The sequence below is a fragment of the Saccoglossus kowalevskii genome, chromosome 1 (genome assembly GCF_978046115.1).
Source record: "Saccoglossus kowalevskii chromosome 1, keSacKowa6.1, whole genome shotgun sequence".
Lineage (NCBI taxonomy): Eukaryota > Metazoa > Hemichordata > Enteropneusta > Harrimaniidae > Saccoglossus > Saccoglossus kowalevskii.
The window spans coordinates 17,682,397-17,826,575 of NC_140641.1; the positions used below are offsets into that span (position 1 = coordinate 17,682,397).

Sequence of the window (144,179 nt, forward strand, 5' to 3'; positions counted from 1 at the left end):
TGGCTGTGTATATGCGTACGACTCAAACCAAGTTCGGCTCTAATAAACCTTTGGGGTTGAACTCCGACAGGGTTGAGGCTCGACATGGCCCAACTATCGAAGCCAAAATCGTTTTAAGTAACCTCTTATTTCAATTATGGCGAAACAACATCGTTGGTAATTTCACACAATTTCCGGCTTGACGAAGAGGTACGCGCCCTAATATCTATTTGGCAGAAAAATGGAAACTGGGAAAATGGCATACTTATTGTGCCAACAATGTACATCATGGTGGCTCGTTTAACCCAAATTTAGTCTAATCATAAATTACAGAGATTACAACCTAGATCGTACAGCGAAGATTTCAATTATCTTTTGTTTCTATCTCTCTTCTATAGTGTCTATTTTTTAACCAAATGAATGTAATCCTGACTTACCAGAAAGGGGCTCTCCAGTCTGTGTGGTCATCTGCTGCTCATGCTGATTGTCCTGTAGTCCTTGCTGTTGTTGGTTGAAATACTCTGCCTGCCCCATATTCGGATCAGCATATTCAAGCTGTTGAGGTTGTGACGTCACCACCTGTGCCGCCGCCTGCTGTTCGTAAGTGGGCAATTGCTGCTGTTGCTGCCTCATGTATGTCATCGATTGGAATGGAGGGGCATTGACATTGATCTGACTGCTCATTTTGGGAGGCGGTTGCGTTTGCTCTTGCGTCTGTTGTTGCTGCGATTGTTCATGTGTTAGGGCCATGCCCTGAGAAAGGTCTGTATCCTGCGACGCCATACTCGTAACTGTTTGCACGGAGGCAGAATGTGATGTTAGCTGTGATGATAACGATTCACCGAGCTGACTCTGTTCACTCATCTGACTAGCACCTGGTTATTTAAAAGAATAGATTCCTAATCATTATTTTGGTCAAGGAGAAACAAGAAAAATACAAATTAGTCATCATTATCATTATCGTATCCAAAAAAATCTTTTGAAAACAACTGATGTTTGTAATCATTTTACGATATGCAACAACAATTTTATAATTCAATGTTGCAATTGCATAATATCTCTACGGCCGTCAAAAAGTTTTTTAAACTAGGGTAAACAATACGTAGTATACTAGGCATTTTAATCTTACCTGTCATTGACTGTGAGGGCAGTGTTTGCGATATACTCTGACTTTGGGTTGTATGAGTTTGTGTTGATGCTAACGACTGCGCTAACGTTGAATGCTGTTGCAATGAACTGTGGTCAGTACTTGATGCTGCGTTCGTATATTGTTCCTGTGATACTAGACATTCTTGAGCAGAAAGAGTTGACGTAAGCATGGCCGTTTCTAGTGCGCTACTTGATTGTGTTAATTTATCCAGACTTGCGGACCTAGTGATCTGTTCCAGTTGGGCACTGACAGAATGTGTTGGATCTGCAAAGTAATACACACAAGAGGTGTCAACTTTATAGAAAAAACACGTGGCAATCCCAGTTATATCATTCACGTTGGAAAAAATGCAAACATGCAACTGGGGGCAAACATCAAAGGAAATGTAAGGGTTTTCTGTGCAACATCTGTTGCGCATTGTATTCCAATTTGCTGAGCTTGGCGTTACATGCAACATTTCCCAGCAACTCGTTTTAATGTTCTCCAAATTGTTGTACATGCTTTGCACATTCAAAAGTTCAGTGCAATAACGAATTTAATTATTTCTTTTACTTTGTAAATACATAATTGAACTTCTTACTTATTTTTGTAAAGTTACAATGGGTGTCAAAATTGGAAATTGTTTGATATGCAATGTACAAGGATAGACAATATATCAACAAACATATGACAGTTGCATATCCATGTTCTATTATATTACATTTATATTATGTTTATATCACCACAACCCACTGTACAGAAAGATAGGAATAGACCCTTTTCATAAATCTGGAGACCTTACAGTTTTTTCAGGTGAACTCAGAAAGAGACCCCAAGAGCCTCTTTCTGAGATCCCCTGAAAGGCCCCACTCACAGGAAACTGAAGGCTCCAGAGTTATGAAAAGGATCTATTGATGGAACGTAACAAAGTCTTGATTTATATTTATAGAAATATTACACAAATTGCTTTCTTACCAAGCTGAGATTGTTGTGGTATTGCTGATTGTGTACTTTGTGATAACATAGGCTGTGATGTGGCATATTCAACAACAGCTGGGTCCATGTGCGGTGCTGTATAGAAAACAAAAACACAAAGGCAGCTGTTATAAAAGAGTTTATATATATATATATAATCCAAAGGAGATGCTAATGCATGTAACAAAGTGACACTATTCAAAAAGATTTCAGCTCATTCAGTGTGAGAATTGCATATTGATCCCTTTATATCCAATTTTTTTTTTTATGTTTACTGCACTGACTTGGTATGCTAAATTTTCAACATACCACATATACACTGTATGTCAACTTTAACATTCAAATGAATTCTATAAACCCAAAGTCATCATGTACGTAAAATGTTTACTAATGGAGAGGGCAGTATGCGAAGGGGTGTCCAAGAACTGTCACGTTTAGATTGAATTCACAATAATTTTGAATGCATGTGATCAAAAATCATTCAAAGTGTTCAAATTTGAAATGCACGTAGGATAATCACCATTTTCATATTTCATGCAACTATTTCCCTCAAAATCTAACCTCATTTTCAAATATAAATCTCTTTTAGAAATGCTTTTGTTCTCCTTATTGTGAATCTGAGCAGTGTTCAGCAGACTTAAGTGTGCAAAGTTGAAACATCTACCACTGGCAATGTTCAAAGAAATATTACAATGTTGAAAAGAATATCAATATGAAGATAACAGTTTTTCTAATCAGTTGATGTTTGCAGGTGCTTGTAAAAATAATTGTTTTAAACTTATCTGAGAGATTAGGGGGCAAATTCTACAAAATATACTTACACTGAAAATCGATCATCGATTCCTGCATAAAGTTGAAGTCTCCCTGTACGGAAGCCAACACTTCGGTAACATCTCTGTGTGGTTTAACGATAACGGACTCTGACAGTAAAGGGCCATTAGTAGACGGTGGCATGACTGGTTCCTCCATCATCACAGTTGGCAACTCTGGGGGTAGGGATGACATAATCTGGGAAAAAATAATAACTGATATAATTACAATAGATCAAAATTACTATTTTAAAATTAACACACAGGACGAACAAATTTTACTCCAAATGTGCCTGATGAATTAATCTAGCGACATCTTCAATGAGGAAGTTGTATTTCTGGGATTTACTAACCTCTGGTGCACCAGCTTCTGGTACTTCTTCCGACTCCACCACAACATATTCATCTCCCTCGATTGTCTCCACAGCAACTGAAATCATAATTTCCAAACATGACATGAAACAAGTGGAGTTTCATTTGTGATGTTTACAATCTGTTCCGTTGTACAGACGCATACAATTTTTCCAATCTTGTGAGCAACTATTTTAGTGAAATGCTGCCACAGAGCAAGTGATAAATAAGTTTTAAGATGTTGTAGCAAAATTGGAAGTCACAATTACCTTCTTCTTTCTCAGGTTCAGTATCACCATTTTCAGAATGAGTTGGTATGTTTTCAAGGTATCCACACCCAATGATCTTGTCAACAGTTTCTTTCAGCTCCTTATCTGTATATACAACATGTTAAGGTTGATAACAACTATGCCACGGTCTCCAGATTGGAATGTATGATCTGTGATGCCAAGAGGGACTGACAAGCTACTTTAGAATAATTTTATTTTTGCTACTTTCACTGAAGCAATGATTCAGTAAAAATAAAATCCATACAAAACCCCCAAAAAGTTTTTCCACTGAAAACTAATTCCAGCTAAAATAAAGTAATTTACAATTATCTGTGCGAGTTTCTATTATTTGATTGTGAATCCTACATGCTCAGGCTTGAAATGTTGACCTTAAAAAGTAGGTTATATTTTCTCATAAAGGTCTACAATGGGACCAGTCTTGCTATCCAGATGCCAAATGAACATAGAAAGTTGTTCAGTACAATCAACGATCTATAAAAAGGTATTTGAAAAAGTTCCGTTCAGGCAAGTTTTATGGGACATCACATCTACAAGAAACGTGTTTCAAAGTGGTACTCGGCTCCTCGATGAATTTTGATGAGCAAACATTTTAGTTTTTTGCTCTATTACGTAAACGACAATTGTGTCAAAGGTCATAAAATGCCATTTTGGTCCATGAGCATTGAGCAAACACGTGTTAAATTTTAGCCTGCCAGTTTATCCATTTCTTTACTTGCAGTTGCAAGCTGTTGTTACTGCTCAGACAATGCTCTCAATATCATCTTGGCAGTTATAAACAATACAAAAAGGATACAAGTTGTCTCACAGACAGCTTTCGGTCTTGCCTCAAGAAAGCTTACAAGATGGTCAGATGATGACGTCACATGATCAGAGAATCTATAAAGGCAAAACAAATTAACATTTACTTGTAAATTAGAGTACTAGATCATAAACCATTTATTTTGGTAACCTTCATTCAACTGGTCATAATACGAAAACAAGTGTGATTACTGAAGATGCTCAGTGTTCTCCACAGATAAAATTCTAAGAGGGGCACTAATTTGCATATAATTAGCATACCAATCAAACATTTCAAAGAAAATTCTTAGCACTTTTATATTTACATCAACCTCAAATATACTGTGTACAAGTACTATATTAATGTTCTTGAATTATTTTGATGAATAAATCAAACTCCTTAATGTAAAAAAACAAGCAGCCTGTCGGCTGAGATAGCTCCGCTGTTAGCAATGCACATGGCAATTAAAAAACAGAAGATATCATTAGAAAATGAACAAATCTGAGAGAGGTCCACATGTAGTACTTGTATGTATAATATATCAAAGCAATTGGACTTGCGGTTTTCAACAAGAAGTCGAAAATATCACTTTTTACCAAAAATGACAAAAATATTCATCAAAATTAGAGAGTTAAAGATATCATTATGAAATGAACAAATCTGAGAGAGGTCCACATGTAGTACCTATATATGTGATATCAAAGCAATTGGACTTGCGGTTTTCAACAAGAAGTCGAAAATATCACTTTTTACCAAAAATGACAAAAATATTCACCAAAATTAGAGAATTGAAGATATCATTATGAAATGAACAAATCTGAGAGTGGTCCACATGTAGTACCTATATATGTGATATCAAAGCAATTGGACTTGCAGTTTTCAACAAGAAGTCGAAAATATCACTTTTTACCAAAAATGACAAAAATATTCACCAAAATTAGAGAATTAAAGATATCATTACAAAATGAACAAATCTGCGAAAGGTCTACATGTAGTATCTATATATGTAATATCAAAGCAATTGATCTATTGGTTTTTAACAAGAAGTCGAAAATATCACTTTTTACCAAAAATTACAAAAATATTCACCAAAATTAGAGAATTGAAGATATCATCACAAAATGAACAAATCTGAAAGAGGTCCACATGTAGTACCTATATATGTAATATCAAAGCAATCAGACTTGCGGTTTTTAACAAGAAGTCAAAAATATCACTTTTTACCAAAAATGACAAAAATATTCACCAAAATTAGAGAATTGAAGATATCATTCACAAAATGAACAAATCTGAGAGAGGTCCACATGTAGTACCTATATATGTAATATCAAAGCAATCGGACTTGCGGCTTTTAACAAGAAGTCGAAAATATCACTTTTTACCAAAAATGACAAAAATATTCACTAAAATTAGAGAATTAAAGATATCATTACAAAATGAACAAATCTGAGAGAGGTCCACATGTAGTACCTATATATGTAATATCAAAGCATTTGCACTTTTTAACAAGAAGTCGAAAATATCACTTTTCACCAAAAATGACAAAAATATTCACTAAAATTAGAGAATTAAAGATATCATTACAAAATGAACAAATCTGAGAGGTCCACATGTAGTACCTATATATGTAATATCAAAGCATTTGCACTTGCGGTTTTTAACAAGAAGTCGAAAATATCACTTTTTACCAAAAATGACAAAAATATTCACCAACATTAGAGGATTGAAGATATCAACATGAAATGAACAAACCTAAGAGAGGCCTACCCAAGGTACATATACACCAAGTATCAAAGCATTCAGGCTTGTAGTTTTCAAGAAGAAGTCGAAAAAGTAAAACATTGACACGGACGACGACGGAGACGGACAATCACTCATATGATAAGCTCCGCTCGACAAAGTCGACAGCGGAGCTAAAAAGATGAACTTTGACAGATGAATATCCATGTTATTCTGTAATCGAAACAAGTTGTGAAAACTAGCCTTTCATTCATTTCTTTTTAAAGTATTAAGTATTTTGATTTTCTTAAGTTACACTGACATATTGTAATAGTTGAAGAGCTCAAGAAATAAGAAGAAAACTATTTTCACATTACAAAATTACTATTCAAAGGAAAAAATTGAATCTGATGACTGTAAATAAATTGATCATTAGTCAAATTAGATACCTTGTCATCTATGTTGTTTCAGTGTTTACCGTACGTTTTGTTTTGATGATTCTTTTTACTTTTCATTAATAAAAGGCAAGTAACAAGCAATTGGACCAGTAAACTGTTGTTGGCTCTTCTGAGGGAACTTGTTTTGACTCTCCCATGGCATGATTAACACAATGCTTGTGACAATCACTTCACGCATCTAGCCATTGTTTTTGTTTATTTTGCCAGTTGTTTTTCCCCAGACATCAAATTCATTGTCCTAGTTGTCACCTATGCCACTATCTGTCTCTTAGTTCTTTGTTTTATCGCCTGTCAATTAATAAAAGGTCTCTCAATAACGTCACCGGGACATCTTCTGGGACCCATGAAACAGCTGTTCACCGAAAACAAAGGAGGGTGCTGAAGGTAAATAAAAGGGCGCTAGAAATTGAAGAGGGACGCAAATAAATTATAGAGGGGCGCTGCGCCCCTCTCAATCTTCTCGAGGAGAACACTGATGCTAATTCAGTGATTGGATGAAGATACAATCATTTTTAATGCCTAATATAAATAAATGAGACAAAAATCACTGTGGCAATTAAAGTTCAAATACATAGACAAGCAGCCAGTCGGCTGAGATAGCTCTGCTGTTAGCAATGCACATTTCAATTAAACAACAGAAGATATCATTAGAAAATAAACAATATGTATAGTATCAAAGCAAAGGGACTTGCTGTTTTCAACAAGAAGTCGAAAATATCACTTTTTACCAAAAATGACAAAAACATTCATCAAAATTAGAGAATTAAAGATATCATTACAAAATGAACAAAACTGAGAGAGGTCCACATGTAGTACCTATATATGTAATATTAAAGCAATTGGACTTGTGGTTTTTAACAAGAAGTCGAAAATATCACTTTTTACTAAAAATGACAAAAAATATTCACCAATATTAGAGAATTAAAGATATCATTACAAAATGAACAAATCTGAGAGAGGTCCACATGTAGTACCTATATATGTAATATCAAAGCAATTGGACTTGCAGTTTTTAACAAGAATTCAAAAATATCACTTTTCACCAAAAATGACAAAAATAATCATCAAAATTAGATAATTGAAGATATCACCATGAAATTAACAAATCTGAGAGAGGTCCACATGTAGTACCTATATATGTAATATCAAAGCAATTGGACTTGTGGTTTTTACCAAGAAGTCGAAAGTATCACTTTTTACCAAAAATGACAAAAATATTCACCAAATTTAGAGAATTAAAGATATCATTACAAAATGAACAAATCTGAGAGAGGTCCACATGTAGTACCTATATATGTAATATCAAAGCAATTGGACTTGCAGTTTTTAAATAAGTTGAAAATATCACTTTTTACCAAAAATGACAAAAATTATATTCACCAAAATTAGAGAATTGAAGATATGATCATGAAATGAACAAATCTGAGAGAGGTCTACCCAAGGTACATATACACCAAGTATCAAGCACTCAGACTGGTAGTTTTCAAGAAGAAGTCGAAAATGTAAAGCATTGACACGGACGACGAACACCAGACGACTGACAATCACTCATATGATAAGCTCCGCTCGACGAAGTCGACAGCGGAGCTAAAAAATGGTAACTATTATTTTGTGACATACTTTTGTTTGCTGCCTTCTTGTTTGCCTTCTTCTCTCGTTGGCGACACCAACTTATAGAACTCATCAAGGTGATTCAACTGCTCTTCTGACAGAGTCACAGCACCATGATCTCCCTTGATGAAATCGTTCCTCACATTCTCGTTGCCGAGTTGATCAAGTAGGTCCTGCAGCTCAAGTATGCTTCGGACACTTTTTTGTTGTGCCTCGAGACGTTGGATGTGCTCACGCTTCGCCGTCCTTTTCTGCTGTTTTACAGCCTGAATACAAGTTGAAAATAAATTGTACATTAGTTAAATTTCCATAGAATGCAATGATGAGCAATAGACGTGATTTCAAAAATAAAGTGTATATATTTTTTCACTTTTATTAAAGCAGATTAATTTTACAATGAAATATTTAAAATAAATAAAAGTTAAAATAATTAAAGTACATGTAGTTAATTCGTAGCTAGTAGAATGGAAAATGAATATTAATGAGCTCATGAATATTAATTAGCGACCGGCACTCAAATCAAGCTGGGCAGAACCCTGAAAGCTCCAACTTTCCCGTTCCCACAAACACGATTCCTCTACGTATAAAAGATCTGCGCATGCTTTATGTCCTTCGGCTTTTACTGCGACACCGTAAAACAAGACCTTGGAGTGCATACTGTACGCAGCAACGCTTGAGAGAAATGACGCGTCGGCGACGATCCTGGGGTGAAAGGACAGTAAGACAAAGGGAATTATGGGAATTAAACTTGCCTAAAACAAAAGAAGTTTAGGAGGATTATTTTGGCTGTGACTCCTCCTTTTACCTCCATGAACAAAACCTATAAAATATACGTTGAAATAAGACAAAATAACTTTAACCATAGTGATAAATAGTGAACCTGCTATAGATTTTCACGATTATACAGTGATATTAAACTTCTCTCTTTGTTTCATAAACCTAGCTAGCAATATCGTCAACAAATTGGCTGACAATACAGCCGAGTTGCAGGCAATGTTGACTTCAAATCTACTGGCTTCCTGAAGCAGCATTACTCGCAGCGCAGCTGTATTGTCAGCCAATTAGATGACAATATTGCAGGTTAGGGGAACAACAAAATTTGAAGCCAGAGTAACAAATTTACAACTTATTGCAATTTGAACAAATTCTAGATATTTTGGTTCAGCTTCTTCTGTAATCTGATTATAGGTGTTGCCTGTGTCTGAACCCGGGCAGCTTCAAGAATTGAATATAGTTTGACAATTAACCAATCACAAGTTTTACCTACTAATTCCCATATAATTACGTCCGCTGTAGCTAGAATTTTGTTATGATTTAGCAAATATTTAACAAGATGTCAGGGTTCTCCCCAGGGCTTTTTAGCGCCGAGGTCCGCGGCGCTATACCTGTGAATCTCGGCGCTTCACTTGGGACCTCGGCGCTATGTGTTCCCACCTCGGCGCTTGATTTCATATTTGACATGCCAATATCAGATGTGAAAAATCTTTGTTCGCCACGTCGGTCGGCCCCGACCGTCACTCAAAATTAGTGACCACCACGGAAATGCGAGGACTATTGTCTGATTGTTAGTATAATTACGTACCGACCGACACGCATCCTGTCAGTCGTGGATTATAATTTATAAACAATAGACCTAGTCGCACGATACGTAGCGGCTAGTCAAATTTGTGGAATTAGCACCTCTTTGTTTGTAAGTAAATATTTTCTGCGATAGACACAGTCTTTAGATTGAAAGCTAAAATTATTTCAAAATCAATTCCACCTCGATATAACATGGTCAAATCGGAGTTCACGATCAGTTCACGCTACTCAAGAAAAAAAAACAACGTGTTTATTGCGTTATTTGGTAAAATACATTTGAACTGTTATCATTGCGAATCATGTAAAAACTCTTCTTTCAAGACCTAATTTACCTTTTAAAAATTGCAAATCACCTATTTCGAAAGCTATCATGCAGTTGTCAATTGAAATCGATGCCAACACATCGTGCTACGACATCGCTTTACTTCCGCAATGTAATCTTTATGATCACTACCATTCGGAAAACTTCGGGTTCTACCGGCATTACCATGCGGCATTTTGATTGGTTAATGGCATTCTTGACCCATCGGGTCAAAGGACACATGCTAATGTTTCACAAACATCATGGCGGGTCTGGTTTTTTTTACCGAAGCGATCAAGTGATCAAAAATAATCGCTCCCGATAAAAATAAGTCGGATTTTACTTACATTTCATATAAAAAAAAGTTAAATTTGTTGAGGAATTATTGCTATAACTGGTGTATAACATGGCCAAGTAAGTTATGTCACGTCGTAACTTTGATGATCGTTTTGAAGCTTTATTTGTTCGCTCATTACTGTAATTGTAAACGTTTTAGAAGTTGATGGTACGAATAATAAATTACAACAATACGTCAATTAATTACGTGATCGATTTTTTTGAAGGAGAATGTTTTTGGAGTGAATAAAATTATGAGATTCGTGAACATAAATCTGGCTTAACGTTTTGAATGCGTTTCCTTCAACGTTTTACAAAACAATTAAATTGCAACAATAATTTATTTGTGTTTGTTTTTAGTCTGCAGCATTTGTATTTCGAGAATGTTTCAAACTCTTCTAAATTGTGAAACATAATGTGTTGATTCCATTAAAAAAAATATTTGCCCTGTGACTGAGCTCACTAATATTCATAATTGTAAATAAGTTCTGTTAATCAATGAAGGAAAGATATGTAAATGATATGCAAATTATTATGCAAATTAGCCCCGGCGCTATGCATTTTTTCTGGGGAGAACCCTGGATGTAAATCAGACTGAAAACAAGTGTGAACTTTGTGACTAAGAAATTTCTCCAATTTATTTACATGTAATGTTGTTAGCTTTAAACCATGAAATAGACTCTGCAGTACTCACATCTTGGAGGATCGTCTGGAAATGCTTGATGAGTTCTTTCGCAAATTCAACGTTACTAGCAACTTCATCATACTTGGCAAGGGCATCAAGCTGGTCTTTATTCAATTCCTGGCCCTCAGTTACCATCACCTTGTAACCATCAAGCTTAACCTGTCGGCAAAACAAAATAAAACATTGTATGGTAACCGAAGATCTCTAAGAGATGAAAGCCATTCTTCGTTTATGTCGAAGAGCAGCGAGTCCTCCAAGTCAATATACGCAGCAAGTTGTGCAAATTTACTCGCGCTTCTTTGATAAAACCATACATTGATATAGTAATCTTGACAAAAATCTTACTGTAGTTATGGAATTTATAATTTTGTAATTTAATAATAAAATTCAGATTTTATAATTGGGTGTATCTTAAGTCGCCTATACAGTCATATACAATGATATTTTTTTTTTAAATCACCCATCAAGCTGACTAAACTTGATTTTGAAAGATTACATTTTGAGTCCGAATCCCTACAAAATATTGCAACTAGACATTTTATATTTGTTGAGTGAGTGAAGTATTTTACAGTAGTCCTGTTAAAGGGCACACTGCAGCTGAATCTGGGTGGGTACTTGAAATTCAATAAATGACTGTAAATCAAAATTGTAATGCAATAAACACCATGATACTCTTGCCAAGCTATGCATTGGAAAATAGATGGCCTTGAACAGTAGACTATGCTTAGACAACCCTAATAGAGGTCTTTCAACTACACAATATTGAACATCATTTTGCTCAGATACAGCAGCCATTGTAGAGGGCACACACTCAAGACTCTTCATGCATAACACCTCTTGCTGGAGGCTTTGTGATGTAATATGAAAGACTCCTATATTATGAATGTCAAGGTCAGCACAAATAACACATGGAAGAGAATTTTTTGAGGCATAAATTAGTATGTTTACACACACATTCATGATGCAAACAAATGTACATCTACGACTGCAATGTGTTAAGACGACGGAACCAGTTCCGTTTCTTTGGATACATTCAGCTTATCGATCAAAACACAATGGCGAATGTCTTTGTTGTTCTGATTCTTGTCTGGTGTTTTCACACCGAATGCAGAATGTGAATATTTTTTTCAAGAGATCAATAACACAATTTCAGATCAGAAAGTGCAATTTTTAGTTTTATACAATTACACAGAACATGTGTATGTGTCTGAATATTTTTAGCGAGATCGCCACACAGTGAAAATTGCAATGACTCAACCACTAATTGTACGCATTTCTTGTGTCTGGTGAATCTGTTTTTACTATCCGATCGCAAAACGTGTCCGACGAGGGAAAGAACAGCCTTGGAATGAATTGGAACCAATAGTGAAGAAACAGGATTCAATTTACTATAGTACGCTGCGATTCCGCATTTCTGAAGAGTCGGATGACATCAACCAATCCGCCATGTTGGATTTCTACATGCATACAGGATATACAAATATGAGCGACATGTTTGGGCTTATGTAAGTTTGTTTCAAGATCGAGATCGATTTTCACTACAGCGAACTAATAACGACAAAATACATCGCCACTGGTTAAAATGTTTTGACGTATACTACGCGATATTCGTTGAAAACATAGCAATTTTGGAAATGACGCAGATTTCCTCGTCCGGCGTACTCGCATGCTCGACCACCGGCATTTTTCTAGTTTCTACCTGATTTTAGCCCCACGCGCACATTGGAAGCTCTGTCAGAATGTTACCTTTCGCTTTTCCAGGTTTCTGATCTTCTTCTCAACGACGGCAATAACCTGACGTACGGCGTCAGACGTCTCCGTGTTAGGGGTTTGAGCGGCTTGTTTCGACGAAGCAGAAGGCATGGTTTGGGTAAAGTATTAGACTGAACAACTGAAAAATTGATTCACGTGGTGTCCTTTAATTTCACCCCGCACCTAACAGACTGCATGTGTACCCACAATGCATAGCGACCACGCGTCTACTGTCACGCAGATTTTTCAGTCAAACTTGGTTTACTTTGTTGTTATGACGCCAATAAGATTAAAATCTGTCACAAAAACAAATCGACCGAAGTTTGTGTCCCATGGGCGATTGAATTTGATTATATAAACCGTCTTGATTTTTGTAGTGCTTTGTGGGGGAATGAGAAGGCTTGTCATCACAGTGACGTCATTTCCTAGTGAGGGCCGTTCCCGCGGGCACTGAGAATCATGACGATACATAATTCAGGAAAAGTTCGTGTAACGCGACTTATAGTTGTTGACATGAATCATATAGTGAATGGTCGTCTGCTACAGGACAGTCAGTATCACATTTTTTTTTGAAGTGACACATTTTGAGAGAGCCTCTTGAGATATCTGCAAGTACAAGTTTGGTGCCACCTCTAAGCGTGAACATTGACAGTCTGGAAGTTTTATATATCGTTTGTAAGCGAAAAATCCCAGTAATTTCAAAAATGCATATTCCATTATTCGTTTTAACAGCGCTTGCAATGTCACAATATATTATATGTAAACCTTGATATAAATTAAACTGCCGCATTGCGTTCTATTTTCAACTACGTATTTTACATGCGTTCCAGATGATAAAACGATAAATTTGGGAGGGACGAAGGCAGAAAAACTGAGCAAAATATTGTTTCCCTTCACTTAATTGTTTCTATTGTTTTACGTGGGCATCCATTAATTACTATTTTAAACAATAAGAATAGAAACATTATAAATGATGCGGCGAAACAAGCTGCTTCAGCAAATACAAATTAACCAGCAGTTCTTCTGTTTAGAAATCTGAGCATCTTGTTTAATTTTTTTCTGTATTGTTATTTGTTATGTCTTCGGAATTTATTATTTTATTGAACCTCAAATATGGGATATCTACTTCAGGCGCTGGAAGTTGTAATGTTCCGCCCGCCCGGTAGGGTAATGCTACACAAACGCATTATCTTAGCGGGCGGGCGGAACATTACAACCTTAAGCGCCTGGGGTAATGGGATACCATAACAATGAAGTTTCTTTTCTATTCCACATGACGATTTTGCTGTAACTAGTCAGCCGACTAGTTTCCGCCAAATATTGGAACGTGTTAACGCGATTGCTGACCAGCAGCCAATTAGCTCGCCGTGATCGTCTAGTGGTTAGGACATTGCGTTGTGGCCGCAATAACCCAGGTTCGAATCCTGGTCTCGGCATTACTCTCATATTAAGATGTAATGACATGGCACGGTTGCTTCATTTTCTTGTCCTACCCACGCAGTGTTACATTGTATTTTAACATTTCAAACCGTTTTGAGAAATTTACGTTAGTCGTGACCGTGAGCATGAGCGTTAAAATTTAATAAACACTTCTCATTTCGTTAGCCCCGTACAGTCGCAACAGCATGATGTCATAACATTAGAACGAGGGCAATATTTATCTGTAAAATATGTTTGCACTGGTATTCGATAGTTAGAAATGATTGACAAACCCATTAACTGTCACCACCATAATGTCCCGAACACTAACACAAGCAATATTGCCAGCTATGTTGCTGACTGGTTTGCTAAGCGCGCTTGGAAATCTTTTACGTACGCGATTAGAACAAGTTTGGTCAATCCAACCTGAACAGGAGACGCAAACCAATGGTGGGGGCCTCAGACACATCGGAATATAAATAGAAGTTCACAATGCGATTGCTTTTCAATATATTTTATTTAATTTTGTACATTTCTATATACTAGTAATAATAATAAAAAAAAATGTAAGTCCTATTTTCAATCGTGATTTCCGAGATTGGGTAACCAAGTGGCACCCGGGCATTCATATGACATTTTTCAGACATTAGACTGGCCCTGCCGTGGCAATTTTATTGTTTTTTCAATGGAAATTCTTTTTTCCCTCTAAATCTTGGTCCAACACGAAATTATTTCACGTCGCCAGGGACTCGACATTTTTTTTCTCTAAAAGGCAATTATAATATAAAACAATAAAATTATCACGGCTAAACCGGAAGTTCAAAATAAACACTCACGCAACTTGTTTTGACCCCCCCCCCCCCCAAAAAAAAAGTCAAATATATCATATACATGTATTAAACACTGATCTCGACAATGGCAATTCCGGATCGACTTAGTGGCACATCCTACCCAATTATATGTCAAGTGGCCCGGAGAACATCCCACTAGTCACGGTAATGTCGAGCTTTTCACTGACAGCGACGTCTGACAGCAGCATTTCATAACTGCTCGCCATCTACGTTGAACTTTAGGTGAACTAACGGTACCGATGTACCCAATTGATGTATGCGCACGCTATATACCTCACGAATAGAACCTCACAGATACGACCTCACGAATAGGACTCAGGAAGTGACGTATTGATTGTTCAATGGCGTTGTGGCACATTATAATTTAACGTTGCCGGGCCCATTAGTATCAATATATTTGGTATTTCGTAAATAGAAACTGAGCTCGCGACGTGGACTCGGGTCGTGGACTCGGGTCGCACACAGTCGGACAGAGCAAGGGAGCAAGGGAGTGTTTGGTTATTGAATGACCCTTGGTTTGCGGTGCTACTATTCGATGACTCGCGATGTAACGGTCGGTACTGTGACTGATTCAAACGCCGTGTGCCGTTATATTCCTGGGCACAGAATGTGTTTTGAGGCCTTCGAGTTCCAGTTCATAATCTTCAACTTACCGGTAGTGATGTTTTCAACAATTAGATTTTTCGGTATTTTGTAGAAGTTGGTCATGGAGAGCGACACGTTTACTATAGAGTCCTGTAGGTCCTAGCGAAGTACTGTGATGACAACAAACAATGATGCTCGCAAGATAATTCTAAAATAAAACAGCGTTTGCTTATAATTATAAATGTGTGGGTTGAATAGAACTGCGGTGCTATCTAAATTTAGCTTTGAAAAACAGATTTCCAAATAATCTGGGTGACAGGAAACTCTCAATCTATTACATAAAATATACATGATTCGTCTTCATAGACTAAAAAAATATTTGACCCATTATTTGAATTGACCATCAGCACTAAGTTTCATGTTTTAATGCTGTAATGGAATTATTTACGTTCAACAAACTTATATAGAACTCACGGTTTCACGTTTTGTCACAGTCCGTGCTATTACAGAAAATGGCATTTTCCAGTACACTAATAACGCTTTATAAATTCTCTCAGAGTGCAAATTTTATTTCAAATGACAGCAGTGGGATGATACCATTCAAGCAAATGTTTTATTTGCAAAATCAATGTCGAAATATGTAAGATGGTATGTTTTAATAGGTGTTCTAAACTTCACTTCTTATTTATATTAGAAAAGGTCTTAAAACTCAGGCTCCATTTTGGGTAAATTGTACTAAAATGGATATTCAAATTTCGACATTTTGATGAAGATGTGTTGTCATAATAAGACATAGTTCTACATTACACTGAAAAGAGGGGTTAAACAGTTTGAAATGAGAACTCCGTAGCGCAGAATGTACCTATACCTCTCCAACACAAGGAGCTTCAACTTGGCAGTGAACCCCTTCCATTCACGGTGAATCGTCATTTAAGGATGTAACCCTGCATATTGTCTGTCTTTCTGTTGTCTAATAAGTATATTAAATGAGATTGGGTAATGCCAAAGAAATATTATTTTCTATTGCTATTTTGACAAATTATTATACTCGGTTTAGGTGATGAATTCCACGTCTTTGTTTCACTCATTTAATGAAATATACATTGCACTTACTACTAAATCAGAAAATACAACAACAGCTACATACAAATTAAAACAATATAGAGTACTGAGGCCTTTCATAGAAATGTAGATGTTTTAAGAATTATCATATTTCTACCGTTAAATGCGATTTCAACTTGTTCATTAGTACGGCTGCCAGTGAATGCAATTCATATTCACATAACTGACTTGCAGTTGATTGTCGAATGCACTGTGAATCAAAACACATTTAAAAGATGCGTAAACTAACCACTGAGCTTAATGTTTCATTTCGCCACGGTTTTGAGAATATGGGCTACTGGCAATAAGCCCCTGCAAAATTCGCCGATTGGCTTTAATACTAACCTCGGAGTATGCAATGTTATTTTTCTTTTAAGGGGCAGTTACACGTGATTCTTTGTGAACCATGTGACAGACTCATCAAGGCGTAAAAGACAAAATATCCGGCATGTACATATAATACACATATCCATGTGATACTAGTATATGACCCAACCATCCGACTACACTATACATATCCACGTGATACTAGTATATCACCTCAACCATCTGACTACAACTACACATATCCATGTGATACTAGTATATCACCCAACCATCCAACTACAACTACACATATCCACGTGATACTAGTATATCACCTCAACCATCCGACTACAACTACACATATCCATGTGATACTAGTATATCATCTCAACCATCCGACTACAACTACACATATCAATGTGATACTAGTATATCACCCAACCATCCAACTACAACTACACATATCCATGTGATACTAGTATATCACCCAACCATCCGACTACAACTACACATATCCATGTGATACTAGTATATCACCCAACCATCCAACTACAACTACACATATCCACGTGATACTAGTATTTCACCTCAACCATCCGACTACAACTACACATATCCATGTGATGCTAGTATATCACCCAACCATCCAACTACAACTACACATATCCACGTGATACTAGTATATCACCTCAACCATCCGACTACAACTACACATATCCATGTGATACTAGTATATCATCTCAACCATCCGACTACAACTACACATATCAATGTGATACTAGTATATCACCCAACCATCCAACTACAACTACACATATCCATGTGATACTAGTATATCACCCAACCATCCGACTACAACTACACATATCCATGTGATACTAGTATATCACCCAACCATCCAACTACAACTACACATATCCACGTGATACTAGTATTTCACCTCAACCATCCGACTACAACTACACATATTCATGTGATACCAGTATATCTCCTCAACCATCCGACTACAACTACACATATCCACGTGATACTAGTATATCACCCAACCATCCAACTACAACTACACATATCCATGTGATACTAGTATATCACCCAACCATCCGACTACAACTACACATATCCATGTGATACTAGTATATCACCCAACCATCCAACTACAACTACACATATCCACGTGATACTAGTATTTCACCTCAACCATCCGACTACAACTACACATATTCATGTGATACCAGTATATCTCCTCAACCATCCGACTACAACTACACATATCCACGTGATACTAGTATATCGTCTCAACCATCCAACTACAACTACACATATCCACGTGATACTAGTATTTCACCTCAACCATCCGACTACAACTACACATATTCATGTGATACCAGTATATCACCTCAACCATCTGACTATACTACACATATCCATGTGATACTAGTATATCACCCAACCATCCAACTACAACTACACATATCCATGTGATACTAGTATATCGTCTCAACCTTCCGACTACAACTACATATATCCATGTGATACTAGTGTATGATCTCAACCATCCGACTACAACTACACATATCCATGTGATACTAGTATAGTATATCACCAACCATCCGACTACAACTACATACATCCATGTGATACTAGTATATCATCTCAACCATCCGACTACAACTACACATATCCATGTGATACTAGTATATCATCTCAACCATCCGACTACAACTACACATATCCATGTGATACTAGTATATCACCCAACCATCCAACTACAACTACACATATCAATGTGATACTAGTATATCACCCAACTATCCGACTACAACTACACATATCCATGTGATACTAGTATATCACCCAACCATCCAACTACAACTACACATATCCATGTGATACTAGTATATCACCCAACCATCCAACTACAACTACACATATCCATGTGATACTAGTATATAACCTCAACCATCTGACTACACTACACATATCCACGTGATACTAGTATATCACCCAACTATCCGACTACAACTACACATATCCATGTGATACTAGTATATCACCCAACCATCCAACTACAACTACACATATCCATGTGATACTAGTATATCACCCAACTATCCGACTACAATTACACATATACATGTGATACTAGTATATCACCCAACCATCCAACTACAACTACACATATCCATGTGATACTAGTATATCATCTCAACCATCTGAATATAATACACATATCCATGTGATACTAGTAGATCACCTCAACCATCCGACTACAACTACACATATCCATGTGATACTAGTATATCACCCAACCATCCAACTACAACTACACATATCCATGTGATACTAGTATATCACCCAACCATCCAACTACAACTACACATATCCATGTGATACTAGTATATCACCCAACCATCCAACTACAACTACACATATCCATGTGATACTAGTATATCACCCAACCATCCAACTACAACTACACATATCCATGTGATACTAGTATATCATCTCAACCATCTGAATATACTACACATATCCATGTGATACTAGTAGATCACCTCAACCATCCGACTACAACTACACATATCCATGTGATACTAGTATATCACCCAACCATCCAACTACAACTACACATATCCATGTGATACTAGTATATCACCCAACCATCCAACTACAACTACACATATCCATGTGATACTAGTATATCACCCAACCATCCAACTACAACTACACATATCCATGTGATACTAGTATATCACCCAACCATCCAACTACAACTACACATATCCATGTGATACTAGTATATCACCCAACCATCCAACTACAACTACACATATCCATGTGATACCAGTATATCACCTCAACCATCCTACTACAACTACACATATCCATGTGATACTAGTATATCCCCCAACCATCCAACTACAACTACACATATCCACGTGATACTAGTATATCACCCAACCATCCAACTACAACTACACATATCCATGTGATACTAGTATATCACCCAACCATCCAACTACAACTACACATATCCACGTGATACTAGTATATCACCCAACCATCCAACTACAACTACACATATCCATGTGATACTAGTATATCACCCAACTATCCGACTACAACTACACATATCCATGTGATACTAGTATATCACCCAACTATCCGACTACAACTACACATATCCATGTGATACTAGTATATCACCCAACTATCCGACTACAACTACACATATCCACGTGATACTAGTATATAACCTCAACCATCTGACTATACTACACATATCCATGTGATACTAGTATATCACCCAACCATCCAACTACAACTACACATATCCACGTGATACTAGTATATCACCCAACCATCCAACTACAACTACACATATCCATGTGATACTAGTATATCACCCAACCATCCAACTACAACTACACATATCCATGTGATACTAGTATATCACCCAACCATCCAACTACAACTACACATATCCACGTGATACTAGTATATCACCCAACCATCCAACTACAACTACACATATCCATGTGATACTAGTATATCACCCAACTATCCGACTACAACTACACATATCCATGTGATACTAGTATATCACCCAACTATCCGACTACAACTACACATATCCATGTGATACTAGTATATCACCTCAACCATCTGACTATACTACACATATCCATGTGATACTAGTATATGATCTCAACCATCCGACTATTTTATAAAGTTTATTCTTTACTCTGGGTTTTAAGTGTTCAGTCAAGAGAGCAAGTAAACATTATTCCTTGCAAAATCCGCTATTCTTATGATGATGCACAGTCCCTCTGATGATACAAGGGTTCTTCAGCTTTTTAAATAAATTTCAAATACGTACACATTTTTTTAAAAACAACAACAACAACAACAACAACAAAAACATTCAATTAACAAAAACATCAAAAGCATACCCTATTGGCGTAATTTCAACACATCAATAAAAACGATTGCCCTGTTAGCATTTTGCCCATCTTTATTCTAAACACCGAATATACATGTTCCCGAATGAGGTTTGCACATCCAACATTAGCCGGCCAAAAAATAAAAATATACTTCTATGAAATCCAGAAATATCATTTTGAAAAAAAATATAATTCATCATACCACCATCATGATATAATTCAGTGTTTGGCTGAACTATTCATTACAAATTAACTCACATCAAAATGTATCATACGCCTTAACGATTAGATCAACTAAGTTCTGTATTCAGGAAGGAAATTATACATATTTATGCAGTTAACACGCCAGTCTGTTCTTCGCGATTATTCAGGGGCGGGGGAATTCTGAACGTCACGTACTACTAAGTATACCTTACCGGAGATTCGCTGGTAGGTTCGCCGGAGAGATTCACAGAAGAAATTACAAAAATGTAAAACTTGAAGATTGATTAGTAACCTCTTTTCCGTTTATCTTATATGTCGGAAAAAATATACCCGTATTTTGTTTTCTCGATTTTAATAACCCTACCTACGTGTAGACATTACTTTCTATTGCATAACCACATTCACGGGCATGCACGCGGGGGGGGGGGGCAGTTGATACATAGCTGGGTAGGGAAGTGCCCCTGAGTGCTCAAAAGTGTGGCCAATTTTATAACTGGATAGTGGCAAAATCTATACCCATGTTTATACCAAAGTACCATTTCTGTCCTCACTGTTTATTTCGAATAAAACAGTTACCTAGGGATATGAGGCCGGAATCTGAGGTGGAGATATTCGCTCATATACGGAACCATAAATACACCAAATTGGGAAAATACTACCGATATTCATACCCATCTTGATCAGAAATAAGACCGATACTTATTTCTAATATTCTAAAAACGAGAACCACTTCAGGGGCACGTAAAATATGCCGCCACTCGAAAATCAAGCTGAAACCTTTTGTGTCAGCACAATTTGCCCCTCAAAATGAAGGAAATAGCTTAGGTTGTAGAGGGTCTAGATTTCAAAATTCAAGGAAGAGTATACCCCTGGGTCCTCCTAGTAAGCGAGGGGTGATGAGCAGATCTCGCCCCTCCATGGGATATTTCATTCCGCCGCCTCTGTAAATCATAATAGCGACTGATTTGAATATCTCGACAAAATGTATCCTTGTTTATATTACTGTGACCCCCCCCCCCCCAATACGAGACCACAAAATCTTTGTGCGCGTGTGTTCTCTAGAAAAGTTTGTTCTAGATGATTGGATATAAATTGTATTATCTGATGAAATGTTGAAACCTGTCTACACAACGGAGCAAATGTAACTTCCAGCCATATGTGCTAATTGTTGTAATCTTTCATTTTCGTTCGCAGTGCTGAAAAACAGCACGAACAAGTAATATTAAAATTTACTGTTTTGTCTATTATGTTTCTTTAAGGTTTATGCACACTACGAATTGTTTCCATAAAATGTTAAGAAAATATTGTCGTAACTAATAAGTTTTTGTTGTGTGATAAGTAACTGCGATTTTCGACGGATCAACATGAAACCTCAACCGCAGCCTTTCAAATAGAGTCTGCGATGAACCTCAGACCAATGGTCTGACATTTACAGATAAATATCACAACTAGGACGAAACGAAACGTTGGCATGGCGACATCGATACACATACTGTAAAATGACTAATTTTCACTTGGTTTAAATTTCGCTGATTTACCATTTCAGGTATATTAAGTGGGTTTTAAATTCACGGTTTTGTCATTTAGATAATGTATTCTATGCTAAATTTTACATATTCACTGGGTTTTAATTTAGCGCATTTTTCATTCAGCGAAATAAGCCAAATTAAAACCCGGTGAACAATTGATCCTTTTACAGTATATGGCGCATTACGTGTGAAATGCTAGAAAGTTGTAAATATGCACAATGCTTTCAAAACCTTATGCTTTCACAAAGCTTAGAAGACAGGATGCCCATGCACGATTATTTGTTCAAATACAAATCTGCAATATATGACCCTGATTTAGAGCTTGTGCTGCTGGGTGTAATCAGGCCAGATATCACAAACACGATTTATTGGTTGTCATCGTGGGTGGGAAAGTCCAATAACGTGTCGGCAGATGAACATTTGTAGACGGAGTACAGTTCATATAGCTGACGGCCGTACGTGGCTACATGGGGGTCGAAAGTTTTTTTGATAGTGGTTTGTCATCAGCTAGGTCAGTTTACCAGCTACCCAAGTTACAGTTGGTTTTCCAGTTCTCATCATGAATAGCGGCTACTTTTGTTTGAAGTAGATATAAGACGCATAATAATAATAACTGTATTTAAATCTACAAATACAACACTATCAGATATTGACAATAATGAGCTAAAATCGTCACAAATGTCACGGATATACGATAAAATAAAAAATGTATTTATAAAGCATTGGATTAACTCAATTAATGATGATAACAGACAAAACACTAATACAAAAAACAAACTGAGGACTTACAAAAAATTTAAAACAAACTTCATTTTGAAAAACTACTTAATTAAGCTAAAAAATAAAGAACTGAAAAGTACCCTAACTAAATTCAGACTGAGCAATCACAGTTTAGAAATTGAAAAAGAAAGACAAAACAGAATCAAAAGTAGCGACAGAATCTGCAAATTGTGTAATAAAAATGATATTGAAGATGAACATCACTTCCTCATAATATGCCCAGTATATAGTAAAGAGAGGGTCGTTTTATACAATGAAGCTAAAAAGATTATTCCTGACTTTACTAATCTCACACCTGAAAATAAATTCATAAAAATAATGTCAAATAATAACTTAGCAATTCCTCTGGCACAATATCTGAAATACAGCTTTGCTATTAGACAGCAGCACCTACCCCTGGTACTTAGTCATTGACTTTTTCTTTTATTTTTTTTTACACCTATTCATTGGGTTTTTGTTTTTATATTCAGTTTATAGTTTTTTTTTGGTGTTTTATTTTACTTTATTATATATTTCCGTTACTAACTTTTATTCTGTTTTTAGTCTGATTTTGGTTGTCTTTAAACTATTAGCCATTGTAATTTGATTAATTTTTTTTCTGTAATTTTTGTTGTTGTTGTAACCTTTAACCTCCTTCAGTAGGTTGTTATGAGTTAATAAATTGTACTGTATTGCATCTTTAGAAATACGCAATTTTCTATCAGTACCGGTATATAGCAATAACTCCAAATGTATTAGAACAGTGTACAGAACAGTGTTGGGTGCTTCCGCAGTAAGCTATTTTGGGGGTTATGTATTGCATGAAACTTCATGTGTAGCCAGCTGACAATGAATGTTTGTTAGTTCATGGTATTATCAGCACTTTTAATATGAAAAACATTTAAATATCATCTGAAACAATTTCTTTTCATTGTAATGTTTCAGTGTCACTTTATTTAACCCATCGAAGAAAGGGAATTATTTCCTGGACTCGAGACTCAAGTTAACAAATGAAAATAGCTTATAAAATGATTATCAAAAAAATATTTTCATTATAAACTGAAATAATCTGGCAAAATGTCTGTCCTGACGTTGCACCCACATCTATACAATGTTGATAATTCCAGGTTAGCCAGCATTAATTTATATTATATCCAGTATACAGTGCAGTAATGTTGGTTTCCATACAGCTTGTTCTAAAGAATATAAAGGAAAAAATATGGCATTCTTTATCAGCATCCTCAGTTATATTATATAGGTTCTCTAATAAAACACAATTTGTTTTATAATAATTGTAAATGGTTGCAGTGTTATTCCATATTAAATAAACTTGGTTCTGAATGTCCATATGATTTGTGTGACATTATAGGCGCAAAACTGACAATTGAGATTTGTGTCCACAAAATATAAATAACTGTACATCCACAATTATGAGCAACTAATTTAAAGGGCCAGTGAAAATTTGCACCACAAATTTCATCAAGTATCTTAAGTAGGTAAAGATAATTTTCCAAAAAAATTGAAAACTGTAAATGTGCTGCCTTCTAGATGACTAATATGGCAAGTGTCAGTTCTGCAGTAGCAATAATTAGCTATTTAAATTTGAACTGACATCAATGAAAATCAGTTGTCACTAATACCCTCATAATTGTATTAAAGTTGCCTACAGTGCATGTAAGTAATATACTGGAATGTGGTGGATACTTATGTCATCGTCATCTCAACATTTTATTACAAACTATGGAATTATAAACTTGTTAAATAGGTTAATCAGGTCTAGTGTGCAATGTCTTCATTATAACACTGTGTGACTATCTCTATATGCACTAGTGCTCCTGACAGGACTCTGTACGAACCTGTGAAAATAGGGCATCAAGGGACACCAAATACTTTCTGCATTTTCCTATACTAATGTAACATACAAACTAGAAAAGCATGCACTCAGAATGTCAAACACACATGATATATACAAGGATGATTTATCTGTGGTTCCACAGAATTTCTGTTTTCTTAGCCATGTTTTTTAAGATTTATATATAGTTTAAGCTCAACAAAACAAAATAATGTTTCAGATCACCATGCACATCAGTCAAAGATTACATGTCAAATGTTTTTTTTTGTAGTTGGCCATGGTAGTAAAGAAATGCATCAATTTTGAAAAAATAATTTGGCCAGAAACATTGTTTTTGGGCAAAGAGTGTACAATGTCACCTTTGACTTATTGTGGTACAATTAAACTGCTATAAATAGATAAAACCCAAGTTTTACTGTATTGCCTGCCCAAAAATACTATTAACAAGTTATACAGTCCTCATTGGTTATGAAGTTTAAGTCATTGCATAAAAAACAAAATCCATCCAAGAAGGGGCCTTCTGCAGTCATCTTAATAATATTTATTAGATGAATAAAATCCTCAGGGAAGAATAAAAAGGGTCTTACAAAAAGAAATTTAAAAACTATAATTTAAAAAAAAACAAAAAAGAAAACACACTATTCTAAAAATAAAAAAAACAAATAAAAAACAAATATGAATAAAAAATATGCATCCCGAGTTGTGTGCATGTTTAAAGTTTCAGGTTAACTATCCAAGTACTTTCAAGATATGGAACCAGAATTATATTTGTTAAATCAAAAGGAAAGGACGCGCATCAAGGTTCAATATTAGTTCAGAAAGGCCAATTTAAATAAGTTTAATGCATTTTTAGTACTAAATCTTGAATCAAGTAGTAGCACATGTTGTATAGTGTTTATATAAAGTTTGAACTTGACCATTCCAGTGTTTCCAATATAGAGACCTGGAACTGTATTTGGTAAAACAAAATGGCCACCAGTAAGCCATTTTTAATTATATCTGCATGTCTCGTGCATCAAGGTCCCATTCGTTTTCATTGTACCAAGTTTGAATGTAATCAGTCTATGCATTACCAAGATCTGTTTCTGAAATGGCCAAAACAGGGAATTTTGATGTATTTTTAACACTAAAATTGCCACTGTTTGTCCATGTTAAATAAGTCTGTATCACAAATGGATGTTCATATGTAAGTCATATGTACAAGCCTATATAACAATTTTGTAAAAGTCTGGAAAACAACCAAATTTGAGGTGAAATCAGTGAATAAATTCATTTGCAAAGAAATTAAGGGTGACCAATACATTTTCAAGACTGTATTCAGAAATGGCTAAATAAAATGTTTCATTACTATACACCCTTTTTCAGTTTACATGGTGGTCTATGGGGAAAACTGCAAACATTTAATGTGATGGTCAATTTTGTAAAAAAAAAAATACCAGTTTTCTTTATACTCCAAAAAAATTAGAGAAAAGAAATAGAGAACAACAATTTTAATGCACCAATAGAGAAAAACTGTATTGATTGTATATTTTAATATCAGTAACATTTTCCATCAACTGTAAATTCTGCAGTACTGGTAGTAGCATTGGAAATGATGGGAAATGTTCTTAAGAAATATGTTGCTAACATAAACACTGTATTTGCTGTTTAATCTGTTTATGAAAATGATTGGTCAAACTACTACTTGTCCTAATCAATATGGAACTCATGACATACACAATACGTGTAAAATACACATTTGTTTACAGGGAATGCGCAGCAACGCTTTAATGACCATGAATACATTAAATACAATTATTTAATTGTAAATATGGCACTGCCAAACTGTGGTTATATTTATTCCCACTTTTAAGAAACTTTGTGCATGCAAATTTATGGGATCTTCGTTGATTTTATTATCAGGAACAACATAATATAATTTTTAAGATCAAAAGGTAAAATAATAAAGAAACATAATTCAACGAGCATGCAACACAAGCTATTATATAGTATTCCCTATTTTGAGTGACGTATCACTAGGAGTCCACAAACTTCAGATCTTCTGTGCAAATCAAAGACTCAGATTCCTATATTTCACATGGATGTTACCATAATATTCAGAACTTGTAATGGTTGTCGTTTATAGATTGCATATGTGATTTGATAGCATACCATGTACACAGTGATGATTTGTGCTGTGAAATAAATCATTAATCTACTGAAAACCAAGCGACCTGACGGTCGAAATAGGTCCGCTGTCTTCATTATCATGGAACAAGAATCAGTGAAGTGGCATTGTGGTTGTAATATTCATAGTCAGTCATTTAGAGAACATTGCACTTGAGTTACAGTTGCTTGCAGTTGCAATTATGAACTTTTATAGTGTTCATAAGGATAGTGCATTTCATTGGACAAACATCATTGAGGCTAAACTTAAGAAATCATGGATGTGCAAAAACCTGAGAAATGGTCGAGAAAAAAAAAATATGTTTTTGTTTGAAAATTGTGGTCATGTTTTTGAAATGTTATCTTTCCTGATACGTTGTACATATATGTAATGTTCAATAAATCTGTGCAGTAATAATCTTATGATCAGGTATGAAAGAGTCAATTACAAATGTACTCCAGTTTTACATAAGACATTGCTGAATGCAAGATCAATTGTTGTGCCATATATGTGGTGACTTCTGAAATAAGCTGAGAAAATCTAAAAGTTGTTTCTAATGACTGTATCAATGTTCTATTTATAATGACCGTCCAAATTATTATGTGTGCAATTTAAGGGACCTGATATAAGCAGAATAATCATCGCATTTTTCATCAAAAATACCAGTTACTTAACTCACTTGTGCTATTACATATTCAAAGTATACTTTAAAGCTGTATTATGTTTTATATTTAGTTGAAAGCTCTCTGTAAATAGGGCTTACGGTTTTGAACCAGTTGTCAAAAATAACATTTTTTACCAAAAATGAGAAAAATGTTCACTAAAAATCCAAATTTGCTTATTTTGACACCAGTTTAACAAATCTGACCATCCAACGTATCATTGCTGGAAATATGAAAGCATTTGGACTTACGGTTTCGAACTAGTTGTCGAAAATAACATTTTTTACCAAAAATGACAAAAATATTCACTTAAAATCTAAATTTCCATATTTTTACACGAATTTAACAAATCTGACAGATATATATATATAACAATTTTTTTTTAGATGGTGCCGAGCATTTTTTAGTGGAACTCTGTTAAATCCAATAGCAATGTAAATCAGCATTTATTTTTACTTAACTATAAAATATACAAATTAGCAATTATCTCTTATAAACTTTACGCTTTGACCTTTTGTTTTGAAATTTTCACAAATGATTGACAATGTGTTTATCTTCAAAACGCCGTAGGGGCATTGTTTTTGGTTGAACAGTGTTACAACAATCGTACAGACAACTAGCCTGGGTGTTAATTTATGCATAAACTTGAATTAGTGAAATTTGAGCTGCTGCCCAGGTAGACAGTTTTCAAGACGAAACTTTCTTCATAGTAAACAGATGTACCCGTAAACCAATTTTGACAGGAAACAGAGACATGGTTTAGAAGCGAATTTGTTTTAAATCACTTTTGACCAAAAAAAAAACATTTTTGTGCATATTTCAAACTACAATGTCCATAAAAAAAAATACTTACAAAATTTTAAAATTTATACAATAAGCTTTCTAAAAATATATAGTTATGTGGACAAGGGAGGTCATCTTGGTTGCCTAATTAACTAATTAAAATACCTGTCTGGTAAACTGCATCTCTACCTTAAATATCAATTGGCCCAAACCTAATAATCCCCTTATATAGCTACAATGGTATGTTAATGATTTGTAAACACAATCACTTTTCTATTTCAAAACAATATTCCTTCCATGAGAAATCTCAACCCAGGCATTTGGGATGTGGGATTCAATTAGTCTCAAAAATTGAATAATGCTGCCTAGCACAAAGGGATGGCTGGACAAATGTGAACAATAAGATACAGTATTGTATTTATATATGCAATATTATGCAATATTCAAATGCTGCACCTTTCACAATATGAATGATTAAAATATTAAATAAATGAATTTTCAGGACAGCTGATTCCAAAACTATGGTGCACACAATATATTAAGGCATGCCTGAAAAATGATATTCTTCACTTCATGATTTTAAATGGTAGAATTTGAACAAGGTGGAACTACATTTACAATTATCAGACATTAATCTTTCTTGAACTTCTATAAAACTAACAATTGCTATGCAATCTTCAATTTCAATTACCGGGGGTAGTTCACATTATTTTGTATCTTTCTCCAAGCAACCCATAGAGGGCACTGTGTATTTAAAAAACATTCACTGGTTTGAATTCCAGTGGATACTAAATAGAAATATTCATTAGGTTAAAAATTCACTTGTTTGAGAAAGGAAACTATACATTCTACTGTTAAATAATGGACCATTTTATTAGGTTCATACTGTCTATCAGACATCCAAATCAGCTACTGGTAATAATTTAATCTGATTTATGTACATGCAGCGGTAAATTTGATAAAAATCATTAGCCACATTTTATTTATTATAAGTAATAGAGATGACATCTATTAGTAAAATAATTTGATTTTCAATAAACACAAATTAGAAACATACATTGATCATTATTGAGAAAAAAATTGTAGCACCTGATGGTTACCAAAAGAAAGTTGTTGTAAAATACATTGCAGTAATTAGCCTGTAGTAAGCACACCAATCACTGTCTTTCTTTTATTTTAAGGAACTATTCAACATCATGAAAGATGTTTATTCCAATTACAGTTTTGAAATATAGGTTCTGTCTTGTGTATAGGAATGGGATTGAATGTTTTGATCACTGAAGCAATATAAGACCAAACATGCTAAAACAGAAACATGTTATGTTCTAAGATATCAAATTTATACTGCTCCTTATACCGGGATATAAACCACTACTATACCAAGATAATAATGTTTAAAAATTACAAAGGTATGAAGTATTGTTTTAACGACAACAATAATACACAGTCACCTGAGTTAGCCAGTGAAATTTGTTTACGTCTAATGTGGAAAGAATATTACCCAGTTCTTTAATGCTGTGTTCCCCAATCTTAGAAAAAAAATTTACCCAAAAACACTCAGGTCTAGAACAAGTAATATCAGGATAACCTTACATTTATTGAAACATGTCAAATTCCTGGAGAGGAATTAAACTGGTTTTATACAATTGTACCAGTTAAATGCTACAAGCTAACATACTAGATGTTAAATAGTACATTGGAACAATACATGCTTCAATGCCCCCAGACATCACTACCTCAAACAAGGATTAGCTGAATTAAAAAATAAATTAATTTGTCAAATAATTTATTTATTCAACACTAAAACGAACTACAGTGAGTTGTTCTATGGTCATATAACAATAAAAATAGATAAGATAAAATAAAATAAACTACACTAAGATACAGTAATGTTAATCAACTACACAGAATGCTAAATAAAGCTAAATAATATTACAAACACGCAAAAGATCATAATAAACTTATACGGTACAATACAATACACTAGCTAATATTATTAAGAGGTAACAAAATCACATTAGAGTCATAATTATGGTGGAAAGAATATTTTTAATTTTGGTGGAGCTGCTCACATCTCATTTGCATACATTTTTGTATGTATTGTGCAGTTCTTATTCCTGAACAATATTTCATGATTGCATTGAATTTTTCTAGTTCATTTAACTTCCTAAAATTTTGTATAATTTCCTTACAGTACTTGAATAATTCAATTCTGTGTGTATTGTACAGACTGCAGTCCATAAGGAAATTATCTCATCTTCAATCTGCTTTTTAGCAGTGTTTACAGACCCTTTCATTCCTTGGAGTTCTGCAATGCCTGCCAGTTTCAATATGAAGTTTGTGATCAGAGATTCTGAACTGGCATAGGGAGTGTCTCAGTTTAATATTACTCATTGTTATTAAACATTTTTCCATTTTAAACTGTGTTTTGAATGTTCTATAATTTGCCAATTTGTTTGTTCCACTATTTGCTCTGTTGTCATCAAATAGAGCTTCTTTTCATTTTATTTTATAATTTTCTTTCAGTAAAGCAGAGATAGTCTTGGTTTGGTGTGGTTTCTTTTTTTTTATTTGTTGTTTTATTGCCTTATCAAGATTGTTGTCACTGATTATTTTGTCGACATTTCTTGTCCACCTAGTTTTTACTGTATTGACCTCATCAAAGGTGCTTTTTATTAACTTGGGCGTCTATGGAAGTTTTGATCTGAGCCAGAATTTAATTATTTGTGTGATAATTTTTATGGCAAGAGGGTATCTTCCCAATTCCCCTAAGATTGCAAGCTTAGTAGCATTCTTTTTAACCCTCAGGAGTAATCAGAAGAAAGAATAGTTAACAGTTTCAATAATATCGCTATTTTTAGTGACTTCCTCTCCCCATACTTCACACCCATAGCTAATGATGGGTGCTATCAATTTATCAAATAGGTTTAGAGCTATGCTTATTTTGAGGTTTGAGACAGAATTGAGTGTTTGTTTTAGTTTTAGTGTTTGTTTCCCTATACCCCCTCTAGATAACTATAGGCGTCCTTAGAAGGGACATACGCAATTAAATTGGGCTAGGAGTGGTATGGGGTGGTGGTTTTGGTAAAAGGAGCCCCCCCCCCCCGTGTTGGAGCACAGGAACTATGATCAAATTTGAAATTTTAAACAGCAACCAATATTCTTCAAGCTGGTATTTTTTTTTTAGATTTTATTTTTTCATTCCGTTTGACTGTTTTTTTCGAGTTTAAAAAATATGAGCTGGCTGGAGCCTTCATCCCTTATTTCTTAAACTAGATACCAGCCGATAACCCCCCCCCCCCCGCTCATAGGGATTGCGTACAGTTGATCAAAGTTCCTGGGCTCCGACTGGTTGGAGGGTCACAAGTGTTCATAGCAAAAATGTCTGGAGAGCATTTATAAAATAAAAACGATTAAATAATGTTGGGCTTAAGTTACAGCTCTGTTTTACTCCTGAAGAGTATGGAAATCTATGCTTCCGTTTAACAAGCTGTCGAAGATTCGGGTCAACGCAACGAGTCCGATGCCAATAAATATTCCAATAAATGTAAATAAATCCTACGTTCATAAACATGAATAAACATGCAAACTGAATCGCTATCTCGCGAGGCGATATTGGTTCAAATACTGCGTCAGGAAAACGTACGATTACTGGTAAACGCAAAACATCGAGTACACACTGCGAAGAAACCGCCTAGCTTCACGTTCTCTGCACGTAATAAGCTCGGTTATTAAGCATCCTTTTATGGGGATGCCCGGTGGCCGAGGGGAAGACGTGTAGTGGCGTGAAGCTAGGCGATTAGGTGCCGTACGCGAGCGCCGGTTCGAGTCACGCACGCAGTACGTATTTACTATAATTAGACATAGTCTTTACCTTGCCGTTTATTCGGTGTTATTTGCTTACTTTACTTCCTATGTCGACAGCAACTATGAGTTTAAAAATTATTTCTCAGTACTTATTCACTGTTAAAATGCTGTACCATTACTTTCACCATCCTACTACAGCCAGATCTGAAGGCCTTTGCCGCATTCTGGCCATGCTGTGTGGCGCGTATCGCGTGGACGGGTTTCACGTTCTCTGCACGTAATAAGCTCGGTTATTAAGCATCCTTTTATGGGGATGCCCGGTGGCCGAGGGGAAGACGTGTAGTGGCGTGAAGCTAGGCGATTAGGTGCCGTACGCGAGCGCCGGTTCGAGTCACGCACGCAGTACGTATTTACTATAATTAGACATAGTCTTTACCTTGCCGTTTATTCGGTGTTATTTGCTTACTTTACTTCCTATGTCGACAGCAACTATGAGTTTAAAAATTATTTCTCAGTACTTATTCACTGTTAAAATGCTGTACCATTACTTTCACCATCCTACTACAGCCAGATCTGAAGGCCTTTGCCGCATTCTGGCCATGCTGTGTGGCGCGTATCGCGTGGACGGGTTTCACGTTCTCTGCACGTAATAAGCTCGGTTATTAAGCATCCTTTTATGGGGATGCCCGGTGGCCGAGGGGAAGACGTGTAGTGGCGTGAAGCTAGGCGATTAGGTGCCGTACGCGAGCGCCGGTTCGAGTCACGCACGCAGTACGTATTTACTATAATTAGACATAGTCTTTACCTTGCCGTTTATTCGGTGTTATTTGCTTACTTTACTTCCTATGTCGACAGCAACTATGAGTTTAAAAATTATTTCTCAGTACTTATTCACTGTTAAAATGCTGTACCATTACTTTCACCATCCTACTACAGCCAGATCTGAAGGCCTTTGCCGCATTCTGGCCATGCTGTGTGGCGCGTATCGCGTGGACGGGTTTCACGTTCTCTGCACGTAATAAGCTCGGTTATTAAGCATCCTTTTATGGGGATGCCCGGTGGCCGAGGGGAAGACGTGTAGTGGCGTGAAGCTAGGCGATTAGGTGCCGTACGCGAGCGCCGGTTCGAGTCACGCACGCAGTACGTATTTACTATAATTAGACATAGTCTTTACCTTGCCGTTTATTCGGTGTTATTTGCTTGTATAATGCAATATGGGTAATATGTAAAGTAGGTCGTATTCGGGAGGTCCTATTTGAGAGCTCCCAGATACGACCCAATGTGGCGTGCGCATAACCCTTCTCGATGTACCAGTAACCCGTATTTCCATATATGATAGAAAGTCATTTTGCAGATAGAGGGCGCAATTTACCACACATGTGCATTGTTGTTTATGACCACCAAACAAACAGAAACCGCTGGTAAAACGGCGAGTTAGTCGACAACTGTTTCACGCGGATGACGATTTGCATGATGGATAGTTAATACGACTATTAAAGTCGTTTTGAAAGTCAAATAAGCTTGTTAACGTGCCAATGCCCGAGCAACCAGTTAGCTCGCCGTGATCGTCTAGTGGTTAGGACATTGCGTTGTGGCCGCAATAACCCAGGTTCGAATCCTGGTCTCGGCATTACTCGAAAGATGTAATGACATGGCACGGTTGCTAATTTTTTTTTTGTCCTACATAAATTTCACTTTCAAGCAGTGTTTATATTTACTAGTAAAGATTTCGAGCCATTTCGGGAAAATTACCTTGGTAACCATGAGCTTCTACAACTCGATCCTCAGTCTGCAAACTCCTGATGTGATCAATTTGGAAAGACTGCAACGTGTTTGCATTGTATTTATTTAATAGTTAGAAGTTGATTTGAAAATAACATGCTTAAATTTTCAGACATTATTTTCTGAATTATTTTCTACGACCCTGGAACCACACATGGAAGTATTGTAATTGCCTGTATAAAGTGAGGCATCTCTTTTTGAGAATGGAATTCCCTGCAAAACAAATAATTTCTATTTTCTAAGACATGTTCGTATCACCAAAATCAATACGAAAGAAATTATTTGAATGGAATTTACCGGTAATTATCGACAGTGAACTTAAGCGTCGTTGAGGGCAGTATATAAGAGACAACACTTACCTTCACTACTTCCATATAAGAATAAATACAAGGATTTTTAACACGTTGACATGAGATATGGTTTTCATGATCGTTTCTTTCATAAATCAATCAATAAAAAATAGGCAAAGCGTAAAACAAATTTCTTTCAAATCAGATACAGCAGAGTAGTTTTAAAATACAGACTATACGACATTAAAAAGACACAATTGTTAAAATTTACTTTCTGATGAGACAACAAAAGACAAGATAAAAGCAACATTAAACGATAAACACAAGGGGTAAAGACTGAATGGAAATTTAAAGCGACCGATCATGAACAAAAATGCACAGAGAAACAAAGTAATTTCCTTTGAGTATTACTAAACATAATCTTTTCCTATACTTTTGTAAATTATTCCAGCTCGGAATTCCTATCCTTGTGGAGCTAATAATATAACAAAGACTCTTTAATACCCTAATAAAAAAAAAATCACAAATGATCCATCTCCTATGATGAGTTAATCATAAAACCAGTGTATTATATACTATGTGCAAGTGTTATGTGTCAGTATGATCTTATTTTTTTTATTAATACTTTGGAAACCCCCAAAGTTGTTGCTCATTGCGAGTCGTAATTTGAGATCAAATGCAAGTAGTTACTGACACTTTTACTTGCACATGCAGCTAACAGTGGCATTCTCTAAGACAAGCCTACGTCACAAACTGGTCAAAATCCCCCAAACATTGCCAGCAACCAATCACAGACTAGCTTAAACAATAGCTTTCCCTGACGATAATACTTAGCAACGTTATTTCCCCCATGCTAACTTGAAAAATCTTTTGTTTTTGTCTCGTTTCCGTTTCCGGTCTGTCTTAGAGAATAGACGTCCAAGACAAGGACACATAATCACGAAAGCTGCAAATGTTCAGTAGATGTTTTATTTGCTCTGAAGAAGGGGGAACTGAAAGAACTTTGTTGTTTCACAGCACCTCAGGATGTCAGTTGCTTCAAAGCATCTACATGTATTCCCACTAAACAAGAGCAGCTCAGAAAATCAGAACAAAATGGAAAAAGTTGCAGCTCAAACAAAACAAACAAAACCAAACATACCTGTTTGCTAGACTGTTAACACACGGGCTTGTATAAACAGCAGAGGTGTGTCAAAGGGCAAAATAAGTTGTATTTTAAATAATCCAGCATATAATAAAATCAATTTTTGCCTATTATGCGCTTCTATTCAATACAATAAATACTTTAATGTATAGAAAACAATTCAATGTCTCATCTAGTTGGTCGCAATACCTAAACATGTAACTGTCATCTTCCATTTATCTACCATAAGATCCAGTGCCCCCCCCCCACACAATGGTTTGTGATAAACTTTATGACAAATCAGTGAAACTAAAAATTACAATTTCATATGGAAACTATACTGGTACTGGTAATAATAATTATAATCTGCAGACAATTTTTCATGAATTTTGCGAGTAGCGTGAAAATTTCGACACAAAGTGTAAGTGACTTTCAGAAAATCATGATACCTTCATCAAATCGTCTAATTCCTCCATCAGCAAAAATTAAGCTGCTTACAATATTTTGTGTAAGTACATTTTATATGAGACCAACAGATAAACCAGTACCTCACTACAACAAATTTTTTATTTAATAAATGTCCTTGCGAAAATTAAAGATTTGTTTCTACGGTCAAAATAAGCATTTTATAGTAAATATAATTAAAAGTTTTCACTGTAGCTCGAGTAATCAAAACTCATTAAAAAAAGTACCGGTAAAAGCCATTTATAAATACTGACACTAATGGTCTATCAGTTTCAGAAAGAAAACTCTACAAATTTGAGGATCAAGTTCAGTAAAACATGGTAAAAGTGATAAAATTTGCAGGGAGTATTTTTTATAGAATGAAGTTAAACTATGTATATTCAAATTAAAAAAAATATAAGTATTTCTTGCAGTACATTCAACAAAGTTGGCCTTCACAGCAAAAATCATGAATTTATATTCACCTTTTTAACTATAAAACTAATAACCTGTTGCCGTTTACTACTATTGCACTATATCTGCGTCTGAAAACTAACAACACATCATAATTTTAAATTGCATAGTCTAGATTTAAAATACAGAGATGTAAACTGTTGATGTGTAAAATTGCAGGGGTGTGTTTATTAAGAGAAACATTCACAAAACGTTTTCAAACCTTTCCACTATTTTTGTTACCCGAGTGTATCATCTTATAGCATTATCTAATGCTTGTGAAAAATGGACTGTTCAGTTTTTCTCAATTAAATATTTTGTACTGGGTGAAAAGTCTAAATCAACAATTTTATAATACTAATGGGATAATTATTTAGCTCTTGAAAATGAACTTAAGGCTCCAATACAATAAAACATATACATTTTACACATGATTGAGTCCATGTCAAATTTGTTACTGGTATTGCAGTTTTACTTATCTGTAGTTGCTACAAACAAGTCAAGCAAGCCCTTAAAAATGATTCCACCCTGAAATGAATACAGACAGAAATAGGGCTTATGAATTATCATGGAAGGTACTAACATTAGCACCTTCCATGGGATTATCAATACAGTTTCACATTTGCAAGGGTGAGCACAATCCCAATTTGAAGAAACTTTGTTTTATTTTTCAAAAATATTTCATTTGTTGTGGATTTATCTTCTCAGTATACATATTGAGTATAAATACCGGTACATGTATCGTAGTTACAGTTGCTATGTCTCAACTCTTCAAATAAGATATGGAAGAGTTTTTATGTAAGAAAACATTCCTATCGTGTTTCTGGCGCAAACTATTTAAACTTGAATACTATTGAAAAGGTCAGTGACCCATTTCTTTTTTATTTGTAGAAAATGTCCTCTACAAGCTCCATTACCCAGAGTTTCAAAAAAAAAAGTTTTTGATATTTGAAAGCATCATGTTTTACTTTTTGCTTCACAAAGCCTGTGTATTAACTGTGCAATATAAACATATAGGTTTCCAAAAAAGAGGTTGATGAACCCTGTTTTTTATTGTTGCTAATAGATTATAATAGAACAAACTCCCAGTGTACCAAAAATAAGAAAATTCTGTTTTTGTGAAACTGTATTGACCGACAATTAAGGGACTTAATAATAATAATTTGATACCAAATATTTCATAAGTGAAAGGTAATATAATTAATGAATGTAGAATATTTAATGACACAATTTGGTAAATTTCAATTCAGTGCTAGGGGGTACTAATATGTGAATTAAGTAGAACTACCTGTGAGAATATACTTAACTTGCCCAATATTAACACAATATCCCCTTTATGTGTGATAATGCATGACATAAAAATACGATTTATTTGCTACTCAGGGCTTGGGGCCACTGAGAAAAATTTTGCTCAGCTGTTGGAAACTGCAGAGCTATAGCAAATTGTAAGGTGATAGCTGGGTACAAACACAAGGTATTATTAGTAAAACAGGTGAAAACCACCTCAATGCAATGTTCAAACTCCTCATCATACAAGGCAGGTATTAAGTGATAGTGTACGGTAATGGAGACGTCGCTTCACATACGATGGAACGAACCAAGTTTATACCATTCTACAGTCTCCTGTGTGAGGTTGATGGAGTTTAGTGAAATATACGCAGCACCCATAAAGTCATTTTCCTTCAGGTAATCACAGTCCCATACTGTTATCTGTAAGGTCCGACTACGAATCTCACATAAAGGCAAGTTGTAGATCAACTGCAAGAAAACAGAATGTTAGAGTCAAAAACTGTTCATTCAACAAAATACAGATCTATAATAACCGGTCACCATTATCTACATGTGTATCAGCAAATGTCATGCATTGAGAAGCTGACACTAACTCACAATCTACAGCGACAGCATTGCTTATGATTTTTTCTTTTATTCAAATCGGGACTCATCATGTATATTTACCATTACTTATAACAGCATCAAATGAAAAACAGCATTCTTTCATCTTGGGATGCAAGCATGGTTGTTGCCAACTTGTGATGGTGCACAAGTAAGTGATAAACAAGCCATGCGTGGCACAGTCCCCATTAGTTATCAAATTTAAGATATATAGTTTTGTTTATAGTAATATAGCTGGAATATAACCATGTCAGGAATATGATTTTTTAACATTAAAATGAATGACATTTGTATCTGATCGTCAAAAAAGTACTTGTCCATATTGAGAGATATTTCTCTGGAACAGCATTCAAAATCAGCCATTTTGAATACATGTATATATATAACATAATGTATAACGAATATATAAAATTTGAATATAATCAGTCAAAGCATTTAAGAGATATGGCTCTAGAAGCCCAATCATTAAAACAAAATGGCCGTCAGTCAACCATTTCGAATCCAATCTGAAAAATAAAATGACGTGCATTAGAAACCTGTAATGTCCAATGTATGTACCAAGTTTGAAGGAAATCCATCCATAAATGCCAGAAATGCTTGATATTTGATGATTTTTTAGCACAAAAATGACCACCATTCGGCCATTTTGAGTAGGATCGTCAAACCAATACATCTGTTTATCTATGACATGATGTATAATAAATATTTAAAATTTGAATATAATCAGTCAAAACAAGTCGGAGATATGGGTCTAGAAGCCCATTCATTAAAACAAAATGGCTGCCAGACAGCCATTTTGAATCTGATCTGTAAAATAAATGATGTGCATCAGAAACCTGTAATGTCTAATATATGTACCAAGTTTGAACAAAATCCATCCATAAATGCTTGATATTTGATGATTTTTGAGCTCAAAAATGGCCACCATTCAGCCATTTTGAGTAGGATCGTCAAACCAATATATCTGTTTATCTATGACATGATGTATAATAAATATTTAAAATTTGAATATAATCAGTCAAAACAAGTCGGAGATATGGGTCTAGAAGCCCATTCATTAAAACAAAATGGCTGCCAGACAGCCATTTTGAATCTGATCTGTAAAATAAATGATGTGCATCAGAAACCTGTAATGTCTAATATATGTACCAAGTTTGAACGAAATCCATCCATAAATGCTTGATATTTGATGATTTTTTAGCACAAAAATGGCCATCATTTGGCCATTTTGAATAGGAACGTCAAACCAATATATCTGTCTATCTATGACATCTTGTATAATGAATATTTAAAATTTGAACATAATCAGTGAAAGCAAGTCAGAGATATGACACAAGAACCACATTCATTAAAACAAAATGGCCGCCAGTTGGCTACTTTTAATCTTATCTGAAAAACAAAATTATTTGCATCAAGGTCCCATAATGTCTAATGTATATACCAAGTTTGAACAATATCCATCTGTAAACAGCCGAGAAATGCTTGATTTTTATGATTTTTTAGCACAAAAATGGCTGCACGCATGCACGGAGGTCAAAACATAAGTCCCCATTTTCGGACTGTGTCCGAACGGGGACTAAAAAGTATAAACAAGTATATCCTCATATCAGATGTTTTTATTCAAACTTCAAAGTAAATCTTTCCAAAAAAATATATATATACGAAACATGCTGTAGCGCTCCACACATGATAGACTCAATATATTATGCCATGAGGATGAGTAAATATGAGTGAAAAGAAAAAACACATACCAGTTCATTGTATGTTGGATTCAACGACTTCTTCATTACTTTCGTCTTCTTCTTGGTCATCTTACCTGGATCTGGCAAGAGATATAGTTTCACGTACGGGTCCGGAAGGCTGCCATCTGACGGTCGAATCTGAGAAAGGTATAGAAGTGAGCTTTGGATATTCTGGAACACAATATATTGCGATACCAATACTGAAAGGGCTGATACATCAGAGAAAAGAATTTACCGTGAGGATACATTTAGTGGAAATACACCACTTACAGGGAACAGAAAGGAGCGTGTGTTCCATGTATGTTGCCAATTACTTGATGTCGTCAAGTACAGATGCCAAGATTGCTAGCTTTGTATCTTTTGTAACATTTTCTGATGGTTGGTTTGCTTTGAAGCGAGTGGAACTCTCGTTTTATATTGTTAGCTAGACAAGTTTGGAGTTTTATATTAAAGTTAGGCAGTGAAAATAAATTTAAATAAACAGTAAGACTTACAAGATTTTTGACATGCATAATCATTATAACCAAAGCATTGTTCTTGTAATGAAGCAGTAGCTTAATCTGGCCACCGATTTGACCATTCTTAGGTTGGGTGGGAGAAAGAGCACTCTCTAAAAGGAAAAGAGAATGAGCATTATTTTCAAAGCATACAAAATGTATCACTCACCTTATTCTCAAAGTTAGCATAAGGCGAAATGAAATGTTTTTTTTTAACTAAGTGAAAGATCTAGATGTTGCGCATACACAAGCCTTGGCAACTGGCAATATACACTTATCATGGTTTTTTCTATGTCAAAATGGCATGTCAAATGTGACAATAATAAACAAAGAGCAAAAATGTTTAAAGAGTGTTATACGATGAGCAATAGTACAATCACACAAGCTACAATGAGTTACAGTACCCTGCAGATTTTTTAATATTGTCGCTAGCAATTTTCAGAATTTGATAATTGTGGCTCCCTTGGATCACAGCAAAAGTCACTGTACCTCTCTAGAACCACAGCAAAAGTCATTGTGCATCCTTGGGGCTACAGAGAAGTCATTGCGTCTCCCTAGGATCACAGCAAAAGTCATTGTGCATCCTTGGGACCACAGAGAAGTCATTGTGCCTCCCTAGGACCACTGCAAAAGACACTGTGCCTCCGTAGATGACTAGCTAAAGTCATCAATGCCTCAATGGCCACATGAAATCTTCACAGTTACAAAATGTCATTAGTCTGCTGCAAATTTAAGCGTGTTGCAGTACAATATCAAGAATTCAAGACACATCAGCAGAGGGTTGAAAGAAGAAAAAGTCACAACTGAATAATAATTACCTTTGGGTTTCACCATACTGATTAAATCCACATCTCTTTCATCTCGTAACAATGGATGGAAAAATGTATAAACCAAATCACACTGGATTCAATAGAAAAAAGTTTTCATCAGTCAGCAGTTGAATGAAGTTGAAGGCAAGAACATTTATTACTAGAGTATTACACCAATGATTTGTCCCTCCAAAATTTGGATGCATTATTTTGCACATTTGTATGTGTTTTTCTAAAATTTCTTTGTTAATTTTGAACAAAATGGATAATTTCCAATTACCTACAGGTATTGATGAAATTTTTTGAAAACAAATTTGAAAAATATGGTTTTCTTTTGTGATATGTGACGAAAGTTAATTTTAGTGTTAAAAGGGTTAAGACCATTTGGTAATCAGACATCACTGTAATGAAAAATAAAAGTCTAAGACCTTCTGTCTATTCAAGTGATATAATGATATTACTGTTATCTGATATTACTGAATCACTCTGATCATTCATAGAGATTTACTAGACTCTTGCACCTATTACGTGATGAATAATGATATTCATGTTTTGGACTGGATAGCATTGGATAACTTGATAACTGACCTCGGAAACTTCTGGCGCCATGGCAAAAAGCGAATTAAGCCAAGCTTGTATTTCTCCTTTTCTTTTCTCAGCAACTTGTTGGATATGTGTGCGTCCAAGGATATGTTTACTCGAGAGTATTGGCAGACGTATTTTCGGATAGGTAGCCGTTATTTTGTCGTTCAGTTCGTGAAATTCACTGAATTTGCGGAAAACAAACGCAGGTTCAGTTTCTTTCTCTCGAGATACTTTGATGATGTATATCTGCATAAAAGAAATATACATGTTGTTAAGAATCGTAGATTTCGTGGCTTCAAGCAATGATAAGGTGACTTGTCTGGCAAGGTGAATGATAAGTATTGCTGGTTGTTATATGTGTTATACATAGTTATGTTGTAAATAGAGAAATGTACACACAGGAGAGCATGGCGTACATCATAAATTTATGTAGTACAAATAATTAAAGAGTTCAAATTATTGTCACGGTCTGGTAACAATCTTTGAGATAAGATGAAAACCACATCATTGAAACATCTGTGAATTGAAGATCAGATAATCTGGAGAGAAGTAGATTGTAGTCAATCGTAGCGAAGAAAGAGCACAAGAAGTTCTGATTGCCTAGAATTAGGTGCCATACACATATCGTTGTAGGCTTTCGAAAGAAGCAGACTGACTGAAGTGGTTCAAGTATCTGACAGGTATGTATCCAATTGAATAACAACCACTTTCTCAAGAATGTTAACATGAGGGATTAATCTGGTTAAAAAGACGATGTAACAAGTGAATTTGAGCATTCACAAGCAAAGTCAAAATAGATCAAGGTGTCATGTTTAAGATAACAAGTCTTAAAATCTGGTATTCGCATTAATAATTCAAATTAAATCTGAGACACTTACATAATATTTCTCTGGATTATATCTTTTCTGAAATCCAAAAACTGTGGCCGACGAGATCCTACCATCGTTAGCAAGTGTATGGATTTTTGATGAAAACGATAACACACCTGTATCATTGGAAGCACTGTGAAACTTCAACTGTGCTAGGTTATGAATGAAGAAGTTGATCTGAGTAGATTTGGCACCCAGACTGCTCTCAATCAATCTGTGAGACAATGAAATCAAAAAATATTACACAAAAGTCACAAGTTGTGTATGTTTATATTCTACATTATCAAGATTCATAAGATAAGAGAAATCAACATTGATATCCATGTACATACAATGAAGATCTCATTTCACAGGTCTTAATCTTGTTCTGAAAAATTTCATCGCAGAACACAGTAAATCTTTTCACAAAATTCCTCATGCATGCCATTCGAACATCATTCTGCACATTGTCAGCCTTGCAACGATATTCTAATGTTCATTTGTGGAAAGACGAATGCATGGTTAGAGTGACTTGATTCAGTGAACAGAAACGACTGAGTTTATTGTCAGAAAGTCAAAACATGTGTAACAAATCCATGTCAATGACAATTTTTAGTGACTGGGTCAATTATATATTTCAGGTTTTGTTCAGTCAAAGTGACACCTTCTAAGAATAAGACCATTCTCTTATAACACATGAGCCAGTTGGACATTTTAAATTAAATAACAACACAAAACATCATGTGTGTTGTCTGTTTCTGTTAACGAATATAAATGGTTGATGAAGGACACATGAAAATTAAACCAACATGGCCGCCAGTCAACAAGTTGGACTCAAATCACAAAACAAACATACATAGATCACGAGTGATGTCAATACTAAGTTTGAATTAAAATGGGTCAAGGCATGCCAGAGAAACAGATGATGATAAATGGTGGGTATTTTTGAGGACAAAAATGGCTGCCAAACAGACAAAGCTCAACCAAATTAATGTGCATGACTTGTCCTTGTATCAACTTTGAACAAAATCAGTCAAAGCAGGTTTGAGATACGACGATGCACAAATGCACACATACACACATGCACGTGCATCCCTGTTTCTTTGTTAATTTTAGACCAAATGAACCAAAATGTTCATTATTGTCCAGTACCTTACCTTGTAAACATAACAGTAGCTTCTGCATCGGTAGCACTTGGTTTCAAAGCATTCTGTACATACTTTATATCTTCCACTTGGGATAACTCTAATATACCCGAATTTAACATCTAAAAAATTAAATTTTCAGAACATTTTTTAGATATTATCAGAAATGTATTCATGTTAAATATGAATCATGTTTTATAAGTAGACAAGTCAAAGGCTGGAAAGTCAATAAAAACACACAAGTAAATGGATGCCATACCTGACTTGGTGTTTTTTAGAATATTTTTTCATAATTTTGATTAAGGTATTTGTTGCCATTTTGGTCAATAGCAATAAATATTGATTTAAAATCTTTTTTAAAGATAAAACTGACATAGCCAGGATGGGTTGTTTAGTTCGAGAAACATGCAAGCAACGTGCAAAGACTAGAATGATTTTTTTACAGCCAAACTGTTTACACAAAGCTTTTCAGTGATATGAATCCTACGGAGGTGTATTGCCGATACAAAGTCCATGTAAACTCACGTCAACACCACAAAATTCATGATTATGTCTGTCATTGTTCTAGTTTTTGTTTACATATTTGTTTCTCTGAATCAAACTATTTCATGAATAATTAATCACACTTTACTGACTGCAAAAACAGGAAACAGTCACAAATTTTGCGATAAATAGAACATTTGCAGGATTTAATCAAAACTTACCAAGCCAAATAAGTTGAAAAAGATGTTAGCATGGCGTCTTGTAATGTTGAAAGCTTGACAACACAGATCAACAAAGTCATGGAATCTGCTGCTTGGCTTAACACCGCCATTGATAACGTATGCCATATCGGGTGACAGCACAAATGGTGTTCGATCCCTAGAGATATAAATAACAATTTCTTTTAGTGTCTACTGGCATGATATGGGGTTGATATCTTCACATTTTATTGTGGAAGTTCTTCACTTTCACCTTGTTGTACTTCTGCTCTATCAGAAATTACCATAAACCATATCATGTATGCAAAAAGCTGATTTGAGCTGTCTTCAGAGGTATAAGAAGTTAAAATTTTGTAAACAATGCAAAAAATTCTGAAATTTTTGTGGGCGATTACTTTGAACAGTAAAAATATGCCTTGAATTATACGGAAGATGATAAACGTGTGTTGAATTAAAATAGGTGACCAGCTGACTGTATGTGTACTGTTATGTCTTGTCTTTGTACCATCATTGAAGAACATAAAGAACATTGGGCAAGGCAATAGATTGAAACAAAAGTCTGATGGACAGATAGTAGCCTTTATTTATTTTCTTAATCATGAATAATGCAGCAGTCACATTTTCATCACTCAGGCAACTATCACTTGATAAAACATGTAGGGATACAGTAACTGCCATTGATTGATTGGAGAATTGGCATAATCAGATAAGAGGCTAACTAATATATAACAGTCAATCAATATCACCATGGATATCACAAACTGACCATGGAGACAAAATCTTAGCAGTAAGTCCAAGGGGGGTGGGGAACTAACAAATAGTTATCTGATTACAGTACCAGCATAAACAGACAAATGACACGACTCAGATGTACCGTATATTTTATTTAGACGCCCATTAAGGCTTACTATATTAAAGTAGTTTACATATTTGATGTGTTTCAACCATTTCACCACCATTTCCCTCTTTTCATCACAAATTAGTCCCATTTATAGTCTGCATTTTCTATCAGAAGATGGGAACAAAAATATATTTTGAGTAAAAACTGAAAATTGACTCAAATTTTGTTAATTGGCTCCGAAGTTAGGGTTCACATCCAGAAATATTGAAGAATATAAAAAAGTGGAGAAAAATTTTGACGAGAAATTCTGGTGGTGAAAATCTTTTTTTTTTTGGGGGGGTCCCAAGAGACATTTACCTTTTGAAGCTTCCAAACATTTGAGCATTTCCAAGAAACTTTCCAAAATCAATATGGAAGACATGTCCTGATGTTTTTATCATAATATTATCATTATGTCTGTCACCGATACCCAACACATAGGTGGCTACACAGTAACCCGCTAGAGAGTAAATAAAGTTATCCACTGCCTGGAATAAAAAAAAAAAAGAAGTTATATTGTTAGCTACATTTAGTTTAAAGTCCTTAAAACAGGTTATCCTTTGGGATTAATTATTATCACTATAAATCCTTCCATTGTTGTTCTAGTTCTGCTTTGAGTGTTTGCTGAACAAAGTACATAATGAACTTTTAAACCAACATGATTAGTGAATAGTTCACTCCCACATACACAGACATAACAAAAACTAAATGTTTCCAAACACCAAAATTAGACTTTATTTAAATCTTAATTTTTATGACCAGTGTGCCCGCTAACAGGACTGATTTTGTAGGGATCCTACCGGTAAGTCAAAATGGAATCCCCAAAAATTAACTTGACTCAGCTTGACTGCTGGGGAGAGAGGTTTTCAAGAATAAAAATAAAAAATGTATTTGACTATATAGGCGACTTTGTTTTCACTTATTTTGTTTCTGAGATGTAAATTTCATTTTACCAAAGAGAAATTCCATAACTATAGTAGGATGTTTTTCAAGATCACTATCTCGGTACGATTTTCTGGTGCATAAATGTCATGCCAGTGAACAAGTTTGTTTGCGTCATGGCGTGACATTTTGGCTTGGAGGGCACACTGGCCATGACTACTACTGTAAGCCTGATTTTCTGCCGCATCAGTGATTCGTTACAATTTACAGCATTGCTGAATATACATTGTAATGCCAAAAGTTTTACCTTTTGATATTCTGTTTCTGTAGGATTATGTTTCTGTAACCATTCAGCCAATGGATCTTCTTTAAAGGAGCCTGTTACACCACGTTCAACCTGAATCTTACGCAATGTTTCTGAATCTGGAACCAATTCTACCAGACCTGTAACTCATAAATATTAAAGTCAGCTGGTACATTGGTTAGAAATACATTTTGCTTGAAATGATGAACACCACACTGCATCAACAACCTGTGGAACCTGTGAGTTCTCAAGTTTAAGAAATAAATAAAGTTTGAACATGAGAACATGATCTTTGAGAGAATGTCAGAGATATGGTACCAAAACTGCATTCACTAAAACAAAATGGCCACTAGTCAGCCATTTTGAGTTCAATTCGAAAAAAACAAAATGATGTGCATTGAGGTCCCATAAAGTTAAAGTTTGAACAAAATCTGTATATGCCTGACGGAGATCCGAATACAGAATTGCAGAAATATTTAATTTTGATGACCACAATTTGGTCGTCTTGAGTCACATACTGAAATGAATGAATATGTAAAGTTTGAACATGATTCGTCAGGACATGTTGAACAAGGTCCAGTTACTGAATGGCAGAAATGTTTTTGAAGAATTTTTAGCATAAAAATGGATCGGATCATATCGTATATGTCACCCAAGATGTGATGTATTTGTCAGAAGTTGGAATGTGATCGAATCAGACATGTCTGAGATACAAACGCATACACAATTACCAACTTCAATTGTTTGTATTTTGATCTAAGTAGGGCTTAATGTTATGAGGAAATCACAAAGTCTTATTTATTTAAATTGAACCTCTTGTTCAGAAAAATATCAAGAATCAGAAATTTTCTATAAATCGATTTTAATAATACAATGTATATAAATCATAAAACAACAAAATTAGAGAGTAAACAACAGAAGAGAAAAGGTTAAATCTTTTCTGAGGTAAGGTAAAAGATATTTGAGAAGTTTATCACAATCAATTGGATTGTTACACACATGGTGAAATAAATAACATACCTACATGTTTATCAAATGTAGTCCTAACTTGAGATAAACCTATAAAGTTTGACTGAATAACAACCAACTAACATACCTGCATTTGGACCCGTAGCCATGCATCTAAACAGTATCATCTTTAGATCAAGTCCTTCTTCTAACCACATTTTATCCATTAATCGAATCATTTGTAAAGTTAACATATCTTGGCGTAGATCTTCACCTGCCTGAGATATTAATTAATTTTTTTAATTGATATGTTTTTTTAAAATTTTTTACAGTGATTCTTAGAATTATTTGGACAGTCAGCCAGCAAGATAGCTTGCAACATTTGCAACAAGATGGCTTTTGCTTTGGTCTAGACTTGATGGTGCAATTTCACCATTTTATGGGGGTCGTCAACACAGTGATTTGCTAATCTAACTTATTTACCCTCGTCTAGTATGATAATTGAATAATCTAAACTGTGCATGTCGATTGAATGGTGCCATCAAGTCTAGATTGAACAAAAACCAAAATGTTTTTCAAAGTTGCAAGTCATCTTGCTTACTGAATGTTGAAAAATTCTCACAACCACTGTAGAAAAATATACACATAGCATAGAATGAGACAGACGTTGAACACTACCTATACTGTTTCCCACCGATATGTGTGTGTCACATTTTTATGGTCCTGTTTAATGAGTTCTTTGATTAATTTAGAATCAACGAGGCATACTTTCTCATTCTTACAGTTCTCGATTAAATGTTTAAAAACAAGCAGCCTCTCGGCTGAGATAGCTCCGCTGTTAGCAATGCACATTTCAATTAAAGAACAGAAGATATCATTAGAAAATGAACAATTCGTATAGTATCAATGCAATGGGACTTGCTGTTTTCAACAAGAATTCAAAAATATCATTTTTCACCATAAATGATTGTGGTTTTTAACAAGAAGAAAATATCACTTTTTGCCAAAAATGGAGCAAAATTAGATAATTAAAGATATCATTACAAAATGAACAAATTTGAGAGTGGTCCACAGGTAGTACCTATATATGTAATATCAAAGCAATTGGACTTGTGGTTTTTAACAAGAAGTCGAAAATATCACTTTTTACCAAAAATGACAAAAATATTCACCAATATTAGAAAATTAAAAGATATCATTACAAAATGAACAAATCTGAAAGAGGTCCACATGTAGTACCTATATATGTAATATCAAAGCAATTGGACTTGCGGTTTTTAACAAGAAGTCGAAAATATCACTTTTTACCAAAAATGACAAAAATATTCACCAAAATTAGGGAATTGACGATATCATTACAAAATGAACAAATTTGAGAGTGGTCCACATGTAGTACTTATATATGTAATATCAAAGCAATTGGACTTGTGGTTTTTAACAAGAAGTCAAAAATATCACTTTTTACCAAAAACGAAAAATATATTCACCAAAATTAGAGAATTAAAGATATCATTACAAAATGAACAAATCTGAGAGAGGTCCACATGTAGTACCTATATATGTAATATCAAAGCAATTGAACTTGCAGTTTTTAACAAGAAGTTGAAAATATCACTTTTTACCAAAAATGACAAAAATATTCACCAAAATTAGAGAATTGAAGATATGATCATGAAATGAACAAATCTGAGAGAGGTCTATCCAAGGTACATATACACCAAGTATCAAAGCATTCAGGCTTGTAGTTTTCAAGAAGAAGTCGAAAAAGTAAAACATTGACACGGACGCCGGAGACGGACAATCACTTCGCTTCAACAAAGTCGACAGCGGAGCTAAAAATAGGAAACAGCCCCCTCTATTTTTGACAAATGAACAGTCAGCAATTATGTCTTTCACCTTAAATGAAATCTATTAATGCTGGTGTGTGTACAAAGGTTGAATTAAATTGTACAATGCATGTGACGAGTCAACAATTTTCAATATGCATAGCCAGCACAATCAACCACACGATTATAATTAATATGCAGACAGATGGACACATGGAACTTTGCTCTTCAAAAAATCAAGCAGAAAATATGAATGTGTACCTTAAACATGATGGAAATGTCTTCACCGAGAGGATCAGCATTGTTGAATACCATTCTCAGGGGAACAGTGTTGGAAGTAAAATAAGAACATGACTAAAAAAAAAAGAAGAAGACAGCATACATATATACATTAAAAATTTGTTCACACATGCTGAGGGCTAAAGAGCCTTGTAAATATTCCTTATCAGGGGAGGTGCCACCGGATAAGAGAATCCCAAACAGGCAATTCGCCATTTGCGATTGTGTTTGAGAGTGAAACTGAGACTCCTGCTACAACATCGTAAAACATTCATACTCATATTTTAAATGACACCAAGTGAACACATATCGTCATGTCACATGACATAAACTTAATATGTTAATAGGATGCAGATAACTAGAAATAAATATTTATGAATAAACAAGCAGCCTATCGACTGAGATAGCTCCGCTGTTAGCAATGCACATTTCAATTAAAGAACTGAAGACATCATTAGAAAATGAACAATATGAATAGTATCAAAGCAATCGGACTTACAGTTTTTAACAAGAAGTCGAAAATATCACTTTTTACCAAAAATGACAAAAATATTCACCAAAATTAGAGAACTGAATATATCATCACAAAATGAACAAATCTGAGAAAGGTCTACATGTAGTATCTATATATGTAATATCAAAGCAATTGAACTATTGGTTTTTAACAAGAAGTCGAAAATATCACTTTTTACCAAAAATTACAAAAATATTCACCAAAATTAGAGAATTGAAGATATCATCACGAAATGAACAAATCTGAGAGAGGTCCACATGTAGTACCTATATATGTAATATCAAAGCAATCAGACTTGCGGTTTTTAACAAGAAGTCGAAAATATCACTTTTTACCAAAAATGACAAAAATATTCACCAAAAATAGAGAATTGAAGATATCATCACGAAATGAACAAATCTGAGAGAGGTCCACATGTAGTACCTATATATGTAGTATCAAAGCAATTGGACTTGCGGTTTTTAACAAGAAGTCGAAAATATCACTTTTTACCAAAAATTCCAAAAATATTCACCAATATTAGAAAATTAAAAGATATCATTACAAATGAACAAATCTGAAAGAGGTCCACATGTAGTACCTATATATGTAATATCAAAGCAATTGGACTTGCGGTTTTTAACAAGAAGTCGAAAATATCACTTTTTACCAAAAATGACAAAAATATTCACCAAAATTAGGGAATTGACGATATCATTACAAAATGAACAAATTTGAGAGTGGTCCACATGTAGTACCTATATATGTAGTATCAAAGCAATTGGACTTGCGGTTTTTAACAAGAAGTCGAAAATATCACTTTTGACCAAAAATGACAAAAATATTCACCAAAATTAGAGAATTAAAGATATCATTACAAAATGAACAAATCTGAGAGAGGTACACATGTAGTACCTATATATGTAATATCAAAGCATTTTCACTTGCGGTTTTTAACAAGAAGTCGAAAATATCACTTTTTACCAAAAATGACAAAAATATTCACCAAAATTAGAGAATTGAAGATATCAACATGAAATGAACAAACCTAAGAGAGGTCTACCCAAGGTACATATACACCAAGTATCAAAGCATTCAGACTTGTAGTTTTCAAGAAGAAGTTGAAAAAGTAAAACATTGACACGGACGACGGACAATCACTCATATGATAAGCTCCGCTCGACAAAGTCGACAGCGGAGCTAAAAAACATAATCTTACAGCAGCCTATGCACTGTTTACAATATGAGTGTTTCGTGAATTGAAAAAAATAAAAGTAAAAAAAATTGGTAAAAACAATGTCCAGTTAAACCTATTATCCACACCTTACCTTGACATTCAATATTCCCACATCATAACTTGGTGAAAGGGGTAGTCTTAGGTTTTTAGTGTATTTCTGAGCTATCGGCTCCAATTTTCTATGCAGTATAACCTGGAATAAAACAACAAATAAGTACTACATGTATTTAATGTGAACACACATGCAAACACCATGAACGATGAAAATGAAATGATTTTAATTTGACACAGCATGCTGAGAGTAGTAACAACTTATTCCACACAGTGTACAGTAGAGATTTATTAGTTTATATATCAAATTGGTATTATTTGTGTCCACATAAATACATTGTAATAAGTACAGTGGTGGATATGGGTGCAGGTAATGATTATGAAAAGCCCCAAGTCACACGCACTGATTAGTACACAGACTCCCTGACAGCTTCACCAACACAATGCACACAATATGAAATTTTATTGGGTTGAGGCATAGACTCTAGTGAGAGAGTGCCAATACACAGATGTCCTGGTATATGAGGAATTTTAGCTGAAAGATTCATGGCCAACATCCAAAAGCAGTATCTTCTGCTTAATATCTACTATGGTGTGAACATAATGTCAGTATAGTTTATGGTTGAGTGAGTCCTATTATTAAGAAAGTGCATGGGCCCAAACTTAGGGTAGAATAACTCATCTCAATAGTTTTAATGCTGTTCTAATAGTTTTAATTGTAGTATTAGACTTGTATGCTGTATACAGGAGCTGAACTAGGTGATAATACAAGATAAATTCCCAATACAGAGTTAGAACACATGCAAACGCAGAGTGTTCTCCAATCTTACTGGTATTCATACAGTGATTGTCAAAGTGGGGTGGGACACTCAGCAGCATGAACACAACTTGCATGCAGAATTAGAAACATGTTGAGTCAAAGTTTCACATTAAGTATAGCTTTGTTTATATACCAGAACCATACAACGTAATAACATTTATAACACATCTACAGCCTAAAGCATGCTAAAACCCACCTTCTGAAATAAGAAAACAATGAAGAGAGGAATGTCGCTCCAAGAATTGACAATTAAAAAAAGAAGAAATTGTCTTTAAGTTAACATTTTGACAATGTGGACATTATGGGTGACGCACAGACAATGTTACTATTTATAGGACATTGACATCATCGTACACAAACAACAGCAAGGTTAGATAATAGATAAGGGTACAATTTTCTTTACCATGAATAGAAATCTCATTTTTATCACGCTATGCGAACTTGCATACTTTACAAGGGTATGGAAATACTGATTTCTGCACATGTTACGTACACGTCAATCACTCCCTCTGACCAACAGCAATGTAATTTCTTGTGATCGTAGCAACTTATCATAGTTGAATAGCTGTATCTTTTATCTAACTTTGAAAACATTAACTCTACAGGGCTTAACTATTAGCTGGGTTTTATTTTCACTTATTTCACTAATAGCTAAATCAAATCAGAGTGAATACACAAATTTAACCATAGAATCAATTGTTTTTTTCACAAGCAAGAGAATTTTAAATCTAGTGAATATTCTTGCAACATCAAATTCACTTATTAAATTAAACAGTGAATATTTCTTTTTCTATTGTACATCATCATTTCATTGTAGTGATTAGATTTATATCCAACGCTTTAGTCATTGTAATGTATATCTATATATTACATGTGGATTTTTAATTTGTATAATTTGAATTTTATTTTCAATCATTCATATTCATAAATCTTATTATTATACAACTGTCACCGTAACGCCATAAGTTACAGCGTGCATAATTTTGCGGTATTTTATGGGGTATTTTTATCCTACCATATTAAGAAATGCGAATTCCAAATATGAAATGGTTACGCACGTAAGCGTCCTCTAATAATAAAAACAAACATGGCTGCCACCAGAGTTTGACCGAACTTCACACAAAGACGTTTTCTGATTCTGTTCTAAACATGGTGTATCCTTGGAAGGAAAAGATGTATAATAATAAGGTTATTAGGAGAATACCTCAAAGTATGCATTCAGACAGTACGCTGCGCATCGACCTCTGCTAAGCATCGGTCGATACTGCCGCTGTACTGTCTTCGTGCATACTTTGAGGTATACTCGTATTAGCCTTATAATATTGATCTGAGTGTTGGCAGTAATATGTAGATTTCATGCAGATGTGACTATCCAACTACCATATTTGCTCTAATAGTAGCACATGCCTTCTGTAAATGATAGGTGTGTCTATAGCCAAAATAAGTCATTTAAAGGAGCCAGCAAATGTAATTTTCCGAGTGTATGTGCTTCTATTTAAGATTCACTTCTATATATAAAGCAAATATGGTATGTGCATTTTGTAGTCTACTTTGATTCGACATAACTTATCAATAATTTCCACAACTAAATATTGAAATCTAGATAAAAATCGAGGAAAGGTGACACATAATACATAAACATTTATTTTCTACTGTCCAGAATTCAATAAACATGCAACACAATCAATACATGTAGCGTTAACGTGATAACAAATACCTCTTTGTTTATTTTTTAGTGAAAACTCGGTCATTATACCTGTCGTATGGAATCTTTATGTTTTTTGACAATTTCTGCAACTTCACCGAGTTTAGTCATAAATTCATCTTGTCGCTGGAATTGATCACGTATTGCCTCACCACTTGTACAAAGTAACGCACCCAGTACCATTTGGAATCGCTGACTGAACTGCTGATCACATACACAGTCTTTTAAATGCCTAAGTAAATGTAAAAATTAATATCAGTTTGTTTGGCTGCAAATAATTAAACTTTTCAGGCAATCTTGATGTAAAAATTTCATTAGTGTAATGCACTTGTGCTAGGTGCCAACTGATTGATTTTAATGATGGAAAACATGTTATAATAAATATTTGAAAGCCCAACGAATAGGGTTGAGGTTTCCAAAACAGGTTTTGTATTATGAATATCAATTTTTAACGTATTTTCAATTCCAAATGGAAACCATAATGTAGTTGACTTAATGCAATGGGGAAATCACAAAGTTACTGTTTCTTTGACAACACATTTTATTTAAAATTTGTAATGCTTTTGAAATGTATTTAACCTTTTCACCACCAGTTCCCTCTTTTCATCACAAATTCACAGAATAGTCCTGTTTATAGTCTGCATTTTCCTTAAAAAAATTGGGAAAAAATAGTCAAAATTGGAAATTTACTCAAATTCAATCTGTTTGCTGACAAAATTAGGGTTCACTTCCAGAAATATTGAAGAATATCAAAAAAAAAAAAAAATCTAGAAAAATTTGGGCTAGAAAGTCTGGTGGTGGAAAAATTAAGATAGTTGCATAAATCCCAAAGAGAAAGACTTAAGAACAACTTACCAGTACAGATAATGAGCCACTCGAATAGATGTCAATGATCTTTCAATTAAGAATCTTGCCAGTGCTGAGTCGTGGTAATTTTCATACTTTAAAGCCTGTTGAAATGAAAGAAAGAGAAATGAAATCTGACAAGAGAGAAACGAGTGCCTGAGGTACACTTTATAAGGGGTGTCCACATTATGCTGCTACTAGAGATGGCATTCTGACTGTTTGAAACGGATTGAGAACTAAGGCTTGAGATAGTAACTCAGTTTTGTTTCTCTAGAAATGTTGATTTAGCATACAGCAAAGAAGGGTATGATAACACTCGGTTATCAGGAATACTGTACAGAGCCTAATTATTCACTAGGTTATATTTTCACTCATTTCACTAATGTCTGAATGCACTAAAATTAAAATCCAGTGAATATTATTTTAATGTAATGTTTCCTAACTTCACAACCCAGTGAATTTAAAACGTATTACATATTAAATGTAGGCATACCTTTGTGTGTTCACACTATGTATTTGTAAAATATGAACAAAAATATACCGGCAATTTTATTTGACATACTTGTATTCCTATGTACATAACAAATATCCTTAACATCCAAAAAAATCTATTTTATACACCCCCCTTTTTTTCTGCGAAATGAAAACTGTTGTGAGCTTTGTAGCGTATCAACCAGGGAACTCAAAACTCATTCACTGCCATATTGGTTTGGTGGCGATGAAATAATTCATGAAAGAAGATGCCTCATTTCAACACCAACTTATGAATATTAAAATGTTTTACCTTTTAAGGTAGAAGCCTACTCATGATTTCAAATACCTAGAATTTATTCATTTTTTAATACATTGTACTTCTGGGCAATATAAAAATATTGATTTAAACAAGTCATTGAAAATGACACAGTCCCTGTTAAATTTTTGAAAGTTCTCTATGTGCTCGTCATATTAAAGCGGAGGGTTGTCGCGAGGGTGTCCTTGAAACTTGAGTTCCAAGTGGCGTATACAACAGATTGTTTATTTACATCAAAACATGTGTTCTGTTGTAGTAGTGATATGGCCAAAAATAAAAACAGTCGTTATTCGGCCATCCTTGATCTAATTATGAAACACTGATATGTATGATGTGTGTGCCAAATACGAATGAAAATGGTACATAAATTGTGGAAATATAGTAGTAAGGCCAAAAAGTCAGATGGCTGTCAATCAGCCATCCTTGACCAGATTTTGAAACAAATTGTCATGGACATGCATCCTAACATGTATAAAGTACATGTATGTGCCAAATTTGAATGAAAACTGACAGAGCACTTCCAAGATACCGCATAAAAAAAAAAAAAAATGCCTGCCCGTCGACCATCTTTGATCCAATTGCGAAATAAATCGTCATGGACATGCATTCTAACATGTATAATCTATGTACCAAGTTTGAATGATAACTGACAAAGCATGTCCAAAATACAACATTTTCAAAAAACAAGATGGCTTCCAGAGGGCCATTTTGAATCGAATCGCTAAACCACTGCATGTTCATATGTCCCACATAAGGTACTTGGCACATGCAAAGAATGAACGGAATCGGTCCACAGGATTCTGAAATATGACTCTGGACAGACTGACGCACAGACCGAGGGACACACGAACGCACAGACGGACAGACTCAGGAACTCACGGACGGTCAGGGACATGTATCCTAACATGTATGATCTATGTACTAAATTTGAATGAAAACTGACAAAGCATGTCCAAAATACAACATTTTCAAAAAACAAGATGGCTTCCAGAGGGCCATTTTGAATCGAATCGCTAAACCACTGCATGTTCATATGTCCCACATAAGGTACTTGGCACATGCAAAGAATGAACGGAATCGGTCCACAGGATTCTGAAATATGACTCTGGACAGACTGACGCACAGGCCGAGGGACACACGAACGCACAGACGGACAGACTCAGGAACTCACGGACGGTCGGGGACATGTATCCTAACATGTATGATCTATGTACTAAATTTGAATGAAAACTGACAAAGCATGTCCAAAATACGACATTTAAAAAAAACAAGATGGCTGCTAGTCGGCCATCTTTGATCCAATTGTGAAATAAATCGGCATAGACATGTATCCAAACATGTATAATCTACATGTATGTACCAAGTTTGAATGAAAACTGACAAAGCATGTCCAAAATACAACATTTTCAAAAAACAACATGGCTGCCAGTCGGCCATTTTGAATCAAATCGCTAAACCACTGCATGTGCATATGTCCCACATAAAGTACTAGACACATGCAAAGAATGAACAGAATCGGTCCAAGGGATTCTGAGATATGACTCTGGACGGACGCACAGACGCACGGATGGAGAACAAATTATAAGTCCCCGTTTTCGGACTTCGTCCGAACGGGGACTAAAAAAGCTGGGGGTCACTGTTTTAAAAAGTGTCAAAAAATACAATTTTTGTTTAACATTGTTGTTATTTTGGAAAAAATATTAGGACAAGTTTCTCAAAATACGTCACTGTAACACACAAAAGAATGCTATTTTATGGTGCCATAGGCCAATAGCTCCACAATAGATTTACATATTAAACCAATGAACATTGTCATGCGATTTATGACCAACTTTCTCAAAAATGATGAGTAGGCTTCTACTTTAAGTTAATGATACATAGACCCCCAATAAATGGATTGTTTACCTGTACAAGCTGAGGTAAGTAGTCGCACAGTTCATCATCAGACAGACACTGAATATAGGACACAGCCATAACACGTACTTCACAGTCTGCAAACCTACAAAATACACGCAATGTATAAGTAGTGGATTACCCATTACTTCATTCCAGCTGTAATTTATTTTTTGTCATTCATACTAATAAAAAATAAATTCCAAGTGAAAATTATCAATAAGTAATATGTATAGATGTAAAATATGTTTTTGTAAATAAATTGTCCAAGGTTATAAACATCAAGGCATGGTTAGAATCAAAACACACAACTCGTGACGACAATTCAGAGGTGTCACTTTCTGAATGACTGTTAGGGCAAGTGTTACTCATACATATACCGATATATAGTGTATTTTTCTGATGTCAATAAGGCCTGCATCAAACAGGCACCTGTGAACCTGTGAATAAATCTCGGCCAGTGGCTTTGATTTCCAACTCACAGACCATTTGATAATCATTTTATGGTGTTCAATCACAGGTACTCGGATTCTATGGATTATGGGTCTGATGCAACAACCACTACACAACTGGTTAGTCCAGAAATGTACAAGTAATTCTTTAACCAAAATCTTGTTATTAGTACATGTGATGGAAAGAACAGATACAAATGAATCAAATCCGTATACTTACTGTGGATGTAGTAATTGCAATGCATCAACCGGTTCTAAAGGCGTCCAGTGATGTAACAATGAATAGAGATCTCCTAAACTTGACCAATCCCAGCTTTCAACAACACGTAACAACCATGGTAAGGCATTGGGTAAGGCATGTAAATAGTGTCTATTGTTCCATATTAATTTATTCTCATGTTCCACTAGCCTGAATGAAAAAAAAACCAGTATAGATAATGATACAAAAACACTGAATAAAACATACACAACAAATAATATACATAATTTTATTGGTAGCGTTTTTACTCTTATATTTGTTGTGAATACTGTACATGGCTTAATTTTGAAAGATGAGTTGAAATTAAAAACACAGGGAAAATTCCAGAATTTTGTAATGGTCAACATTTTACTAGGGTTATGGAGTTACACAGCAGCTTTAATGTTCTAAAGCACTCAACCAATGTGATTTTATTGGTTAATATGCATTCCTATTGAAGATGTGCTTCTAATAGGGTGGATGGAAAATGACGAAATCGCAATGATTGTTAATTGATTTGATCAGCACCCAATCACACAAATCATCCAACATTTACCTGGCAAGTGTATCCTTCTTAAGAATCTGTCTAATCTTTGTTTTCACATCCTGATCTAGGTCTTCATAGTCTTTTACCAGTAAATGAGTCTTCTCCACTGGAGGGAAGATGACATCGCCGTCATACTTGGGGAAATCAACCTGGAAGGCACAGACAAAAAAAGTCGAGTTAGTTATCAACTTTAAGATGTATAGTTTTATTTATAGTAATATAGCTGGAATATAACCATGTCGGAAATAATATTTTATAACATTGATATGATTGACATTTGTATTTGATCGTCAAACAAGTACTTGTCCATATTGAGAGATATTGCTCTGGAACAGCATTCAAAATCAGCCATTTTGAATACAAGTATATATATAACATGATGTATAACGAATATATAAAATTTGAATATATAATCAGTCAAAGCATTTAAAAGATATTGCTCTAGAAGCCTAATCATTAAAACAAAATGGCCGCCAGTCAGCCATTTTGAATCCAATCTGAAAAATAAAATGACTTGCATCAGGAAGCTGTAATGTCTAATGTATGTACCAAGTTTGAATGAAATCCATCCATAAAGGCCAGAAAGACTTGATATTTGATGATTTTTTAGCACAAAAGTGACCACCATTTGGCCATTTTGAATAGGATCGTCAAACCAATATATCTGTTTATCTATGACATGATGTATGATGAATATTTAAAATTTGAACATAATCAGTCAAAACAAGTCAGAGATATGGCACGAGAACCAGATTCATTAAAACAAAATGGCTGCCAGTCGGCCATTTTGAATCTTATCTGAAAAACAAAATTATTTGCATCAAGGTCCCATAATGTCAAATGTATATATCTTGATAAATGCTTGATTTTTAGGATTTTTTAGCACAAAAATGGCCGCCATTCGGCCATCTTGAATCAGATCGTAAAACAAAATGATGTGCATCAAGGTCCTATAATGTCCAACGTATATACAAGGTTTGAACAAAATCCATATGTAAACAGCTGAAAAATGTTTGATTTTGATGATTTTCAGCACAAAAAAGGCCGCCATTAGGCCATCTTGAATCAGATCGTGAAACAAATTGACGTGCATATGTATAATATCATGTATGATGTATGTTTGAAGTTTGATTGTGATTGGTCCAGGCATTTCTAAGATACAGGTCTAAGATACGCACAGATGCACGCACACACGCATGCATGCACATACACACGGAGGTCAAAACATAAGTCCCCGTTTTCGGACTACGTCCGAACGGGGACTAATAAGGCTGACTGACTCCTGAACGTGTAACTAGATATGTTTGAATCAGAATATCTCTCAACATTCAATCTATCAAATAAAAATAAATAATGACTTTAAAAACATATGTACCTGAATTATAACACTGTGGGCTTGCAAGATGTTGGAAGCACATGTACCTATAGGACTGGCTTTATCATCTGGCCACAGACCAAATAAGTGACTACCATCCAACATTACACTGTTAAAAGAAATAAGCTATATGTCAGCAATCTTTCAATATACATTGTACCAATACAATAAAAATAATTTGGCTCGCCATTTTACCATGGCACATTATATAGTATGTACAGTTAAAAATAAAACAAAGGTTTTTAAAATCCTGGGTACAAAAAGTTAGTCATCAGACGACCATCCTCAGCACCAACTGATGAATTGATGAAATCATTTCAGCTAATTTTTTTAGTAAATAATGCTCCATAAAATGTTAACACAGAAATAAACAGATCCTAAAATTGTGTAATCGGCAATATCTTTACCGGGATATGCCTCTCGTGTCTTGCCTGGAATGCAATCTACATATAATTTCAAAAACATTCTATTTCAAACTAATTGAAACCAGAAATTCCAACTTCTAACTCATTTTATGAGATTTGTTACCACTAAATATTTTATCATAAATAACAGTGATATTTCAATCACTAAGCAATGTTCACTGACACATTAAAAAACAACTGTTTTCAAAAGAAGAAAATATAAAGTTTCATGTATAAATAGTGTAAAACTGTGACAGGGGATATTTTAGACCAAATGGGCTAGCAGAGAGTCATATTACATAGGTTAGTAATGAGAAAGCATGTCCTGAAATATGTCTCATCAAATAGAATTTATGCATAACAGCCTAAAGGTCACACCACCTGAAACATTTTCGCTGAGTTGAACAAAACATCTTTGAACAAAAAAATTACATTTTGAGGGAAAAATTATTGACTATTTCTCATTCATTGTGAATTTGTTCCCACATAAAGCACCAAGATATGTGACCTTTAGGTACCAGGATGTGTGACCTTTAGGTACCAGTATGTGTGACCTTTAGGTACCAGGATGTGTGACCTTCAAGACCGTTAATTCAATGTGAAATAAAACCTTACCTTTTGAAATTAAAAAGCGGCACTGTTACCCATCCAAGAGCTTTCCTTGTTGGTTGTTTATTGTCTGAATTACTCACACTAGTACCAAACAGAGTAAAACATATCCTAGTCTCCCTTGGGAGCTTGCATAAAGGGAGGGAAAAATTTAATCTACAGAAAAAAAATTGACGTTACAGTGTGGAATCTTCAATACTAATATATATATATGACACAGAGATAAAAATTGGCAACTATATATTTGTTTCGGACAACCGCTTTTGTCATGAAAACTGAATATGAAAACTGGTTGCCAATAATAGACATAAATACATAAATCTGACACAATATTATGGAACGAAATGTAAGTAATATCAAAATAATATATAGAAAAGGGCAGTTGGTGACTGCAGTCAATATTCAATATAAACACTTATTCAGGTTTCGTTTTCTGACTGTGGCATACACAGTTAAACAAAACAACTTTGATCAACAACTAAATTTTCAGGCTGATGAGTTTTTCACAGCATATAGCGCAATATTAAACACATCAGAAAACATAATTAACTCAAGAAATTGGAGTTACAGAAATTCTTGTGAAATTGATTTTAATCTGCATTGAATATCATTTTTAGATTTCAACTATTGTGTTATTAACTCCAAAGCCAATTTTTGCTCCTTTTTGAAAAATAAATTCCTCAGCATTTTGACCTCCACTAAGAACATTAGAAGGGGAAATTAAGATAAAGATAATGAGCTGATAAACAATTGGGTGTCTTTAACCCACACCACTATTCCGGAATTACCGACAATCCAAAATTTTCAGACCAAACAAAATTCAGTAACACTGTTTTGTGATCATGACACCACGATTCAAAAGACAAAATAAATAGTACTTACACCTGATCAAATGAAATCTTATCAAAAAAGTTTGTAGTTATTTTTGCTGTCTTGGTTGTTAATGTTCTGTATAGAGGTGTACCACCATAAAATATAGCACAGGATAAGGTGAAATGCTCAAAGCTGAAAGACAGAAAAGTGAGAATATGTGTAAACAACTAAAACAAATCAGGGCATGCAAGTTTTCAGAACATGAGGCTCAACAAATGGAATAACTTATCACCATTAAATAATGTGAAGTAAGTAGACTAGAATGACAAGATTACCTCGATTTCCAACGTAGTGGTAACCTGTGAACACTAGCGATTTTGATATGAAACTCATCATGAATATCAGTTACCGGTAATTTCAGTAAATCCTCAACTTTTGTATGCAAAGTGTGTCCAGTATCAAACGCCTTACAATACATATCCATCAAATTCTGAACTGCAGCTGTCAGATTATTAAGAGTACTACCAATGTGCAAGGATGTGGTTGATTTCAGTTCTTCGTATACCCTAGTAATGTTATTTGGTTCAACTGTCGCCAACGTCGCACATATCGCTTTCACTGTCTGGATTACTTTGTTAGGATGTGCCTGGATGCTAGGATCCTGAAGATAAAAAAGATTAGACTTCAGTGATCATGGCAACAATCAAAAGAAATACCATATTTGCTCTATTACAAGTGCGTTCATTTAATTAATATGTATATATTTCATCAAAACATTCAACAAAATAACACAAACATAAGTAAAAATTGTAAACCACTTTAATTTTGCAAGAGACACAATTTTCTCAAATTTCAGTGGGTAAAAATTGAATGCCATAAAATTAGTAAATGGCAAAAATTCTATGAATTCCAATGAAAATTAAACAGTTCACAGATAATCAAATACAAAGTGCTTCTTGTTTTGCAGGAGGAAGATTGCAAAAATAAAGGTAAGATATTGATCAGCATATTCTGTTTTCGCCATTCACAGCACAAATTACCTCTTCAAAGGATGGCGTTCCCCATGTTGCAATGCGCGAAAAAGAGTGACAAGTCTCACAAGTATGTATTCGATATACCAATAGTTGGAATGTACAAAACTAAATGATAATTGCACATCCACGCTAGTTGAACGATCAGAGACATGTCACCAGACATCAATTAATGCACTATTGGGAAAAACAATCGTTTATTTCCACTTACCCTAACGTGTTCTCTAACTTTTTTGACTTCACTGTTGAAGGCTTCTAGAAGTACTACAAGTCCCTGCTTTGACACTGTGGTTGTGAGAGGATGCTCAAACAACTGAGTAAAGTTGGTCACCAGGATATTCTGATCATCTTGTATCTGAAAAAGTGAGAAATTAACGCTAGAGAATACAGGAATAAGCAACTGTTGGAAACCTCAACGGAAATGGAATGATGTTCTATGAAACATCGTTTGGTGGTTCTTTTATATGTACTGAGCCATTAAGACAATGTACTGTCAGCTCCAAGCCATTTATGTAACCCGTTTCAAAAACACATTTGTTCAGACCCTACACCCATCAAATAACATATACGTAAATTCGCCCATCCAAAAAATCGTGATTTCACGACTGGTGGGCACTTGTTTGGGGTTCAAAATTTCAAAAAAAGATCATCAAATATTTTTTGTGGAATTCCATTTTCATTGAGAAATCCACTTACGCCGACATTAAACGCTGGCAGTTGGACCACCCAAGACGAAAGAAACTATAGCAGAAACTCATCCAAAATTTGATACCATTTTTTCTTGCTGAATTAAAAAATAGACTGCCTAAAATTACAATGCAATGTCACCCAGCGTCATTTTTCTCCAAAAAAAAATCACATTAATAAACCTGGTGCGTCAAAATACATTTTTTTTTAATTTTATTGGTAATTAAAATATACTCTAAACGAAGTTTCAAAAAAAAAGAACACAACTGCATTGTGTAGAGGCAGCAAATGATCATAGTTGCGCAATGCAATAATGCTGCGTTTTAAAATTGTTGATTATTAATCATTAGTGATTATAATAACGTACGAAAAATAAATTCATTGAATATGAAATGCAAATAAAATTCAACTTAGTTTCATCGTAAGCAAATGATTCTGATCGCATATAAACGCTCGATACTGTAGGGTATCCACCATGTTCTTTCTCTTGCATGAGTTGACCTAATAGGTCATATTGCTAATTAACCAATCAAAATGCTGGATGATGCCAATGTGTTCAAATTACAATAGCTCATTTAAATATGTTAATGTTATTGAATGCAATGCAGAGGAGATTTGCCGATGTTGTAATACGATCTTTTGGCTTGGATTTTGATGGGAAAACGGCATGATTTTTTTTTCAAATAAAAAAATAGTTGTTTTCAAAAGACAAAACTGAGCATTAGAAGAATAATTTAACATTGTTACAGTGATAACAACTCATTGTTGAAACAAAGCTTACCCATTCACGCAAGTCACAATAAACATACTCTAGAATAATAACTTGAATTAGACTCTTTAGGCATTAGGAAAGATTGAAATGTCCAAAAAATGACGCCAAAATATTTAAAAACCAACTTTAAAAACTGCAGAAAATCCCATTTTATTGTTTAAAAAACTCAAACTGCTGTTTAATGGCCCAGGTCGAATTTACGACAGAATCTGGTATTATTATATATGTACATCTGTCACTGTAACGCCATAAGTTACAGCGTGCCGTAATTTTGCGGTATTTTACAGGGTATTTTCATCCTACCAATTAGGAAATGCAAATCCCAAATATGGAATGATTACGTGCATAAGTATCCTCTAATAATAAAAACAAACATGGCTGCCACCAGGATTTGACCGGACTCCACATAAAGAAGTTTGTTGATTCTGTTCTAAACATTTTGGATTTCGGCATTCCCATGATGTATCCTTGGAAGGAAAAAATTTTTACTAATAAGGTTATTACGAGGATACCTCAAAGTATTGCACTCAGACAGTACACGTTGCATCAACCTCCGCTTGGGGGGGGGGGTCGGTCGATACTCTAGCTGTACTGTCTTCGTGCATACAAATGTACTTTGAGGTATCCTCGTAATAACCTCATATTATCACACCCCTTAATACCTTATGTATGTACGAAGTTTAAGCGAAATCCATACATACATGACCAAGATCTAGTTCAGAAATGACAGTAATGCTTGATTTCTATGAATTTTGAGCAAAAAAATGGATGATATTTGGCCATCTTGAATCAGATTGTAAAACAAATGGATGTGCATATATCTCTCAAAAGGACTGATATATGTGTGAAGTTTGAATGTGATTGGCATATTCAAGATACAGGTGGAGACAGAAAGATGCACACACATGCACACAAGCCCCATTGCGGATTGCGACCAAATTGAAACGATTAACAACATTTATCTAGTATAGATTTGAAATATATTGCCTCAAATACGTTATACTCACAGTTCTTGCTAATTCTTTGTTTATGTCTTTCTTGTGTTGTAGTATTAACCGGACATCTCGCTCAAACCTGACACAGTCTTGAACATATTCATAATCACCAATCAGAGTATCACTGAAAAAAAAAAATGGACAATACAAGAACTTAGCATGCTGTAGACAATCCAAAAGTGATTTCAAAAAAATTCAGAATTATGTTTGGAATTTAGAATTCTGAACTTTGAAATACAAAATTTGTAATTGTTTTAACATGCAAGTATAAAATAAATTTTGTAAGCAGAAAAGGGTGGAAGGGGGGGGGGCATTACTAACAGTATTTGTTTTATTAAAAGCACATCTCCAATAAAAGCACATATAAACCAAAAATTGTTGTAACTATTATTATGTTACTTATTTTGACCATAGAAACACCTCTGTAATTTACCTAAGTTCATGTGCTTCTAATAGAGCAAATACGGTATTCTGAATCATTAAAATATTACTTATTTTGACCATAGAAACACCTCTGTAATTTACAATATTACTTATTTTAACCATAGAAACACCTCTGTAATTTACCTAAGTTCTTGTGCTTCTAATAGAGCAAATACGGTATACTTCTGGTTATCGAGAATATGCTGTTTTATGCAGAGTTTCTATCGGTAGTTTTTAGTGTCCCAGCAATGGTTTTGTCCTAAAAATTTTGATTTGGTATTGCATTGAAAGTTTCCAAACAATCTACTTTATATACACACACGGGCAAAATATGTTGAGACATCATTGTAACAGGCAAAACAATTTAAACAGCAAACTGTCTCACAACTACTTTCTAACATAAAATTGACAGCCAGTAATATACATGTAGCAAATGAAAACTTAAAAACAATTTCACTGATTACTATTCCTATTGAACCTAATCTTTATTTTGGTGAATACCCTGCAAGAGAAAACAATACTGCTAAATGTCAACTTACTTGTATAAATATTCTGCAAGTCCATATATTTTTAGTGTGAAATCTTCAATAGGAACATCAGAGAAATCTTCTGAAAGCATGTACACAGCCTGACTAATAATGTGCTGAACTGACGTACTCACTGTCAAATATATGAAACATGAATTTATAATGTATCATCCAGCAAGAAGTTTGTGCATATTTACCGGTACTAAAAGGAAAGGTTTTTCTGGTCTAGTTCATGTGCACATGGCACGGATCATTGAAATATGATTACAATGGCTCATCTTAGATTTGGATTGTGTCCTTGAAAACCGAAAAATTACAGAATGATGACGCAACCAGGGGGTGCAAAATGCATAATACGGAACATGTGTCAGTGCAGATAACCGACTTTGATTCCCAGACGAACCTCTTCAGTCAAGTACCTTAGCTTCACAAGACACCTTCAAGAACATTGTGTACGATCAATGAAGAGATATACAGGTACAGTACTATAATTGTTTTTAACATGTCTGCAAATGTGGACCCGCAATTAGGCAACAATGTATTAACATAGTTGGGTTTTAAGAGATTGTTATTGTCTGTGTACATTGTGTATATGTAATCTGTTTCCAAGAGCTGAACAGCATTATATGGTTTCAAGTACATGAGTTATATTGTCATTAAAATTTCTTAACCATGACAAATGCTATAGATGATTCTAGTGAAAAGCTTCAATGAAATTGATACACGCATAGCTGAGAACAGGCACAAATAACGCCAGATTTTACCAGTGAATTTTCACAATGAAGTAAGTACACTCTGAAAATAGCGATAAATTTCAGCTCACCATCACAGGAGAAAGTAACAGGGTGCTCTGCATGGCTACTGAGTAAGATTATTTTAACACTGCTTTCAAAGCCACTACTGTAAGGATGCTGGAACACGGCACTCATTACGTGTCCTGGATTTGTAGTTCTGTTATCGTACTCGTACACACTACGAAAACTATTATGATACAGAAAAATAAAATATCAGTACCAATAGTATTTGAGTAGCATAAGATAGAATGACATGACATAGCTTGGGCAATGGCAGTTGACCAGCATTCGCACGAGTGTGGAGTTGTATTTCAGATGACAGACAGATGTGGGTCAAATTACAGTAAAGTATATACATGTAGTACAAATACTGGTATTACCATGTGAAGATTTTTTATCTCTAAAGATTTTCAGAAATAAAATGAATGTCATTGAAGTTCAACATGTAAGTTCAGTCAATACTCTTTGGTCTTCATCTGACTGACCGAAATTCATGCGAGCTATATCTATTTCGCCAGGAAGTATTAACCATTTATTTACCTGATTATGCTTGCTGAGAAAGCTTTTGCTTCTTCATCTTTTTCTTCAGCCAGATCGAACAATCCGTCACCAAAGAACACACGCTCGGCCTGTTACAACATAGAACATGTACAATCAAGTTCAAATTGATTGAATACGAGCCAATCACTAATATACTATCCACAGACTGCAGAAATGTATACAACAGTCATAGATGCTGTAATTGCAGTGCAAGTACTTGACATGTAAAATCTTAAAAGCAAGGCATTATACACTATACACTACACGATTGAAATTCACAGATACCATATACAAGTACACTAAATGAATGAAATTTAGAGACCACAAATAGACCACTTTCCCGGACTTAGTAAGACTAGGGTGCAAAAATACTCCTGCTTTGTCATGGCGGAAAATACAATGGTGTCAGTTTGCTGATAGTCGATAGAAGAAAATTTAAATTAAAAAGTATTCTTGTGACATAGATTGGTGCACCCAGAAGCACAATATCACATATGTAAGTTTATGTTACATGCTAAAACCTTATGCATGCATATGCGAAACGCTGTATCATCAACTTTCGGGAAAATGAATGAAATTCACATAGACCACATAAACTAACAGAATTCCTAACCTGCCTTGGTGCCCTGCCATCATGATACACTGTATTAATTAAAGCATTTTGGCCATGACTTTTCTAAAGTCTATTTTGAATTAACATAAAACAAAGCAATATATTGCAGACAAGTTTACCTTTGCACTGTCAATGGCCCCCATGGCTAATGACACTGGTCTCCATGTGGAACTTCTGTTGGGAGCCTTTGTTCTTGCTTGTGGTCTCTCTGCTCCATGAAGAGTGTGTGGTCTGGGTGATTTGGGCCTTTTAGGTGGCACTTGTGATTTTCGTGAAGCTGGTGACTTGGGTCTAGATGGGGATACTGGGGATTTAGGTGGAGAGGGCCTTCCTGGAGGTTTTTTCACATGAGCTTCTGCACTAGGTAGATACATGCATGAAGGAGAGGGTGTTCGTCGTACTTGCGGTAAAGTAGTGCTGGTGTTTCTCTGCGATTCATCATAAGAAGGTAGTGATGATGGATCTGCTTGACTTAATGATGAATTTGTCGTCACATTGCTAGTAGATGACAGCGGATCAAAATCCATCCAACTTACAGACGACAAGTTACCCTCACTACTACTCTGACGAAGTGGGTACATCTCTGGAGGGGATATCTCTTGCCGTCCACTTTTTCTATGTGCAGGTCCTAAATCTAGGGTATCAAACTCCCTAATAATATCATCCATACTATTACTTGTCATTTCACTTTCTCTAGCAATATTGCATTGATTTCCCAAGGTTGACGTTACTCTGATAGATGGCGCCTGGCTCGACTGATCTCTGCCTGTCCATACAAAAGCCTGTTTTGTGGTAGATACATTATGTTTATTGTCAAATACAAGTGCTTTAGATGATGTGATAGCAGATGATGGAGCTGCCTTAGCAGGACTCTTGAAAGCAGACAACCCTAGATCAAAATCTTGCCATGATGATTGTAAAAAATTACCTGATGGTTCAGAAGTGCTGACGGTAGTTGATGATATGGATGTCATACATGATGTAGTCACATTAGAACTTTGCTTTCTTGACAATGGTCTAACAGGTGTGGGTGTTACATTGGTCTTACTACACACTGCAGGTAATGAGGATGAGAACTCGGGTAATCCATCAAGGACTGTGTGAGATCCTTGAGTTTGATTCCAGGCACTTTTCGATGAAGGCATGTAATTCACAAATGATGATGGCATGCCTGTGTTAGCAGATTGTTTTTGAGAATGTGATTCTGATTGAGCTTGAAATGCACTAGCTATAGACGATCCTGAATGGCTGTGGTGGAGTCCTGAAATGTCATTAGCTTTGACATTCTCATTTAGTGTGACTTTTATTTTTTGTGACACTTTGGTGCTATTGGGCAATGACTGGCTTTGAATCGCTAAATCCAAACTCCAGGGATCTTGTGGTACATGAGCTGCAGTTGTGGTCAGCAGTTTTTGATCATTCGCATTACTACTCACCCCAGTTGTAGTTGCACTTGCTGTTGTTGCTGATGTTGGTCCAAATAATTCTTGCAAATCTTGTTCATATAATGATGACACAGGTTTAATATTCATGGACGGTTCCAAATCAATTAAATCACGCTGAATGGGTACAGCAATAGAGTGAGGCTGTGGTGGCCTTATCGGCCGGTTGGAACTCGGCAAATTTGACATAGTTCTTCTACTCACTGCATCACGGCGCCTAAATATTTCCTCCAAAGCTGATGCAGAGATTTCACCACCTCTTTGCAGTTGCTCAATTTGAGCTGTTTCTCGGCTTAATGCTAGAGCTTTCTCGAGATCGTCATCTTCAATCCTGGATGGCTGTGATACCAGTGATGGTTGCTGTCCAGGTGGTCTACTTGGCAGATGGTTGGACATATTTTGCAAGACTTGAATATGTCAAAACATTCAAATATAGCAGAACTCTACATCATTGTACAGCATTAATTCTTTTATTCATATGTTGTATGCGGAAAGATAACGTGACATGAAACAGATATCAAACCAAGTAATAATTACATGAAGGCACCCACAGAAATCTGTGAAAATAATGAAAAAGAGTATAAATATTGCTGCATTTCTGTGTAGTCAGGCAATCTTGTATAAAGTGTGAGTAATTCTCCATTCCCCACTATCATGAGAAAATGTACAAACCTTATCAAAAGAAACTTTTTAGAAGAGTAAATATTTACACTACTAATGTTGAATTTACTAAATCCTAATTTTTAAAATAACATGTAGTAATTTATTAGTGGACTTATTCCTTTTAATTTGACTGTTCCATTATTTTAGGTGGAGGTGGGTTTAAGGTTAAATAATCAATAATAAAAATCAAGATTAATATCGCAAATAAATTTAATTTCACAGTGATAACCCAATAAACAAGTTTACAATCTTTTCAGCTGCAATGTGAATCATTTTGAGACTTTCAATAATATTTTGTTTTATATGAGTGCCAAGGTAATTGTAAAGTATGTACAGTGACAGTACTTCTGAACTGTACTGATGTTAAAATTGGTTTCAAAAAACACTGTTGTTAAAATTGCAACAGATGACTCAACAATAAGTCATTCAATGTGACCTTTGACCTATATACATAAGATAATTCTTTATTACAACCTTATAGAATGAATTACATATCTATTTTGGTTTATAAAATGTAATAAAGGTGTTAAAATAAACATATCAAATTAGATATCTAAAATCTACTACAATACAGTTACATGTAATAATGTAAAAAATATCAATGACCCATTAGGTGGTTTTCTCTATACATACATACATATAATTTGTATATTAACAGTGCCACAGACATCACACAAAACATGTACAATGTATTAACATTTTGTGTATATAAACAATGAATTTTTACTTGTATGGTGTTGTATATGTTGGATGGAACCCATATCGAACACAGCCAGTTGTGTCGACAGTACCGACAGTACCGCTTCAAACTCAGCAATCTATTTATATTGTTTGTATAAAGTGCAAATTAACAAAGTGATGCGAAGCTGTCATTATTATCAGAAATGAATTGCTAACCTGATTAGACATCATATGCACTTCATAGATAAGATAGGGAATTGTACAAACAAGATATCTAAAATAGCTCTTTGAAATTACAATATCTTCTATACAGTCCATGATTATTATTAATATTATTATTAAAAAAATTATTACTACATGTACAAACCAAGACTACACTTGATCTGGACATTTTAATTTTGTGAAGCACTAAAAAAAAGGAAATGGATACAAATAAGGAGCTAATTGTTTACTTAATACCAAAATAAACATGCTTCATCAACTCTGTAGTTTACGTTCATTAATATATAACTACGAGGGCCCCAGATCCACGATATACTACTAGGAAGTCAACCTATATGAGAATAATAAATACTTATTAACAACTGCTAAATAATGGTCAAACACACGCTCTCCACAAACAAACATATGAATTATTATCTGCTACACTATAAATTGGTATGGAAATGAGGAGTTAGGTTGTGCACAGACCAACACAGTATGTGAAGAATCGTTCGAAACGTCAAACAAAGTAGTTCCTTGTTTACGACGTGTATGCACTTGGTATTAATGTTCAATAATTTCCCGTCAATGCTTATATTGACAGATCGATCCACCTTCAAGGGCAGGACAAATGTAAAGATCGGACAACAGTCGATATCATCTATAGAGTGTGAATGTAATTTAATTTACTTCATAACACACAGGAACTTCAGTTCAGTTCAGACTTTGTTCAGGGGTCCACCCCCAAAAAGTTAGTGTAGCACATGCATGCAGAGTTTCTTATTTAGAGACTGCTAATTAATATAAGGTCATATGCACAGTTTCCATTACTGGTGCGTAATATGGAGCGCATTAATCAACGCCAATTGTCGCTAAAAAATACGACTGGATTTAGTAAACAAATGTCTCACCGTAAAGAAGTGTTCCGCCATGTTGGGAAGGTAATCATTTTACAAGCCTTAAACCCATTGGTCGAAATATTATTACTCAATCCAATCAAATGAAGTGTTATTTTCATGAAGCTACTAAAATTCGCCCACAAGTGGCGTAACAAAATCACTTCGGCTGCCTTTTTACAGGGCAGTACTAAATGGATAAAACGTTTGTTTTCTCTGATAATCTCAAATTATCCTCTTATTACACAGTCATGTCAAATAACGGATAATTATATTTTAATGTGCACATGTAAAATTAAAATTATTCTCCAAAGAATTCACAAAATTGAAAATTAATTTGCAGTTCGTGAAGCTTCAGATAAAAAAAAGTGGGAACGAGGCTACAGAACCTTAACGCCACGTCTTCTGTGTCTTACCTGTTTGCGAGTATTCACCTTTGATTTCGCGGACACCGGTACGAATACAAACAGCTGGTACTAATACAAGTAAGTGTAACTTTCAGTTTACGATCATTGAAAGGTATTGTGACGACTATACGAACAGCTGTATAGGGTAGACACATGGTTGAAAAAGAAAGAAACACACAAGTTAACAAAACGCTAATTTTTAATCACATTCATTCACTCTCAGTCATATCCGTATTTGGCTTTCGTACACACTGCCAATGTCCGAATTCAAATTAATTACTATAATGATTCGACATGTTGAATCTGTCAACAGTTATGTAGTTTTAAGAGATCACTCATCTGTTTATGTACACCGTGGTCCGTGATCAATCTCTAATCAGGACAACAATAAATCACAAGGTGTGTGTCCATGATTATCTTGTAAATCAACTAGAAATGGAACAGATAATCGATTTACCTGACTATTACCCGAGTAAATAAATGCGTTTTCCACCTATTTCTGCTGAACATTAATTTCTGTGTAGTAGATTACTAATCAAACGTTATAAGATATCTAACAGATCCATTCCCTTCCCATTTCCTTATACTGTATTATTCACTTGGTTTTAATTTCGATATTTTCGCTGATAATTAAAATCCGCTAAATTAGATCTACGTAAACATGTAAAAGAACAATAAAATAAATTGTTTCCTTGACAAATTCGCGAAATTAAAACACAGTGAATATGCTCGAAACATCAAAATAGTGAAATTAAATGTCAGTGAAAATAAATGATTTTAAAGTAAATTACACAATTCAAGCTGAAATGAGGTTTCTAGTGCTTGATGGAAAAACGTTAGAATATTTCCAAATAACGTAAATGCGAACTGCGCTAATTGAGTTCTACTGCCCTTGAAATTATAATTGTTTATAAATATCAAGAAAATTGGTCTGTGCTTGCGATACAGTGAAGAGCATAAAGCTAGGATCGTATTTTTACAGCATCGTTAGTTCTAATTAATATCAACATTATCTGACCAGCACAGCATTCAGTTTGTTTTGAGTAATTTGGTGGTCACAGTAAATGCTATGTCACATGAAGGCATGCGCGCATTATGAACGAAGATTATGTTCTGCTCTTGAGCCAATCACTATTTGAATGAGAGCTGATGATTGGTATTTACAAACTATAAATACATTTACAAGCTAAGGTACAGCTTTATGAACTTCACTGTAGTATCTGATTTAGTAGTACAATAATAACTTTCATGTTCATAGCTTTTGGTGAGCAGGGTCCATAGTGTTGGGAAAATCCGTTGAAAGTCTTTTTGAGGTCTGGAAAGTCTTTGAGTTGTCTTTAAATTACAGGAAAAATAAAAAAATCTTTGAAAAGTCTTGAAATTTCTTCATAATTATTCATTCATTTTAGAAAGGCGTGTTTTCTCTGCATGGTCTTTTTTTTATAAAGTGTTTTCTACCCCGGTTTCTACAAGTTTTGGCAGTGATTGCTATCCCGCGCCTGAATTAAGGGTCAAAATGTCTTGGGAAAAATGCAAGAAAGTTTGGGAAAAGGTCTGGAAATCATTTGGCTCTTGGTGCTATCATTTGGACCCTGGTGAGGAACTGCAAAAATTACGATACTTGTTTAATAAATCTGTCATGAATTTTTGATATTAATAACATGCTTCCAATTTGCAGCTATATGTATTTCATCAATGAAACTAACATCACAATCGTAATTTGTGCAATTACACCCATACATGGCACAGTGGTTAGTGTGTCCACCCAGCATCAAGAGAGGAAAAAACATATTGCTCACGAAACTACATGTATATAACATACATACACTGTACATGTTGTGTGTGTGTATATATATATATATATATATATATATATATATATATATATAATCTCCTCTCGTATCTATATATATATATACATGTATATATATATATATATATATATATGTATATATATATATATATAGTCTAGATGTGGGAGTCGATTATTCCAAAACAAAAGTGCTCAATACAAAGTATATGTAGAGCGAATAAATGCGGTAATAGAGGAATTAATACACAACTACATGAAAATTGAAACTCGACAGCACTGTTTCGTAAGGTACAAGTACCTCACTCATCAGGAGCTTTATGTTTAATTCACTGCACCAACGAGCATACATATACTACGCAAATTAACATATTAATTAAAAATAAAAAACATACAGGTTTAAGTGTTACATAATAAGGCTTTTGATCTGTGTCGGCATGATGATACGAGTTCATTTCTTTTGTTTAGTGTGGAGTGGTGAGGTCTAAAAATTATTATAAATTTTTCCTTCAAACATAGAATGCATCGTTTGCTGGAGCTACTGTACGGGCTACCACGAGCAAGAATTTTCCATGTTATTCTGTGCTCAATATTTTTTCTTTGAGTGACCAAACATGTTTACTTAGTTCTGTCGCATTTCTAGAGGCCTGATTACGAAATGAGGCAGTGTGGTTTCTGTACCTTGTTTTGAATTCATTTCCAGTGAGACCGACGTACGTTTCGCTAGTTTGTTTGTCTAAGCGTGTAACTTCCGCTTGGTATATCACGCCGGACTGCAAACACTTCCCGTCCAGTGGACATGCCGTTTTTTTCTGACAATTGCATAGTTTGTTGACTTTCGTTTTATCAGTTGTGGTGCTCTTATCAGTCGCGAGTTGTCGTTTGTTTTTACTGTTGTTGGTATCTTTTATATTGTTCATACAGCTATAGCTGACTTTGATGGTATTTCGGTTGAATATTTTCCTGAGATTATTGCCAGTCGGGAAACACTTATCAATTAAATCCAAGAATCGCTTGCCGATACTGTTATGGACGTTGTACCAAAGGACATTACTGCGTGGTCGTATTTTTTTACCCTTCTCCGTGGGGGACTCAAACTTTAATTGGTGGTTGTAGCCACTTTCACGTAGAGCTCTTTGGTAGGGTGGCGCCGCGGTGTCAAACATCTTTTTATCGGACGATATAGATGATAATCGCCTGTTAATCCCGGCCGGGATATTCTTTGTGATGGCAGGTGGGTGGTTACTTTCCTTGTGCACGTATACCAAGTTGGCGTTGGCCTTTGTAAAAGGGCTGTATGAACCCTCAACGAGGTTTAGCATGACATCAAGAAAGTTGACTATTTTCTTATTCGCTTCGATCACGATCTTCAGACCGTGGTTTTTGAATACGCGACAGATATCTTTTTTGATCTGTTCAGTCTCTTTGGTTGTGGCATCTAAAGCTACTAAACCGTCATCTCTGTAGAGACCGATCCGGATGTTCTTCCCTAACTGTGCTCTAAGTTGTGATAGTAAGAAGCAGCCCACAAGTTCACAGGTCTCTGCGCCGTCAAAACTTCCCATCGTGACATCAAACGTGTTGGAGCCCTTCTTTTGCCACGGCGATTGATTGTGGATCAACAATGTTTGTTTGGCGTGAGAGATGATGTTTATTTCTTCATCCGGGATGTTATCATAAGCTGAGGCGAAACGCAACGCTTTGCTCAGTAGATCTTCACTTATGGATGGGTAGAATTCCACAACGTCAAAACAAATAAAGTTATAGCATGCCTTGTTATCGATATTATCAAACCATTTGATTACGGAAGACGTTTTTTTCCACTGGTGAATACCAGTGGCTGTGATGATCTTTTTGTTTATTCGGTCCAGGATTTGTTTGCTTATTTTCCCTATTTCAGATTTCGATGGATTAATTAGTCTGCACGATGGGTTATTCGTGAAGTTTGGTTTGTGGTCTAGCCAAACAAACTAGCGAAACATACGTCGGTCTCACTGGAAATGAATTCAAAACAAGGTACAGAAACCACACTGCCTCATTTCGTAATCAGGCCTCTAGAAATGCGACAGAACTAAGTAAACATGTTTGGTCACTCAAAGAAAAAATTATTGAGCACAGAATAACATGGAAAATTCTTGCTCGTGGTAGCCCGTACAGTAGCTCCAGCAAACGATGCATTCTATGTTTGAAGGAAAAATTTATAATAATTTTTAGACCTCACCACTCCACACTAAACAAAAGAAATGAACTCGTATCATCATGCCGATACAGATCAAAAGCCTTATTATGTAACACTTAAACCTGTATGTTTTTTATTTTTAATTAATATGTTAATTTGCGAAGTATATGTATGCTCGTTGGTGCAGTGAATTAAACATGAAGCTCCTGATGAGTGAGGTACTTGTACCTTACGAAACAGTGCTGTCGAGTTTCAATATTCATGTAGTTACGTATTAATTCCTCTATTATCACATATATATATATACGACTGAATGTTATATATATATATATATATATATATATATGTGTAAACATATATAACATTCAGTCGTGACAGTTCATTTGGATTATATAAAAATTAGCTACCACCATATGGTTGATTCTGTATTCATAATTATTTGTTGTAGTCTCTTTAAGGGATGGCCAGCTGGAAGATATTGTTGTTGCTAGCGGCATTGTTACCATTGATATTTGCTGCTCCGCTTGATCCAAAGAAGCAGAGAGAGTCTGGGGAGGAGGAAGAGCAGGAGAAGGATGATGAAACTGATGATATACGGGAGCAGGAGGAAGATTATGTAAGATTTAATTATTTTGTCTTTTTTATTGTCACAAATCAATATGGCAGCTTTCTTGATGCAATTAGCTAACTAAATTTCAATTTTCTTGTATTAAAACTCAATAACATTCATTGAACATATTTTGCAAAAAACTGTCTGAAAATTAATCAACCTTTTACGGTAATATATTATTTTGCCCATCACTGACCCCACCCTTTTTAATACATGAGATAATAATGATTTTCCCCATCACTGTTTATTTAAAGATGTAAAATTAATTCCAGCTAAAATAAAGTATTTTACAGTATATTGTTTAATGAATGGATTGGCTTGAATATACAATGTATTCATGGTGTATCACTCATGCCTTGTTTGAGGCTATTACCAGTAATCTTTATTAGCTTTGTTAACTGAAATAAAATAATGAATATATTATTGAATTGAATTGAAGCATACATACAAATTATTGCTTATGTGTGATAAATGTGCACCAGAAACAAATTGCTTTCAGATAATTCAATGTATTTTGAATTGCTTTAGAGTTTATAATCTATTTGTATTTAATTATGATGGCATATGTACCACAGTTACCAATATTCCGGATATGAAATAAGGTTGAGATTTATTTTATTCTGTCTGATTTAACAAAAATTTCTAATCAGTCGTGGAAACATATGTCACAATATGCCAATACGTTATATTTCAACCTTTCTACATGTTATTGCCCATGCTTGCCTCGACATGTATCGCCAGTTTGCATATTTTGTCTTTGCGGAGTTGAATGTTCTTTGCAAGATTAGACATGATGTAAACTCATGTGGTTGTACGCACAGGACTGTAGCTTGTTTGTAGTGGAAAACTACATTGGAATTGTACATGCTATGTATGGACAGGCAGTACAGAGAGATGTGTCAGAATAGTCATGCATGCCTAGACAACTGAATCTGGGCTGATTCCAGGATGTGTTAGACAGCTGGTTCTACTTAGTCTCGTACTGAATGACTGTGTAAAGTACATGTGTAATATATCTGTATATGATTTGTTGCTTCAAATCTGCATTCAATTTGTGTTATTGAATTAAATTACCATAATAAGGTCCTGAACCACTATAATAATATCAAAGATGTGATATGAATGAGAATGTGGTTTTTAATATTGTTTGAAACTGCATGTTGGTGAACACCTCATCTTATATTATAAACCAAAAATGTTCTTGTACATGTAGCACACAACTTTAATATTCATTTGATGCATCTGTGAAAATCTGTAGTACACACTCGTGTGACTAAAATAACAGTCACTCCATAGCTGTATTTTTTATTCAATGAATACTATTTTTATGCTGCAAAATCAACGCCTCATCGATGGTGGTTTGATGCCTGTACCTGTCTTTGGGCTTTCCGAATAAATAAATAAATAAATAAACCCGCAGTGTGTATATGATATGTAGAAGGACTATATGAACAGCATTTTTTGGCAATTTTTTTAAAACCACAATGGACTTTGTGATACCTAATGAATGAATATAAAATAAAATGTTTTGATGTACTTGTAAACAAGATCTAGACAGCTGGCTATGTACATGTAAACAAGACCTAGACAGCTGGCTATGTACATGTAAACATCACCAAGACAGCCAGCCTGCTATGTACATGTAAACATTATCTAGACAGCTGGCGATGTACATGTAAACATCATCTAGTCCGACAGCAGGCTGTGTACATGTAAACATCACCTAGACAGCTGGCTATGTACATGTTAACAAGACCTAGACAAGTGGATATGTACATGCAAACAGAAGCCAGACAAGTGGCTGTGTACATGTAAACGACACCTAGACAGCCGGCTATGTACATGTAAACAAGACCTGGACAGCTGGCTATGTACATGTAAACATCACCTGGACAGCTGGCTATGTACATGTAAACAGGAGCTAGAAAGCTGGCTATGTACATGTAAACATCACCTAGACAGCTGGCCATGTACATGTAAACATCACCTAGACAGCTGCCTATGTACATGTAAACATCACCTAGACAGCTGGCTATGTACATGTAAACATCACCTAGACAGCTGGCTATGTACATGTAAACAGACGCCAGACAGCTGACTATGTACATGTAAACATCACCTAGACAGCTGGCTATGTACATGTAAACATCACCCAGACAGCTGGCTATGTACATGTAAACATCACCTAGACAGCTGGCTGTGTACATGTAAACATCACCTAGACAGCTGGCTGTGTACATGTAAACAGACGCCAGACAGCTGACTATGTACATGTAAACATCACCTAGACAGCTGGCTATGTACATGTAAACATCACCCAGACAGCTGGCTATGTACATGTAAACATCACCTAGACAGCTGGCTATGTACATGTAAACATCACCTAGACAACTGGCTATGTACATGTAAACATCACCTAGACAGCTGGCTGTGTACATGCAAACATCACCTAGACAGCTGGCTGTGTACATGTAAACATCACCTAGACAGCTGGCTGTGTACATGTAAACAGACGCCAGACAGCTGACTATGTACATGTAAACATCACCTAGACAGCTGGCTATGTACATGTAAACATCACCTAGACAGCTGGCCATGTACATGTAAACATCACCTAGACAACTGGCTATGTACATGTAAACATCACCTAGACAGCTGGCTGTGTACATGTAAACAGACGCCAGACAGCTGACTATGTACATGTAAACATCACCTAGACAGCTGGCTATGTACATGTAAACATCACCCAGACAGCTGGCTATGTACATGTAAACATCACCTAGACAGCTGGCTATGTACATGTAAACATCACCTAGACAACTGGCTATGTACATGTAAACATCACCTAGACAGCTGGCTGTGTACATGCAAACATCACCTAGACAGCTGGCTATGTACATGTAAACATCACCTAGACAGCAGGCTATGTAACCAGCACTGAACGTCGCCTATGTACAAGTATTTAGTATCACCACATCTCGATTCTGCATTACATTCACAGGAAAACTTGCCCAAAATGCAGCTTGTGTACTTTTAATCTTATTGTGATTTGTGTTGATCTCATTACAGGATACAGGTTTAGAGTATGACAGATATTTACAAGAAGTTATTAATGTGCTAGAGAAAGACCCTGATTTTAAAAAGAAATTAGAAGAAGCTGATATTGAACACATCAAGGTATGGTAGCATGTGGAAGGCCAATCATCTGCTAATAACGCATGACCTTTCATTAAATTAACAGTTGCCAATCAAAATATTTCCTCTCTGAAATTACCTGGCTGACATTATGATATACAGTAGTATCAGAGTACTACTAGAAAAGAAAGAATTGATATTGAGATGTGTGTTTACTCTTCTCAGAACACCTGTGTGATTGTCCATTCACCTCAGATGCATTAACACTTTGAGTGGCCATCTTTCACATCTATTTGGTCCAAAACTAACAAATAAAAATATGAAAAAAAAAAAAAAGTGTTAAAAGTGCCCTTTTCCAAAAAAAAATAGAACTCTGAAGGTGTTTTTTTTTTTTTTGCAGAGTGGAAGAATAGCTGATGAATTAAATTTAGTTGACCATCAAGTGCGGTCTAAGCTAGATGAACTGAAACGTCATGAAATCAACCGCCTTCGATTAGTAGCACGAGAACAGTTAGATCAAAAAAATGGTGAGTTACTCTGACGTTATTTTTTTGAAATGTGTCTAATATTGATAGTGCCACTGGATAGCTTGTAAAATACTGGTACATGTATGTGTTAAAAATTGTTTAATTTTAAACTAAATTGTGTCAAAATGAATTGCAAAACGTTCTAGCAGGGAAAATTAAAGTACTGTGGAATACTTTATTTTCGCTGGAATTAATTTTCGCTGAAAAGGCGTTTTGGGCGTTTTGTATGGAATTTATTTTCACTGATTTCTGATGAGTTTAATGTGAAATATAGGAAAAAAAGTATATTCGCTGTATTTTATTTTCACGGAATCATCCCTTCAGCGAAAATAGCGAAAATAAATTCCAAGCGAAAATAAAGTATTCTACAGTACCCCAGTTGTCATGTAGCGTGGCTATGAATTTCATGTGAAATAACAATGCATGTTTACGTTGCAATCAATGGTCCTATTGCAAACATTATGCGATGCACAAACTGTTAAGATTTCGTGTTTAATACCAGTCACTTACAGACCTGAAATTCTGGTTGTCATATTGCAAAATAATAATATTAATGTTTATTGCCATTGTGTTTTCTTTCATTCAGGGGTGAAACGTATGGATAAAAAATCAATTACAGATCTTTTAGGACATGTTGACCTTGGGAATACAAAATCATTTGAGGAAGAAGACTTAGCTAAGCTTATACAAAAGGTGGGCAGTCATGATTTAATAATGTGTCAAATAATGTGCATTCTAGTTGGATTTCAGTTTTTTGAATGGTGCATGGTGTTTTAGTTGCTGTAGTTCCTTGCCATTTGATGATGTTACTGTACTCCTTTTTTGATTTTTTGATTTTCATCTTTCATCGGGGTGATTGTCAAACCGCAGAGCTACGAGTCTATTCCAATTACCATGCCACCAATCTACTGTAAAAAGACTAATTCAACTGTGGTTGGTTGCATACTCTGCATTGAAAAAAAAAATTACATTTTTCCTAACCTGTCTGCCTATTGAATGGCGTCCACTTGAATGGGGATGTAAAGCTATCAATTCTGTGTGTTGTTTCTCTCCTCAAATAATGTTGTTGCAATGAGTAGATCATGTTCTGATGGAACTTATACATGGGATTTGCTCCTGTTCATTTTTCAATAAATAAATTAATAAATACAGAGGGTTGACTTAGGCTTATAATATACATTTCATTTTGTCTTCAATGTATCTACTCATTAAAGGTCTTCGTTTTCAAGGAAGCAGTTTTCTTGTATGACATGTACTCATTTTGCTGTTGATGGGTATTTTTTAATGCATTGCTAAGTCATGTGCTAGACAAGGCTTGGGAGATAGCCAGTTCTGATGTTGTGGGATGAGAGGCAGTGCGCCCTCTGAAAGGACTGATTTTGATAAAATCCTGAGTCAAAATGGAATCTGTTAAAATTAAGTTGAGTTACATGTAGCTTTTTGACTGCTTTGGTAGTTGGTGATCCAGAATAAAGTAAAACTGTATTTGACTGTGTAGGTGATTTGAGGAATAAACAAAAATTTTATGACCCATGATTTCTTTTGTATTTACACATGTTTTCTTTACAAAATGTAAATTTCAGTTTACCAAATTACAAATATATATCAACATGTATAGTACAAGATCATTATATCAATTTTGGTTACGTCAATGACATGCCAGTGAATTAGCATAACCAGTGGCCTGTTGTATTGGCTTAGAGGGCACACTGGTAAGTGATGGTATCAGGTACTTTAGTAGATAGGGATGTATGTTGCCAGGAAACCGTGGCACTCTCTTAGGGGTGATCTCATATTCAAACATGCGGGTCAAACCTACGAAAACCCAAACCGCCCTAAACCGCCCGAACAAAACCCAGTTTTGCGGTTTGGAAGTTTAAACAATAGACAGTGCGGTTCAGGACGACTGCACGAATTTGCATAAAAACTGCGGTTCGAACCGATCTCATTCACACCTCATTCAAGCTGTTGTTTATTTTTAGGATTGACAGAGTTTACATTGCTTACATTGCTTTTTGAAGACTAGATAGTTGTCTCTAAAATGTGTCGATTTATTGGTGTACAGTAGTCATTTTATCGTGTGCCTTGCCTAAAAAAACACTCTTTTATATATCGATGAACAGCGTGCTGAATAAATTGTTTTGTTTTGATAAACTGTTATGCTTGAGTCGCAAATTGGGCAGAGGACGTGAATCAGACTTTTCATTGGGCTGGACAATTGATATGTGTCTCTGACAGCTAATAAGTATCAAAAGACGAACATTTGTTGATACAAAGTCGCACTTGAGACTTACGCTACTGTTTTCAAGCCTTTACTACTGTTGCGCGTTCAATTTTCAAACTTACAGTTCTTTCAGGAGTACGGCATCGCAAAATCCGAAAAAACAAATGCAGCGTACGCCATGAAAATTATTTCGATTTGCTGCACATCGGTTATTTGCAGTTTTTCTTGTTCAATTTCCAGTGACACGAAGTATCAAAACAGAAAATTAAATTAAATGGACTCGCGCTGATTATTTACGACTATTCATCTGCAGGCGAGACTGCTCATAAAAAACGAACCCTGACCTCTGAAAATACCTTATTCATAGAGTGCTAAATACCCGTAATTTCCCCGCAATGCCGTCAGCTGACAATGTTATGGTGGTCGTACCGCCGGAGTCGTAGCATTAGCCCGACACAGTGATAGAGGGACTGTGGTTTTCAGATGCCTTCGTAGAAAACAATGTTGCCATTATCGATTTAATACTTTCATCATATTTTGATAACTCGCAGTCTCACAGACTTTAAAAAATGTGTTCTATGAATTTATGAACTGACATGGACACAAAACTAACCGTACTTGTTGCGGACAAAATGTACCAGTTCGCTCCGTGGATAAACATATTTTACTGACTATGCCAAATATATATATAACATAAGTAATTTATCCTAAGAAGCTGCTCATTAAAATTCTAGTGCATTCTTTCCCTGTTCTGTTTCAAACATTAATTTACCATGTATATCACAATAGAGAGGGTTTATGATATCACATGTTTCACATTTAATGACAAAATATAACAAACCATCACGTCTGTAATTAATTCCAGATAAATTGAATAACAATAACAATTGTATTGACTTGTACCAAATGTAAGTTGTGGGAAACTGATTATTATTACCAATCACTGAAATAAATGAATATAATTTTCATCACACTTATAAATGACATGATGTAAATAGATTTGTGAAACAAATGCAAGTTTGTTTTTATTAGCATTTACATGTATAAGACTTGCAAAGAAAAAAAAAATCGCTGCTGTAATTCTTAACACTTCAAAGTATAACACTCAGTATGAACATTGGGCTCCATAGTATACATCTTATTTTTTTCTACTGAAACTAGGCTGAAACAGTATTGTAAGAAAAACCTAGGTTTCCCTAGGTCTGTCTTCTTTGTTCTCTGTTGTTTGTTTTCAGTGGGGGCGTTAATGGGCAGTTAATCTGGAGGTTAGGTTCAAACCTACTGCTAATTTGCATATTGTAGGTCTAGTAGGTCTGAATAGGGCAGGTCAGGTTAACCCAGGTTTGACCCAGGTGTTTGAATATGAGATCACCCCTTAAACACTGTACTGTTTGTTTTTTCACAGGCTACTAAAGATTTAGATGAAATGGACAGGAGGAGGAAAACCGATTTTAAGAAATACGAGATGGAGAAGGAGATCAAGAGACGAGAGAAATTGAAGCAAATGTCAGATGCTAAGCGAGAGCAGGCTAAGCAAGAATGGGAAGAATCACAGAAAAAGAGAAAGCAGCATGATAAAGTAAAACACCCAGTGAGTTTCAACTTGAGATGGCGGTTTGATTTTTGGTTTTTTGTCAGTTTGCTTTTGGATTTGAATTACTTGTCATAAGCCCAGTGCCAGGTTGCGAAATGAAGAAGGGGAATAATACTAAAATGAGAATACATGGTACATTTGGTTTAATGAATAAATCAGTGTTTATAAGACAGTTAATCATACATTTTTCCATCTAAAATTTGGTGTGCAATTTTTATATATTAGAGTGTATTTTTATCGAGTCTGTATCATCAAAGATGGAAGGGAAAAGTATATTAAGGGAAAAATTTCTGTCCGGTGTTGTCGTTGTTGTCGGCGCCGTTAATAATCGTTATGGTGTGCACAATAACTTTACTAATTCTATTCCAAACTTCATCACTCTTGGGCACCTTATTTATCAGTATAAAGTCTTCCCTGAGTATGAACAACAGATGTCCTGTATGAAAATATCATGCAAAAATTTAGAAAATCTAATAAAATATTTTGGCTGTTTCTACTTGATTGATCACTGGTGATGCACATTCAAAGGTCACTGATCTCAGTGTAAATATGCATTGTTGTATGTGTTCAATGAAGCAAATCATTTATCTTGTAATTCCCAAATTCCATGCGAATACTAGACTGGGTTTCAAAACCAACTCATGGAGAGATTTTTTGCACAGTCTGATGCACATTTGCAAACCTACCAGAAAACAAGACGTCAGAAAATCAATATAAGCACTCCTATGAACTGGGTGCCAAATTTTGATCATGATCTGAAACTAATAGAAAATCTGTTTAGTTCAAAGTTATCAAATACATAAAAAGCAAAACATTGCATCCACATTTTGAAAAGAATATTGTACTAACAAATATGTATTCTGTATTTGATAAACAGTTCATTCAACAAATGAAAATTCACAGGAATTTGTTTCAGCTATTAGAACACAATGATAGAGCTTTTATAATACTAATTTAAAAATGCATTTCAAAAACAAAGATTGCAGTGTTTGAAGATGTAGTTTCTCAGGAGGCAACAGTACTGTTGACTTTTCTCTCCAATGGACACCAACTAACTATTCAAGTTGATTTGCATACAAAGCAGAGCTTGCAACATGATAGCTCTTCTTTTTTTTACTTTTCATATGATACAGTAGTCACACAATGAATATAATAAGGCAGTGCATATTTGTCTCAGTGAGTCATTAATTTTTGACAGACAGCTAAGATTTTCTGTTATCTTGCATGATTTATGAATCTATTCATGTCTGAATGCTGCACTTTGTTTCTGAGATGCGGCATTTGTTTTTATACTAAAATATCTGAATTACTTTGAATAAAGCTGGAAATTATGTCCCTTAAAATAATTAAACAAATAAGGCACCAATGTTTTTGTAAGATATTTACATCTATCAAGGACATTTGGTAGACTGATTCCCCACTGTTGGTTCAATCCCAAAACTTGTTTGTATTCAAAATTAATTATGACAATACATACTCATATTGAAACAAACTATAAAAGGGAATAATATTATATAACAAAGGGCAAGGTCACCAGAGTTCAACTATGTTTATTCTTATAATTTCTTTGTTAATTTCTGACCATATACTCGTAATTTTCTTTTGGCTACATGTGCTGACCTCTAAATTAAAACAGAAATTGTGCAGGACTATTTGTGGCAAAAGCAGACTTCAGCACTGAAATAATTAATAAAGAACAGCAAGAAAGAAATGCAACATAGATAGAGGATTACAACAAGGTTGTGCATGCTCTCCAATATTGACGTTTCTGTATTTTTTAGGGCAGTAAGAAGCAACTGGAAGAAGTGTGGGAGGAAACGGATCATCTTGACAAAGATGATTTTGATCCTAGGACATTTTTTATGTTGCATGATAAGAACGGTGATGGTAAATTGGATCCAATGGAGCTGGAAGCACTCTTTGTGAATGAAGTAAGTGTTACATTTGTAGATACACTAAGGGTTTGTTTGTTCTTATTAGTGTTTTTAGACTAGTATGCAACACGTTCAAATATGTAAATATGAATGCATGCAAATGTTAATGTCTTCAAAAATCATTGTGAAATCTGTATGTATGGTGAAAATAGGTACTGTTTTATTCACCTATGAAATTCAAACTAAACTTGTATTCAGATTGAAAAAATCTATGGTGATGATTCTGACCCAAGGGAGAAGATGGAAGAAATGTCCAGAATGCGAGAGCATGTCATGAAGGAGGTAAGACTGGGTTTTCACTAATACGTCGCTTGCTGAATGCCATTACCGATAGTTAAAAAGAATGGGAAAGAACAGTGTATTAAAAAGTGAATGTTGATTGTTGTGCAAGGCATACTAAAGTTTTGCATAAACAATGTTTTTTTTACATGTGTTGAACATGTCAAAACAACGTCAACGGCAACAACAACGACCACCACCACCCTTTATTTTTTTGATTTAGGTGAATATATTTCATTAGTGTTCATACAAAATGATGTCACTAAGCTTTATGCCATATTTGTGAGGATGCTCGATTCGGATAAATAAATGAGTTAACAAAAACTAAAATAGCGACAGACATATATATACCACGTATTTATATCTGTTGTGGATTGAACTAATTTCCCAAGGACATTGTTCAGGCAGTCTTCTTTTGGATTCACAACAAATCACAGCAAAGTAACACATGTAGGTTAAAATTGTCTTGTCTGTACACGTCCTTATTTGATCGTTTTTGCACGGTGTACAGTGTTATATAATTACATCACTTCTATATTTAGTCAGTTTTTTTCATTTGACAAACACCGTAGGACATCAATTGAGTGTAATAAAGTTAAACTTCATGTTTAACAAGACATTTTGTCTTTTGTGCATCTTCAAAAAAAAATTTTTGAGTGTTTTTATTAATTTTCACCAAAAGTGCCGAAATAAACTTTTGTCATCTTTCACAAAATAAATCCCACATTTTTTTTATACTTTCCCCGAATTGTTGATCAAAATCTGTAGCCAATAGGAAATTGAGTCCTTTTAAGTTCAAAATTATCAAAGAAATTATAGAAAAAACATAACAAGCAAAATGTTGCACCAGTATTTTGGTGGAAAATATTTATATGTATTTCAAAAGTGTTACCCCGGTAACTACATGTTGCAGTATAAACACTGTAATTATTGTGTACTCATCAAAAGATGCGAGAAATCTCATACTGGCCATCTATTTCTTTCTGGACATGTGGAATCACATCACTTGTAAATGGGAAACTCATAAAAAATAGTTAAATAAGAATAATTGTTCAATCATCTGAATTTTGGACATATTAGTCCAAATTAGATTATTAATAAATAATCTTTATTCTGACTGTTTTATGAATTCGCTGTCTTCACAGATTGATACTGATAAAGATTTTATGGTTAGCATGCGAGAATTTATGGACGCAACCCGAGATAAAGATTTTGACAACGAGGAAAGCTGGGAAGATTTAGGAGATAAAGATCTTTTTACCGAAGAAGAGTTAGCAGACTTCCAAAGACAGCTACAAGAAATGGAAGCCAGAAGAATGAGAAACAATGTGAAGAAACAACAACAACAACTTGGAGGTGAAGATGACAAGTTGAAGTTCCAGGCAGAGGCAGTTGCCCAAGTGGCAGCACAGCAAGCAGCTCAACAAAAGTCTGCTCAAGAGCTTGCACAGCAACAGAAGGACGCCCAGCTAAGAAATGCCCAAGAGGCTGCCAGGCAGAATCAACAGGCAGCTCAACAACAAACTGAACAAAAAGAACAGATGAAACAACAATTTGACGAAGCACACGCAGCTATACAACAACAGCATCACCAGCAGCAACAACAACAATTTGATGAAGCTCGCGAAGCTATAAAACAACAACATCACCAAAATGATGCAAATGTAGTTGTGATGGAAGGTGGGCAACCTCTACAAGCTCAGGCAGCACAGGTTAATGAAAACAAACCACAACAGTAACAACAATAATCAACATCTCTCTTTGGCTTATGATACAATAATAAGGAATTACATGTTATTACACAGTAATGTAATTTGTTCTCTACACGTCATCTCCTTTTTTAAATATGTTTGTATATGTGTACGGATAAAAAAGCTTGCCCAAAGTTTCTATAAACTATCAATGTGCCTGATCATTTGTTTGATTAATTGCCATAATGATACTTACGTAGTTATGATATAAATATTCAGAAATCATTTATAACCGTATAGGTTGGTAATTGTCATGCGATTGAAAGTGGTGATCAGCTTGTTGCAAAGATTGAAAAAATCAATTTTACTTGAGTTGAATGTATCACATTGGACTGATTTCCGATCACCCATTAACAAAAACAGTAAAAAAAAAGAACATTTGAGCTTCAATATAGAATATGTAGAGAAAAATATAGCTTGGAGTCTTTTGATATTTGTGGTGTATTTATTTTTTAAAAAGGTATATGTTTACAATATGTTTCATGATTCTTTATACCAGGAAATATTTTGCCAATATTTTTACCATTGATATCATAATATCGATGTATTCTTATTTTGACATTATTTTTTTAAATGTAACTTGTCATTTTTGGAGTACCAAAATGAGTCTTGGCAACACAAGTTTGTGGCTGCCTGTATTTTGGTATCTGTGCTTTAAAATTTTGTCTACTACAGGCCTAGGGAGTTCGGGGCGGGCGGTCAAACGGGTGGATGGACGGACGGACTGACAGTTGGGCAGGCTTTCAAGGGAGGCAGGGATATTTTCTTTGAAATGAAATTTGCTTATTTGTATAAAATATTTTTTGTATGTGTTGCCCTGGCATTCTTCTTCTTCATTATGGTACAGTCATGATGGTAATGGTAATCGGTACTTGTCAACCACAGACTTCTGCTGTGGTATCAATAATTATGTGGAAATTTCACTACCTGCTCACTGTACCTTTCTTAGTTTCAAAATTAATCACCGTGAGCTTTATAGTTATTTTACTTTGTCTTGTGTACATCGCTTAGTTGTCCCAGCTATATGATTTAAGCATTCATGTCTATGAAATGGAATAATAATTCTGTTTCTATAATTTATTATTTTGTTTTCCAAACCAACATATGGCCTGTGATGTTTTGAAAGTCCAAGAGAGACCATTACATGGAATTGTTAAAATAACAAACATAATGCATACAAATTTTACACTAAACCTCCATAAAGTATTGTATCTGATTGATGTCATTCTTTTTTTCTGTCACTGTGTAATCACTTTTTACTGACACATGAAAACATTAAAGTTATTATTTTGTTATTGTGTACTTAAGTCAACATACAATACCATTTATTAACTTTTTGACTAAAGATTTTTGGAAACTAACAAACCAATATGTATCTGTAATGCAACAATAGTGCTGTTCCCTCCTAATACTAATACTTAATACTAATTTGTTTGGTTTGTCTCTATTGTTCGAACAGTCAACTAATCTACAAAAGCAAAATTTTCATAGAGTATATTTTTTTAATTATTTAAAAATTTCTTGAGCTGGTGACGAATACTCAGGTGCGATTTCTATTCATTGGCTTATTCTATGCTAATTAGTTGTGTATGTTATGACAACACACAACCCATCATGTGGTTGCAGAAAACCATCATGGTAAACTTCTGAAACCCATAGGAAAGTTTACTAGAACTTAGTCCCTGAACAGGCCTTCAACTACCATTAGCATCCTCGTAGGCATCCTTCAACTGCCGGTTAATAACACGAGTAGCCATGGTGTCTTGTACATGTACCAGCACCAGCATTTATGCTTGTAAATCTCTTGAGATTTTGTTTTTAAAAGGATTCAGCCAGTGTGGTTGGGTGTTAACATGAAATACTGTGATTACCCGTTGTGATGCACTTCTTGTTGGGCGGCAACAGAATGTAATAACTACAGAAAATATACATTGATATACTAGGTCTAGGTCCCAAAAAACAATACATATATGTATTCGTCATTTATGGCATTACTGATATGCACATGGTAAAAAGCAGGGCATTTGTTTTATAACATTATACAGTAATATATTATTTTCACCTCGCCCATACCACAATACATTGGCTGGAAGTGTACTGTATGCAAATTTGTTTCATACTTCTTAAATGCCCATGTTATAAGTATACGCAATATATACTTGATTTTATCTAGCAATTTCTCAGCCCCTTGGCAGTGAACATCCTCTCCTGTTGTGCATCGGTGAGAGTTGCATCTTTTGGATATCAAAAAGAAAATCCCATTGTAGGTAAATCTAAAAGACTCTGGCCCTCACTGAACACCACAGAAGGCAGTACATGTGTACACACACCCCATACAAATCGTTTTGTGCACCAATTCCATTAATAGTACAAATATTTAGGAAGCTCTCCCATCATTGAATACCATGATGACTTTGATAGCCTTTTTTTGGCCAAGCCAAGTTGGATGTCACTGCTAGTAAACCACCCAAAGGTGCTGCAGTCCATTTGAACATGGTAAATATCTGGTCTGCCACAACATTTTTATCTTCCCACATACAGAATATACTCAAGCTCCTTTCAAGTGGAGCCACAAAGAGCAGAGGTTGATTATACCAGAACCACTAGGGACTCTACCCTGTTTGTTGTATGCAGAACCAATCAGATCTTTTTTATCCTATGTCTTAGCTGCTAGAAGTCCTCTACAATGTGCCTAGTATGGAAGAAAGGTGTCTTCAACAGTGACAAACATCAAATACAATTACAAATCTATTGAAAGTCAGTTTTGGTCAAAGCATTTCTGATAATTCATTAGTGAAATTCATCAAAGGGTAGGGGTAGGCATAATGCCAGGGCGTAGTCAGATGTAGCATCACTCAAATAAGACGTCACACATGACCTATGGTGATCTCGTTCAGATATTGCATATCGATTGCACATGTGTCCATGTAAATGCCATGAATGTTGTGTTACATATATATTGACCAACACAGGTTCTGATGGATAGAAGTTGTGCCAACTCGGTGAAGTACAGACTTCACTACTACTGGTATGGCCACTGGGCCAACTCAAGGAAGAATTAATTGACATGTAGTCCAGACAAATTTTAAGCTAATTTTAATTTAGTGATAGTAGTACTTCTTTCAATTTGGCACAGTTCCAGAGTTGGCTCTTAGAGTGTGTTTGAAGCCTTGAACAGTTTTCACAGGTCCACATTCGTTATCATTTAACTCGGTGTTCAGCATTCACAAGTAAGCCTCCTGCTGCAAACCAACATTACCAACACAAGGTTAAAAGCAGAATCATTTATCTTATTTACATCTATCTCACTTACCTATACCTCCACCACACATAGCAGTGAATGAACACCTGTAACTTTGTGTGTACCAGTAGAGAAGTTCATATTTGCATTATCGGTGGAGTGATAACACATACTATTCTCCTCTCAAACCTCTTGATAAAGATTCTAGCAAATTCTAGCAAGATCACAACTTTGTTTTATCTGTGCATCAAACCAAACAATATCTTAGTGACTTTGGATTTGAAGGATTGCTTACTGTGATGACCTGGAGTTAGCAGTCAATGAGCTGGAGAAACCTCAACATCTGTTAACACTTTGCTCCAATTGATAGTAGCAACAGTATAAAAAGTGACTGGCGAGCAACACATCCATGACACTGATAGCTCTATCTTGGCTTACTGCTTCTCTCTCCCGCACTAAGGGTCAGTAAAAGTAAAAATATTTCTGAGAAAGATTCAGTAAGGGTTTTCATAAGAAGTCTTATATGATCATGTGTCATTGCGAACCTGAGATTCATCTTTTCTACTTGGTCTCAACAGCTGGTTATTCAATCAATTAAGTGTTCATCTAACAATTTAACCAAAGTAAGTGACACATCTTGCCTAATGGTATTGGGTACAAGATTAATTGAGTTTAATATTGTCCATGGGTGACAAGTTGACTGGGTTTCAGACTGATCATAAACTGCAATCATTCTATTACCAGGACATTCAAATCACGAAGAGCAATGCATGCTTTTGCAAATTTGTGCAACAGATGGTGTTACATTTGCCTAGTAAAAATCCTACTTCTGGTGTTTTATTGAGTCAATTCAAACAGGTCATACTTGACATGTATTTAGCAACGATTTACAGGCACATCAATGTTTTGTTGCTTATTACCATATTACAATGCTAAATCAACAGCAGGAAGTTTCCGGGAATGTGACTCGTTTGCACTAATGAAACACTTTGGGGACAATGATACCATTGTTCACTTGCGTTATGTGATGGAATATAATAACACTGATGCTCCGTTCGATAATAATTCATTAGTGCAATCATTTTAGCAATAAACTGCACCGTTTGGGTCTGTCTTGCTATTACATTTTACAAAATCTTGAGCGCGCTTTAAATATAACCCTATCCGCTTAGGAGGTGGTGATGTCAGACTTTCTTGTTGCAGCATACATACCAATTGCTCGTCAGACCTTGGGACCAAGTTGTATTAACTCAATTAGAGGTGTCAGTACACACAGAAACAGAAGTGCTCAGTCACATTAATTGGTTCCACACCACTTAAAAACAACTTTTGACGTAGTCTGTAACCAGATCGCACCGCGAGGGTGGCTTTATAAATGCCTCATTAGTTACCATACAAGCATGTACTTATACACACACGAGCCATATATTTATTTGAATGCTTCATTCTTCATTCTGCCATTATTACTTGTGTCGTTATTTCTCGTGCCAATAATGTCCCAACGTGTGGATTCAACACTTGTGCTTTATGAGATTAGTTAGCTAAATATTGATCAGGTGGTAGGGTATTTTTGTAATTACCTTGTTTAAGTTATGGTAGTTTAACAGAATTCAATGTTAACGTGATTACATTTTTTCTTCTTCTTTTTATATGTATAACATTTCATAGTAGAAACTACTAGAATTAATTCGCAGTCGATAAACATTTCTACTAGTGCTCCAAGAACGATAATCAAACGTCTATAGCCAACATGCCAAAAACAACTGACAAGCAAACTACACCCAGTAGGGAAAATGTGTATGACCTCGATTAGAACTGATACACACAGAAAGTGGCGTCATGAAGTAACAATTTATGAAAAAAAGCATGTGATAAGGTGTCAAAAATGTGTAAATGTTGGCTAACCGGCAAATAATGTGGTGAGTATTATCGGTGTTACTGAACAACAATTACAGGGGAAACAATTCGTGAGAGGTTTTTCAAAATACGTTTGCATATTGACGATTCATTCTGACTTGAACATCATTTTCATTTTCATAAACCTTTGACTACAGACTTATACATACGTCGATCGGTGGTTGATGTATGTATCAATTTCATGAATGCAAGCACACACACACAGATCTACCTTATTGTGTTTAAATTCTCATTTTTGCGAATCAACCTATTAGGACCACAAACATGGCTAAATGCAGTATCATTCACAAATATATGTAATCCATCGCAAAATTTGCATACGTTCTATTTTTAAACATAATGCCTGGTTGTAGGAATACGTACTGAATACAACGCAATTCACATCACAATAAAACGTCCGCTGCGTAGTGAAACAAGGAAATATACTCATTGGGAAACATAGTCGTTGGAGGAATATTAATTCGCATCGTTTGATAAATTATACTCGATCATAAAAGTCCGAACATGTTCATGTTGAAGCAGTGTTTACCATGGCTAATACTGGCAGCCGCCATCACTGTACTCTATTCAGCCCCAGTGAACGTTAACGAAGATGAGGTCGACGATAAAGATTTAGAAGTAAGAAAAAATAAAATTTATTTAATTATGGCATCTCCAAATGAATTGCTTAATCTATTTTTAGAACTGATGCATTGTTATTTGAAACTGGCGAATTCGGTCGGGAATTACCTATTCAAACTGTGACATATTTTATAACCGAACTAAACTGTAATAACATATGCATTTTGGTGAAAATAACAAATGATTTATATCGTGTAATTCTGGTATCTCTTTTTTTTGTGAAAATTAAACAATGGCTGCCATGTTTTTTTTTTCTATCAGCGGTATACACTTAAAGGGCTAACCCGCAATATGTACAATAATAGGAACCTGTATGTAAAAATAAAATCTGTGTATAATAAAATAACTATGAAACGCAAGTTAATATTGATTTATATTTAACATTTTTCCAGGATAGCTTTCTGCTATTGGACTATCGGAGTTATTTCCGACAGGTCGGAGAAATTCTTACAGACGATCCAGTTATTCTTGATGAATTGAAAAAACTTAGTGACCACGACATAGAGGTAGGATGGGTTCATCATTATCATTATTATTGTTATATATGGTATATAAACTGTATTACTTACATACATGACAGAGAATAGTGTAGCAACAACACGAATACGCACGTTGATACGAGTACAAACCGTCGCCTCCATATGCAATTATTTTTGCGTTATATTACATATTACAGTGTTATTAAAGAAGACAACATATATGTTATGTTAAAGCACGATTTATTTTTACAGAGTGGAAATGTGAGCCATGTCTTACAATTCGCCCACAAAACCATTCGTGATAAACTGGACGAATTGAAAAGCGAAGAAATTAAACGTCTCAGATCAGGAATAAGTAAAAGCTTTAAAGCAGCTCGGGGTATGTAATGTTTTACGGCAGAATACACCTACGTTTTGATATATTTAGCCATTATAAATCTTGGATCAAATTTGTGTTGAATGGTACACTGCTGCGGCCATTGTTTACGGTCGTGCATCACATTATACATAGAATATTACTGTTATTTAATTATTATATTATGGTTGAACGATACACTGTTTTAATTTATGCAAGCCATGGTCCAATCAGGGGGGGGGGTGGGTGTTGGGGGGGGGGGGTTCAGCAAAATTTGCCCCCGCGAAATGCAGGAAATTTCAAAATTTTGTCAAAAATGCAAAATTTCGTGTCGCCTTCTTTGCCAATAGAGCATAATGTTTGGTTAAGTTAATTATTAATTCTTAAGTTAATTTATGTTGGGAAAATGATGAAGATTATGATATTTAATTGCAGTTTATAAAAAGGAAAGCCATTTTACCGAAACGAAACCAATATAATAGTCAATAATGTAATAGCATCACTACCGTTATTAAATTCGCCGAGTCTGTGTGATGAAGGGCTGTTCGACAACTGATAATTTTCAAAAAATAGGTTTATCAATATTGCAGAGAAATGTAATTTGAAAACGAACTTAAAATGATAGTTCAAGGGCCATTATAATTTACCCCGGACGCATTCAGAACGCGCCGTTGCAATTTAATTTTGATTGTGTTATTGCTGTTGTTATTGTTCATCGCTAAAACACAGAAAAGTAATACTGATATATGATAGCAGTAACTCATGTGTAAGTCAGGTATACCGCTTGATATTACACAATACACTAAAAGATGTACCTGCCTGCGTCTCGTGTGTAAATGTCGTGAATTGCGCAATATATCGTGGTATTTCCGTCTTTGACGTCTTGTTGCCTAATGATTATTCAAACAAGTGGTATATGATTGCGTTGCAATATGTGTATGTATATATAATTATTCAAACATATGATTGCATTGCAATATACAACCCTGTGTATATCACATTGTTAAAGCTAGTGGTTTAAGTTGCCGTCTAATTAATTATTTTTGGAAGTATGGAATATGCATTTAAAAAAACAACTCTTGTCTTTAAGAACTATGTCTTTCCTTCAGAAAATACTCGCCTGAATACATTACATGACCGTGTTTGATATGTTTAGAATCGAACGCCACTGCTGCCATGAAGGAGAGCATAGCAAACAGTATCAAGGACTATACGGGACACATCGAAATGAAGATGCAAGAGTTCCGACCAGAGGACTTGCAATTGTTAATAAAAAAGGTATCCAAATCTTCTATATAGCTCGTTATACACAATGCACATACATTTGTGACATAACTAGCACCACTGTTGCTACGAGTCTGGAAAATTTTGGTAGAACGTTGAACAAGTTGATTGAAAGGTGATGGAAATGCGTGACATGGGGTTGGTTGGAACGTCTAAATTGTCGATTGTCAAAAGAGTTAGTTGGAAAGACAGAGAAGTCATGATGGATGGATATTTAGGTTGGTAGGAAATCAGTTTATTGGAACGTTTGTAAAAGTTATTTTTAAAACGTTGGCCGGAGTGTCAGAAAAGTATAATGTAAAGGTGAAAATTTCGTAAACTTTTAATCGTATAATACAAACACTCTGTAGAATAAAGTGTCATTTGAATATTGTTTGTGAGCTGTCTGTGTATTCTTTTGTCTTTTTCAATTTGGCTCATTAAAGAGCATTTGCATTTCCCAGTATAACATACACAAATAAACATTACTCGTTATGCGCGTTAAAATTGTTTTCTTGTAATCAGATTATTCAAAATATTTGTTTATAATGAGTTTTACTAAAATGATGAAGATGTAACCATGTCAACTTAATTACCAGGCACACGAAGATATTACTAGGATCAATCAGCTGAGAAAAGACGATTTTAAGAAAGGAGCCATGGAAAAGGAAATTCAGAGAAGGAAAGAGCTTCTTAATTTATCTTTGAATGAGCGAAAAGTACAAGAAGAAAAGTTTGCAGAAGAAAAGCTAAAAGAAAGCAAACATGAAGAGGTCAACCATCCAGTGAGTGTTATTTGGGATATCCTACAAAATTGTATGTGCATGGGTGGTTTGGGTGATGGGCATGATATTAGTTCCGTTTACATCATATCCCAATATATATTACCAGCATGTTTGAACTTGCATTTGTCAGAATCTCGGGATTCCTCACGTGACAATAGCCTGAATAAAACGACCTACTCGGACAGACACCAACACATGACACCAACAACTCACAATTTTTTGTATTGAACACTGATATATAAATTCATACATTCGATGTAATTTTCTAGTTTTTATCAAAACTATCTATACAGGATTTGTAAAAAAAATATATGCTAACACATGAAGCACAAAGTCGTTGTTTGATATTGTGGTATGTGTTATATAGATGAGATATAACAGCATATTTCAGAAAAGTTTATATATTTATAACGTTGTTTCATATACATATTGTATATTTCCAGGGTAGCAAAAAGCAATTAGAAGAAGTGTGGGAAAAAACAGATCAATTGGAAAAAGAGTTTTTTGACCCGAAGGTGTTTTTTAGAATGCACGATATTAATGCTGATGGCTTTCTGGACATTCTCGAGGTAGAAGCATTATTAATAAAAGAGGCAAGTAACTGTACGGGCCAGCAATATGACAATCGTACTACACTGGTGTTCCCTTTACTCTAGACGCTATTACACAAATGGAAATGAATACACACATACTTACTATAAATATATTCGACATTATTGTCATGCAATAGCCATTTTTAATTTTTTAATTTGATTAATAATTTAAAAATTACACCTTTAATAATAGCATTTCGAGCTACAATGGTTATTCACATGTCTTGTTTTAGCGAATGGGTTTGACCATAGTTAAACAACAATAAATTATATTTACAGCAATATTAATATACCTTTGTCGCGACGATGCATTTTGAGACGTCAAAATATTAGAGATGGTCAGACAAGTGTAAATAACAAATCTAACCGTAGATCATAAGCAGCGTGTTTTTTTTCATAACAGTAATTACAGTATTGTATCAGACGATCGATAAATGGGTTTGGCTGTGAAGTTGTTCTTCATTTAGAAAAAAAGTTAACTTTTCAAAAACATTATTTTGATATTATTTGTATGGCTGTGTTTATTTTGCACTGTATGTGAATTTTCATCAGTCATTCTTAAACATAAATAAAAGATTTTAGGATATTATACATATTATACTAACGTGTTATTTGTATACTCTACTTCTCTATGTAATGTTCCCAATTTAGGTTGACAAAATATATGGCGAAGATGGTGACCCTTCAGAGAAAACAGAAGAAATTTCGAGAATGAGAGAACATGTTTATAATGAGGTAACACTTGCATTTTTGTATATTCACCACGTACACACTATGTAGATATTATTAACACAATTTAGTCTGGTTGTTAATGATAGCAAAGGTCCATATCACACAAATGATTTCAACCTTTTATGTTATGTACATACATAAATTTAATTAAATGATAACCAATTTAACCTGTGTTTAATTTAAAGAATAAATTATATACGTCTAGTACCCTATTCCTGGAAACAATTGTTATTGCATTCGACATTTAGTTTGTCTATTTGCCAGTTTAAATTCATCTTAAGTTTTCAATAACACTATTCCCTGTTTTCCAGACAGCAGTATACATTGGTTCGATATCCGATTTGATAATTTGTTGTTTATATATACAATTCCCAATTTTAAGTATTTATGATAAAAACATTTATCCTACTATGTCTGTCATATTTGCTCTGATAATGATACTTTCTAAATATGTTATATTGTAGGGACAAATTTGTAATACATTTGTAGTCCTATTAGACAATTAATTTTGTATATTCGTGACTAATATATAGCAACCACAATCCATTCTGTGACATTTATCACTGTGACAGCTAAGTGATGTTGATCCTATAATGAAGATATAGAAATTAATTTCGAAAAATTCTAATCACAGTTCTGTCAACGTGCGGTAATGTGATATTTAATGCTTGGTTGTTTTCCATCTGTCAAATTCACAGGTTGATCAAAATAAAGACGATTTAATAAATCAGAAAGAATTTGTAGAGTCTATTTCAAGAGATCAAGATGAAGAAGGCTGGGAGGTATAGTTTTTAGTTTGTCATATTACAATTACTAAATATCCATTTCTTAAACCATGAACGTGTAAAACTATTTAAGTTATATTCTCATTTAGGACTTACGCGACAATCCCATTTACACGGAAGATGAATTGAATGAGTACAACAAAAAAATGGAAGAGCTTCAAGAAGTAAAAGACAATGCCACGAAGAAAAGACAGGACCGAGCAAATAACAAGTTGACGGAGCAGCAACAGACTGATGATAATATTGTCAGAATGCAAGTTTGACTGCACAATTACTGCAATTATTACCTCAGACCAAATGAGCTCAGCAAGACGATTGTAAACTTATTCAGTAGATAATAATTCACAATTTTAGTATTTATACATTTCCAAATATTGTATTTATAACAAATCACAAACAGGTGTGAATGAAAATTATATATGGAAATAAAATATGATGGATACTTTTCTTGTAAACATATTACACAATCTCCTTAATATCACAAGTTCATTTACACATATTACTGTGCTATACTCATTCTATGCGGATTGTGGATGAAAATATATTCGAATGTGAATAATGTGCTTCACAGTACCAATGTCAATGCTTATGGGGGAAATGTAACCTGTAAAATCTCGAATCAAGTCGGACATCTGCAGATTGACTGTTTTACATGTCATTGAAAAATATATTCCAATTGTGTCAATAGACAAAATGTGACAATGCGATCTGAATCCAATCGCAAATAAGGTTCCATGAAAATACAATAACATTGTTTTTTACTGAGAATAATATTACATATTCACCTAAAACGTAAAAATGCAGGTTTATCCAAATTTTTATGTGTATTTATATTTATAAGACAATTACACTAAACATAAACACACGTCTTGTCTTATAGTTGTTCTATGAAACCAAAAAAATCAGTTTTAACCAAGATCGCGACATTCGCCAAAAATCATGGATATATAGATCTTATTGAGGTCACATTAAAATTCTTCCTTTCACTTACCTTTTCATATAATACGTGTTAAATGCAAAACTACATAATTACGAACATATATTCAGTGTGTTATTCCGGCATGAATCTTAGGTATTATAACGTAAGCATACATTTCTACATTATACTATTATTTTGACTTATCGAATCTGTGATGGACTCACCCTTGGCATGGGTAGCAACTGCGTTGGTGTCCAACACTGAATATGAAAGAATTCAGAAACGCCCAGGCCAGATCAAAGAATCACTGCTAATTGTTTGTAATCGTATTGAGGGAGATTATTTGAAAAAAATCACGCTAAATTGAGAAAAATAACAATAACAATAAAAAAAAATTGTCAAGAGATTCTTTTTCCTCAGAAGAGTGATGGTAAATGTCGATGTCTATCCAATGACAAATGAGGATACTCATGGATTTCTTACAAAAATGTACAACTTCACTTAGATATCATTGACATATGTTGCGAAAAAAAAGACTAAATAAATAATAAATTGTCAAGTTCAACTTCAGGAGAGCCATCAGCACCACAAAAGCACATCAATTATGATAAAATAACTGTTACAATTTCACGTTTAAAGTAACTAGAAAGAGACAGGAGAATTTAAAAGGAGAATGAACTCTTGGCTAATCAAATAATATATCTAAGCTAGGAGAGGCTTCTTAAGAGAGTGGGAGTTGTATTTATCGAATCAGCAAATTGGGCGACATATGAACGCTATGAAGAGAACATATCACATGCATTTGGGTAGGGAATAAGTGGCACTGCCATCAGTATCAGTAACCAAATACACTAATCTTGAATTTTTAACAGTTAGTGGCACACCATGCGACTTTCCCGTCGTTTCTGCCAAATAATAAATAATCCAGTGTTAAACATAACAATGTGTCATCATCACGTCATCACACATATATTCCAGCTAGGATACATTAAAACGGATTTCAAGAAATTTAAGTGAATACTAGTTATTACTATTTTTACAAGACGCATCAAAATAATTCAATAATACATCAAAAATGATTCTAATGTTTGATTTATATCCCAAAATGCAAGTAGAATGTGACTTTTGACATTAGCCTACAATGTGTAAATAAGTTTGAAGTTTATTTTTTTTACTATAAAACACACACACATACAAATAAATATATACAAATGAATTACAAGTGAAGTTAATAAATAAACAAATTAGTAAATATATATTGTTAGATATATATAAAAAATAGTTCCCTAGAACTTGTCTAGTCTAGAAAATCAAAAAAAACATTGCTGGAATTTATATCATTGATATAATCTAAAACATAAAATAGGGTCTAAAATCAATCCTTGTGGAACACCACATTTTATTTCTTTGAAAGAAGACAGTTTGTTACCAATGTTGACTTATTGTTGTTGATTGAAATGGTAGTTTTCAAACCATTGTAACGGGAGACGTCTGATACCATAATGTTCAAGATTTGGTGATTAATAATAACAATAACAATTCCGAAATTTATGCAGTCACTATCCAAGTTATCGACGATGTTGGAGGCTAGGTCAGTTAGAGCGAGTTTGGTGTTATGTTTTTTGCGAAAGCCAAATTGTGTGATATTTTTCAAGGAAATTGTTTATTCACAATGGATTCAAATTGGTTGAATTGAAATATAGCGATAGTTACTGGCCTCTGCTGGTGTACCGTTTTTTTTAAATAGGTGTAATCTTAGCAATGTTTAAATCATCAGGAATAATACCTTTGCTTAATATACAATCATAATTTTTTTCAATTTCCGACAACAGATTCTATGATGTCATACTTAACCCATAATCCTTTGATGAAGAATCAAGATGGCGGACTACATAAATTGATGAAAAGTTGAATATCTAGAGAATGAAAAGTGATATAAAAAAGCTGTAAATTGCATGTTCTTACATTTGACAAGCTCTTTTATCTAGGAGTATTATGTTGTTAGCCTTGACTTTCCCTTTAAAGTTTTGAAGGTTTTTCTTGTCTAAAACATATTTAAACATTTTCAGGATACCAACAATTTGATAATAATCACTAATGAAGGTTACTGTCGTGCCACTTTCAAATAAAGTGATTAGTTATCTTTGTTAATAAATGGTCAATTGTTGTGTTGGATTGTTGAAAAACCCGCATAGCAATGTTGATTATTTGGGTATACTTATATGCATTGAGAAATTATTATGTGCAGTGTCAATGTTGACGTCGCGCAGGATGATTTTCTTTTCACCACTAGCTGATAACTAGGATAGGCATGATTATAAACTGTCAAGGTATTCATGATACGAGGTGTTAGGTTCTCGAGAGTCTATTGTTATTGACAATGGTTTCCACAAAGATCGATTCACAATGTTTAATTTGAATATTATTAATATGATTGAATGACAGAGAGCTGTAAATGGAGTTACATTCCCACCTTGAGAACTTTCTCTATTACAAGTGATTAAACTATAATCAACAGGTTAAAAAGACAGAGTTTTTAACTAAGTTTCACTAAAGAGCTGGAAGAGAAAATTGTGATTTAATATTGAGAAATGTAAACAAAATCATGGTAATGTTTTGTGAGGGGCCGTATGTTGTGATCTAGTAAAGAGCAGAATGAATTGACATTTTCAGGGGAATAGTAATTGCAATTATAATTATATTGGAAGTCAAGGTGTGTATTCATTGGTGATCAAATGTGTAAGTTATATCCGATGTTACCTTAAGCAAGTTATGAGATACGTCGGATTTTTGTACTTCACACAATGTATTTCGCATAGTTGATTCCTTGTCTACATTTTTGCATATCGAATCAAGACTGTCTTCTATACTGATATGTGGTAATTCGTCACTGTTGTCCGCCATCTTGCCTTTGTCTCCGGCTTTGTCTTCTCGGGACGAGGGAAACTCTAAGATTCGCAAAATCGGCACGAATGCAAGTCACAGCACTTCATCATTAGAATGAACTTGACAAAAATGTAGATTATTAACAGCTCATTTGTGTCAGGAGGAGGAGGAGGCGATGATAAAGCGTGGTTACAACTCTGTGTACTGTGAAGTCTTATTGTCTTAAGTCTCGGTTGTTAACACGAACGATGTCAACATCAGCAAATATATTGTGTATTACTTGTATTCGCTATCGATATTGGCTATTGAGGGGAATAGAATGTGGCTAATAAAATGGTAGGTTAGTACACTGAAGGCACATGGGTTATAACAATCACCACATGCCGGATTTTATATGTAATTTTAACGTAATGCTGTATACACTGTGACTAAAAGCATTTATTTTGAAAATTTATAGTAGATATCAGGATAGAAAGCGCTCTTCGCGTAATCGATTTTACACACATGTCGCCAGTTTCGTATTTCGCGTGATATGACAATGTGTATTATATTTCGCCCAAAACCAATTATTATTGGTGTATGTAATCATTCAATGGTCAGGAAAAATGCAACATGGCTACAATACAGAAAATAAAAATCAACAACGAAAATACTATAAATATAATCCATTGCAAAAATTTGCATCTGTTCTATTTTTAAAACATAATACGTGGTTGTAGGAATACGTACTGGATGCAACATAATACGTGTGACAATAACGTGCCCAGTTCATTGTCAAACAAAAGAATATACGCACTGTGAGACACAGTCATTGGAGGAATATCAATGAGAATTGCTTGACAAATTGTACTTGCTCATAAAAGTCTGAACATGATCAAGTTGAAGCAGTGTTTACCATGGTTACTACTGGCAGCCGCCATCTCCATGGTCTATTCAGCTCCAGTGGACATTAATGAAGACGAGCTTACTGACGAGGATTTAGCAGTAAGGAAAACAAATATTTTGTTAGAATAGAATAGAATAGAATAGAATAGAATAGAATAGAATAGAATAGAATAGAATAGAATAGAATAGAATAGAATAGAATAGAATTATAATTAATTGTTTGTTGGTTATTTGACAACGAACTATTCGATACTACACGTGATGTGATTCATAAATTGAAACGAATTACAATTAATAAATATGTGTGATCACGAATGATGTTTTTGTTCACATCACAAATTATGGACGTTCTATGATTTTTCGGTCCATTTTCGCGAATGTTAAACATAAAGATATCAGATTTTAGTAATATCGAAAATAACTAACTAATCCTATTTGCCTTATATATTATAAATATGTGGTACAATAGGAACCCGTGTGTAAATACAATATTACAATATTGTATCTTCACCACAAGCCCGAGCTAAAGAAAACAGTACAGTATTCGTTTTAATTTTTTAAATTCTTGCAGGATAGCCATTTACTATTGGAGTATCAGCGATACTACAGTCAGGTTGGGGAAATTCTTACAGATGATCCCAAAGTAATGGAAGAATTGGACAAGCTCAGTAACCAGGAAATAATAGTTGGGTGTTTATTACTTTTTTTTTTCACACAAGGAGTTCTAGCCAAATTCGAATATTGCAATACTGAGCTGCAATCATTATGAGTTTTGCATCCACTCAGTATGGTACTTAGCTTGCATGTCATTCATTATGAAAGATCACTTTAAATTTATTATTGATTATTTTTAACAATATTCGGATTCATATTGATAACATCATATACCTTTTCAGCCATTGTTATCAAGCTGTATTTCTAAATATGACCACGCACTTTCACCATACCAACAAATGCTCATTTTCCATGGCATTTCGGATCCCGTTTTTCTCAAATAGAGCAATCTTCAGTTCACCCGAATGCATATTCGTTCGAAAATAATATCAGATGTGTTCGTTGTATGACTACATGGTTTTTATTTTGGATAAAAAAATAATTTATTAAATAAAAATTATTAACTTTCCTTTGAAACTGCTGGTCGGATTAATTATAAATAGATGTATATGACATCGAATGAAGCTTAATCACAGCTCTCGAGCACATTTTCTCTATTTATATTAAGAATAGTCTTTTTTGATTAGTCCCCTCAGTTGCTTACTATTCCCAGGTTTGTTGGAACTGCTACAAGCAGAACTTGAATTCATAACATTGTTATTGCAATGTATATCACATAATGTTTTAATACTGCTTTAAGCTGTTGACAGATAACCACCCATGTACTATAATCACATATGTTTACAATAAAATACAATTCATTTGTGTGCAGGATGGAAATGTGAGTCATATTTTAAAATTCGCTCACAAAACCGTTCGTGATAAACTTGATGAATTGAAAACCCGAGAAATAAAACGCCTCAGAAAAGTAATAAGTAACAGCGTTAAGGCAGATCGTGGTATGTGTTATATTCCTTTATGCTTAAATTTAAAAATAAAACATTTGTGTTTGTTTTCGCACTATTTGATTTAGTATAAGTTCACAATATGACGTTCGTTTTATATCTGTTTTTTTAATGAAAAACTCACAACACGCACATAATTACATTTTAACATTACTTTATATGTTTGATAAGTTTAGAAGCAAACCCGACTCATGTGGGGAATATGGCAAATATTATTAAAGAATACACAGGTCATGTTGAATTTATGGCGCCAGGGTTTCAACAAGAGGACTTGCAATTGCTATTAGCAAAGGTAGTTAGTGATTTCACACAGCGACATATTTACATAGGACATAATTCTTTCAATTTGCATTTGGTTTATGTGGCACGTGGATTGTAATGATTATTCAAACATTGGAACATATACATAGATCTGCATTCAAAATTTAGTCGAGGTTTATATATTCTTCTTCGACTAACTCATTCTATTTTCAAGAATTCAACAAGTATATATATACTTATTTTCATATTAGATTGTTGTATTTTGTATCGGGGGACATAATGTCCCTTGGATAAATACTGGTTGTGGTATCCCCACTACATAACCTAGTGTCATCGGTGATATAGTTGGAAGACATAGACACTTTAAATATACGATAATTGCAACCCTATCAACCCTTCTTTACCAGGCAAAGCAAGACATTGATAGGATCGATAAGATGAGAAAAGAAGAATTTAAAAAAGGAGCCATGGAGAAGGAAATCCAGAGGAGGAAAGAACTTCTTAATTTGACTTCGAATGAACGAAAAGTACAAGAAGAAAAGTTTGCAGAAGAAAAGCTAAAAGAAGGCAAACATGAAAAGGTCAACCACCCAGTGAGTATTATTTAGAATATCCTACAATATATTATGTTCGCCTACATCATCACATGACTCAAATATGTCGGGATACTCATCCTGACAAGTCGTGTAAATGTTATTTTGCTGCTATGACAACATATGTTCTGCCAAAATGAGCATAAAGGTGGTAGACCACGTGGGATCTGCAAGAAAGTCCCATAGCAAAGTGCTCAGTGACTATATTTGCTAATATGGATAATCTAGTTATGTGGCATTTGCAATTGTTTGCTAATTTTGCATACAGATTGAATGTCATTGGTCTTTTACATTTTTGCCCGCTCGCATATATTATAAAGATGTCATTCATGGCTAATATGCTAGACACTCGAAAATACTAAGGGTTTGTAGCCGTTAATAAGATAATGCCACTATTGCAGAAAGTATAATAGTTTTTTTGTTACATGAAACTACTATTGAACATGTATTGTACATTCCAGGGTAGCAAAAAGCAATTTCAAGAAGTTTGGGAGAAAACAGATCACTTGGAAAAAGATTATTTTAATCCGAAGGTGTTTTTTACTATTCACGATGTCAACGGCGATGGTTTTCTGGACATGCACGAAATGGAGGCTTTACTAATATTAGAGGCAAGTCATTTGTGTCAAAATATAGACTTCAAGCTAAACGTATATATTATGTAGATGACTAATAAATGTTCAACTATCTAATATAAATACATACCATAGTAAAATACTTTTGATGTAAATATACTATGTTTATATTACGTCACAATATTACCACACAATGGAGAATATTTAATTCGAAGAATCAGAGCATGATACCATTGATAAGATTCATGAGTTGGTAAAACACAAATATTTTAGATCAAAATATCAGCTTTATTAATATAACGTTTTTGGGGGGAGGGGGGAGAAACGTTTCTGTGGCGCCAAATGCGACAGACTGTTGTGTGAACAAGTGTGAATAAAATACACAACCGACCAATAAAGTATCAATATGACAGATTCAAAATTTTATATTGTTTCTTTGTAACAAGGATATCCAGAAAAAATCTTCAGTTTTTATGAGGTTGATACGAACACAAAATAACCACATCTAAGTCAGTCATTGTACTTTGTTGTGACGCCTTTCCATATTTAGAATATAGTAAAAATATTATTTAGATGGTCAAGTGACCTTGTAATACCATAACAATATATTGACATTACCAACAAAAGTGATTCTGATAAACTGCAGCTATGCTCGGAACAAATAACCAGTTCTAGTTTTTGACTAAATTGCAAGTCGCGCCAAATTATACCAAATCATATATACTAAATTATACCATACATTGAATTGCAAGTTGTCACTTGCATGTATATAATGGTGTCATCATAAACGTATCATAGAGTTGACGATGAGTTCACCACTACTCTATATAAGAACACCCGTATGTCGAATCACATGTCAGTCTCTCACTGACCGAAGAACGAATCCCACAACGAACTCAAGAAAACTTTGTGCTCAACTAACGCCTCGCAAATCAATGGAGTAAAAAGTGTGCTGTCATCCATTAATGCTCAGATATACACCCCATTGTTGTAAAATTGTGAAATTTGCTCCGCCATTATTATAATCTGATAATGTCAAAGTTGTATTGAAAAACATAACGTCCAACATCGTTGTATTATTCGTATACATCATACTCATCTAAAATGTACATCATTTAGGTTGAAAAAATATATGGCAAAGACGGCAACCCTGTGGAGATTAAAGAAGAACTTTCAAGAATGAGAGAACATATTTATAATCAGGTATTTTATCATAATCGCCAAGCATAATTGTACAAACAATTCAGATACAATTATTTCTGCTGATAGCTGCTGCCAAGAAGTTCTCAGCATACCCCAATTTGTTTATGTTATGATGCCACTAATTGCTATGGTTGCATTTAATTGAATGGTAACAACCTAGGATTTTATGTAAAGAGTACAGTAGATGCATGTAATACCTTATTTATGGAAGCAATATGTTAAGTGTTATTACTGTGTTGGGTATTCCACTTGTACATTGTTAGTAAGTCTTTGATTAAATGATTGTATCTTATGTGGTCATCTGTCAGATTAGTTCCTGCATTGATACATACTATTTAAGTATTATTGCGTTTCTGAGTCGTGGGCAATGATTTTATTTGTGACTATTATTTCTCAACAAGACAAATTGATCTAGAAATGCCTCCCGTTTGCTTAATTTACAGAGTGATAAAAATAAAGACAACCTGATAAGTAAGAAAGAATTTTTAGAATCCCTTGTGGAAGATCAAGACGAAGAAGGCTGGGAGGTATAGTTAAAAGTTTGTCATATTACAATTACTAAGTATCCATTTTTTAAACCATGAACGTGTAAAACTATTTAAGTTATTTTTACATTTAGGACTTACGCGACAACCCCATTTACACAGAAGATGAATTGAATGCGTACAAGAAAAAAATGGAAGTGCTCCAAGAACAAGTAAAAGCCAATGTGAAGAGGCTAAAACAAGAGAGAAAAAATAAAAACATGGCAGAAAAGGTTGATGATAATGTTGTCAAAATGGAGGTATAACAAGTTTCAAAATTTTAGATAAAACAAGTTCAACAAGATACAGTTCGTATTATGTTCTCTTTTTTTCGTGACTAAAATATAAAAGATTTAGGGACGTATGGCTCCTTAACCACATCTTTCAAACTAACCATTTTTTTACGTTACCCTGACTTGTTTTTAGGTTATTACCATTTTCATAGTCTTCTGACTGTTTACTAACAGTATGGCTTTAACCAGGTGTCAAAGTGCCCTACCCCCCCTTCCCCCGATGTCGTCAGAACATCCTGAGCCATCCTACAGTGAGCAATCATATTGTATGGCCTAAGATACATATTGCAGCATGGATGAATCGGACTGTGGAGTCTGTGTGGTTTGGCTGCCACAAACATAGAATTTGGATGGATGAGTTTAATATATGTGTGACCAACAGCGATTTATTTGATAATTTTTGTGCAGATGTGGCTGTGTGCCTTCTATTCACTTTTCGGGGGATTTAGGTCATTGTTCCTCGCGTAATCCTCCCCTGATTTCTGGCCTTTATACGTAAAGCAAGATAGACCCCATATCATGAGAGTGTATTACCTACAATGCTCAGTTTTATGTCAATTCTTTATATACCAGCTCTCAGTGCAAACCGGAGTTCTTGATTGTCAATAATTGACAAAAGTGTCACTCAGACATGTTGAAAACAGTAAATTACCATTTGCATATATTTTATTTTTGCACAGATTTTCGAAACAACCCTAATGCAGTAATGCAATCATTCTTTTCTTCAATGGTGCTACTTTATGGTGTTCAACTCACGGCATCAACACAGAGATACCAGCAAACACTCTAGCATTCTGTACACATTCTGTCAGTATTACACCAACTGAAATTGAAATTGCTCCTCACAAGTTTTATGAAAGGAGCTATGAGTCTCAGTTGCAGTGGATGCTGATGTTGTAAGGGCAGCGGTGATTAGTCAATTTCTTTAGTTACTAGAGGGGATTCAAGTACCATTTTTTTCATAGATAGTAAATCAACATAAATTGTTGTCATTGAATTATATCGAGCAATGTATGGTTTGTTCAAAAAGCTGCTATGATCGTGCTGTATCATTTTAATTTTAGATTTGCTATTCAGTGGTAAAACTGATGGTGTTGCCCATGGCTTGAACACATACAAAAGGCATGGCCAGTCGACCACATAAGTTATGTGATCAAAGATACTTGAATCAGTACAATCAATGTAAGACTTTAGATTATAAAATTATAATAATAATAATACTCAAGTAGTATGAGAAAAAAACATCATGCTATGCAAAAAGTCGAACCCTGCTAAAAAATGAAGATAATACTTAAATGACCAGATGCTGAAGCCTCCATTGTGTGTTCCCTTCATTTAGTCTTGCATTTCAAAAGATTCAGCGCCGTATGATGTTACATACTGATGACCCTGTATTGTTCCCCTACAATACAGGATATGCAGAGATGGTAAACCTCAGTCGAGCATTCAAGGGGAACTTATTAACACTTACAATAGTTACATTGGTCAACCAAAAGACAGCGTCCTCTACAACAAAGACAGCACATGATTTACCAAGCATTGTAGCAATTTTTGTAGCCAAATATTTTACCAGTGAGAGCAGCAGCTAGGGGTAGTTTTATTAATGGTCTGAAACCAAAAGTGTTTCATAATATGTTAAAATCAAATTGTTTGTGGGGTCTATGGGTATTATCTTGTAGAGAGAAGTCAGATTAGGATAAATATATATATATGTGTTAACATATGGGATGAGAATGTACATTGAGGTTCTCCTAATGCTTAAATAACGATAAAGGCAGTTTTCCCTACAATATATACAATACATACATTGTGATTGAACACTCAGCTAACACTTAACCTTGAAAATGAAACTTGAATTTCAGTTTTAAGCACGTTTGATAAAAGTGAAAAAAAAAACTTCCCTTTTTGTCCAAAACGTATATCGTAAAAAGTGGTCACGTATGAGCCAATTGGTTTAGTGGACGGTTATGTACACACATCGAGTCGTTTTTTGTATAAAGATTGTTTCCACAGACCATTCTAAAGACCCAAGGCGCACAACAATATTAAATCCTAAACTCAAAATACGTAAACTTTAATGTCCTAGTTTGTAATTGTTCACCTCCACGATGTCCAATCTGTTCAACTGCTCTACAGGCGCAAATTTTTCACAGTGTACATATGCGATTGTATAATAATTTAATAATCTCCATCGAGTAGCGCATGTATGTAATGTTAGAGAAAGTCGAGATTCCGATGACACTTCTGTTTGTTATAGTCTTCAATGATGTATGTAGATGTGGGGTTTCGTCTAAATATGCGAATATAGCAGCAGCTGTCATATTTATCTAATGCAGAGTTGGTGGTAATTACAAGTATAAATAGTAACTAAACGATGCAATATTATGCAAATAAATATATTCCAATGCAACTATACTTGTTATCTCAATCGACGAAGGGTGACCAAGAATGCACTATTACAGTCATCTTGTATACAGTGCTGACGTTATTTCTGTGAATGGTGGGCCATGTGGTCATCATAACCAGCCACACGTCATTACAGAAAGCTAACAAAATGATGTTATCCAGTTTTTACGCATTTAAATTACGTCTGGTACTATTTGTCACTTTTCTGTTTCTTTTGATTATTCATAGTTTTATAATATCAAAGCAATCAGACTTGAGGTTTCCAACAAGAAGTCGAAAATATAACTTTTTACCAAAAATATTTCTCTAATCAAAATCAGAGATTTAAATATATCATTACGAAATGAACAAATCTGCATCTTCTCAAGTTACATATACACCAACAATTTTAGTGCGGGAGTGACCTTAGAACAGCGAATGCCAAGTCTATGATATTTCATTTAATTATCAATACAAAGACACAATTATCGTTGGATAATCAATTTTCGAAAAATACATAGTTAATAAGTTATCCTCTAATAAACACCGTGATTCACCTTCTCGCATTACACACAAATGCGAATGTACTATAGTATGTTCCAGCAATCGCTACTCAATATTATAACAAACAGATTTGATTCTTCACTAAATTCGATGATTTTCCCGACATATTTGTGAACAGGAATCGCGGGTTTATCGGCGTCCTCGGAATCACTTACCCAATGTTTTGTTGATATATTTGTTAATAAGTAACTCCAATACTGTAAGGGGGACTGGACCACATGACAATACTGCATCGTGGAATTCTTTGAGGTCGAACTTGTCACCTATGCATGACGTAAGAATGTTCTTAATTATTGTCTAATTTATATACTACCCAGGTAATATTAATAGACAAGTTTATTTAGTCAATATTATGTCTCGGAACATCTCGGAATGAATCTATGTTGCATATCTCATTTTAATTCATCTTTTAATTTCCTACCGTTCAAGATTCTAAATAAATACTATGAAAGACAACTTATGTTAATTAGACGGCATTCAAACAAATAACCCAAGCTACACAACAAACTGTTAAGTTTTACTGACACATATCCCACCTATAATTAATCTTAAACAATTCAGTCATTTCCCAATTCTCCAAGAATGAGCAAGCAGTTTCTATATATCAATTCTGTACCAACAACACACCCATAGAAGGACTTCGTCACCCGTGCAAACAACGCAAGAATTGGAATATACGTAAACAGAAAAAATAATTACCGAAGTCGTCCTCGCATTTCTTTCGCAACTCTCTTATTTTCAATTCACCGATCGTGTATGCACATGCCTGAATTATAAATAAAAATGTGATCAGCTACAGTAGCTACACATGGCAACATTATAGTGTAATGAATAAAAATAAGATATATATTAAATATATACCTGTCCAGGTAAAGTTATGTATCTTATAACTTCAAGTTCTATAACTTCGCGCGACATGGCAGTATTATCCTCTATAAATTGCACGGCCTTCTCAAGGCTCCATCCGTACACGTGAATACCAGTATCGACAACCAAACGACATGCTCTGATAATTTCCGAGCAATAGCGCCCAAATCTGGAACCGTTTAGTAGAAAGGTATATCACTAAAATTGCATGTCAATTATGTATGTATCACCGAAAGCAAGGTCAGGAAAGTGACTTACAAAGTATATGGATCGTCGTACAAACCCATCTCTTCGCCAAGAAACTCGGAGTACATTCCCCAACCCTGTATTTGAAATGTACACAAGTAGTAATAAAATGTCCAGTAAAAACAAGGAATTTGGAACAGTAGACGCGATAACGAGAAAATGGAACATTGTTCGAGGGGCAAAACAAATCATGTGGTTCAGTCGCCTTTAAAGCTCTCAAGGAGATATCGGCACATGTTTGCCTGTAGTCTTCTCGGATTATGCTGCACGTGAGACAAGTGAGATTCCATTTACCTCTATATATCCAGTGTGCATTGGAAACCTAGATGGCACTATTCCGTAAAAACAATCATCTTTAAAACGTCTGAATCCAGGGAGATAGTCCATAAGAATACTGTATGAACTTTGTAAGTGGTGACCAGGCTCTGCTTCATGTAAACATAGCGACATCATTTCAAACTTGGGTCTGCGAGGTATATAAATCAAACATCAATATGATAATTCAATCGGTCATTTGTGCTTCAGGAGTTCCAGAAGATCAGGTTAAAGTTGGCGTTACAACGTTGAGTTACAACGTTGAAACAAACATGTTTTAGAGAACAACCTGTCTGCATTTTAGCTATAGTTACAGTCAAAGTTGTATTAGATGACAATCTACCACCAGTAACGAATGTATTGTGTGCAATTCACAGACATACTTCAGTGCTTGCAACATACCTTGCTTGGAAGTTATGACAATTGATATAAAACTTTCCTGGTTTACTTCCATCTGCAGAGGGCCCATAATAATATGCGCCATTTTGAGCATCAGCATTCGTAGATACTTCCACTATTCTGAAAGTACGTAAAGAAAACTAAAACTAAAACAAACATTTATTTATTTCAATTCATGTCTTAGACTATTACTTCAACTGAACATGTCTAGTAATTAAACATGTGTAAAATTCAACAGAAGTTCAATACTATTTATGATTGAAATACCTCATCTCTACATTTGGAATACTTTTGAAATACTTCGGTAGAACTTGCTTGACTTGTTTAACTATCTTCTCATAACCTTCCAACAACTCGTTCTAATAATTAAAGATAACAGCGTCACGTTTAATGTTCAATAAACTCTTTTATCCGTCCCCCCTACAACATCATACGAGTTTTGTCGACCCATTATAAGCGCTTAATAGTCTGTTGTCCAAATCACGAATTCGATTTAAACATACTCCCGCCCTAACCTGTACGTGATTCTCGTATTGAGCTCGCCTGTGAACACTCACCCAGTCATGGCATATGGTAACGGGTATAACAACAAAAAACAATTGAGATATGTGTGCAAAGATAAAGTGAAAATGATGGCTGGATATTAGCTGCCGAAGAAGTAAACAATCACATTTGGCGCACGTCAACTGTCAATTTGATTTGATTAAATCAGTTATTTAAAGTTTGATTACATGGTTTAATGATCGAACCATCGATATTTGCAGTGCATGCGAATAGCAATGTTGAAAACATATCTATGTCTATATTCCACTATAATCGTACATCACACTACAATAATTAAAAAGAAAGCCTTATCAATGCAAATGCCTCTCGAAATGTGTCTAGCACAACCGAGTCTAGTATATAGCTCTACATTATGTTCCCTAGAACTGATGAAAACCCAGGCAGTAATAATACCGAAATGGATCTTTTCACACCATCTTAATCTCATTCAATCATATTATATGTTTCTTTTGTTATGCATTTCGTCACTGTCCAGGCAACATGTGACTTGAAAGAGCCTCAATAACGAAATTACACCTCTCTTACTTGATTTTCTTCACTGTTTTTTATCTGCCCAGATAACCATGTCCAACCCAGATTAGGGGAGCGACTAATTCGTGTATTTGGTGGTGGGCTTTCAAAAGTGCATTACGCTCAACAGATATTACATTTCCTTTCAAATTTGTTTGGATATCTGATGCATCGTCCATCTTTCCAAACTTGACAGCATATTCGAATAATATAGGCGCATGATGTCATAGAATGACTTTTCCTAGGAGTGGTGGTCAAGGATGTGAAATATTGTGACAGAATCAACCTACCTTCGTTTTAAAATAAAAGCGTTTTTCATTTCTTAAATACTCAAAAAATGATTTGATGTCGCCTTGGAAACTGACCTGCTTCATTACCTGAGCATTAAAAGAAAACAGTCAGGAAATAGCAATAGGTCCAGTTTTTTACAATATAAATCAATATTCAAGAATGTGAATAGATAATTTAAATTACCATAACAATTAATGCGGCTTACCTGGTGCATATTTTCTTTAATTCGTTTCACCTCTCTGAACCCTATGTTATGGACCTCCTCTGCTGATAGGTCACAGGTAATATGGAACTTCAGCGATTCCTCGTAAAATGCCTTGCCATTTGGTAATGCTGATGATCCGATATTTGCTCGAAGGTGATGAAAGTATTCCTACATATTGAATTAATGAAATGATTACTACTACTATTACTAGTACTAGAAATATTTTAATAACATGCTGCCTTTTGGCTGAGATAGCTCCGATGTCACCAATGCTCATTTCAATTAGAAATCTGGAGTTCCTTAATGTATAATATCAAAGCAATCAAATATAACTTTTTACCAAAATATTCATCAAAATTAAAAAAATAAAGATGTCATACCAAAAAGAATAAATTAAAAAAAGATATATTTTCAACATAAAAAACAAAACTTTTTACTAAAAATGACAATAATAAAATATTACAATAATGAGTTAGCAATGCACATTTCAATTAGATGGAGATCTCATCAATACGAAATGAACAAATCTAAGAGAGGTCCACCTGAGGTACCTATATGTATAATGTCCAAGCAATCAGACTTGCGGTTTCCAACAAGAAATCGAAAATATAAAAAGTGAAAATATTATTCTTCTAAATCAAAAAACTAAAAATATTATCACGAAAAAAACCAAATCTGAGTAAGATCTATCCAAGGTACATATACACTAAGTATCAAAGCAATCAAGTAGCAAAGAAATCGAAAAGGTAAAAACTTGACACAGACACCGATGGAGGATCCCTACTATGACAAAGTCGACAGCGGAGCTAAGCTAAACAACCTGACGAGGCAATATGGATTATTGGTAATTGTTTATCATATTACATATATGATGATATATCATTTTTATTACTTGAAATACATAATATCTACTTTAACATTCACTGGTGTTTAATTTCAATATTTTCATACATTGAGCGATTTTACCGGGGAATAAATTAATAGAGAAGCACAAGATCTTGGTGACCGTTTGCAAATAAAGTATTCTGTTAGAATTGTTTTTTGATTGTCATTGTTGTTGAAGCGCCGCAGTTATATAGTACAAATTTTATGCAAACAAACGATGCATATTACATGTGTTGCATACGTCGTATCTGATCCACAAAGAACACATGCGCAGTCCAACGCTTAAAGGAAACCATGCGCGCTCGGTTTAGTCAAAAAAGAACGTAACATTGGCATAGGCGTTCCGACACTGTGACATAAACTTGGGTCAATGTTATCACGTCGATACACAATCAAATGTAATATTTACTTCAGTTACACCAATCAACATATTAATTCACCTCTAAAGAATAGATCAACATATTCATCTCACACTTCTTAGTAACATGTTTGAAATGAACTGCCAAATTAAATTGGTAAGAAATGACACACAACTATGTAATGCATGATGTATGGAAACTTACGTTCTTCAGAAAATCCACTAATGTCTTGAAAGACTCTTGGATATTATTGACGATTAAATGAATGCCCTGTGAATTGATTTCTTCTTTTCTGGTACAACAATTTGACAGAAACAAATCAATGTAGTTGAAAAATTGCTATACAAATTGTGTAGTGACTAAAGATCTGATATCGGACAACACTGACAGGCAAGTACTGTAACATTGTTTGCTCAGCTGATCATAGGGCACGCACTTGATGGCTGAAATGCTCGCAGTGACCAGATATAGCACTAATGTGTTACAATCCCAATTTTATAAGTTATCCCAAGTTATTTTAACCATCTTGCCAATCCACCATGTACATATCAACAGGTTATAGCGAGTGTACACCCTGGATATACCCTAATGTATTCCCACCAGTTCAATCAATCAGTATTATAAAATTAATCCTACTATAAGAAAAATACGAAAGATATATGTACTGTCAACGGGCAATATAGATATAGATGCAGGTTCGTGGGCACTAATTTAAAATGTATGTAATTGTACAACTTTAACAGATCACGTTGACGTAACAGTCGTGGAACCAAAGGTGTTAAATACACATATTTACATCAAGAAGATTTGTTGGCTTCAACGTGAAGATGTTTGGAATTACATATTGACATATTAAAAAGTACGCTGAGAAATGTCCCCACGCACCTATACACAGCTTGTATACGGAACAACGCCTTTTTATTGGCTATGTTAATGAGCTGGTGATGATTATGTATGCCAATTCAATCATAGACATTTCTAAACCTAAGAATCAACGTACATCATATGACCTTTTGGGGATTTTGTGAGACATTAGCTTTTTTGTAAATCTAGCAAATCGATAATAAAAAATATCATCAACATTAAGAGAGACTTTTACCTGTCTTTAAGTACATTTGTCAGCTCAGCTAATTTCTTGAATGGTCTGTAAAAGGCGGTATCCTTTGGGTCCGATAAGGAGAACTTCTCATTGTTTTCCACCATTCCTTTCTTTAGAAAGAGAACAAAAGGAGAAAATAGTTTATAAGCATAGCTATGTTAAACACAAGAATAAAACAGTAAACATTTTTTTCTCACCACACAGTTGATATGGTGTGTCATTCCTTCCTTGATTCCTTGTTTCAAAAGTTGGATAAAGCAATTCATCTGAAACAATATTAACAAGTGTGTCAGAGGTCCAACCAACATACACAAATACCAAGTATCAAAAACAGTTGAGTCGGTAGTTCGTTAAAATGGACACATCAACATATATATATATATATATATATATATATATATATATATATATATATATATATATATATATATATATATATATATAATTTACACAGGATCAACTTTTATGTGTGGACATTCGTAATGTTTCAAGATTTTACAGAAACGACATCTTGCCTTTCCGGGATAAGCTTAGCTTATATAGTTTACTACGAATATGAAGCAGAGGGTCAATGTGCTCATCATAATGCAATTATTTATCAAACTGTCCTGGTTCGTCCGTGCAGAACGCTGTCTAGCTATATCACTCTTTGCTTACAACATTTTAGTTGTACACTCATTGGTGACTCATTTCCCGTTGAAAACGTGTTATATAACGTGCGACGTTTTGTTATACCCTGCTTCGACAAATTCATTCATCAAAATGAATGTTGTTATAGTAAAAACAGGGATGCACACATTGAATCAGATTATCGGATTAAAAAAAAATACCTGCTCAGGGAACGTTTCATATCTTGACAGTAACTTATTATAATCACTTTCGTTTTCAAATGTCATCCGACTGATGACTCGGGCAAAATGGGAACGACCATCTTCTAGCGAATTGAAGCACAGCAGATAACTGGAAAATTGAATACAGAATACATAGTCCTTGAAATGAACAACGTCATTATAAAATGACAACTTTGTGAATTATTTGTTATTTATGAAATTTATGAATTGATGAAATGTAATTAAACACATATAAAGTACATAGAAGCATATATGGCGACATTGGAGTACATTAAGCTATATTAAATTATATATGACATAATTAGTGTTTATATGACGACATTAGAGGTTATATGGCTATATTAATATGGCCACATTAGAGTAAGTGTGGCGAAAATAGAGTATACATAGCTACATAGCTACGATGTTAATCCAAACCAGAAATAATAACACGCGTATGGTCGACGAATATTATACAGATCTGGTTGAAACAGTGACAGACTTGCCCCTTAAATTCAATTCCCGACAGGAACATGTTGAGTTCGTGTTTCAATATAATGTAGTTCGCCCAGTCTTCTACGTCCATGTCCGATTCATCGAGGCACTTCAACTGACGTAAAAACTCTTCGCATTGTTTCTGTTACAAAATCATATATCAAACCTTAATCAAAAGCAAGCATGCAGCCCACAATTAAGTTAGTGTAAATTTACTAACACACTAGAATATTTGGAAAACGAAATGTATTGTATGATATTATGATGAGATACCAAGTCGGAGTTACAGTTTTGTATTGTACTTGGTCACGTGACCTATTTCCTGGCCGTGTGTTCATTCCAGTAACATCATACTTACTCTTTGTCTTTCCATGTAGATTAGTAATTGCCGTATTTTTTTTTCGATATGCATTGGCAGATTGCATGGCCCCAAACGACTGTGGGTGTTATTGATATGCATCTATAACACCCACAGTCTTTTGGGGCCATCCGTATATAGAATACAGAACAGGTAATCATTTTTGAAATTTACGTAGCTGAGTGAAATTAATAATGTTCACCGATGCTTCATAACTGGGACACAGCTTAAAATAACCAGAGAGCGAGCACTGAATACCAGCATAAAAAACACTCAATGCAAGCGTTACACTGGGAGCGTAAAGGCGATTTAGAGTGCCTACACTTTATGCAAATTCAAAAATAAATATGCATATTTATTCACAGTTTCTATGCTCATCATTATTCATTAATTGCTGGGTCAATGCATTGTAAAAGAAGAGATATATTAATCTTGGGCAAGAGTTAGAAAGGGGGTATTAGCAACGCTTGGGGAAAAATACAAAATAAGGGACCCATTTGCAGTTATATTTAAAAATCTCGCAAACCACTGGATTTGAACCTGCAATCTTTCACAATGTGTATAAATCCACTGAACCATGCTCAATAAACAGACAAGTGACTCACAAGAAGATGACAGACTGACTACCTATCTGTGCATTTGATAAGAGTATATAGTATATATATATATATATATATATATATATATATATATAGAGAGAGAGAGAGAGAGAGAGAGAGAGAGAGAGAGAGAGAGAGAGAGAGAGAGAGAGAGAGAGAGAGAGAGAGAGAGAGAGAGAGAGAGAGAGAGAGAGAGAGAGAGAGAGAGAGAGAGAGAGGAAGATATTCTTCATATTTAAATTATTTAGTCATAATTGCCAATGATACTGCCAATTTGGTGTTTTAAGACTGTGAAAACCGTATGTATGCCACAATCCGTTAGTGTAAATCTTGGGTACGAACCAATTTGGTTATTGGTTTGCGTTGACCATACCATACCATACCATACCATACCATACCTTACCATACCATACCATACCATACCATACCCCACCCTAACCCTAATGCCAAGACACGTTCATGTTGATATTATGACTTGTGTCATCCCATAAAGATAATTGTAGCTCAATAAATGATACTCTCTTGTGAACACGTGGTGGTAAAACTTAATTACCAAGTTGTTAAATTGAAAGAATAATTAGTCATGTATTTAAACAGCTGTCATTTAATTAATTTATACCATTACAATTTGTTGAATAGGGAGAATAAATGTTTCGACAAATATTGGAGACCTTCTTTGTTTTAAACAACTTTCGTTTAAATAATGTCCACCAATATGCCACTGTGACAGAAGATATTGATTTTTTCCTAATATAGGTCACATCATCTAATATCTATCAAAACTTACCTTGACTTGCAACGATCTAGTAACTTCTGAACAAATCGCGCGCTCGTCAGTTTAATTTGTAAGTTGGGCCAGACTTTTATTATCCCTTTTTCCACGAACCCGTCAAATGAACATGAGCCGAAAATGAAATAAAAATAAAATTTTATTTCAGCGTAATTTCTCGCGCCCGCCGACTTGTAAGCGTAAAAAAATTGTTAAAAAAATATTATTTTCTATCTTCATTTTTTTACCGCCCGCCTCATACCAAATCCAAGTTGCATTCTCGTGGGAGTACCATGATCAAAGTACCGAAGTCTCGCACAGATGAGAAACAAGGTTATACATAGAATACAATTTTATTTCATTTCTTCTCTCCGATCAATGATCCCACTTACAATTCTTTGAGAATCACACAAATCTAATGGAAAAAAATAATTTTATTTTTTTCCGCCCTCCTCAGAAAAATTGCCTTATAAAAACTCGAGAAACAAAGAATAAAACAAGTCTGGCCTTGTTTTATTATTTATTTAAATTTAGCTTTGTGTGGTGGCGCTTTGTAAAGTTTATTATTCTTTCCTGACATTTTTTGTTTACTTTTATATGGTATGATATGTTTTAGTTTATTTGATTGACGTTTAGGATTTAGGATTTACTCGTATTACCGTTACGGTATTATCATTATATTGTTATGTGATTTGTTGCACCTTATTGGTAATGTCTCAAGTATCTTTATTTGTATATGCCAATTCGTATTACCGAACAAACGACCCCGATTGAAGGTTACGTATTTTGTGACGTCACCAATTTGTGTGTAGATATTCTGGATACTTCTCAGAGGCGGCGGCACGAAATTTTGCATGGGGGGCGAGATCTGCTGACCAACCTCGGCGCGACCTTAATGGGGGTCCGGGGGCATGCTCCCCCTTAACAATTTGGAAATATATATATATACCCTCTGAAACGCTATTTCCTGCATTTTGAGGGGCCAATTTTGCTAACACAAAGGGTTTCAGCTTGATTTTGCAGGGGTGACGCCTCCTCAACATTTTTTCGAGGGGCGACCGCACCCTCGGCCCACCCTTGTGCCGCCGCCACTGCTACTGGCTGCTGGAATTGTGGCCCCATTGTGAACTTTCGGCTACTCAATTGTGTGTTAATACACTCAATTGATATTTGAATTCAAAATCATCGTACGCCTTTCAGTTGATAACAGTAGTAGTTCTGTTTAGGGAAGGAGACGGGAGATGCTGCCAGGCTGAGATCCCCCCTAAATGACCGTACAGCCAAAAAATATACCAGGGATACCAGATCCTGCTACTCCACATTACGCATCGCTACGCTACGACGAGTCAATTGCTTACCTTCATATCATCATACGTTTCTAGCGTATGGCAATCCAATTGGTCGTCGTAAACATGGCACCCCGTCAGCGTTGCGAATTCGGGTCTGATTTTCAATCTCCAGTTCCAATAGACATCAGCCAGCTGGCGAACGGTGCTACTTGCTCCTTCCTTATGGTGGCAGAATTGTAACGCCTCCGACATCTTGTACGTCTACACGGTTACAGGTTATTTAAACTTATAAATACAATCGATATGTGTTTTGATATTAAACAATTGGTCGGTAAATCATTGAATTCACATTGGTGACCTTATTGTCAAATGACCTAGATAGCGTGGGAGTCACACACGACACAGACATAAATAAATGTAAATAACAAATTCAGTGAAAGGTGAAATGCAACTGAAAATGGGTTTAAAAATTAGTGATTTTAAATTTACCAAAATCTCCAGTTATTGGAGGTACACTATCAAAATATCAAAGAATATGAATTTGTTACATTTGTAAAGGGTGCAATGCATTCGTAATATAATATTTTAATACTGCCGTAGCTAAGGGGGTCATTTGGGGTAATTTACGAAAGTCATTATAGTAGCATTCTGATTAAAATCCGATGTAGGTGTAGGTTTTGTTTATTTATAAATATTTTTTGTTTTTATTTGCCATTATTAAGTTTATTATCTATCGTATTTCTGTCGCTGTAACTACATCTGACTCAATGCAATATGGAACGAGAATGGTTTTCGACAAGTTTTGTTGACCAATCACAGAGCGCCTTATAGAAAAAGTTGTCCGACTAGCGCATGCGAAGATGGCAAATTATGGTGTTAGCTTGCTGAGAAATCGATCAGAGGTGGTGATTTAGAGGTGAATTCAGCCATCTACATGCAAAAATAGTAGCTTTGGTGAGTAATTTAAATCGGGGAACTGAATGTATTCGAGTTAATTGCGATGTCAAATATAGACACACTTTGAAGGCGGCGTTACCGTCTGCCCACCGTCAGCCAAGCCGTGCCGAACACCTACCGGCGTTTGTTAACAGTTCCCTGTACTTAGCGATTAGCGATTAGTCCGGTTTTTTACTGACATGACATTACATGAATCAACTATTTTCTTATGATTTTATATATTACATTCTCACACTTCGGAGCAGATGGCAGAACCAACTTTCAAGTCAGGAGATCCAGTTCACTCGATATCAGCGCACTGGATACTCTCCGATGTATAGACGTAGTAGCACGTCGTCCATGCCCGATGTGACCCGATCTCCCTGACGTAATTGTAAATTAATAACGATGTTTTATCTGTTCTGAAAATGCTAATAAATATAATAATTTCGAAATGTACAAGTAATGAAGTACAAAGAACAAATAACTCAATGATCAATGAATTTGATTGTAAAACTGCATGTATTAATTTATTGTATTTGTTATGTACTTTGTGATTTTTGGGGCGTGTAAATGATTATCCAAAAATAACGTTATTGTTATCTTGCCAACTAGATTTGATGAACGTATCTGACTTAATTTTGAAAGGCTATATAAGTTGTTTCCCTTGACTTGAAATAATGTTTCTCATATAACGAACAAAAACATTGCAATATGCTTCTGAGCCATGCAAACAGATTCGTAGACAATTAGTTTACAACATTATTAGTACCTGTTTGTACGCAATCCGAAAACGGGAACTTATGAATTGACTTATGAATTGTGCGTCCATGTGTCCGATTCTATATCTTAGACATGCCTGAGAATTGTTTGTGGGGTATATGGGTATTATCTTGTAAAGACAAGTCAGATTAGGATATATATATATATATATATATATATATATATGTGTGTTAACATATGGGATGAGAATGTACATTGAGGTTCCCCTAATGCTTAAATAACGATAATGGCAGTTTTCGTTACAATATATACAATACATATATAGTAATTGAACACTTAACCACCCAGCCTTGAAAATGTTTGGCTCATTGAACAACACGTACTATCCATTATCAAACTGTTTTCGCAGATAAGCATAACTCCAACAAATTTGTGTAAACCCCATCGGTCTAGATATATGTGATTCTCTCAGATGTCCCATACTACTAACCACAATGGTGAGAATAACGCTGGGATAAAGGCAGTGAAGACTATTTTGATTTCTTACTTTCTCACATGGGAACAGTGTGGGTTTGTGATTTTTAGACACGGTTTCGTCTAACTCAAGAATTCATTTAAAGCCAACGAAAAATGATTATATGTTGTTGCCAGTTGACTGATTTGATTTTAATTCCACCAGAGAATGCAAATATTTCATGGACATTATTTCATTTGACCACCGGAAGTTAAAGCCGAAGATTTTGAGCGCACTCTGACTTGCACGACTGACTTGTTCGTCAGACTGAGTCAGTTGAAGGCAATAAAAACGGGGTACCTAGTCACATCAATTGGTTCTATAAAGATGTAATGAAAATATCACAGCGTACTGAATTCAAAGCTTCTCATCGATTCAATGCTGATTTCGCAACATGTCGCTTTGACCGATGTACTATAAAATAAAATTCCTTTGCATGTTTCATTTGTTCAATATCAACACCAGCCACAGCAGCTTTAATCACAATTTGTAAGACTTTCATACTGTAATACTTGCTAAAGTTGCAAACTCATCGAATGTATTAATTGGACGACATTTATATCCAGAATGTTGGGGTTGCAACAGTCTTTACAAATATGCCTGACATGGTTTTGGCAACAGTGCCAGCATAGATACTTTAATATCAATAACAATAAAGTAAAATTAATTTATATTTATACCAATATAAGTCTAGAAACTATTTTGGTAAGAGAAAGGGAAAAAGGAAGGGGAGCATGCCCTGACCATTACTTCTTAAGCGCCACAGTTAATATTCTAAAGGTTAGTGTAAATTATTTGAATACTTCTATACATGTAAACCCATAAATAAATGTGTATCAATTGATATAAAAAAACGATTCGATAAGGAATGTTTTCGTGGTTTAGTAAGCGTAAACTTTAATGTGGTAGTTTGTAGTTCAAATGCTCGACATAGGAAAACACCCTTTTAAAATGTGCGTATGCGATTGTATATTAATTTTAGAATTCCTCTCGAATAGTACATGTTTGTAATGTTAACGAGAAAGTCGAGATTCTGATGGAACTTCTGTATGTTATAGTATTCAATGATGTATGGAAACGTTTTGGTTAAATATAGCAGCAGCTGTCATATTTATCTAATGCAGAGTTGGTGGTAATTACAAGTATAAATAGTAACTAAACGATGCAATATTGTGCGAATAAATATTGTCCAATGCGACTATTTAATTTAAGAAGGGTGACCACGAATGCACTACTCTGGTCATCTTGTATGCAGTTACAGCGACCATAGCGAGGTGGCCTATTTGCTGTGAATGGGGTATACGTAGGTCATGTGATCATCATTTCCAGCCACACGTCATTACGGAAAGCTAGCAACATGACGATATCCAGTTTTTACAAATTTACATTACCTCTGGTACTATTTTTTCGATTTTGTTTTTGATTATTTATAGTTTTATAATATCAAAGCAATCAGACTTGCGTTTTCCAACAAGAAGTCGAAAATATAACTTTTTACCAAAAATGACAAACATATCCATAAAAATAAAAGAAAAGAAAAAAGTCCAATAGGGGTACCTACTTGTCTTATATCAAAGCAATGATACGAAAATATCACTTTTTACTAAAAATGACAAAAATATTCAAAATTAAAAATTTAAATATATCACCACGAAATGAGCAAATCTGAGAGAGGTTTAACCAAGGTAAGATCAGCATGGAGCTCAATAAAAGTATATTTGTTAGCTACATGTTCGAATAGACTCACACTAGTTTTGAATAGAACGTGACATCATACATATATTTATTAATTAAACTGTTAATTATGACATCAGAAAACCCGTGGTATAATACAAAATCACAAAATCCGATAAATCTGTATTTCGACAATAGTATGTAAAAACTCATCAATTGAAGTGCAATTCAATTGAACAACGAATGTCAATTCTACGATATTCCACTTAATTGCCAATACAAATAAACAATTATCGTTGGATCGTTAACTTTAAAAAAACACATAGATAATACTTTGCAAGTTAGGCTTTCCTAACATAAAACATTCCGATTCGCCTTCTCGCATTACAAGCAGGTGCAAATGTACTGTAGGAATTCCTACAGACGGTATTCAATATGCAAACATGCACACTTGATTCTTCGTAAAATTTCATTGTCACGTCTTGAGATTCTGAGTATTTACGCACAATCGACTCATCAACAATATCCCGATGACTGGAATCGCTTGCCAATTAGCGTCTACCGTTAGCTAGATTAGAAACTTAGCTTACTAAATCTCATTTCCGATCTGGAATTTCTGTAAAATGTTCATGTAAAATGTTCAGTATGACAAGTCTCTACCGAGAAACTTCTTCACTTTTACAAGAATGTATCTTGTGCACCATGTTGCTTTTGCTTAATTAGCAACAATCGTTTGTGGTATCTTCAAATCATTTTTGCAAATCACAACAACTCGAATAGATTGAAATTGTCGATCCACAATATATAACAACATCAGAAATATACAATGGTAAGAAACTCACAAATCATATATTCGAATAAAATTCAATACTGTTTCACAATCATCACATAACTAACAATTATCAATGTAATGACATTACAGAATAGTGTGAACACAGGTAAATGTATTTTGATATCTGAAGGTACTTTCCATATTTGTGAACAGAAAGCGAGAGTGAGTGTATTGGTGTCGTTACTTACCGAGTGTTGTGTTGATATATTTATTAATAAGCAACTCCAGTACTGTAAGGGTAACTGGACCACATGACAATACTGCGTCATGGAATTCTTTGAGGTCGAACTTGTCACCTATGCATGACGTAAGAATGTTCTTAATTATTATCTAATCGATATACTACTCGAGTAATATTAATTGACAAGTTTGTTATAGTCAATATTATGTCGACATCTCGGAATGATTCTCTTCATCTTTTAATTTTCTACAGTTCAAGATGGAATTCTGAATAAATACTGTGAAATACGGCATTCATTTAATTACACTGATAACGATAGCTACACAATACACTGAAATTATTACTGATACATACTCCACCTAGACTCTTAAACAAGTCAGTCAATTACCAAATCCACAAGAACGAGCAAGCAGTTGCTATATATCATTCCTGTATCAACAACACACCGATCAAAGGACTTCATCTTTCGTTAAAACAACGCAAGAATTGTAATATATTGTAAACGGAAGGCATACATACTTACCGAACTCGTCCTCGCATTTCTTTCGCAACTCTCTTATTTTCAATTCACCGATTGTGTATGCGCATGCCTGAATTATAAGTAAAAACGTTATTAGTTATAATAGTTGCACACGGCAACATTATAATGTCACGAATAACAATGTGAAAATGAATACCTGTCCAGGTAAAGTTATGTATCTTCTAACTTCAAGTTCTATAAATTCGCGCGATATGGCAGTATTATCCTCTATGAACTGCACGGCCTTCTCAAAGCTCCATCCGTACACGTGAATACCGGTATCGACAACCAAACGACATGCTCTGAACATTTCCGAGCAATAGCGACCAAATCTGAAACAGATTAGTCGAAGCGTATATCAATACATTTGCATATCAATTATGTCTGTATCACCGAAAGGAAGGCCTGGAGAGTGACTTACAAAGTATATGGATCGTCGTACAAACCCATCTCTTCGCCAAGAAACTCGGAGTACATTCCCCAACCCTATATTTGAAATATACATAAGTGGTAGAAAAGTGTTTAATTAAAATCACACGTGATACTGCATACACTAACATACAATTACTTGAAAACATTGCACAAAAATCATCGTGTTCCGTTCAACTGCATCCGGGGTATGTACGATAGTGATATTAATTGATTGTCACGTCATGAAAGAATGTATCGCTCTCCCACTTTGCAATGCTGTTAGATATCATCCTCTGATAAATACACCATCGAATGTTATTGACTGTATTGAGATATTATCTGCAGATTATAAATTTGAGCGTGCCTCTTGCGTGAAGTTATAACAGTACACACTGGTCACTCGTCAGGCTATATCAAGATTGAAGTTAATCTTGTATGTTTGTATATCCATAACCCCATTGCGTTCATGCACGAAAGGAAACAGCGGTTAGCATGGAATAAGGTATACAAATCGTCAGTCTTTTTAACTAGTAGAATAACCAGGCAGGTATATTTGTTAGTTCAATAGTTAAAAAACAATAACAATACAAAATCAGAAAGTCAAGGCAAGTAGTACAGGGTTTTATTGTCAGTCCATTTCCTCGAGAATAATGTATCGTGAAAAAGCTGTGAATATAGTAATAAATCTTCTAAAACGGACATTTAATTTTGGCATCTGATAGACAATGACGTCATCAGCACGTGCTATGGGTCTAGACTAGTCTTAAACATATTACCGTACTTACCGGGTTTTATTGCCCGTGCTAAGCGTTCGCGCACGTTTTCTTAGCGCAGACTAATGCTTTTCACCTCTTAGCCCGAAGCTGTGCGTGAACGCAACTAATCGCTTAGTTATAAGGTTTTGTAACTCAGGTAAGATATTATAATTACATTGCAAGAATGAGATCAAAATGAAATGGACGGGAACATAAGGGCAGGATATTGTTTAGTATATGACAGCATCAGCTTGTTATGGGAATGATGTTTCTCATATTTCCAAAGTCGGAATGCAACTCTGGATAGCGAATTCATCGAAGTTACAGTAAACAGAATAACATACATTTTTATACATACACTGCAATTGGCTGTCAAGATCTCACTTCGAACGAGAGAAACTACAATTTGTATTTACCCCTCCATTATCTTATGTCGATACTGTTCATTGTACTATGTATCCCGTGGTTCTTTCGCTCTCAAAGCTTTTAAGAACACATCAGCAGCCGTTTACCTCGAAGGTCTAAGAAGTCTTTAAGGGGTATGACTCATTTCGCATAAAAAAGCAAGTAAGATTTCATTCACCTCTATATATCCAGTGTGCATAGGAAATCTTGAAGGCACTATTCCGTAAAAACGATCGTCTTTGAAACGTCTGAATCCAGGAAGATAGTCCATGAGAACACTGTATGAACTTTGTAAATGATGACCAGGCTCTGCTTCATGTAAACATAGTGACATCATTTCAAACTTGGGTCTGCGAGTTATATAAAGTAAATATCAATAGGATTCATTCAATCGGACATTTATGCTTCAGGAGTTCCTGAAGATCAGGTGAAAGTTACCGATTATATACTCATCAGTTTTGCCAATGTCAAGAACATTAGTTACAACGTTGAAACTTAATATATGCAGAGACAATCAACCACCCACATCTCTTTCATAAACAGTAATGTATTGTGTGCAATTTACGCATATACCTGAGTACTTGCAACATACCTTGCTTGGAAGTTATGACAATTGACGTTAAACACTCCTGGTTTACTTCCATCTGCAGAGGGCCCATAATAATATGCGCCATTTTGAGTTTCAGCATTCGTAGATACTTCTACTATTCTGAGAGCGTTACAAATAAAAACACACACATTTATTTCACATCATATCGTAGACTATTGAGCATGTCTGGTAATAAAAAATGTGTAAAATTAAACAGATACTCAATACTACTGGCAATTAAAATACCTCATCTCTACATTGGGAATACTTTTGAAATACTTCGGTAGAACTTGCTGGACTTGTTTTACTATCTTCCCATAACCTTCCAACAACTCATTCTATTAAATAAAAGCACAACAATACGTTTATTGTTTTCACGTTATTCGCTGTTTGTTTTCCACGTTCATTTCCTACAATATCATACTTCAAGTGCGGACGACCCATTATAAGCGCTTAATCATCCGAATGGCGAACCTGATGTACACATACCCCCGCCCTAACCTGTACGTGATCCTCGTATTGGCATCCACCCAGTCACGGCACATGGCAATGGATACAAATACAAAACAAACACAATTGCGATATGTGTGCAAAGAGAAGGTGAAGAACGATGGCTGAATGTTAGTAGACGAAGAAGTAAACAACCACATTTGGCGCACGTCGTCATTGCGATTTGATTAAATCAGTTATCTTCAAGTTATTTAAAGTTTGATTACATGACTAAATGAGTGAACCGTATGGGAATAGCAATGTTGAAAACCTATCTATGTCCAAATTCCACCTTATTCGTATATCACACTACAGCACTTTACAATTTACTTGCATTGCTTTCAAAAAAAGCCTCATCACTGCAAATGTCTCTCAAAAGCAAAATATGACTTGACAGTGCCTCAATCACCTGATTTCACCTCTCTGACTTGTTGACAGATTTACTTCGGTGTTTTTCATCTGCCCAGCTCACTTTGGGAGCAAATAATTCGTGTATTTGTTGTCAGATTTTCTCATGTATATTATGTATCACATTTCCAAACGTATGGCGTATCTTTTCTACCATTATTGCTCCTTTCGTGTTGTCGGTGTTGTTCAACAATTTTTGGATATCTGATGTGTCACCCGTCTTGCTAAAACTGTCATAGGATGACATTTCCTAGAAGTGTTGATCACTCTTTGGCAGGACATGACAATGTGACAGAATCAACCTACCTTCGTTTTGAAGTAAAAGCGTTTGTCATTTCTTAAACACTCAAAAAATGATTTGATGTCGCCTTGGAAACCAACCTGCTTCATTACCTGAATAAGCATCAAAAGAAAACAATCAGGAAATAACAAAAATTCTTTTTTTTTTCTTTTACAATATAAATCAATATTCAAGAATGTGAATAGATAATTTAAATTACCATAACAATTAATGCGGCTTACCCGATGCATATTTTCTTTAATTCGTTTCACCTCTCTGAACCCTATGTTATGGACCACTTCTGCTGATAGGTCACAGGTAATATGGAACTTCAGCGATTCCTCGTAAAATGCCTTGCCATTTGGTAATGCTGATGATCCGATATTTGTTCGAAGGTTATGAAAGTATTCCTGCATGTAAATTTAAATAAATGAAAATACTACTACTATTAGAGAATTGAAGATAACACGAAATGAACAAATCTGAGATCAGTCGACTTGAGGTACCTTTATGTATAAAGTAAGTCGGCATCGGAGCTAAAATAAACAATGTGACGATGTAATATTGAAGAGTGGTCATTTTACAAATAAGGTATACTCTGTCAAAAGTATTTTGTCATTTTAGTCGCGTGTAGCGTGCTTTCGAATTTCAAGCAAATAAACAATGTATTTCACATGGCGTTGCATACGTCGCATCGAATCCACCACTGCGCTGTCCAAAAACTGTGGCGCTTGAAACCAAACGCACACTCGATTCATTCAATAAAGTGCGTAACATTGACATAGGCACACCAACACTGTGACATAAACTCTAGTCACTGTTATCGCCTCGATAAGGTTTTTTTCTTCAGTTGGACCAATCAACACATTAAACCACATATCCATGTCACACTCCTTAGTTACAAGTTCACAGTAATCTACCAAATTAAATTGCTAATAAATAACACACAGTTCCAGCTATGTGATACCTGATGTATGAAAACTTACGTTCTTTAGAAAATCCACTAATGTCTTGAAAGGCTCTTGGATATTATTGACGACTAAGTGAATGCCCTGGGATTTGATTTCTTCTTTTCTGATACAACAATTTAGACAGAGAAATCATTATAGTTGGAAAAATGCTATACAAATTGTGTACTGACCAATGATTTGGTATTGGACAACACTGGTGGGCAGTTTGTATAACATTGTTTGCTCAGCAGATCATGATGAGGCACGCACCAGATGGCTGAATTGTTCAAAGTGACTAAAAAATAGCACTAATATATTGTCTGTGTTGCAATCCTAATTTTAACACCATATTGTCAATCCACGATGTACATATCAACAGGTTATAGCGAGTGTACAGCCTGGATTTACCCTAAAGTTTTCGCACCAGTTAATCAATAAACCTAAGATTCAACGTACATCATATGACCTTTTGGAGATTTTGTGAAACATTTGCCTTTTTCTAACTCTAGCAAGTCGATCATATCAATACTATCAACATTAAGAGAGACCTTTACCTGTTCTTAGGTATATTTGTCAGCTCAGCTAATTTCTGGAATGGTGTGTAAAAGGCGGTATCCTTTGGGTCCGATAGGGAGAACTTCTCATTGTTTTCCACCATTCCTTTCTTAAGAAAAAGAAAAAAGGACAATATAGTTCAACAGTATAGCTATATTTAACACAAAAATAAAACGGTAAAACATTTTTTGTCTCACCACACAGTTGACATGGTGTGTCATTCCTTCCTTGATTCCTTGTTTCAAAAGTTGGATAAACCATTTCATCTGAAAAAAACAAACAAAAACGAAATGCGACGGTGATCATACATACTGTCTCTCAAAGTGTATTGGTTGTGTGTAATGTATTTAATTACATGACATGATGTGTACCACACGTAACTCAATATCACCTTAGATTGCAGGGAGCAATGAACTCAAATTATACACACTTTGAACAAGCGACCTTACTGCCGAAATAGCTACGCTGTTTCAGTAGAGTCGTGAGTGTTCCCCTAATATTACAAAAGAGACAAATCTAATAGAGGTCCATCCAAGTTATACATATATCAAGTGAATAATAACAGTTAGACGATATCGTCACGAAATTAACAAGTCTGATAAAGGTTCACACAAGGTACCTACATACCAAATATTAAAGAAACACCAGGGTCCATATATATATATATATATATATATATATATATATATATATATATATATATATATATATATATATATATATATATATAAAACATAATTACTTTTACACAATTTATTATATATATATAAAACATAATTTACAAATTACAATTTATATATATATATATAAAACATAATTACTTTTACACAATTTATTAATTAGGTTATGAAACAACTCTAATTCTTACCCGTACCCCGCCGCAGATATATACCCGTATATTAGATATGTTACATAATGTCCCTACAGACACTATTGCTCAGGATCAACTTTTATGTGTGAACATTCTTAATATTTTGAGGATTTACAGAAGCAGCGTCTTTTCATTCCAAGATAAGCTTAGCTCATATTATTAGCAGAGGTTGATGTTCTCACTCTCATGCAATTATGTATCAAACTGTCCTGGTACAACCATACTGAACGCTGTCCAGCTATATCACACTTTGCGTACAACATGTTAGCGTTTTGTTATACCCTGCTACGACAAATTCATTCATCAAAATAAATGCATGGATGCACTCATTGAATTATCTGATTAAACAAAAATACCTGCTCAGGGAACTTTTCATATCTTGACAGTAACTTAGTATAATCGCCTTCGTTTTCAAATGTCATTCGATTGATGACTCGGGCAAAGTAGAAACGACCATCTTCTAGCGAATTGAGGCACAGCAGATAACTAGACGCGATATTAGAAATAACAATTAGACAAATTTAACGCATAGTTCTTGAACTGAACAACGTCATAATACATGACCACTTTGTGAATCATTTGTGAAGAATTTATGAAATGTAATTAAACACATATGAAGTATATAGAAGCATATGTGGCATATATTAGTGTTTATATGACGACATTAGAGTAAGTTGGGCGAAATTAGAGTATATATAGCTATATTAGATTATAAATGGTGATATGTATTACATACAAAGAGAAGATAAAATGTCAGCTACCAGTGTGTTAAACAGCGCCATGTTGGTTTGCATAGCGCGATACAAGAAATACATTGGACGCCAATTTGTCAAACAATTGAAAATAAACGAGTGGCGCGTGACTCGTTGAAAACACACTGTCCACATGACATCATTTAGGCAGATCAAAAGCTTTGAGATACATCGACATTAATCCGAACCGAAAATAATAACACGCGTATGTTCGACGAATATTATACAGATCTGGTTGAAACAGTAACAACTTGCCCCTTAAATTCAATTCCCGACAGGAACATGCTTAGTTCTTGTTTCAATATGACGTAATTCGTCCAGTCTTCTGCGTCCATGTCCGATTCATCGAGGTAGTTCAACTGACGTAAGAACTCTTCGCCTTGTTTCTGTTACAAAAAGCAATATCGAACCCTAATAAAAAGCAACATGCAGCCCACAAGTTACAAGTGATTTACTGACACTGTAGTGAACACTCGTCAAGGTGAGAGAAACTTTGTCTCGCTTGGCTGAGAGATACCAGATTTGACCCAAGGGAATACCAAAAGTTACCCACTCTCTCCATCTTAAAAGTAACTAAGGATTGGCAGAGTAAACATGGATTAGGCTATCGCTGCAGTCGTTGGCACTATCACGTGATTACTAGGAATGTGTCACACGGTTAAAGCCTTGCAAAGTTGTCACTACTAAATACAATAGCTACATATTTACTTATCAAATTCCTGTAATATATGTTTATAATCTCTAACCTAAACATGCAAGTTGTTGATTCTGAACATTAGAGCAACGGCGTGTGAACTGAATGTGCATACGTGAAGTCGCTATAGTAACAAAACACTGGAATATTTGGAAAGCAACATTGTGGCGAGATTCCACACGAGAGTTACAGTTTTATTCTGCCCTTAGTCATGTAATCAATTTCTCTGGTCGTGTGTTTCTGTACTCCACGCTTAGTCTTTGTTTCTTTATGAAGATTAGTAATCGCCATATTTTTTTTCAATATGCATTGGCAGATTGCCAAGTTTCTAAGAAGATATCAGTAACACGCACGATTTAAGCCTGTGTAGATTACCAAACATGCAGGCATTTCTGAACTACTAGCATGGCTAATTGGGATTTACGTAGCCAGGTGTATTAATAATGTTCACCATAACTGGAACATAGCTTAACATAACCAGAGAACGAGCACTAATCACCAGTATGAAACAGGATCAACCACCTAAATGCAAGTGTTAAATGTGAATAAAAATGGCGCCACGAGGCGAAACCCGTAATTGACAGGCATCTTTGGATATTGGATGGAGAATATGGCGAAGCGTTCATCTTCTATGCTGTGTGTCAATAAGCTCAATTGGTATTTGAGATCAAAGACACTGTACATCTTTCAAGACATTGCAGTAGAAGTTCAGTTTAGGGAAGAAGACGGGCGTCCTATATTCGATATGTTGTTCCAGACTGAGACACCCCCCCCAATAGCTATACAGCCAACATATACTTCACATTACGCATCGCTACGCTACGACAAGTCCATTGCTTACCTTCATATCATCATACGTTTCGAGCGTATGGCAATCCAATTGGTCGTCGTAAACATGGCACCCCGTCAGCGTTGCGAATTCGGGTCTGATTTTCAATCTCCAGTTCCAATAGACATCAGCCAGCTGACGAACGGGGCTACTTGCTCCTTCCTTATGGTGGCAGAATTGTAACGCATCCGACATCTTGTACGTCTACACAGCTACGGGTTATTTAAACACTCAGATATATGACAAGCGATATGTACCTTGCTGATCAAACAATTGGTCGGTATATCATTGAATTATATTTGTGACTATATGGTCAAGGATTCAGATAGCGTGGGGTCACACAAAGAGTCACAGTTAAGGTCACGAACGCACAGTTCACTGATACTGATACTGCGTGGTTGGGTAAAATCTTTCAATACTATCTGAGATCTCGCCTTTAAAATCGTATATTGCTAGTCCAATACTACTACTACCCAGTAACTACTACTAATATACAAGTCTAGTTGTTCAATTCGTGTTTGATATTCGTTAATCATTGATGTAATTTTTAATATAAAATGAAGTATTTTCTCCACTCACTTTTGCCTTCTATTCAGTTTCGCTGGTTCCCGGCGTCCTTTGTGAATGGCAGTAAGACGCAGGTAACTTAGTAGTCGCCATATTGTCCCACTTGTCCGGGATTTTGGCCCAAAGTCACGTGACTAAGTGACGTAATTTGAAAACATTCTAATATTCGTTTTCTGTGAATAAGTCTTCATTACGCCATGCCCATACATTCTACCTGCTCAGACTTACATATTTGAAATGTTTCTGGCATTTTTCACTGTTTCTGTGCAAATTTATAACATACGAAATAATCTTTTATTCGCCAAACTTTCGAAAGTAAAAGGAAACCCCTGCTCTAGGGCCAAGGGAAATAGAACAAGCAACGAGAAAGTGACGGGCCAATAAGAATGCCGAATTCGTTACTAGTTACCAACTTAGTTACCGTTACTACTTGTGGCTTAGTGCACCATGAAACTCGAGGAGGGAACCAGACAACTATCCAGTCTTACCCAAGAGTTACAACAACGAGGGCGCTATATTGCTGGAGAGCCTCGCTTTCGTTTACGTGACAACTCTACAGTCATTATAATGGTCATTACAGTACTTTGACCCATATATACACTTGGTCCGCAACTTAAAAAAATCTTGAAGTGTAACAACTTGGCATTGAACATATACCACGTTTTAATGGGTACATTGCTAGTTGTACCAATTAAATTATAATTATTACAAAGTTTCCCATTCAAGAGTAATAAACTATGGAAACCATACGAGTGTCTCATAACAAAAAAGGCTCATCTTATTTGTAGTACACAGTGTGTTGTAACATAATCAAAATAATTCTGCATAATCACCAGGCTCTTCAATATTTGTCATTCTATCGGAAACTGGGAAATTGTTAGTTAGACAAATTCTGTACTCTCATCACACTATAATTGTCTCACAGGAGATGCCCTGATTACCAATGACATAGACACTTCAAGGTCAAGTAGCTCCTTGTTGCAAGGCATACCATCTTCAGTTCGGTCACATTGCCTCAAACTCACGACAAGTTGCTATACAAGCAAACAGTTACTTTGAGCCATCTGTCACATGGTGCTAGTTGGAGGGAACTAAATCTGTGTAATGTACCACACAAACACCCATAAAACCCCTATGAACTCGGTTCCTTGATATTTCGAAACAAACGTATAATGGATATGCGACATAAGATACAAGTATACGTACACAATATAGTTTAAACAACGCACTTTATTCCACACGCGTAAGAGGTGGGCAGGAAATACGTTGGAGGACATTATTTCAAATGAATGAATAGGTTCCCTCCAAAAGTCATTTTAAAAATTATAATACTGTTTCAGAGGCGGTGATACTTAATTTTACATGGAGGAACGATATACGCTCATCAACCTCGCGCCGAAGGCGTGACCTTACTAGGAGGTCCGGGGGCATGCTCCGCCTCAAACATTTTGATATCTAGGCCCTCTGAAACGTTATTTTCTGCAGTTTGAAGGGCACATTTATGCCGCCACTATATTTCTGCCACAAGCCTCTTTCTTTCTTGCCTTCCCATTCCCTCGTCGTGTGATATGTGTGGCATATTTAAGGTGGATTTTACCATTCAAATCAGCGCAGGGAGTGTCACATTTAGTGCTCTAAGAAAAAGTTTTCTGTCTATTTATGTACGTATACGTGGATGCTGCTATCTTTGCTTGAATCAAATTCACCGGCTTCGTAAATACTGGTATTTAGGTCTACCTGTTTCTAGTGGAAATTTAGCCGATCTTATTACCCAAGCCAAATGTAACAACACTCATTTCAAAGTGCCATACCTTAAAACAGGTAGTCAAATTTTACATTGGCTGGAGCTTTTGTTTATATGGAAATGGTCATGGTGAAAGGCAAACTTGGTAGCCAAACATAATAAAAGTAATAAAAATAAGCACCGACCTACGCGGCTCACACCACTATGAAATAACTTTTGATGGTTTTGTGTCTCTGATGGATAACATTCAGGAGACAGCTAACCATAACCCTTACTTTAACACCTACACATCCCTAAATTACTTGTATATGCCCCTCTAGATAACTATGCTCCACTTGGGATAAGCATATACAATTGAATTGGGAAGCGCTTGAGGGTAGGGTTAGGGGTGATTACAAAAGGAACTCCTATACATCATCAAATCTGGGACGTTAGAAATGATGGGGAATTTGTTTATGTCGTAGGATATTAACCTAAAAATCTATCACAATAACCTACATTACAAAACCCGGGCAGCAAAACCATACTAGGTCTGCGAAAGCAGCCATCTTGGAAATGAAAAACGTCACGCTAAAATGACCCCTTAAACAGGTGGATTATAAAAACAATTGTTGGAACACTTGTTAACTCGCAATCGTGGCAATGTTCAACGCAGTGATAGTGAAACCTTCGGTCAAACACGTAATCATTAATAAAATTGAAACTGCTCCAAAGATTTTTTGGAAAATTCAAACTGTTAAAACTTACCTCGTAGCAGTTATATTCACTAGACGTATTTACGAGATAAAGCAATATTACTCTGTCACGTAATTACAGGCAAGGACACCCTCTATATTTCTATTAGAATATGATTTGAATGTTGCATGTAAATTAGAGTTTCTGGCGTCAGGCTTGGAATCATAAAACACCTTTTGGCGTGTACTGTTATAGTAATGAGGTAGTGAATAGTAATCTTTAAACCAATCAGAGGCCAGTGTGATTTACAGTCGTGTGGCGTAAGAACCAAGATGACCTTTACTTATCAATACCTCAAGTGACGAAGTGATTGTTGAATATTTCCCGCGACGAACATTTGCAAAAAATCTGCCGACAATCCGAAATTAAACGACTTTAGCATTAATTGATACTACATCCAAATAACTGAGCTACGGAGGGCAATACTAACTACATTTTTGTAAAGTTTGACAACACTTATGAAACAATCGTGAGAAGTTACGCCATTTTGTGTATGACGTTTAACACGACCGTTGACCTCATTAAATAGAATGTGCACGTGACCAGACAAATCTAATTATAATTTGCATATTTGAATATTTTATAGCAACGAACGTACAGTAGCGACATTTCTGAAATATGGAATGGAATCTTCCAAATTGTAGCCAGTCTATATGTATATATGTAGTGAGTGAACTACAGTGGCATACTGGTGTCACATCATGTTTTACTTCTCGCAACATCATTTTTCGAAACACAACTTTATTTTACGAAAGAACCTAGTAGGAGGTGGCTTGGAAGTATTTGGTTGGAAATATAGTTTGAATATTAATACAAAGCATGGAATTTGTTTGAAAGTCGAGAAACACAGTTGTGAAAGTTGGGTGGAAAGTTGAGATAGAGAGAGTAGAAGAGAGTAAAAAAACGTTTTGAAATTGCTGTGATTGTCAAAAAAATTGATGACAGTCAAAAACGTGGTTGAAAACTCGTAGGATTTGGGTAGAAATTCAAAACATTGGAAGTTTAGTAAAATTTGGTTAGATAGAAAGATGATTGAGAAAGCGGACATTCGGTTCGAAAATCTTCGAAAGTTGCCGAAAATGGGTGGGAAGTCTGAAAATTTGAATTAAAATTTGCTAAATTTCATCGACAATTTCTAAAAGTCCAAAATGCCGGTTAAAAAGAAAAAAAATTGGTTGGAAACGCGCGAAATTTGTTTTAAAAGTTGACAATTTGGTTTAAAAGTTGTAGAAGCTGGGAACTGGCGAAAGTTGGCTGGGAAGTAATGAAAATTGGCTGGAAGTTGAGTTTAGTTGATTAGTTGAAAAGTTGGCTGGAGCGTCTAAAACGTCGAAAATCAAAATAGTTGGTTAGAAACACGAAGTTGGGTGGATTTTTGAGAAGAAGTCGAAAAACATGGTTGGAAAGTTAGTAAAGGTGACTAGCAATTCTAAAAAGTCACCTTTCAAATTTATAATGCAAACTAAGCTGTCGACAGCCCTCAGGCCTAATTTATTAGTATTTAGAAGTCAACAAAATAAAGGTCACGGACTCACGTGCTCTTTTCGCCGTTCTTTCGTGCAGATATTTTCAGAGTTTTAAACCGGCGACCAACATTAGTAAACCTTAAAGCGTATTTATTATTACTGCAGTATAGCATGTTTTGTCGGTCATCGTCGAAGTGAATCAATATAATTATGTCATCCTGTCGCTGTGAATCAGAAAACGCCCACGACAAATCTGTGATTGGCTGACTACTTCGTGAAGTTGCATGAGCTGTCAATCATTCTCCGTTCAGTACCAGTGGTAAACCACGTAATGTCCGTTTACAAACTCTAACAGTCATCAGGCCACTAATCTTCGCTGAAATACATGGGGTACTTCTTGCAAAAGCCTTCGGCAGATTTAGTACACTAACAAATAAGAATTAGTCTGAATGCAAACTCATTGTAGAAGAAAAGTGTAATTTGATTTTTTTATCTTATACAATTTGGCTCATTAAAGAGCATTTCCAAGTATAAGATACACAAATAAACATTACTCGTTATGCAGGTAAAAACTGTTTTCAGGTTATAAAAACTGTTCACCATAGGTTTGGAATGCAGAAATCTGCCACATCCATTTATTCTAGTGTATAGCTTTCTACGTATAACGCCTATAAGAATTGAGCAATTCTTGTTTATAATGAATTTTATTTTTTCTTGTGGCATTCATCACTATCACCAACTACAATTTCTATTAATTTTCTACTACATGATTGTCATTAATATCAAGATCACGATTTAGTGTGCGCAATTAGGTGACTAGTTATTACACATGCACAATTATTATTATACCAGGCAAACGAAGACATCCTGAATATTTACGGGGTTATTGTCATATTCATTTCTGCATCTGCGCGAGTCATCCACAATCTCCTGCTGACTGGAATCACTTTCAAATTAACGTCTACATTTTGCTAGATTAGAACCTTGGCTTGCTAAATCTCATTTCCGATCTGGAATTTCTGTAAAATATTCAAATATGACAAGTTTCTACCGAGCAACTTCTACACATTTACAAGTATGTATCTTGTGCACTACATTGCGTTTCCTTCATTAACTAGCAACAACCATTTGTGGTATATTCGAATCATGTCAATTCGTTGACCGTACATAGTAATGGCAGGGAAATCACAAAAGATATATACTCATAAAACAATCATGACATGACTAACAATTATCAATTTAAAGCCGCGCTATTGCTGAATAGTGTTAACACAGTTAAAAGTATTTTCACACCTGATGATGCTTCGTCTATCATATCTGTGAACAGGAATCGCGGGTTTATCGGCGTCGTCGGTCTCACTTACCCAATGTTTTGTTGATATATTTGTTAATAAGCACCTCTAGTACGGTGAGAGGAACTGGACCACAAGACAATACTGCATCATGGAATTCTCTGAGGTCGAACTTGTCACCTATGCATGACGTATGAATGTTCTGAATTATTGTATAATCTGGTAATATTAATTGAAACGTTTGTTATACTAGTAGTCAATATTCTGTCGACATCTCGGAATGAATCTATGGTGCTCTCTCACTCTCGTTTTCATTCTCTACAGTTCAAGATGAAATTTTAAATAAAAAGTGAAGTACATCTTTTAATTTGTTTGTTTTTTCATTTAATTACACTAATAAGGCTAGTTACACAAAGAACTATGAAGCTGTTACTGGCACTTATTCAACCTAGAATCTTAAAGAAGTCAGTAAATTCCCAATTCTTCAAGAACGAGCAGTTGCAATATATCATTCCTGTAAAGGACTCCATCTCTCGTTAAAACAACGCAAGAATTGTAATATATGTAAACGGAAGGCATAATTACCGAACTCGTCCTCGCATTTCTTTCGCAACTCCCTTATTTTCAGTTCACCGATTGTGTATGCGCATCCCTGAATTACAAATAAAAACATGATCAGTCACAATAATTGAATATGGCAACACTATAATGCAATGAATAAAATGTTAGGTAAATATACGTACCTGTCCAGGTAAAGTTAAGTATCTTCTAACTTCAATTTCTATTACTTCGCGCGACATGGCAGTATTTTCCTCTATGAACTGCACGGCCTTCTCAAAGCTCCATCCATAAACGTGAAGACCGGTATCGACAACTAAACGACATGCCCTGAAAATTTCCGAGCAATAGCGCCCAAATCTGAAATCGATTAGTCGATAGGTATATAAAAAAAATGCATATCAATTGTGTCTATATTGCCGGAAGCAAGATCGGGAGAGTGACTTACAAAGTATATGGATCGTCGTACAAACCCATCTCTTCGCCAAGAAACTCGGAGTACATTCCCCAACCCTGTATTTGAAATGTAAATCAATAGTAAAAAAGTGTTTAAATAAAGTAATATTACATTAATATAAAATTACTTGAAAACATTGCAAAAATCATCGTTCCGTTCAACTACATCCGGGGTACGTATGTTGCAACATGACAGATTGCATCCAGTATTGTAGGTCATCTTGCAATGCTGTGAGGTATAATCCTCTGATAAATACGCCATCAGATGCCATTGACTGTATTGAGATATTATCTGCAGATTATGAATTTGTAACTAGTAAAAAAGCATGCGCAATCGCCGCGTTCAGGCTAAACCAAGCACGGGCCAGGATTTGAGCTTTGCGTTTGCATAATGGCTAACCACATTGCGTTCATGGACGGAAGGAAACAGTGGTTAGCATAGAATGAGAAGCACCCAAACTTTCACAAATATACAAATCGTCAGTCTGTTTAACTATGCTTACTCAGTAGAGTAAGCAGAAAGGTATGCGTGTTACAATAGTTACAAAAACAATAACAATGCAAATTTAGAAAGTGTAGGTTGCAGAATAAAGGTAAGTGGTACAGAGTTTTATTGCCAGTCAATTTATTTTGCTAATAATGTCTCTTAAAATGTCACACCGAAATAAACAGCTATTACTATAGTAGTAAATCTTCCAAACGGACTGATGATTATACATCCGCAGATAATGACGTCCGCCCGTATTAAGGGTCTGGACCTTCTTAAGCAATGGTCAGATGTAGCTCGTACCTAATCGTTTCTTTGCCCGCACTAATATAAGCGTTCGCGCACGATTTTATTGTACAGACCTACGTTTTTGGCCTCATAGCCCGCCACCATAAGAAGCTGTGCGAAGACGCAACTATTCACTGAACTAGGTAGTTTCGTTTTTCATTGAAGGTCAGTTACATTGTAAGAACGTGACCATTTAATACTCTCGAAATGAAATGGGCGGGAACATGAGGGCAGGAAATTGTTTGATGACAGCATTAGCTTGTCCTGGAATGATGTTTTTTTTCATATTAGAATGCAATTTTGGATAGCGAATTCATCTAAGTTACAGTAAACAGAATAACATACATTTTCACTCTATTCAGATTACACTTCAAATGGCTATCAAGATCTCACTTTGAACGAGAGAAACTACAATTTGTATTTACCCCCTCCAATTATCTTCAGTCGATACTGCCCACTGTCCTATGTAAACGAGGAATTCGGAAGAGTGGATACGATAACGAGAGAATGGCACACTGTTTGAGAGGCACAAACAAGTCAAGTGGTTCTGTCACTCTCGAAGCTCTGAAGGAGATATCAGCGCATGTTTGACTTTGAGT

General features: G+C 35.0%; 8 protein-coding genes, 1 long non-coding RNA gene and 2 other non-coding genes across 13 annotated transcripts in view; 5 read left to right on the forward strand and 6 right to left on the reverse strand.

Annotated features, from left to right (window-relative positions):
• LOC102802202 (uncharacterized) overlaps positions 1 to 12,938 on the reverse strand; it is an 18,130-nt gene extending 5,192 nt beyond the window's left edge. For both annotated transcript variants that reach the window (XM_085499736.1, XM_085499735.1), the window contains exons 1-10: positions 12,749 to 12,938; positions 11,012 to 11,161; positions 8,109 to 8,365; positions 4,327 to 4,409; positions 3,513 to 3,617; positions 3,246 to 3,322; positions 2,905 to 3,091; positions 2,084 to 2,179; positions 1,109 to 1,393; positions 417 to 854 (exon numbers count right to left, since the gene is read on the reverse strand). In XM_085499736.1, the coding sequence (XP_085355862.1) occupies positions 417 to 854; positions 1,109 to 1,393; positions 2,084 to 2,179; positions 2,905 to 3,091; positions 3,246 to 3,322; positions 3,513 to 3,617; positions 4,327 to 4,409; positions 8,109 to 8,365; positions 11,012 to 11,161; positions 12,749 to 12,865 (1,795 nt within the window). In that variant the 5' untranslated portion in view covers positions 12,866 to 12,938. The remainder of the gene's footprint in view (positions 1 to 416; positions 855 to 1,108; positions 1,394 to 2,083; positions 2,180 to 2,904; positions 3,092 to 3,245; positions 3,323 to 3,512; positions 3,618 to 4,326; positions 4,410 to 8,108; positions 8,366 to 11,011; positions 11,162 to 12,748) is intronic.
• Positions 12,939 to 14,118: 1,180 nt separating this feature from the next.
• TRNAH-GUG (transfer RNA histidin (anticodon GUG)) lies at positions 14,119 to 14,190 on the forward strand. The gene has a single exon. It is a non-coding gene; the product is annotated as a tRNA-His (tRNA).
• Positions 14,191 to 34,260: 20,070 nt separating this feature from the next.
• TRNAH-GUG (transfer RNA histidin (anticodon GUG)) lies at positions 34,261 to 34,332 on the forward strand. The gene has a single exon. It is a non-coding gene; the product is annotated as a tRNA-His (tRNA).
• Positions 34,333 to 34,901: 569 nt separating this feature from the next.
• LOC100371292 (phosphatidylinositol 4-phosphate 3-kinase C2 domain-containing subunit beta-like) lies at positions 34,902 to 70,626 on the reverse strand. The gene is made up of 28 exons (XM_085496543.1): positions 68,908 to 70,626; positions 68,176 to 68,264; positions 67,665 to 67,822; positions 66,854 to 66,974; positions 65,904 to 66,015; positions 63,649 to 63,792; positions 62,742 to 63,067; positions 62,476 to 62,598; positions 61,600 to 61,749; positions 60,581 to 60,689; positions 59,215 to 59,354; positions 58,641 to 58,829; positions 57,981 to 58,074; positions 55,295 to 55,389; positions 54,491 to 54,671; positions 51,955 to 52,056; positions 50,116 to 50,208; positions 48,177 to 48,306; positions 47,084 to 47,220; positions 46,213 to 46,382; positions 45,018 to 45,174; positions 44,326 to 44,435; positions 43,199 to 43,403; positions 42,324 to 42,566; positions 41,745 to 41,826; positions 40,924 to 41,039; positions 40,439 to 40,567; positions 34,902 to 38,552 (listed from the first exon to the last, which is right to left on the reverse strand). Exons 1-28 carry the CDS (start codon positions 70,624 to 70,626, stop codon positions 38,373 to 38,375), a joined length of 5,604 nt encoding a protein of 1,867 aa, XP_085352669.1. The 3' UTR covers positions 34,902 to 38,372.
• A 69-nt stretch (positions 70,627 to 70,695) lies between these two features.
• LOC146750399 (uncharacterized) lies at positions 70,696 to 72,881 on the reverse strand. The gene is made up of 2 exons (XR_014929603.1): positions 72,687 to 72,881; positions 70,696 to 70,787 (listed from the first exon to the last, which is right to left on the reverse strand). It is a non-coding gene; the product is annotated as an uncharacterized LOC146750399 (long non-coding RNA).
• Positions 72,882 to 73,022: 141 nt separating this feature from the next.
• On the forward strand, positions 73,023 to 90,423 carry LOC100371445 (nucleobindin-2-like). The gene is made up of 9 exons (XM_078009509.2): positions 73,023 to 73,156; positions 77,516 to 77,683; positions 80,747 to 80,854; positions 81,213 to 81,339; positions 81,926 to 82,032; positions 84,969 to 85,154; positions 86,939 to 87,088; positions 87,290 to 87,373; positions 88,516 to 90,423. Exons 2-9 carry the CDS (start codon positions 77,528 to 77,530, stop codon positions 89,107 to 89,109), a joined length of 1,512 nt encoding a protein of 503 aa, XP_077865635.2. The 5' UTR covers positions 73,023 to 73,156; positions 77,516 to 77,527; the 3' UTR covers positions 89,110 to 90,423.
• Positions 90,424 to 94,629: 4,206 nt separating this feature from the next.
• On the forward strand, positions 94,630 to 100,351 carry LOC100371600 (nucleobindin-2-like). The gene is made up of 9 exons (XM_002730886.4): positions 94,630 to 94,897; positions 95,293 to 95,406; positions 95,632 to 95,758; positions 96,891 to 97,012; positions 97,597 to 97,782; positions 98,226 to 98,375; positions 99,027 to 99,110; positions 99,806 to 99,889; positions 99,982 to 100,351. Exons 1-9 carry the CDS (start codon positions 94,784 to 94,786, stop codon positions 100,153 to 100,155), a joined length of 1,155 nt encoding a protein of 384 aa, XP_002730932.2. The 5' UTR covers positions 94,630 to 94,783; the 3' UTR covers positions 100,156 to 100,351.
• Positions 100,352 to 104,406: 4,055 nt separating this feature from the next.
• On the forward strand, positions 104,407 to 109,601 carry LOC102803553 (nucleobindin-2-like). The gene is made up of 9 exons (XM_078009511.2): positions 104,407 to 104,681; positions 105,154 to 105,267; positions 106,009 to 106,135; positions 106,318 to 106,433; positions 106,810 to 106,995; positions 107,457 to 107,606; positions 108,690 to 108,773; positions 109,217 to 109,300; positions 109,393 to 109,601. Exons 1-9 carry the CDS (start codon positions 104,568 to 104,570, stop codon positions 109,561 to 109,563), a joined length of 1,146 nt encoding a protein of 381 aa, XP_077865637.1. The 5' UTR covers positions 104,407 to 104,567; the 3' UTR covers positions 109,564 to 109,601.
• A 2,822-nt stretch (positions 109,602 to 112,423) lies between these two features.
• Positions 112,424 to 119,243, reverse strand: LOC146750400 (uncharacterized). 2 transcript variants are annotated; one of them, XM_085503070.1, is made up of 13 exons: positions 119,110 to 119,243; positions 118,477 to 118,545; positions 118,280 to 118,389; positions 117,385 to 117,472; positions 115,937 to 116,104; positions 115,731 to 115,817; positions 114,634 to 114,725; positions 114,370 to 114,486; positions 113,947 to 114,118; positions 113,665 to 113,729; positions 113,401 to 113,575; positions 113,239 to 113,305; positions 112,424 to 112,802 (listed from the first exon to the last, which is right to left on the reverse strand). In XM_085503070.1, exons 1-13 carry the CDS (start codon positions 119,173 to 119,175, stop codon positions 112,687 to 112,689), a joined length of 1,392 nt encoding a protein of 463 aa, XP_085359196.1. In that variant the 5' UTR covers positions 119,176 to 119,243; the 3' UTR covers positions 112,424 to 112,686. The 2 variants fall into 2 exon arrangements, with proteins under 2 accessions (XP_085359196.1, XP_085359238.1); XM_085503112.1 differs by lacking the exon at positions 113,401 to 113,575.
• A 7,301-nt stretch (positions 119,244 to 126,544) lies between these two features.
• LOC102803667 (uncharacterized) lies at positions 126,545 to 136,466 on the reverse strand. Its single transcript, XM_085496548.1, has 16 exons — positions 136,000 to 136,466; positions 134,720 to 134,850; positions 134,069 to 134,198; positions 133,039 to 133,107; positions 132,841 to 132,950; positions 132,323 to 132,410; positions 131,579 to 131,746; positions 131,363 to 131,449; positions 130,406 to 130,497; positions 130,163 to 130,279; positions 129,749 to 129,920; positions 128,421 to 128,485; positions 128,157 to 128,331; positions 128,003 to 128,069; positions 127,487 to 127,594; positions 126,545 to 127,082 (listed from the first exon to the last, which is right to left on the reverse strand). Exons 1-16 carry the CDS (start codon positions 136,180 to 136,182, stop codon positions 127,063 to 127,065), a joined length of 1,782 nt encoding a protein of 593 aa, XP_085352674.1. The 5' UTR covers positions 136,183 to 136,466; the 3' UTR covers positions 126,545 to 127,062.
• Positions 136,467 to 141,275: 4,809 nt separating this feature from the next.
• LOC100370690 (uncharacterized) overlaps positions 141,276 to 144,179 on the reverse strand; it is a 9,141-nt gene continuing 6,237 nt past the window's right edge. The window contains exons 12-16 of the mRNA XM_085499737.1: positions 142,798 to 142,862; positions 142,535 to 142,709; positions 142,377 to 142,443; positions 141,864 to 141,971; positions 141,276 to 141,518 (exon numbers count right to left, since the gene is read on the reverse strand). Of these exons, the coding sequence (XP_085355863.1) occupies positions 141,499 to 141,518; positions 141,864 to 141,971; positions 142,377 to 142,443; positions 142,535 to 142,709; positions 142,798 to 142,862 (435 nt within the window). The 3' untranslated portion in view covers positions 141,276 to 141,498. The remainder of the gene's footprint in view (positions 141,519 to 141,863; positions 141,972 to 142,376; positions 142,444 to 142,534; positions 142,710 to 142,797; positions 142,863 to 144,179) is intronic.

What these genes read in the sequence shown, in the direction of transcription:
- LOC102803667 (XM_085496548.1), bottom strand. Translation starts at nt 136,182, where the DNA reads ATGTCGGATGCGTTACAATTCTGCCACCATAAGGAAGGAGCAAGTAGC. An exon ending in AAACGTATGATGATATGAAG is followed by an intron (nt 134,851 to 135,999) that starts GTAAGCAATGGA and finishes TTTTTGTAACAG; the next exon opens with AAACAAGGCGAAGAGTTCTT. An exon ending in TCGGGAATTGAATTTAAGGG is followed by an intron (nt 134,199 to 134,719) that starts GCAAGTTGTTAC and finishes TATCGCGTCTAG; the next exon opens with TTATCTGCTGTGCCTCAATT.
- LOC146750400 (XM_085503070.1), bottom strand. Translation starts at nt 119,175, where the DNA reads ATGACATTTGAAAACGAAAGTGATTATAATAAGTTACTGTCAAGATAT. An exon ending in TTAAAGAAAATATGCACCAG is followed by an intron (nt 115,818 to 115,936) that starts GTAAGCCGCATT and finishes TTTAATGCTCAG; the next exon opens with GTAATGAAGCAGGTCAGTTT. An exon ending in TGCACACTGGATATATAGAG is followed by an intron (nt 113,730 to 113,946) that starts GTAAATGGAATC and finishes TTTCAAATACAG; the next exon opens with GGTTGGGGAATGTACTCCGA.
- LOC102803553 (XM_078009511.2), top strand. Translation starts at nt 104,568, where the DNA reads ATGATCAAGTTGAAGCAGTGTTTACCATGGTTACTACTGGCAGCCGCC. An exon ending in TCAGTAACCAGGAAATAATA is followed by an intron (nt 105,268 to 106,008) that starts GTTGGGTGTTTA and finishes ATTTGTGTGCAG; the next exon opens with GATGGAAATGTGAGTCATAT. An exon ending in GAGAACATATTTATAATCAG is followed by an intron (nt 108,774 to 109,216) that starts GTATTTTATCAT and finishes CTTAATTTACAG; the next exon opens with AGTGATAAAAATAAAGACAA.
- LOC100371445 (XM_078009509.2), top strand. Translation starts at nt 77,528, where the DNA reads ATGGCCAGCTGGAAGATATTGTTGTTGCTAGCGGCATTGTTACCATTG. An exon ending in TAGCTAAGCTTATACAAAAG is followed by an intron (nt 82,033 to 84,968) that starts GTGGGCAGTCAT and finishes GTTTTTTCACAG; the next exon opens with GCTACTAAAGATTTAGATGA. An exon ending in AAGCACTCTTTGTGAATGAA is followed by an intron (nt 87,089 to 87,289) that starts GTAAGTGTTACA and finishes ACTTGTATTCAG; the next exon opens with ATTGAAAAAATCTATGGTGA.
- LOC100371292 (XM_085496543.1), bottom strand. Translation starts at nt 70,626, where the DNA reads ATGTCCAACCATCTGCCAAGTAGACCACCTGGACAGCAACCATCACTG. An exon ending in ACTTACCTCAGCTTGTACAG is followed by an intron (nt 55,390 to 57,980) that starts GTAAACAATCCA and finishes TCATTTCAACAG; the next exon opens with GCTTTAAAGTATGAAAATTA. An exon ending in CAGAAACAGAATATCAAAAG is followed by an intron (nt 46,383 to 47,083) that starts GTAAAACTTTTG and finishes TTTTTATTCCAG; the next exon opens with GCAGTGGATAACTTTATTTA.
- LOC100371600 (XM_002730886.4), top strand. Translation starts at nt 94,784, where the DNA reads ATGTTCATGTTGAAGCAGTGTTTACCATGGCTAATACTGGCAGCCGCC. An exon ending in ATGAAGAGGTCAACCATCCA is followed by an intron (nt 97,783 to 98,225) that starts GTGAGTGTTATT and finishes GTATATTTCCAG; the next exon opens with GGTAGCAAAAAGCAATTAGA. An exon ending in AAGCATTATTAATAAAAGAG is followed by an intron (nt 98,376 to 99,026) that starts GCAAGTAACTGT and finishes TTCCCAATTTAG; the next exon opens with GTTGACAAAATATATGGCGA.